This window comes from Hemibagrus wyckioides, linkage group LG23 (genome assembly GCF_019097595.1).
Source record: "Hemibagrus wyckioides isolate EC202008001 linkage group LG23, SWU_Hwy_1.0, whole genome shotgun sequence".
NCBI classification, from domain to species: Eukaryota; Metazoa; Chordata; class Actinopteri; order Siluriformes; family Bagridae; genus Hemibagrus; species Hemibagrus wyckioides.
This window is the reverse complement of record NC_080732.1, coordinates 2,163,685-2,296,526: the sequence shown is the minus strand read 5'-3', so window position 1 is coordinate 2,296,526 and position 132,842 is coordinate 2,163,685. Positions and strand designations below refer to the sequence as shown.

Genomic DNA, 132,842 nt, shown 5'->3' with positions numbered 1-132,842 from the left:
GCATGAAATACACTTGGCTCTCTCGTTCTCCTGCATATTTCATCAGTTTGTGCAGCCTCCCTGTTTTAAACAATTGTGTGTCCTCTCTCAATTCTCTTCATCAGCATGACCGAGGGACCGGACTATCTAGACGACTCTTTACCCGCATCAGTTCACACGTGGGAGTATTGTGCATTTCAGCATGTTGTTGAACAACATCTAGTGAATAATATGTGATAAATAATACCAAATGTCCTACACGTGAAACGTCAACTTGTGAAAATTAATGATTCAGGCGTAAAATACTAATGTGGACAAAATAAATGAATCATGGCTAAATATCACATGGGACAATAAATGAATTGTGTAAAAAAAATAAATCATGTGGAAATAAATAATTCACGTATTTGTGATTTTAAAATAATATATAATGGACACTTAATATGTAGAATTTCATTTTTTGGGAATTATAAATAATTGTGTTTGTTTCACCATCTAAAAATTCTGAACACCGTTTCCTGTTTATTTAATTTTTTTTATTTTTTTTGGATTTTGCTTACAATGGCATGAGGTAAAATATTCCAGCTAAACAACAAGTTTAATATGAAAGAGTTACAATAAGAAATGTGTGCAACATATTTTGATATAAATTTTGCTGTTGGCAGAAATCATTCGTTCAGCTTCAACATTGGAACAGCAGACAATTTGTGGAAATGACAACTGCATTGTGCGCCAAAAGAAAGTGGTTCAATTGTTAGCAGGAACGTTTCCATTTTTCGGTGAAGGTCGTGTCAAAAAAATTAAACTGTTTTGATAATTCCAAACTTCAAAGTGGATTGAAAATGAAAGGAGCAAGGTGCAAAGATGATAGACACTACATTGAAGATGAGATTCATTTGAGTGGGTGTGGTCTAATATTCTAATGAGATTGCTTGATTGACAGCACTGGCACCAACGATCCTAAACATAGTAGCTATGCTCATTAGGTAAAATTTCACTTTCTAGTCTTCTAAGAGGTAAAGAAGCGAGAGAAGGTAGGTTGGAATGGGTGGAGAAAGGTGTGTGGAGTTCTGTGTGATAGAAAAATACCGGCGAGAATCAAGAGGAAGGTGTACAAGACAGTGGTGAGACCGGCCATGCTGTATGGTTTAGAGGCAGTGTCACTGAGGAAGAGACAGGAGTCGGAGCTGGAGGTAGCAGAGCTGAAGATGTTGAGGTTCTCTTTGGGAGTGACACGGTTGGACAGGATTAGGAACGGGTACATCTGAGGGACAGCTTATGTTGGACGTTTGGTGGACAAAGTTAGAGAGGCCAGTTTAAGAGGGTTTGGACATGTTCAGGGGAGGGAGAGTGAGTATATTGGTAGGAGAATGTTGGACATGGAGCTGCCAGGCAGGAGGCAAAGAGGAAGGCCAAAGAGGAGGTATATGGATGGAATAAATGAGGATCTGAAGCTAGTGGGTGTAAGTGCTGAGGATGCAGAAGATAGGGATAGGTGGAGAGAGATGATTCGCTGTGGAGACCCCTGCAGGGAAAAGCCCAAAGAAGAAGAAGAAGAAGAAGAAGAAGAAGAAGAAAAAGAAGTCTTCTCTTGCTAGAATTATTTTACTCGCTAGTTAGTGTTTGCTCGTTAGATCTGGATTAATTGTCATTTGTATAGATAGCTTTTATTTGCTAGTTTGTTTTCTCTCTTTAGGTTGCTGTGTTTTGCCAGTTTGCTTTCTCTTGCCTTTTTTCTCACTAGAGTTCATTTCTCTTGCTAGGTTTTTTTTGTGCTCTGTTGCATTTTTCTCCCTAGGCTGCTTTCTTCTGCTAAGTTGTCTTTTTTCGCTAACTTGTTTTCTCTTGCTAGGCTAAGAAGTTTCTCTTCCACTCGTGGATACCTGGGGCTTTAGGCACAGGCAGCGTTTGTGTATGGGAAGAGGTTTGGAAGATGCGACACCTTGGTAGATCAGCATGCAATAATAAATGATAAAGCTACTGATGTCTTGTTGATGTTTTAAACTAGCTTTTAATGTCTGCTGCAGAGTCAGGAATGAGAATTTCAGAGGGGTCATGTAATGTCAGCAGCCAACGCACAGCCTGGGACTGATAAATATACAATTAACAGAAAGTGGTTTTACTCATCTTCACATTCTGTGGCCAAGCGTGCCAGTGACATGCTGCGAAGTTCATTTCCTTCAAGGTCGGCCTCTTGTTGACTCTTCCTTTAGGAATTTTCAGGAACTTTCCTTTTTAGTGCACTCTTTCCACTTAGGTATAAAAACTCTCAAACTGACTTCCTGACATTTTGAACACACATTTTGATTTGTTGTAAGGATCACAACATTTGTGTATGACTGCTGATCAGTCATGTTAGCATATATAGCGTACAAATAAAAATAATTATGTCTGTCTTGTTGTGTTGTACTGTGTTGTTCCTTATTACTCATTTGTGATGTTCTTTTGGTTTTATTTGATGTTCCTAAACTTTGGCCCTTGTCAGTAGCCCTGTAGGTAAGAGTTGATGTCTCCTGACCTTATAATACCTTGACTTTTATTAATCTGATGATCCTGCTGGCTTTAAAGCTTTCACAGCATTTGGACCCCGGCCCAAAACCTGCTCAGATGCATCCTGCCATATTTAATGCGTGAGCAGCATTTCAATTTTGGTCTGAAAACAAACCAGCTGTAATGTCAGTATCATGGCTGGCATGGTATCACGACAGAATTGTGTTCTGTGTTCTGGCAAGAAGATTTGGATGAGTTTTCTGTCATTATTTCGTGGAAGAGGAGTCATCTGAGAAAGTGAGGAACTCACTGGAGACAGCTTGAGAAAACACCTCAATAAACATTCTTACACTTGAGTAATAATTTTTTTAAAAACTGTTGAATTTCACGAGGAGTCACAGGACAAAGATACCGACGCGAACCCTGCTGTGTATAATTAGCTGATGTGCGAGTTTCAGTCTTGCTGGATGTTTGAAGAACAATGGAAATTATTCTTAGTAGTGTGCCATTAAAGAGTTGTATAATTGGAATGCGAAAGGGTCCCCTTGGTCTCCTCCGTCCACATCATTACGCAGCTCCTTTGACAACTAGTCATACTTCATCAGGTGCTGCTGATTGTGAAGCTAAATAAAGGCCTTCCTGTCTCATCCTCCACTCTAATTGGTGTTCATTAGCTTCAGGACGGATATCTTTGGTTCTTTTTAGGACTTTCGGGCTCAGGTGAATCTTAGCCATGAGTGTCATTAACACAATTAATGGAATAAATGGAATTGGATTATTTAGCACTTGTGTTTTTTAAAATGATTCTTACTGTACTTCCGAGGAAAATTAGTAAATCTCAAATTTTTTTTATTATTTGAAGGACATATGCTTTAGCTGTTATTTGTACAGTATCAACAGGGAAAACGTTCTGTCAGTGGGATTGTAAAATCACCACAGTATACATGTGTGAAACACTCTTAAAAAATGTTCCTTTAAAGGTTCTTTGACTTTTATAAAGTTCTTTGGTTCTATAAAGCACCATTATGGAACATTTCCACTGTTATTTGCAGAGAAAAAAGTTTCTTTAGACCTTAAAAATGTTCCTTATGGCACTAAGAAAAAAAGAGGTTATTTTAAGACCCATTTACTGAAAGGTTCTTTGTGAAAATAAAAATGATTCTTCTACAGTATCACTGCAAAAAAAACAAAACACTTTTGGGTTCTTCCTGGCACCTTCTATGTAATCTGAGCAGATAATATGAATGAATAAGAGTCCTGGAATTAGCACAGAACAGTCTTTAGGATTGCAGCAGCAGCTCTTAGGTACAAATCTACAGCATCCAGGTGAGATTATCCTCTGAATCATGGTTTTTGGAGACTAAAATATGTATGATGTGTGATGGCTAAATACAGCTTTGTGCAAAAAAACAAAACAAATTTCTTTCATACTTTTATATTCTTTTGAGTATCATTTTTACTTCGGAAAAAATAAAGGTATCATGTGACCCAGTCACTGATTAGGTATAGGTATCTGTAGCCAGCTCATATCTCCAGGATCTCTGGTTCAATCCTAACCTTGGGTTACTGTCTGTGCAGAGTTTTGCTTATTCTCCACATGTTCACGCAGGTTCTCCAGTTTCCCCCACTCCTCCCACCTGTGCCAAACTTCTGTTAGGTGTGAATAAGTGTTTGTAGGTGTCTATGGTGTCCTGTGATGCGCTAGCATCCTTCTTCACGTCCATTGTTTCCACAAAACCTGACCAGTTTACAGTGCTTACAGAAGATGTAAGAACAAATGAATGAATAAAAGAGGTATCTTTAGAGAAAAGAAATATAGAGCCAAAATTAGACTAATTTCATCTCACACACAGTGGCAACTAACCAACTGAAGCAAACTGAAATGCTCTCACCCTGCCAGGTGGATGTTGAGACATTTCACGATCTTCTCATCAAATGAAGTGGACTGTTTATTTTTCACTTGCAAGAAGTCATCAGCGTAAGTGACTACCGTAGGCAACGCTGACATCTTGTTCTGGATGTCACGAGACACCCATCAATTAGAGGAACTGTCTAAACCCAGAGCCGAAGCTTCTTCTGGTCAGGTTTTATGTATGATTTAGAGACCTCTTCACTCATAAGATGAGTCAGTCCTTCCCAACAGAGCCGGACGCATACCTTTAACGCTTATGAGGATTTCTCCCCTGAGCTTTCTTTCACTTTTAACACCACAAGACGAAACATTTTTATCTAAAATCTGAGCAGTATATACACTCCTGAGTCAATAAGAAGGACTGCTCACTTACAAGGAACCGCTCCAGCCTGAGAAAATGAAGGAAATAAATACTGAGGATTGAATTTTCTCTCTGTGCCACATATGTTCCCCTGAAATAAAAATGAAAAAGAATGTCTGAATCTTAGCAGTTGATATCCTCTAGTATCTTTTTTGTTGTTGTTGTTGTTGTTACTGCAGTACGCGCACTAAGATTGCCTGTGCCACCTCAGATTGCAAGTATCTGTTAGAGCCATGAAAGCAAGTAGGTCTATTTCTGTTGGTGCGCAATAAGAATTAGAACCGTTAATCAAACATTTTTTATTGAGCGTTCCATAAACATGTCACAACACAGAGTAACAAGCAATTTAGCCTGCTCAGGAGTTTGCACATTATGTGTCAAGCGTTAGTCTGAATTAGAGTCTTCTCTTAAAAGATTGATTTAGTTTTAATGAGTCCTCCACTACCCTGACTGTACTTTCAGTCAGAATTCAGTATCTATAGGATTTATATTTATAAATATACATGACAAATCAAGAAGAAACAGTTTGAGACGGTTATATAATTTTTTTTATCCTGTTCTCTAATTAATTACTGTTTTTTTTACTAACTGCTCATTCAGTAAGACGTTTTTTTGTGAAGTATCCATCTGTCGTCTCACCTCGTTTGAATCTGATGTGTTTGAATCTATCTTCAGCTTAGACTTGAATCCTTCTGCATTATATTCCTAAACAGAACTGGCGTCAATCCATCGGAAATAATAAAAACAACTATTATTAGTAGTGTCGTTACAATTTAACGTACGTCTGATGCAACGTCTCTTTTATGAAGAAGGGAATATATCGGCTAAATGAATCGTTTTTATATCTTCAGACTGAAGGAGTTTTGCATTTTTATCACTTTTTATGAAGCTGTTATGTATGCAGCTGTTTGACAGCCTGCATTGTTTAAGATTATTAGAATATCAGCTAAATAAATGTATAATGAATAACAAAATCAACAACTAAGACATAATGGTAAAAAATCATTTTTTTGCCTGCTTTTGTCTCTTTTTCATATAATGAAAAAAGTTCCATGCTATCGAAATCCTCATCGAAGCTCCAGTGTTAAGAAAACCTAACCGTATTTCCTTTATGTCCTTCATTATAGTCCCTTACTGACACCTCTGAACTTACTCAAGACAAAACCTGTCCAAGTACAAACTAATCTGTCGGTTTTTTCCCCCTTCTCAGCAGCCATATTAAAAGTTTCACATTGAATACTTTCTTATGGTGTGAATGAAGTTTGAGGGTCTCTGGTTAATTAAAGAGCAGATTGTCGATTTCTCCACATTACTGCAGTTCAGTGGACTGTGCTGTGCACTCCTTTCACCACCGTGATGAAGGATGACCGGTCCGAAAGGCCAAGCCATGACTCATGGCTAAGAAAATTTATCACACTCATTTCACCAAACCTTTGTGTATATGTTGGGTTTTGGTCAGTATATGCTGTGTTTGTTCGGTTTTGTCTTTCATCTTCGGTCAGTCGTCTCGGAACATCCTTATTCAGCACGCTGTTGTGAGAAACGGACAGTAATTACTGCACATGAATAAACAGAGTATTTTTAATATAGACAAACAATTTAAACCGTGTCAGTGTTTTATTAATTAAAAATACATTTCTGAAAATTAATCTCATGATTCACACACACACATACACACACACACACACTGTGTATAACAGCAATAAAATAAACAGCAGTTTACTTCTTTCCACATTTTGATTGCAAAGCAAGAAATGGATGAAGGCTATAAACACAAATATAGAACGTTTATGTATTTAGATTTTAAATGGTAGACCTACTTACCAACTGTTAAAATCCTTCCTCTAATCCAGTCTAAATTAGGCATCATTTGTTGCAAGGAATCTTTCATCAAATGACAGAAGAAACAGCAAGTTGGAATTATGCATTGCTTGGGAGTGTGTTGTTTCATGGATGATGGCATTTAGCCCACAAGGCAAACAAGAGACTGAGAAACTGCACAGAAAAAGCATATGTACTGCCGTCTCTGCCAAGAAATTCAGGAGCCTTGAGACAATGGAAGCCAACGTCCAATTCAAAGCTGCTCTTGAGGGTTCGGAATGACAACTGTAAAGTGGAAAGAGTTGGCGTGCAGTGTTTCTTAACACTTTCTCAAAGCAATGAGTCATAGGCTTTTATTTATAGTAGGAATGCAAATGAGGTGCCTCAGCCGTCCGCACCATCTCTGCTGCACCTTTGACGGTGACTGTGGGGAAATTCATCGCCGTGTCGTCAAAACGTCACCGGGGCGGCACTTGTGAAAGAACTTTAACTTCTGAGCAAGGCCATGAGTCAGAACAGGGAGATGTAAGCATTTGACATGGCACTTATACTACCACTTTTGAACGGATTGCATTTTGGAAGTCGTACACTCGTTCTCAAATTCATAAAAGTAACTACTGTTGATTGATTTTCCTATCTAACACATAGTACAGTGTTCTCTATACATTCTACAAGGCAGACTGACAACGGAAATGAGACAAAACTGTCCGGAATATCAACATTTCACTCAAATATATTGGTTGGGACAAAGCAAAGCACAATAACAATGAAAATGAGACAGAACTGTCAGGAATACCTCAAATCTATTGCTTTCTTTCTAAGAAAGGACTCCATAAGACTAAAATTACACTTCATTTAAACCTAAATTTGCACCACAGTGAAAATACCAGCTTTACTTATTTACATTAGCTAGTGAGCTATCTTTACAAATAAAAGCACTGTGCAGCATTAACTGCCTCACTAGCTTACCTGTCATCTACATGAGCACCAAATGACCGGAAGTGTGGTAGTTAATGTTAGCAAACTTAGCTAGTGAACTAGCCTTTTGATATTTCACCTGCTAGCAAACCTGCTCATGGTTAGCACAATATAATACCTAGCATAATCTTAGCATACTTGCATGCGATGCTGGCAAATTGTTTATTAAAAATATAGCTGGCTAGCATAGAATATTTAACAAAGTAAGCTAGCTACTAAAGTCAAATGCTTTAGCTACTGCTGGAAAGGTAACACTGGCCAAGGCAAGTATGTTGTCATTGGCAAAATCCAGTGCCGAACGAAGCTGGCTAGTTTATTTGACATAAAATAACTCAGTTTTCTGATTTTTAATGATGTCGAAAGTAGAAACTGAGTAATTTTATTTTTCAGCTGATGCTTGTTCGTAAAGTAACAGTTTGAGGAAGAGCTAAATCTGTTGTCTATTATGTCCTTTTTGTCCACTTCAGCTCCCATTAACCCTGAAGCAAAAAAAACAAACATCATATAAAACCCACTCTGAATGATTACACACATCTTCCCTCGTTTCTGCAACAGCTCCCTTAAGGTTAGATAACTCGTCCATCTCCCTTTTTCAAAAGGAAGGTTATGAAACCAGGAACTTCCCCTGCAGTAATTGTGGGGGTGTTAGCTACCTTTTGAGGCAGACATCATGGAGCTTAAACCACTGGAGCATCACATTTGTTTTCTGAGATGCTGGTAGAGAAAGAGATCCAGAGAAAGCGAGATAGGAAAATGACTGGGATCAATTTAAATAAAGGAAATAACTAAAGAGTCACTAAAAGACCTAGCTTTGATCACACCATGCCAGAATATGTTAAATAGACAAATAACCTCCATGCCCTTTCTAAAATCAGCTGTTTTTCTAATTCAGTATTTAATTCAGTGTCCACGTTGACCCCAGAGTGCTCCTTATCCCGATCTTTTAATCATGCGTGTACCCTCAGGAAAACAGGCGCAACAAATAAACATGCTTTCTGCAGCAAGAATAGTTCTTTTGCGCATTCATGTAAATCTGAATTTTTTTAAGTCACCCAGAGCGGCGCTGGATTTTACGCAGTTACACATCTGTCATGTTCAACCAAGTGATAGTTTAGTGAGCAGGGTCCACAATTAGCAAATGTGGCAGCTGTCAGATCCAAGGCCAGCGTGCCTCACATCCATCATAGCCAGGCATTGATCAGCGATACTCGGGGTGCCAGAATCAAAGGCCAGGTGACGTAGGACTATAAACTGAACATTCATTCAGTGTAGCTGGTCTGCATCCACAGGGGAGATAATTGCCCTGTTCTGTGATCGCTCTCATTTCTGGACTGTGCTTCAACTCATACTAATTGATGCCCATCTCTGCATTTGGTCTGCATGTGAGACTTTAAATACTCTCAGAGTTTGCCTTGAGCTTTCAGCTGGCTTTGACAGAGTTTAGATGCAGTATAAAGTACATTGTGTGTGTGGTGTCCAGTGTCCCTGTGACTGGCTCTGGACTCTGGTTCCACTGCAATGCTACATATAGATTAAAGAGCTGTACTTTAAGCTTCAATAATACAAATAATTGACTCTTCATAAAGTCTGTGAAGGCTTTTCTCATAAACTAACGCAAATATCATTCAAACCCATGTGATATTCCCAAATCTTAAGGTCCAGTATCTACATGGAAGTGAGTATTGTGCTGTAAGAATAAGAAGTGTATTTAGGATTTCTTGCCGTTTTGGTGGTTAATCTACATGTCAGTAAACCTGTTTTGTTGTTGATTTTTAAGTCAGAACACTTTGTATAATTTGGCAAAATTCTCCTTCAATAAAACAGTAGGAATGGAAGGAAAAAAAAGAAAATAGCGTGCACCACATTCTGAGCACAAATGAGCACACTCTTTTGTTATTGAAGTTTGCCGTCTGGAATTTCTCTCAATTATCACGGAAAGGTAATCCAGACATGTTTTTTAAAAAGTCTTACTCTGATTAACATTATATAGAAAGCATTTTTTGTTCATTTAAGTTGTCTCTGAGCATTTATTTTATGAGCCGTCTTCGTCGATCCGCACGCGGCTGCGCTAAAGGGCTTGGCCCCGGGGCAACTGCCTTTTACAGACGGTCCTGATCTTAGAGCAAACTCCAGTTTGAAGACGTGACGCATTAAGATGTTTTATGATTCATTCATCTACAGTAAGTGCTTTATTCTGCACGGGATCCAGAGCTGTGAATCAAATCAAACCTAGGGGCAATTTAGAGTTGGCAATCCACTATCAGTATGTTTTTACGAGGTGGCAGAAACCATAAGGAACACACACGGACACAGGGGAACATGTGAAACTCCAGACAGACAGTAAACCACGACTCTGGAGACACTTCCTGCTGCATCGAAATAACACCCCATGTTTAACATGTACCACTTAAATTAATTGTGGGATCCCCAGGCAGACTCCTCTCTCTTCACGGATTAAAAAAATGTTATTTCTGGAACGGCAGATCCTTTCTCCGCTGCTCAGGAGGTAACTTATATCTTTATTCTCTTACTAGTAACTTCACACAAATGATCAGACAAAAAGTCTTGGCACTCGAAACCTTTCTGCATGAACTCTAGCTGCTGAGAGTCTGTGACAACACAGGGATGACTTAATGAAGCAAAAATAAGATCGTCTCCAGTGTTTCATTCAACTCTTCCAGCGTTTAAACGTCTGCGCGTCGAGTAAAGGGGGCTTTAAACATCAGCGACGGAGTGGCCCTTCGGGATATTCGAATCTTCATAATAGCCCCAGCATATTTCCCTAAAGGGCTGGTTTGTCACTTGTCAAATGCAGATTTGGTGAAAAGTAAGTTGTTTGAGTTGGGCAGATTCCCTGCGGTCTGCCCCTGTCACTTCAGACTGCATCAGATGAGCGTGTGTCAAGGATTGATTTGATGTTAAAAGCTCCCATCATCCCAATCTGTCACCTTGAAGAAGTCGTCACTCAGCACAAATAAACACTCATTAATTGGACGACGCTGTCAGTGAGAAACTTACATTACAGCCTGTTAACTTACATCTGTGAGCTAGTGTCTGGATTCAGTGAAATCTGCTGAAAAATCAGCATTCAGATAACATTCGGGGGGTTCACAGCATCACTATCTGGGTATTCCTAAATGTCTGGCTTATTGGGCATCAGTACCAATGATTTTGACAATGCAATTTAGGCTGTATGTAAGTAAATGTGCGTCTTAAACCGCATTTCTTATGTACGAGTTTGCACTTTGTCGTTTCACTTCTTGTTCATTTCTTTGACAAGCGGAATTTTTTTCAGGACTGAAGAAAGAAAGAGATGCTTGTGCTGGAACAGCCGCTATAACTTAGTGCTATTTACAGCTGCTTTAACGTAAGCGATAACATTTATTTCTGGACGTTCACCAAAATTAAATGCAACTATACACATTATGCTTGAAAATCTTACGCTTCCCTTCTTTACAGTCTGACTGATTCAATGCAGTTTATTTTTTATATATAACTTTGCGTGTTTTGTTATTAATTAGATATGTATACATTACTGCTGCTCTCCTCCCCATCAAAAAAAAAACACCCAAGACTACAAGAAAGAAAGCCTAAAAAATCCATCCTTGATCCTTGAAAAAAAAAAAACTCGGAAGGAGGATTTTGCAAATTGCAAACAGTTCACAAGCCTAAATAAAGCACCTAATGAGGAGCAGGCAGTGAAACACACTTGTTTATACTGTATAAAGTTCTAAATTGACAAAAGATCTAAATACAGCCCCTAATAAATTTGTCTTCTAATTTGAGGAAGGCACTGGTTCATGTTTTACACGTGAGCAAAACACGTGTACATGTGAACCTGGAGGGTTGCACAGTCGAGGCTACAAAGTTGGCTGTGATTCCACAGACACAAACAGCGCATATTTACATACTTGTTATTTTCCTGTTTTGTTCTGGATTTTGGAGTGGCGCAAAGAGCATGGCTGTGGTGTAATAATAATTACAGGCTGCGTCGTTAGCTTTACTGACACTGTGGATTGTAGTTAGCGTCAGATTTGTGAGGTTTTTAAACAGCGGGGAGTGAAAACGTGGCTGAGGGCTTCCCTTAGCGAGTAGTGCCACTGGATTTGGTGCAATGCCCTGCACGCTACTCGAGTGAGGGATGACCTCCATTAGGGCTTATTGCCATTTCGGTTATATTCTTTCCAGACCACAGCATGAACCACACGGCTGCTGCTGAAGCATGAAAGAAAAAAAGGTGGTGAAAAAACGCACTTTGGAATATCACTTCAAGGACTCTGGCTCACATGCTGGGCCATTTCTAGGAACGTGTCCAGCCAGTGTGCCTGCTCTCCTCCCACTCTCTGCCTAGACGTCCTCTCCTCGGTGTCTGCCACTTCTCAGAACATCCACCACACTTTCGTTGTATTGTACAAACCCAGAGATGCAACGTTCCCTTTTACGCCACTGCTCTGGTTTCACTGGTTTCTAACCATTTCTACAGATCAAGTAAATCAGCTTCACTAGCAGTCCTGCATCGGCCCTGACTTTTTTTTTTTGGGGTGGGGGGGTGAAGAAGATCACAGTTTTAAACTCAGGTCAAGATTGCCTTGTATTGGGTGTGTACAAATGACATTCCTGAGAAAAGTCTAAACACACCTCATCCTTCTTTAGTTTTGTCCAAATATAGCCACCTTTGTCTCACGACGTCAGAATTTCTCCCGGATGAAAGGAATATCAGAGGAAATAAAATTTAACGCTGGAATGTGTTCAGGTGTTTTTTGGTATTATTGCATGACTGTGCTGATGAGCACCAGCCAGATTCAACTCCGTTTTTCTTCCACGGTAAGAACTTAAAGGGAAAACTGGGGCATTTTTCAACCGAATCACAAACCACAGCATCTGTAGCGTATGCGTGATTAGTACAGAAAACAATACTCGTGGAAAAAGAACAGAAATCCTGTTTACCTCACTGTTTAAACTCACTTAGCGTGAGATGTTCTGTTTAAGCACGTCTATATATAAAGTGGATTCAAATCTACAGCTTATTTAACAGCAAAGGTTTTCAGGTGAGACAGACGTGAGCAAACATCCTACTGATTCTTTTCTTATTTATAGAATATGCTACAAATACTTTCCTCAAAAATATTGTGAAAGCACAAATTATACAGATTTTAATTTTAAAAGTTTTTTTTAATACATGAAAACATTTTACAAACTTACGCCTTTAATAATAATACAGTTTTTAATAATCAGTTCTTTGGTTGTTTTCTCATTATAATGAATCTTGAGAAATTGTCATCTGTATTAATTACACTTACTGTACATACGCTACAGATGTCCTGGATGGAGATTAGGGCAAAAAACATGAGACTATTCCTTTAAAACAGGTGGAACTAAAACCAGGATTTGTTTACATTACTGAAAAAGTGTGTATAGTTCATATTATACAAAAAAATCATTTACTCTTATTCTCATAACCTTGCATTTTGAGTCCATAATTAATCACAATCACGGTCCTCTTTTAAGAAATGTGCTTCTCTTTCCTAAGCTCACTTTATCTCCAATGACTGATCTTCTTTTGCTCCTTTTTAAAATTATATTCTTGAAGGTTGATTGGTGGAAAAATCCAAAGATTTCAGCCGTAGTTCATCATCTCTTTGGACCTGCTAACACTCGCTCCCTGGAGGTTTTCCTTATTTGGGAAGAAGACGCTCTCACGTTTACGCAGCACGCGACTATAAATACATGTAGGCAACACATCTGTTATCAAATATGTCACTTCGGGTTTAGTCTGATTAACCAGGGTGAATTGTTTTTTTCTTTAATTTGCTCCTAGGTTTATTCACATAATTAAATAAATAAATGAAGGTCAGGGAATCAGGGCCAGTGTTTCATCGTATCACTTAAAGGAAAAATCCACCGTGAACATTTTGCATGTTAATCTCTCTAATTAACACACACAGTCATGTGAAAAAATTAGGACACCCCATGAAAGCCTGTGTTTTTTAACATGACCAAACATAATGGGCATATGATCTTCATCTTAACAATATTGAAAGATTCAAATAATATAACTAAACAAATAAAACCAAAGAAAAGTCTGTTGTTTTTTATGCAAATTCTTGTGTATCACATCATGTGCAAAGTACTAGAACATTGTTACAGAGCATTCTGAAGGAGGCTTGCCTTATTAAAACCTCAGACCTTTAGCTTGGTTTGTTGAAGTGAGAGGTATCACCATGGTGAGATCCAAAGAGGCCTTCAGAGAGAAGATCGTTGATGCTTAAGTCTGGTAAGGGATATAAAAAGATCTCAAAAGAATCTGTAATCAGTCATTCCATTGTGCAGAGAAACATTTACAAGTGGAGAACATTTAAAACAACTGCCAACATGGCCAGATCAGGCCTTCCAAGCAAATGCACCCCGAGAGCAGACTGCAAGATGCTTAAAGCCCTAAAATATCATCACAGGACCTACAGCAAGCTGTTGCCACAGTTTATGCCCAAGTGCATGAATCTACAATCAGAAAGAGACTACACAAGTTTAATTATTATGGGAGGTGTGCGAGAAGGAAAGCCTTGCTGTCTAAGAAAAACATGAGGGCAAGACTGAAGTTTCCCAAAGAACACAGAGACTTCTGGAATAATGTGCTTCAGACAAATGTGTCCAAAATTGAATTATTTGGACACCAGAACAGAGCACATGTTTGGCGTAAACCAAATACAGCGTTTCAGCAAATGAACCTCATAGCAACTGTGAAACATGGAGGTGGAAGTGTTCTGGCTTGTGGATGCTTTGCTGCAGCAGGACCTGGCCAGCTCACCATCACAGACTCCATTATGAATTCTACATTGGATCAGAAGGTGCTTGAGGAACACGTGAGATCGTCTGTCAAAAAATTGAAGCTGAAGCAGTATTGGACCTTGCAACATGACAATGACCCAAAACATACCAGGAAATCCACCAAGGACTGGCTGAAAAGTAAAAATAAGAAGATTCCTGGAATGGCCGAGTCAAAGTCCAGATCTAAATTATATTGTGATCCTGTGGGGTGATTTGAAACAGACTGTGCGTGCAAGAAACCCCCCAAACATCACACAGCTGTAAGAATTCTGCGTGGAGGAGTGGGGGAAATGTCAGAAACTGGTAGATGGCTACAAGAAAAGTCTCAGTGAGGTTATTTCAGCTGATGGGGGGAGACACTGGCTATTAGGGCAGAGGATGTCCGAACTTTTTCCTCAGGTGAAATATTCATTTTTGTTGATTTCTTTTGTTTAATAAACTAACAAATTAAAGATCAGAAATGGACATGTTGACATTTCTTAATAAAAAACTGAATATTCGATGGGGTGTTCGAATTTCTTCACATGACTGAACCCAAGATTTATTTTGTGTCTGTTTTCACATCAGTTAAATGCTTCCTACGTTCCCAACGTTGTTGATCAGCGACCTGTTGAAAGTGATGAGATGTGGGAGATGAAGTGAGAACTTCAGAATGATGCAGTGCCGCTTTAATGCCTTAACTTCTCCAGATCTCTCACCTCCTTATCTGTCCAGATCTGCTCCCAGAGCTTGAATTTTCATGCTGATACAAACAAAATGACATCACATGTGCCATCTTATAAATCTAAACTAAGCTGTGTCATATGGCTGCATTGCATTCTGGGACTTTGCACTAACTTCCACAGTGGATTTTGTTAGTTAATATGATATTGATCGATAGAGGAAAATGGCGATGGAAATAAAAATAAATATTTTTTCCCTCCTATTAAAGGTAACTGTTCTAGCACTGGAAGGCTTTACGATACACAACATCTCACAGAAATGACAAGAATTCAGCACCTCAAACACATAAGCCGTAGATTCGCTAAAAAATTATTTCAATGTAAATTTATTTGTTGTGTTTCAGGATGGAGATGTCCTTTAAGCAATGTGAGTTTAGTGATTATTGGATCCTGGTAATCCATGCTCATTGAAGATGTTACAGTGGGATCCTCTGGAAGACTGATTATCCCATAATCCACACTCTGGCAATGTGACCTTTTCAGGGATGCATATATTCCCAAGGCTGATTTGTGGCATGGGAAGTCACGACTCACCAGCTGTAAGGTAATGCAAGGAGAGATGTTAAATAATAAACATGCGTGGTAGATCTCATGCCTGGAGTGACAATTATGCAACGTCAGGAAGGAAAGGTTTGTGCACATCAGAATGTAATGCGATCATGAATGTGAGAAGTCATTGTACCATTAGAGCTTAGTGTTGTCATCTTTAGGCCATTATTAGTCTTTTTTGTGCAGGTATGTGCCCTCCTGCCATGTGAAATGTGACTAAGACCATGTAAAGCAATCACTCGGTGACAAAAAAAAGGAGCTTTTGTTTGAGCAATTGCGCTCGTTCACTTCTTATTAAGATTCTCACCATCGTCGTACCTGCAGGCGTGTGGCGCAGCGTTGTTCCTGCTCTCATTTCCATAGCCATCAGCAGCCTTGCTTTCACGGCAAGACTTAATATTGCCTTTAATTAGCAGGGCTGAAAATAAAACAATGTCATTCACAAATACGCAGACGTTTCCTAAATGCAAAATCACAGCTTGGCTTCTTCGCTAGGCCTAGCTGTGTGTCAACGAATGTTTGGCTTTTTTTCAGCAGAGCAAATTAAATCAAGCGGACTCGTATAAGGTAGGCGTGATGTCGAAGTCTTATTTACATTATGCAGCACACGGAAGAGACCAGCGTTTAGACGCAGTTGAATCTGATTTGCATTGCGATGAACTGCGGCGATCCACCGAGCAGTGACGTGTGGAAAGGGTTTCTGATTGCAAAGTTCACAAAAGATATCTTTAAATCTGCTAAAGCGGTATTAATCAAGCTCGATATTCCTGTTATTACAGATAAATAAACATTTTAAATATAATCCTTGCTTAAAACCATATTTACAAATGAAAGCATGCAATTGATTCTGAATACCAACACGTGCCTGCATTTCATGTGTACTGAAGCGCTCCTATCGCTTTTCTGATGCATAAATCTTGTATATCTTGTATAGTCGTATGTAATTATAGCCTCAGTAACGTTCAACACACATGCAAATCATTTCTGAAGAAATCTCTTCAGGTTTATGAATGATTTGATATCATTACAACTCCCTCAACATGCTGCTTTAATTCCAACCCAGCTGCCAAATCGGCAAACCAGGAAGAACTTCTTCTTTCTAAATCCCTCGTTTATTTTGATTATCACACGGCCTGATTACCGTTTGAGGTACAACACGACTCTTTGCTGTCATTTGGACAGGGGAATTTAGGAACGTTGCAACTCTAATCATTTAAAATCAGTGGAAATTTTTATTCAGCAGAACGTCCTGTTGGCCTCCGAGTCTGTACGGAGAAACAAGTCGAAGGTTCGCTATTCTAGTTAAGGAAGAAAATGGACCCCATACTAATGAGGGAGAAGAGAGGAGGGAGCTCACGGAGAAACAAAGAAGAATCAGCTTCCTTCTACCACTAAGTTCACAAAACGTCCCTCTCCCTCTGTGTGTGCTCCCCAGGGACGGGGGCGAGGCTTCAAAGTGCCTCAGTGTCTTGGTTGGGGCTGAAATAATTAGACCTAGACCAGAACTGGAGGAGTAGGCCTGGTTTTTAATGAGGAAGACGGCCAATAGACTAGCGGACTGTCCGTTCAGGAGTTAGAAATGAAGCTTTAATGATTTCAAGGATCTAAAAACACTACACTACTTCACAGTTATGAATGATTACTTCTTCTGTAATTCAATTTCCAATGTAATCCATTTAATATTATTTAGCACTACCTCATGGTGAGGTTCTCAATTAGCATGTCAAGTCCAGATTTGTTTATTTGAGTAAATAAATATCTAAATGTTTTACTCGTTATGGATTTATGCTATAAAGATAATGATTATTTAATATTTTTTAGTTTTCCTTCAAGCAACCGAAATTGTTTGCCTTTCCCTAAGTATAAAATATAAAATTTATCCAACACCCCCACCTAGCGGTTAAAATAAGAAGTGCACCAGAATCATTAAAAGGCCGTGAATATCCGAGATACAGTAGAATTAGGTTACAATTTTTTTTTAATAGAATTAAATTGAACATTACAATTAATAATAATAATAAAAAAGGACAACTCATAGATATGTAATGAGTGTCAGGCAATGGATATGGTAGAGAATGGATTATTGAAATGTAATCGATATTAGGTTAAGATTGAAAAGTTTTAGAGAACTCGACACGTTTTTCATTTTATAAGGGAGTACACTATTATATATTATGATATAACACAACGTGGTTGTGAACATTTCTTTTTTTTTCTTTTTTTTTTATTGACTTTTAATATGACATGCATTTCCAGAACAGAGGTCCAAAGAAAAACAGCTGTACGGTATACTAGTTACAAATAAATATCTCTGATGTACAAAATACAGGGTTTCCGAATAGATCACAGTGATAAAGTAGATACAAAAGAAAAGATTACAGTAAGAAGGTAATATTTGGGTAAATAGTTCTGAGAGTAAGGAAAGAACAATGCAGTGCAACATCCAGCATAAATAAGTTTTCACATTCCTAAGTGGTCTAATACAGGCTTCCATATTGTCCAAAATACAGTTAGCTTATCATTGTCAATAAATCGTAACTTCTCAATATGGATAATACCCGCTGTAGTCCAGTAGGGGGCAGCAGTTAACCTTATAGTTGGCTGTCAACCACCTCGTGTTAAACGAAGAAGACGAGCAACACGTGGGAATCCAAGATGGCGGCGTGCAGCGTAGAAGACGTGCTTGCTAAAGCTGAAAAAGAGGAGGCAGAAAGACTGAAAAGTATCACGGTAAATAAGGAATTAGATCTCGACTTCGATATCGGAAACTTGCTGGCGTTGGACAAGAACTCGATAAACAGTCGGGAGTTTAAACAGCAAAATAAAAACGAGTTTCTTCGCTCACTGGCACGCGACAACACTCAGCTCCTCATTAACGAGATCTGGAAACATCCAAGCGAGAAAGTAGAGGAGGTCATCGTGGTCAAGCTGCCGGACCCTGTCACCCAGTTACCGCGAGAAAAACCCGTTCCCAAGGCGAGACCCCCGACCAAATGGGAGCAGTTCGCTAAACTGAAAGGCATCCAGAAGAAAAAGAAGACTAATCTGGTGTGGGATGAAGTGCACAAGGAGTGGAAAAGGCGCTGGGGTTATAAACGAGCTAAAGATGACACGAAGGAATGGCTCATAGAGGTGCCGGAAAACGCGGACCCTAATGAGGACCAGTTTGCTAAAAGGGTCCATGCCAAGAAGGAGCGAGTGGCCAAGAACGAGTTTAACCGCCTGAAGAACATCGCCAGGTCGCAGAAGCTGAAAGTGCCTGGTGTGGGACTCGCTCCAACTAGTCATCAGTCAAAAGCAGAGCTGGCCAAAGCTGTGAGCGTCGCTAAAAGTGCTACAGCTTCCGTGGGAAAGTTCCAAGAACGACTTCCTAAAGAGAAACCTCAGAGAAACACGGGCAAGAAGAGACAGTTCCAGCCTCTGATCGGTGACTTCGCTGGAGAAAAGCAGAAGCACCTGGACATGCTGAAAGTGATCGAAAGCAAGAGACCTCGACTGGACATCACCAAGGCGGTGAATAAGCAGATGAGGGAGGAAGACGGCGAATCTACCGAAAGGAGGAAGGGGAAGAAAGGACGGCGAGGGAATGCGCCTGGGAAAGGGAGACGGAATGCTCCAGGTGGGAAAGGAAAGGGGAAAGGGAAAGGTGGAGCTTCTAAAGGCAAAGGACGAAAACCTGCAATGAGGCAGGGCAAACGTTAACGTGGACTTCTAAAGCTTTAGAGAAATCTGGGACTTTACGTTTGAACCTCACACACACCTGAACCTGTAAACGAGCATCTGAGAAATAAAGTACTTTTTCTTGTCACGCATACATCTTTTGTACCTTGAGTGTGTAGGTTTTACTTGGAAAAATGCATACTTGGCTTTGGCTCCTTATATCAGTGGTTCTTAAGGATAAGCGATGTGCCTTTAAATTATTTGTAAAGGTGAGAGATCTCCTCATGGTGGGATCACTTTAGTGACACGGAAAGGTGTGTTTATTTCTGAGAAGGAGATATGATGATGATATTGCAGTAACACTTCTGAGTTCTGAATTTTGTGGGTATCTTCTGCACTTCTAAGAGAATAATACACTCTGGGATTTTTTTAAAATATATATTTCCCCCCAAAAAAAGCTGTTCTTTGGTTGATCCTTTGTCAGCAAATGTACATCACATATCATTTAGAGCATTTTCAGACATAATGGTATGAATATTCCTGCTCTGGTTCGAATGAAGCTGGAACAACTAGTTTAATTTTAATGTAACGTCGTGCAGATCTTTAGAAACATCTGGGCATGAAGACCAAATCCTGGAACCTTTCAGTATAGTTGATTTTCAAAAACAAGTACCGTGCATCCTTGCCTAAAATACCGAGTTTAGGGATTGATACACAGGAATATTAGATGTGCATTATTTGTCATGAAAGACTCGAAGTGCTTTCTGTCTTTATTTGATGATGTCATTCGGCAACAAATTGAAGGGTTCCTGTAGGTTTCATTGCAATAATCTGGTACGTATTACAATATTTAGATTTGCAACAAAGCATTGTAGCTATATCAAGTGATTTTGATCTAATGTTTGCATAAAGGGGAAATGTTAATGTTTCATCTCAGTATTAATATATTACAATTATTGATATCGTCATATCATCCAGCTCTATTCAACAGGTGTTTGGAATATTCGTACACTGTTATTGTCCATCTGGAATATCAGCATTTCACTGTATTCACATTTTTCTAAAATTACTTGAGATATGTTTTATATGTCATGCTTGTAATTGTTATCTGTCAACAGAGGGCCTTTGCTTATTGGTGCCTCAGATTTTCCCGCTTTTGTGAACACTGATATTGCTTTTCACAAAAGGTTTTGAATAAATATAGTGACTATCAATGACTCATGGAAATGCTTTATTACAGGTGACACGGTTCCCTCTAATTCCTCCTTTGACACATCACCTTCAGAATGATCTATAATTCATCATCACTTTTATTTCACTTTTACATGTTATTTTCGCCCTTCAGGATGATATTTTTATATGGAAGTTCATTATAAAATCAGCTAAATAATATCCGACTCTTTTGCCCTCTTGTGGTTATTTTGTGGTATTGCACTGGGTAGCGTTGGCGATATATATTCGTACATTTTTATTATTTTTTTCACATTAAATCAAATCAAATAATTTTTTTACTAAGTAAATATTGAACAAAAAAAATTCTAAGCTCCACAGTTTTGTTAGAAAATCTCAAAGAAAGAGTCTCATGTCTCAAGAATTAAAGTTCCAGGTTTTACATTCTTATCTATTTATTTATTTATTTTATTTTTTTTGTCAGAGGCTTTTTTTAATCCAAAGTAACTTACAATTGAGCTGATTAAGTCAGGATTAAAAGTTCATGAGTGGTTATCTCTAGATATGTGTGCTGAAGCCACATATATATTTTATAATTTTACAATAAGAAATAAGTGTCTCAGTATGATCTTGTGCTCAGTAAAGTATGCTGTGAGCAAAATTTTAGACAGATACATCAGTATTATCAAATAATAAAGCATTCAAAGACGATTTTTATTGTTCATTGTGCAGTAAATCACGGTCATGCTAAGTTGCTTTAAGATTTATTTCAACAAACTAGTCAATCTAGTCAGGGTTGTAAAAACATAATTCTGCAATAATAATTGCTTTTTGTAAATATATCAATTTATTGGCTGTTTTTATGAATGAGTGAAAAATATAATGCCTCCTAAATATTTATTCATCCCAAAACTGTCTGAAACAGAGAAAATAAATCTTTATTCACTACGGAATGAATTATTCAGACAGGTTTTAATTTGCTCATGTTAATCCTAATCATTTGCCCTATTATAAGCACATGTCCCCATGAATCCTCTGGAGCTGTGGGTCTTTCTAAATGACAGCATAAATCCAGCCTTCATTTGGTTGATGGATGTCGTTTGACCGCTCGCACGAGTGCTTAGGGGAGGCGGGGGGTCGGAGTGGGGCTAACCATCTGTTGACTGCTGTAAAAACAATCAAAACATCACCATCCCACTTCAGAGGACAGGAACATACAGGGACACTCACAATCCAAATCAATCAGACTCACTGAGTTGACAGCAGCCTCTGAGGATCTCGAATGTGCACTGAGCCAGACGGAGAGAGGGCAAAGGTCAAGAGATATTACAGCTGGGCGGTTTTTTATATATTCCAGTTTTCCCAATGATTAAAAATGAACTAAAAGTAAAATATAATCGGACCAAGGATAACATGATTTCCTTATAAAATCCACTTAAAAAACTAATTTTAAGTCATGTTTTTCGACAGTATGCTTTAATATTTTTTCTCACTCCAGTATCTATGTGGTCAGAATCTCTGTGTATTGCTATATTTCAGAAGAAGATTTTATACTTCTAAATTTATAAGCATATAGGTGTGTTCAGATGTTCTTGAGGTGAGTCAGGTGTGTTAGAGCGAGAAAACACTAACATCTGAAGTTCACTGGGACACCAAGGTCACTGTATCTATATATAACTGAATCTATAAGGATAAAGATATCAAAATTGTTTTTGACAAACAACAGAAGAAAGTAAAATATGGTATAATACATTTTTGTACATAAGGGTCTGTTATTGATATTTTATTACAATGCTAGAGGCACATTTATGTCATTCCCTTGTAACACAATATCTCATCTCTCTGTAACACAATGGTTACATAAATACATAAAATATTTTTTTTCCTAATATGCAAAATATATTTGTGTGCTTTTATTCAACTCAATTTTTAATATTTGGGTCTAATTGATTTGCAGTTGGGCAGCATGGTGGCTTAGTGGTTAGCGCTGTTGCCTCACAGCAAAAAGGTCCTGAGTTTGAATCCTGGGTTCGAACAGGCAGGCCTTTCTGTGTGGAGTTTGCAAAATAACATGTACATTAGGTTGATTGGTAATTTTAAATTGCCCATAGGAGTGAGTGTGTGGCCCTGTGATAGACTGGTGACCTGTCCAGGGTGTACCCCTGCCTTTCACCCACTGTGTGCTGGGATAGGCTCCAGCAGATCCCATAATTAGGAATAAAGTGGGTATAGACAATAGATGGATGATTTGCAGTTTAAATCCTGTTGATTTCCAGTTGGAATTGAAAATAATAATAATATATATATTTTAGGAATATTAATATACTGACAAAGCTGGAAAAAATAGCATCAAGCCTGTTCATGTATTATGATATATGACATATTACAAGTTTACATAATATATTCATACAGATGAACATAAAGTTTAACGTAACAGAGCCAGAGTCATTTCATTTCTATATCTATTTTACTGAAAATGATTGTAATAAATCAGCATGAATCCGATGATGATCTGACTTTTTTATTTAGTGTGAATAGTGTAACAGGTGGCTTGTTAAGGGTGCGAGTGATCTAGGTTAGGGATTTAGCCGAGACTTTTTTTTTTACTCTATTAAACAGCTTATCCTTTCCATTAACTCTCTTGATGACATTTACTTTAAGCCTTCCTGAACTCCAAAAACAATGTGCTCCTCATGGACAGAAATTATCCCTAATCTTTTGATTGTTTTTCATCCCTAAATGTGACGTAAAAGACTTGTGCATATCATAACTTCGACATAGTTACTGTATGTACATGTCTTTGAATTCATTATGTACGACAAGCACTCGAGGAAAATGTAATAAATACTCACGTTATTTATTATTATAAATAGTGTTATATTTTGATAGATTTACTCCATTATATATCAATTAATGACAATAAGACACCAGTGGGGGCATGTCCAAATTGTAAATTCATGTGTACTATAAAAATAAAAGGAAACGATGCAGACATGGTGCTAGGCCAGAATTCTAATTCCACATACATTATGCTTAATGCTTTACAATTGCTTCACTTTTTCACTAGAACGTCTCATTAAATACTGATATGTATGGCTCTGTATCCACTAGGTGGTGGTAGCACACAGGTACATCCCTCAGTGGTCAGATGAAGTGGAACTCAATTGTGGTGATATTGTTCAAGTCCTTTCCAAACAGGACGATTCGAGGTGGTTTGGGCAGCTGCAGAACGGACAGCAGGGCTACTTTCCTGCCTCCTGTGTCATAGATCTGAGTCATAACACACACCATGTACGTGAAGTCAAATTAGGATCAAAGCCCTCTGTTAAGACATTATGTGAAATATTTTTCTTCATTCTAAAGTAAAATATTGATTGTAGCATTCACATTTGTTTTAATAATAGTTTTAAAGAATAATTCTATCTTGTTATACACATAAGTAGAGAAGTCCACATTCCTTCTGGTGTGTGATTCTATTTTAAAATAGAATTTCAATTCCATAAAGCTAGAAATGTCCTGCAAGAAAACAATCTAGCAACAACATTTTTGAGAAATCTAAGAAGAATCAGAAGAAAGATTTCCCAATCTGTCCTGCACATTTTAGTATACTCTGTGTTCTAACACACCTAATTTAACTAATAATGAGATATTAATTAGTTCATTAGAACAGGAGGTACTCCAGGACCAGGGTTGGAGCCCTTTATTCTAAGGGTATGCAAACGAATGCATTCACGACTCAACACAATGTAAAGAATTGTGGTGTAAAAATAGCGCTAATCTCATTGCATCATGCATGTTTTATTCCTAGAGGGACGGAGCAACTAAAAATGAAGGCGAAGGTTTACGGAGACACAGTTCAGTTCAGGTTGAATCTGTGGTGATCCTTCGGGAACATGCTGGGTGAGCGTGTCTTTCCAGCCTGCTGCCTTCCCCCACGTCACTGCTCTCGTCTTCACCGCCCTTCCTGCCAAATCCACCCATCCACCCACCCCAAAACAGCTGCTCCCCCTCCCAAGCCAGCACACCCCAAACAGGTGGCTCATCCCATAGCTCATTAGTTAACAATGCACACAAACAGCACGCCAGATCTGATCAATTGGCGTGTGGCTTATAAGTGGTGTCCCTGTGCACCCACAAAAGGAAAGAAAGTGCACTTTTGATATATGGATTTTATAATATGATGCTTAGTACAATCAAAAAAGTAGTGTCCAAATGTACAAATGAAGGCACTCGTGAACATTTTGCCGTATTTGCTTTGCCATGTTACTGAAAATGAGACCCCATGGAGGTGTCTTAGGTCGGATGAGATTTGGGAAGTGTCCCCATTGCCTTAAGTAGTGGCAGCTACCAATGCAGAGGCCGCATTCTCCCTCCTTCTTTCTCAAAGTACTGGAATCTGGGTCAGCGGGAATAAACAGCGCCTTTGTGCTTGTTGTTTCCTCTTTGTGTGGCCCAGCAGAGGCAGGCAGCAGGCCCCTAGGGGTGGAGGAAGGGAGGAGGGACCTTTCCTGACTTTGAAGCAGGACCCCCAGGCCCCGTCCTCGGCCCACAGCTCGCCCAGCCTGCTGCACAGGATTCTGTCCAAACATCGCAGAATGAGCCAGTGCCAGGGGGCCAGTAACAGGGCAAACGAACATGACTGAATGGCATCGGCCTGCAGGACAGCCCAGAGCTCAGCCCACAGTGTGAATGCTGTAGATGTTTTGGGATGCCTGAATCATCACAATGTGCTGATTGTTAGATAGATACAGGGAACAAGCACTGCTGTTGCTGGAGTACTGCTGTGTCTGTTAAGTGCTTTTCCACCAAGCAGTGTGGCAGTCCACCAATACTGTTTGCACTCTGCTTAAGAACGTGTGAGTGTTTCTGATTGCATAACATAACCTGTGAAAGTAGGAGGACTTCTCAGAAGGATGTGTGATGGAAACATAATAATAAGCAGGATTTGTCACACAATTTTCAAACTTGTAATTTTCTCTGACATCCAATTAAACAAGTTTTTTTATTGTACAACTTTAAATTACACAGTTCTTGGCACTGTTCCTTATGTGCCTCACAGGGTGAATTAATGAGCATGAGACATTGCTGGCTTGCAGTAATGGTGGTAATTGTACCCAAGAGTGTCACTACAGAAATCATACCGAGAATAGAGAGAATGTCAAGAGCAGACTTTGTCAAATGAAAGCTGTTACAGTAAAATATAACACAATTCTACATTATGTACATTATTCTACGTTGTTATACCCCATGTACTGAGCATATTTCCTTATTGATCACTTTAATAGGAATACCTGTACGGCTGCACATTCATGCAATTATCTAATCATGATGAAATTAAAAAATGAAAAAACATGCAGAGACTTTTTATACACAGAATGGTCCAAGCATTAGCAGCAACATCACAGAAAACACAGAATGTAGGATTTAGCTTGAAACTGCTGGATTTTATGCATTGTCCTGTTGCCATGTGATTGGCTGGATGGATAATTGCATCACAAGTGGTTCCAAGGAAGATCCTATTAAAATGGCTGATAAGTGTATAATAAATAATAAATAGGAAGCAATAGTAATTGAGGGTTAAGGCCTTGCCCAAGGGCCCAGCAGTGGCAGCTTGGTGGACCTTTGATTCAAACTCGCAACCTTCCAAGCAGTAGTCCAACACCTTAACCACTAAACTAAACAGGAACCAAAATCACCCTGGTACGGATCAGCTGCCAGTGAAATATCTACAAAATGTAAGAACGTGGATTTATGACCGTGTCACTGTCCAGGGGAAAAAGCTCTGAAGGAGTACAGTGGGAGAAAATGACTACAGTCTAGTGGCCACATGACTAATATGACAAAATGGAATATCAGTGTATTTGTGGTTAAATTGGGACGTGTGGAAATAAACCATAAAAGAACAAATTTATATACCAGACAGGGCTAATCCTGCAAAATGTTATTATGCTAACAGTAGGCCTATTTTTCCAGCATCCTCTAATTTATTTCCAGACTTCACTCTTTTATATGCACTTATTTTCCAAGTAAGTCTCTCTGTTTAATCCTGTGTTTATTTTTTTTTCTATCCAGTCATTAATTCCTAAACTGTATAACTGCTGTCTTATATCAAAGAGATGAAAAGGATTGGAAAGCAGGGGGGGAAAGTGTAATATTCAGTTAAATAAAACTCTATGGATTATTTTTTAAAAGTGACTTACAGAAACAAACAAATGTTATTAAATATTCCTGATTATGAGATAGAGATATTTACTAGCTTAAAAGTTTCTTATTCTATTGCACATAAATTTAGTTATTTCTAGAAGTAAACACTTATAATGAGCAAAAATTAAGCAAAAATTTCTGCCAATAAACTGAAATATCCAGCAGTAGGCTTAATATTTTTAGATTTGCTTAAAAACATTTTTTTTAATTGAACAAAGAGACATAACTGCCTATATTGCAATAAGGTGTTTTACATATTTCAGATTTTACAGTGAAGAAGTTTTTATGTATTCGTATCCTGTGGATGTAATATGTATGCATATGAATCACGTACTGTAAAACTGTCAAATGAACAGCTTTGAGCCGGTCACCTCATAATATAATGAGATTCAACTCCTGCATATATCAAATCACTAATGAGGGGCCTCATTAATGGTTGCAAGCGTTTAAGATCACTTTAATGAAGACAACACATGCACTAAATCTTCCTTTCCATTATACTCTTTTTCTTTCAGTTCTGTAAAGAAAGGCCCTCAGGCAAGCGTAATAATTACCTATAACTTATTTTGTGGCCAGCACACTTTTACATGCAGGCACACTCTGGGTTATCTCTGGGGTATCTCTTTACACACCATCTGTAACTTGTTCTCGATATATAGTGTATAAGACTGCACAGCATCATGTGCCATAAGTTTATATGTCTACCATTTCTATATTGCTCATCTCTATTTTCAAGTAACTGACTTTCTGGAGGTTTTCGGGCTACTAAGGTGCCTCGGCCATCTGCTCGACAGAGATTAAGCAGTCTAAAAGCCGGGAGCTTTCTCTCTTGGCTTCTGATGGAGGGCACTCTGAATGCTTTAATTAGTCTTAATCCTAGAGCAAACTCAGCAACTGCTGATGTCACATTGATGTCCTGGATTGGGGGCCAGAGTAGGGGAACCCACATACTGTACAGCTTTTTTTTTTCACATCTACGGCAGCTGGTACCTGGGGCTAACCTGCAGAGCAGCTGTTAAGCTGGACAGAGAGAGCGTTCACTCACGCCACACCCAGAGAACACCATGCTCACCCGCAGTGTCCCACTCATTCACCAGGTGCCTCTCCTGCAGAACAGCTCTATTCAGAAAGGCTAAATCTGACCCATGCTGCATGAAAGAAAACTGGCCCATCTCTGGTTACACCCTTCAATCAATGACCACTGAATCAGATTGGCTAAAAATCACAATTGGTGAATACCTGCTTCTTAACCCACACCTCTTACACCGGATTACCGACTGTATTTCTTTCCAAAGCCTGTTATGCACCTACCACAACTACAACTTGGCTGGCTGAGTTTATTCATAGCTTCCTCCTCTGTTTTTAAACACTATAGTTATGCGCCCGGTCTGTCTAGTGTCCAAACTCTCAGCAGGAGCCATGTGCAGGCCAGTGGAAATTCTGACCTAAATAAACGCACAGGCAGGGCTGGCTGATGCTCCAGCACCTCGTGTAGATTTCCCGCCCGATTTGAGGGTGCCTGCCAGATGACTGGGGCTGTCACTGCTATAATGGCCGACCATCTGCTGTCTGGCACGCACAAAAGCTGGCAATGTGCGCACAGGCGAGGGGGAGGGGCTACACACTGATGAGTTTGCACCCTGCCACATGCTGTGTAGGGACATCTCTGAACACACATATATTACTAAGCAAGGGAGTGATGCATGGCTGTTTATGCAGTTGTTATTATGTATGAATCATTTGATGAATCTGACACGATATCAACAATCTTTCAATGTGTAAGGGACAACCCTATCTGCCAATCATGAGCGCCTCTAACACTTTAGAATAAACATATTGACTTAGTTTGCATAGCTTTCTATATGCTTGGATTCCTTACTATAAAGGATATTCTCTCATGTAGCTTTTCTCAGCATAGGACCTACAAAAAGGGACAAGAAATTATAAGGGTGCTACATGGAACCAAATATAATGTCATAAATATGATTTAATAATTAAGTGATGCATTTTCTTAGACTGCAAAATGGCTTTGCTTTTTTTTTTAAAAAGGGTTGCTTGATTGGTTAACAGCTAACAGATACAGTGTGTGTATCCATCCATCTATCCATTTGCAGGGTTGTGTGCAGCCTGGAACCTACCCCAGGGGACTCAAGGCACAAGGCGGGGGACACCCTGAACGGGGTGCCAACTCATCACAGGACACAATCACACAGACATTTACACACCCATTCACACACGTTGGACAATTTAGAGATGCCAATCAGCCTAACACTAATGAAATGCTCTAGCATTTAGATATTAATCATTTAGAAACAATCTAGCCTTGTAATTGGATTCTAATTGGGACCTCATGAGCAGATGTTTTTCAATAGAGACTTCAGTGCATTTCTGTAAGTCAGATTTTGATAAGCGCATCGACTGAATGCAGTAAATATAAATGAAATCCTCTGCTGTAGGGTAGAACCTGTAAGACAGTCTGAAGAACCCATTAGGTTGGCAAGTGGGCCTTTTTCTGTTTATTGATCTTTTCAGATTCTTGTATCTTTGTGCACATTTAATAAGTCACTCTGGCTAAAGGCATCTGCCAAGCTACCTCCTATAAACGCACATGGAAAATGCAATAATGTTGCTGTTCATTGGCAGCCAATTGCATTTTGAATGCCACTCTCAAGCTCTAAATAATCAGCTTAGTGCGTAACTCTGAAGTATGCACATCACTGTCAGATCGTACAACAGGTGTTTGTTTTGGGTTCGACCAGCAGGACTCCAGCTGCATTCAAGCACATACTGTATAAAAGCGCCAACCCGAGTTGAAGTCAATGGAGGCTTTGACGTCTCTCAAACCAATGTTGGGCCACTAAAAGGCACAATAGCATGAGTCAGAAGAAGAAATGATTTAGAGTGCGTGTGCCATGGGCTTGTAATGGCTCTAGGCAGCAGAAGGCATGTCAGTGGGGCCTACGCACTCCTCCATTCGGGGGCAATTGAGTGAATGGGTCTGTAAAACTAACAGACTCAGGGAACAATGGAGCCAAAAGACATTATTTCATGGCCGAGTGGGCCCCTTTAGCTGGAGCAGCTGACCTGCAGAGAGGCCTCTTGTTCCGAAGGGGTGTATGTACGTAGACCCCAAAGAAAAAATGTCAGCAATCCCCCACTACCTTTAAACAGGTCCAGAAATTAAGGTTAGGAATCAGTGTCATATGCACCTGGTGCTTAGAGAGAGAGAGAGAGAGAGAGAGAGAGAGAGAGTGATGATGGTGTATCTGGTCATGGCATGGAAAACATGGGTGAGGCAGGAAGTGGTATGGTGTGAGATGATTAGAATATGGGATGAGTTCAGCAATTAAAAATAAGGGAACCAAAAGCTTAATACGTGGAACAAAGCATTTTATTTTTTTCCCCCTCAATACATACAAGGGTCACAAAATGGATACTGGCAGGATTCAGAGAGGCAGGCAATATATGTTCAGCAAAATAGTGTTGGAAGTAAAATGTCTTGCTTGTGAAAATGTGTAGATATGCTGAAAGTACTGTTTGTCATGCACTGTTTTTAAACTGCTACATATATCTATTTTCCTTCAAAATCTACGATTAGGTGGTTGAGTGTTATATTGAAATTTAGACACACAAACTCACACCTACATTAAAAACAAGACGAAAAATGTAAACACGTACCTCACAACTCTGTAACCTGCATTGTTATTTTAAACAATATTCAATCTTATGCTATAAAATGTGGTGAATAACCTAACGGACTCTGGGATTTGCAAATACATTTTTTTTTGTTGAATTAAAATAAAATTTAAAAAACAAAGAAAAAGCTACCCAGAGAACAGGATGTCTTAGTGTTGGACTATCCAACTGATCTTATCAAAAGCTCTCGGCACATCACAGAGACTTGTTTTAATTATAATGCCTTAATGTAGACCCTTTTAAAAACCTACTGAATAATTTCACATTGACCAGTATAACACACTGACACTGACTGGACAAAACGTTCTACTGTAAATTTCTCGATTACCTTCAACACCAAACAAAGTTAGATTTAAGCAGTACAACTGTTCTACATCTCCAAAGGATTGTGCTTGTGTTTCGTTCACTTCTTTTCTGATTCTCAGCTACAGCACAGCCTTCAGTTACACCTGCAGAATTATTTAGTGAGTGAGAGGAACTCTTCTTTTAGTCCATTTAACGGTCAGTCTTTCATTTGTACAAGAAACAAACAAAAAAAGCCACTTCAAATCAATCACCATCACAAAAATGTAAACACTAGGGGATTTTACAAAGAAAAAAACAAAAAAACAGACACTTGAACAACATTTAAAAAGTGCAATTTGCCTACACAAGCGTTTGGGAGCTAAATGCCGCTACCTGTATTGTAATTAAACTCATTTGAGCTCACACAGAACTTTGGAGATGACTAGATTGAGGCTAGATTGAAACCAATTAGTAACGAATGATTAGTGGCAGTGTATGTTATTAAAAATTTTTGTTTTAGAAATGTTTCTGATGGAAGGTAGCCGAATATCGTTTTCTTAACACAACAGAAATAAAATTCTCTTTATAGATTTGAAATAAATAAATTAGTAAAGATTTAATAAATAGAACCTAAATGATGGAGAAATCCATCTCGTCTTGGAACGTGTTACTTGTGTGAGACTGCATATTAAAAATCAGTATCAAATATGACTTCTGTTTAAAAACTAAAGCAGCTAGGATGTAAGTTGTTGGTTTCGTTTTTTAGGCTGCAGTCACTGCCGTGTCTGTCAGCGAAAAGGTGAGTCTGTTTCAAAACTGGACAGTCCAGGTGCTCAATAAACATCTCAACAACTCGAATTACAGCAACGAATAAATAAGAAAACAAAAAACAATGGAAAAAACAAAGAGGTACCCTTCCGTTCGACATTCGCTACTTTAGCAATTAAATGCTGTACAATACATTCAGTGAGTGTCAAACTCAGCAAAAACATGGAGCAGAACCATTATTATGGTTCGAGCCAAAACAGTCACATTGCAAGTGCTATCCAGTTCCTCTTAAACACGTTTGAGCCCCTCCCTATTACAGTTACCCACAATCAGTAGTGCAACACTGCTAGTGCAACACTGCTAGTTCTCTTCGATCCTTAACCACTGTTGTTTTTTTAAAAAAAAAAATCATCTAAAAAGCAATCTGTTAAAAATCTCCAAGGACTAACTGGTATGTGTTTTCTTTTTTCTTTCCAGTGATGAACTCCACCAAAAATCTTTTTCTTTGGAATTTCCTTAGTTGTCTGGAACTGACATAACAAGAGCGAAAGACAGGAAATGGTTCAATGATGTCAAATCCTTTCTCTCGCTCTACAATCTCAGTAACCGACACCTGAGGAAAAAAGATCTTCTTGGGTTCTCCTAATTATGCTACACTGTCTACAACTAAACGTTTCCCGAGACAGCCGATGAATTTAGATTTAAAAAAATTCTAGAACGGTCATAAAAAAGTGTAATCTTAAGAGGAAGACCGGTTGCATTCTTTTAGTTACAAAATTCATTAATGCGCCTGTTTGTGGGTTAAAATACTTACTGTAAGTCTTAAGCACACGCGTACAAAAAAAGGTGAACATTTAGTTTCCTACTCCAGATTGTCTAAAAGTGAAGTGCGAGGAATGAGGGGGCTGCTGTAAGGAGCAAAGAGGAGCTCTGGAGCTCACAGGACCAGCGCTCTGGAGGTGCACGATGGCAACTGGGAGGAGTTCAGGTAGTGCCTCGCTTGCTCCGTCATGATCAGCTGGTCTTGTGTCTTCCCAAACACCACTGCCTCCCACTCGCTGCTCACCTGAGGGGACAGGAGAGTGGTTTTAAGCACGATACATATGACCTGTTTAAGCTCAAGCTAAAGGTGTAAGGTGTCGTACTTGTGTGGAGGCTTGGTAGACCGGGCTTCGGTGTGTAAGAAGCTCCTTTTTTGCCTGAGGGCTGAGAGGGCAGATGGGGAGTTGGGAGTCCATTTTCAGGGGGCCAGGGGAGCAGGTGAGATCCTCCTCTCCTTCTGTCAGTGGGGTCATCAGAATTGCGCTGCTCAACATGCCATCGTTATGAGACTGGTGATCAGAAGGAATTGCTACAATCAGACAAGCTTAAAAAAATTCTTGGTTTGATATTTAGTATTGAAATTTTTTTAACCAAGGTTTCAGGAAACCGTCAGATTTGAAAATTCAAGACTATTAAATCATGGACTTCCTGGTTGTTACGGATTATTTTCTATACTGATTACTATAATTCTGCTCGTACCTGCGCACTACTGTTGATCTGCTGCTGAGGGAACAGCTGCACGTTGAGACAGTCTTTACCCCAATTGTCCAACAGTAAGGACTTCCTCACCTTCCTGGCAGGAGCATCCACCTATACATCAACCGAACAATGGAAAAAAGTATTAGTTGAGGTAAACAGTTCATAAAGAGTGAATCAGAGATCAACATGGAAGTGCCGTGTACCTCATAAACTCTTTGTTCAGGCTGTCCATGAATGAAGATATCCGTCCCGGTCTCCTCTTTCAACACTTCCCTAATGTCCTCCTCTAGGAAGGCCAGGGGCTGAGGCTACACAGAGAAAAATACATTTATATATTGTGGTGGCTCAAACACACACACAAACACACAAGCAGTGTATAAAGATACCTACCACCATTTTTAAGGGTCCGTGCATCTTTTCCTGGGCGGCCATGGCATTTTTGAATGGGGTGGGTGTCCTCGGGGTGTGGGCCATTATAGACTTGCGAACTTTGGGTGTCCTGAAACTGAATAAAAAAATATGGGTTTATACCAAAGCACAAATAAGTCTTGGTTCTGATTGGACAGAAGGTGTGAATTCCTGTCACCAGAAGCCATGTTTTTTGCCTTATTAAAATAAAGGTTTAATACAAAAATAAAATAACGAAAGTGATAATAGGAACCAGCCTGTTTTTCTAGACATGTCACAATAACTAACCTATAAATAGATAAACTGTGCTGATGAACTTTACACAGGGTGACTGAAGGAATCTTCAAGGTAAGTCACAGTTTTCTTTTATTACATAGTGTGCAGTTAATCACTTTCAGTTGAATGCACATTATAGCATGACCAATCTAATATCCCTATTAAGCCTGTTCACTTCGAAATTCAGATAAGGCTACAAAAAATCTGTGGACACCCTGCATTAGATAGCTAAATGCTGTCTAATGAAATAGAAACAAAGTTACCCAGCATTCTCCTTCTGATGTTTGGGTGTGGTGTCTTTCTGCTGAGGTGTGCTGGAGAAGTTTTTCTGTGCACACACCGGAGTGGACGTTAGAGCAGGATTGTCCAGGTTCAAATGTTCAGCCCCAGATATGTTGAAAAACTGCAGTTAAAGTCAGAAATAAAAGTGAGAACCACTCTGGGTGAAACAGAGAAACACAACGTGTAGAATTAAACAACTGTGGTTACACTCGGGTTCACACTTCATACCTGAGAGGGTGAGAACGGAAGTCCTTTAACTGGCGTGCTCTTCAGAGAGCTCCTGGTGTTGTCTGTAAAAGAACCGCAGTTTGTATCATCATTGAGTGACTGGTCTGCTCTCTCTCTCGTCTTCTTCCTTGGGAGGGAGAGCGGAGGAGAGTTGAATTTACCCGCAGTGCGAGTGCTATGAGAAATGGGTTTCCCCTGGCTCAATCCATCGTGAGGCCTGCACAGGGCAGGGGCAGGAGTGTGGTACCCAACATCCTCTGTGCCGTCATTTTGAGCTGGATAAGTGCCATCAAGGACGGGGGGTTTAGGAGGACTGACAGACTCAGATAGATCAAAACTTCCCACCTCGCTCCAGACCATAGGATCCTGCAGAGCAAATCACACTTTCTGTTCTTATGGTCCACCTAGTAATAACCATTTACTTTTATTGTAAACTTCACACAATAACTATGATTTAAGAAACAATGAAATGTAAATCACAGCAAACAAAGGCTCACTTGTCTTGTCCTTTTATGGATAGATGATGTACTATTATAATTTTATGATTTCATATCATTTTTCATGATTCATAAAAGGAATCATGGCATTTTCAGGGACTTGTAAGAGAAGCTGTTTATTCCCACTATAACAGGATCTATACGCTTAAGAAAATGGCACAATAAAGATGAATGCAAATGATTTTTGCATAATCTCACCGAATCGATAAGGTCTATCGTTTCTGCAAACTCAGGAATGGTCTGCAAAGTAGAGAGCACAGCGCTGGCCTCCACTGCCAGGAACTTGCTGGGAGATACATGCAGTGGTACAGAAGGAGCACGGCCCTTCTCCGCTCTACCCAGATCAACACCAGACTCTTCGGAAGTCCCTGTCGTGCTCACGGTATCATCCGCCAGACTGTCTGACCAGTTTGAGTAGCTCTCTGGGTTCTGTACAAGAGCCAACCATGGTTAGTTAGACAGGTGGGTTTAACAGCCAACAGCGAGTGAGATAAGGGGTTTAATGATGAGCAGTGATGGTAGTTACGGTGCTGAAAAATAATGTGCTTTCCAAATTAGTGAATAAAAAAAAGTCAGCAGGCTAATCATGAATACCTCACTAATTATGATGTGTGTTCTAGTAATGAGTTACTCTGCTGTAATAAGTGTAACTGGTAAACATTAGTAAGATGATTAATCACTTGAGTAACAAGTTAAACTATACTTTCTTTCAGTTTCTAAAAAGTTACTCAGATTTCACAAATTCTCAGAAGTCTGGATACAAGAAAAAAAAAAACACTGCAAAGTTGTAGAGCAAAAAAAGTAAAAGGAAAAAAAGCACAAATTTTTTAACTAGAATGAAGGCAATGACAAGCAGTTTTTCTTCGCCAGGCACGCTCATGCTGTGCACTAAAGGATCTAGTTACTGACAGCAGGCCACTATCAGGTGGAGTAGCAATGAGGGTAAGCTAGGGTCACCAAGCGCAGATGTGAGGGGCAAAAAGGGGGATAAGGGAGGTATGGAAGGGGTAGGGAAGCCTAAGCGCACTATTCTACGCTCACACACAGTGGTTCTTACACGAGGACCGGACTGTCTTCTGACTTCATTCTCAGCTGACATAAGGAGCAGCTCTAGCTCCTTAATTCGCTGCTCTTTGTCAGGATCGTCGTGGCACGGCTGTGAGATGGGGAACGGAGGAAAGGAAGGAAAAGACAGAAGAAGAAACGGAGAAAACGAATTTACTTGCAAAACAACAAACACTTCAGTGGTCCCAAATTCCACCAAGATGGAATTGCATATAAAAAAAATTCAAGGCTAGAATTTAAGATTAGCATTGTATAATACCCATGATGTAATTTAGAAAAAGAATTTATAACAGCACAGCTCCAGCATGCGGTTCAGACACACAACACTGACAGTTGAGTCAAATCTTTGATTGAGAGAAAAGTAGGGCAGGAAGGGGAAAACAGAGAGAGAACAAAACACAAAGAGAAAAAAAAGAAGAAGAAGGCCCTTACCGACATGAAGCTTGAGCTCTCTGTGATGCTGTCAATACCCTGTCCACTCGCAGAGCTGTACATGTATCCTGCCACCTACACAGAAAAAAAAATTTCTTGATTGTGTTTTCTTCACATTTTTCCAGACTTTATTATAGTACATCATGTTCAAAGATAATACATATTAGTGATACTAGTAGCAGTTGTCACCTGTGACTGGCTGTTCACGAGCAGATGGCCGTGACCGTGCGAGTGCTCCACAGATTGACAGTCTTTATGGCGTCTCTTCTGAGGCTGGTCAGCGCTCAAGCTCCTGTTGCTGTCCTGCAGATAACCTTCCTGCTCCACCTTCCTGCGCATAGTAGAGTTCCAGTGGTTTTTGATAGAGTTGTCTGTCCTGGAAATAAAATACAGATACTTGAATGCATTCTTAATAACACTGTCAAAGTTGAAAAATTAATAATTCATTTACAAATTCATCATGCAAGTGAAACAACTGACTATGCTAACAAAAAGGCAAGATAACATCTCTTAACAGATAATATATCTCTGTATGTATGAATCTTTCGACTACTGAGACAGGGCTACTGATCTGACACAAACTATTATACCTTCCAGGCAGTAGCTTTGAGATCTCAGCCCAGCGGTTACCGAGCCGTTTGTGCGCTTCGTAGATGATTCGATCCTCTTCCTGGGTCCAGGAGGACTTCTTCACCTCAGGGTTGAGGTGGTTGTGCCAACGCTCTCGACACTGCTTGCCTATGCGGCCCTGCAGGTGCTTAGCGATAACGGACCACCGCTTCGGGCCGTATTTGTGTACCAGTTCAATCACCTGTGATGATATAGTACATACAGTTGAGGAAATATGTCATACTGGTGTTCCTATTAAAGTGAGTAGTGTAGACACACATATATAAGAAATCAATCTTAAATAAAAATGGTCTGCTTTATGTTGCTCGGTATGTCTTGTAATGCAACTATTTCCATTTACAGTAAGACTGGGCTTCATATTTGCATAGTGAGACATCATTCTGTGAATTCCTCTGGTATTGAGGTCACTGATGCTATTATCATTCAGGGAATGCATTACTTCACCACTTAGCTATTTATCCCTAATCAAGCTTTGCTCAGAACCGGCTTCCAAAATTCCTCACAGAGTAACAATTATTAGACTAAGTATAGTCTATGGTCTACATTATATAAATAAAAAAATGCATGTAGATTTTATAAAAAAAAATCCTTGTCTCTGTTTGCAGTTCACTACCAGACAAGCCTAAACAACTGGGAAACTGTTTTAATGTGTACTCTAGGGCAGAATCTTGCATACTCTGACACAAGGGATCTCTGCTACCCTCAAATATCATTATTAGACACTGCCCACCTCCCACTTCATCCCATCGGGCCGGAAAACACCCAGCTCGCCTTACCCTCTGATCCTCCTCTTTTGTCCAGGGCCCTTTCACCAGCTCTGGGTTGAGAACTTTCTGCCAGCGGTGTTGACACTGGCCATCTGTTTTTGTCTGTGAAGAAGCAACAAAATCCCAGTTTAACACCTGCAGGTATCACACACCTTCAATAAGAACCTAGGGCTCCTAAAACTAAGCATATTTTAATCTTGTTCACTATATTTTGCTTTTTAAGCAGTTAAACATAATTCTCTGTCATATTGTTGAGCTCACAGCACACTTTATTATCCTGGTATCTACTCTTTAAATATATAAAAACTACAAACAAAGGTACCCACAATTACTTACAAATACAATGAAATAATAAGAATAATTACGTGCCACTTAATTGATCAAAAATCATACTCAGCTATTACACAAAACAAATAAAATTTAATTATACAGATATTTTTATTACTTTAAATAAGGGCTATTTAATTTCTGCCATGAATTTTATTTACTTACTGGAAAATAATTAGCGATCAATCTCCAGGCATCGGTTCCATTTTGCTCAACAAGCTTCTTGAGCCTTTCATCCTGTAAAAAGTAAAAAAAAAAGAAAAAAGAAAAGAGTCATCAATAGTCTTTTCAATAGATGTGTCTTTTCACAGTCATTTGATGGCTCATGCTAATTCTTTTGAATCTCAGGGAGTTTCCAGTTAGCCTGCATCATCAGTGTGTTCAGTCTTAGACAACCCATAAAAGAAAGTACATTACCTCTTCTCTGGACCATTTCACTTTGCTGAGAATCTTTTTGGAATTCTTGGGTTCTGCGTCAGTGTCTTTAGGCTGACGCTCATCATCCTCATCCTCGCTGAAATAAAGAAAAGAAAGAAAGAAAGTTCAACTATGAAACTCAAATGCCCTCATTTTTTAATGTCACACATTCTGGCACTGTTAATCACAACCTTGTTCAAACTTAATTAAACATTAAACAAACTTCTGACAGAAAACGTATGCATGTGTTTAAACCTTCATTTTAACCCTATAAATATCACTGCTTTAATGATCACTAAAAGGGTAAGCAAGTGCATTTTTTAGCAAATGACCAAGGAAACCCATGTCTATTAGTTCACAGGAATTCCTTGTTGCTTGGTAACATTTCCCCCACACACAGCGATCTGAAGATTTAATCACGACACTGCGTCCTGGGATACTGAAGTATAAACTTCTCACCAGATCAAGCAGCATTTTATCGTTAATCCGAAGCAGTCGGCTATAAAAACGGCACTAAATCATAGCTGGAAAAAAAACAGTGGGTTAGACATACTGTTAGTCATAATATTATACTTATTATGATACAATAACAGTCCTCAGAGCTATGAGGTAGCGTTTAAGAATAAACTGTAGGCCAAAGTCCAGATCTGTCTCTTTATGAAAATCCCAAATCCTCCTACTAGGCATGTTTATGGGCCAAACAAGGCCTTCTGTTGGTTGTAAATGTTATGCTTGTGATGAAAGAGCTATTTCAGCTAAGAAACACGGCAACTGGAGTTCAGCACGAAGCTCCCCCTCTGAGAAAGACTCTAATGGACTCTAAATAAACGGCCTCTTTTACTTTCTGAGGTGAACTGCTCACATCACTTATTCAGGAGGCAGGCCAAGCTCACTTTCAGCCAATGGTAGCACATCATCTGTCAGCCCACTATACTTAAGGTTTCAAATCTATCCACTAAGGTTCCACGAAGATTGTGCACTGTCTTACCCGAACTAAACTATAGTCAGATGTTAAACGTTAGTATTAACACTGAGATGCCTTGTAAACAAACCTGTAAATGAATTGATGCATGATTGAATGTGAGCTGTGTTTCAGATGCTTTTGCAGTTGCTTTGAAAATAAAAACAACATGCACAAGTGAACCACTGTGGCAAGAAACGTGACACACACCCGACATACACCCACACCCTTTTTAAGAGGCACAGAAAAAGGGGGAAACACACACACACACACAGAGACACACACTCACCCACAGATAAAGCTTTACATTATTGCATGTTTAAGCCTCTCCCTATTACTAAACTGCATCACCCTTTTCGAGTACTTGATGTGTTATTTGTACAGCACAATTCATGTCCTTCTTCCTCTGTTTGAAATGAGAGTAAAACCCATCAAGTCTTTGCACATAAGCTCATAATGACTAAGTAGTTACATAATGACTTCATAGTCTGGAAATACCTAAGCCCGCGTTTTTCTCAGGTGTTGAGATCATCTCAAGCTTTTTTGCACATTTATAGGGCATCTTCTAATCATTTAATACGTTTTTGAAACCTGTGAAACACTATTACATCATGACTAAGTTACATAATGATATACATATTCATTCTGTGAGTATTTTTTCAGTACTATGTACACACCAGTTCAGAGGGACAGTACCTTCCTCCTTTGTTTGAATTGACGGTGAATTTTAGGAATAAGTATATTTTTCTCAGATGTTCAGAAAGTCTTTTGCACTTCTTTGAGCATGTTATGAATCATCTGTCAGTATGTAACCCAATGGAAATGAGCTCACTTTTTCCTCAATGTGTGTAAATCATCATGCACATCTTTGGGCAGGAGTCGACATGTGTGCCATGAATGACTTTGTAGTTACATAACAACTCCACGGAATGGAGGACAAAACAAGTGTTTGTAATAAAGCTTATGAAGCTTAATTACATTTATATCGCAGAAACAATATAATTGAATTCCGTTTTCAAATGTGTGAGTAGTTAATACTGATTGGCGGATAAAATGAACCTCAACACTACCTGGCTAATGAAGTGACAGATGAGTGACAGCTAGTTAGTTAGCTAACCATAATTAGCTAGAAGTACTTGCTTATTGTGTCATTTGACTACAGATTAGTTAAAAAATCGTCAGTCTAACTGTATTTGTCTTTAAGACCACATTCTTTACTAGTTTTTAAGCAAAGTTAGGTAGCTAGCTAGGCAACGGTTAGCTTACACTGAATGACAGCCAGCAGGCTAACATAATACAGTTCTCTGTATATAAATATATAAATAAATAAATACATATACACGTACTGAATTATAACATTTAAGCGTAAATGGTGATCACTGACATAAAACATTTTGAATAAACAAATACAATCACTTCATTAAATTATTATGGACTTATTATATACTTATATGGTTACTTGCTAACGCTAACAAGTGTAGTAACTATAGTTAGCATGTTACAGTAGTCCTTAGTAATTATTATTACCGATTCCGATTTCAAACGCTGTTAAGGAGCATAAATATACTTATATATATAGTTTATTATACATTCATAACACTGTTTGCACAAAATGAGTAAAATAAGCAGATGAAAATGGGGGGGAAAGACATTTCTGATCTTTGAAGCAGCTGTCATTAAGTGATCTATGCAAATTGTTTCCTTTGCACTAAACTCGCACTAATAGCCACATCATCGTGCACATGCACATCATCATTCATTATTAAAGTTGTCTGCTATTTTTAATATTATTGATTATTGATCGTGTCTCACCTGCGGGGCTTCATATTGGCCATGAGAAGGGTCAGCTTCACCCAAGTGACAGGTTTTTCTTCTCCAAAGCAAAAGAGTCAGAGAAATCCACAGTTGTACTTGCGCCTGGAAATCCAAACACACACCAGAAATCAAACACACTGCCGTATATCCCGACACATGCCGCTGTCAGGCAGGTGTCCGAGCGACTTCCATTAAAACCGAGGAGGCTCACAAACTCTTACAGGCAACAACAACATCAACAACAACAACAGCAACACTGTCCAAGACGCAGCTCCGCGGCTAGAAAGCAATTCAAAATACTGCAAACAGAAGCAGATCAGAAGTTAAACATGCCGTTTTCTCTTTCTCTCTCTTCCCTCTCTGTGTGTTTGCCCGCCGTGTCCAGAGCTCACGCCCTCCTCCTCTTCCTCTTCTTTCTCTTCCTCCCTCCTTCTTCTGCTGATTTGTCCGTCCCGCCGAATCTCGCGCGCAGCCTCACTCCAGCTGCGTTTGAATCCTCGCTTGTGATTGGCTGAAAAAAGAGGAGCGCGCTGACACAGTGCTCCATTCACAAAACCACCACCAATAACAATAACACACTGCGGTCACTTCTACATACATACATACATACATACATACACACTTATACAGTACATATTGCATACTATATAGCCAAAAGTTTGTGCACACCATAAGCATTACATGTACACCGATCAGGCATGACCTTTATGACCACCCGCCTAATATTGTGTTGGTCCACCTTTTTGCTGCCAAACCAGGCCTGAACTGTCCTGCACTGTGTATTCTGACACCTTTCTATCAAAACCAGTGTTAACGTCTTCAGCAATTTGAGCAACAGTAGCTCGTCTGTTGGATCGGATCACACGGGCCAGTCTTCGCTCCCCACATGCATCAATGAGCCTTTGGCCGCCCATGACCCTGTCGCTGATTCACCACTGTTCCTTACTTGGACCACTTTTACTAGATAGTGACCACTTCAGACCGGGAACACCCCACAAGAGCTGCAGTTTTGGAGAAGCTCTGATCCAGTGGTCTAGCCATCACAATTTGGCCCTTGTCAAACTCGCTCAAATCCTTGCCCACGCCTGTCCATTTTTCCTGCTTCTAACACATCAACTTTCAGGACAAAGTGCTCACTTGCTGCCTAATATATCCCACCCACTACCAGGTGCCAAGATGAGGAGATCATCAGTCTTATTCACTTCACCTGTCACTGCTCAAAATGTCCTCAAAGTTGATGTGTTAGAAGCAGGAAAAATGGGCAAGCGTAAGGATTTGAGCGAATTTGACAAGGGCTGAATTATGAAGGCTAGACCACTGGATCAGAGCATCTCCAAAACTGCAGCTCTTGTGGGGTGTTCCCAGTCTGCAGTGGTCAGTATCTATCAAAAGTGGTCCAAGGAAGGAACAGTGGTGAACCATCGACAGGGTCATGGGCGGCCAAGGCTCAGTGATGCATGTGGGGAGAGAAGGCTGGCCCGTGTGATCTGATCCAACAGACGAGCTACTGTTGCTCAATTTGCTGAAGAAGTTAACACTGGTTTTGAGAGAAAGGTGTCAGAATACACAGTGCAGGACAGATCAGGCCTGAGGAGGACCAACACAATATTAGGCATGTGGTCATAATGTTATGTCTGGTATACTTATATTGGCCCCAAAACTGTTTTAAAGATAAATGTGTAATCTGGAGAAATCCTGCACATAAACATACACACAAAGCATAAACCTGCAAGGATAGTTAAGGCAAATACTTTTTAAAACATAACAATATTCAGAAATCAGACTGACTTCTAGCAGTAATCTTTGCAATGTGCTTAATGGGATATTATTTTTAAATGGTAATATGTCGCCCTCTTGCGGATATTGTTCCAATCAACACTAAAAATAATAATGATTTAAACATTTATATGGAATTTCTCTGGGTTCAGATTTCAGTGATCAACTGGACAGAATAGCTCAAAATACACTAAATAAAATTCTGGGTAACTGGATTAATTAAGTCTATTCTAAAAACAGTTCAGTGATATTTAAATATTTTTACTGAAGTAATTTTGTTGAACTGCACACGGATATACTTAGCAAACACACAAGTTCTACATGGTCTACAGAAACTAACCTGTGTGAGAATACCAGCATATTATCCATTTAATTTTCTAGGATGCTCATTCTCCACTGTGTATGCCCACATGCTCGTGTGCTAAAGCTATACAAATACACATTCTCCATTCTCCACTGTATGACCATAAACATTTAAGAATTTCTTAGAAAAAAGGTTGAAAACAAACAACAACAAAAAAAAACCACACACACACACACACACAAGGTCATATAACAATCTGAACAGGTCACATGTAAGCAGTGTGTCTCAGTCCTGATACTAAGTTAAGCCTTTATTTGTCACATATACATCACTGCACAGTGAAATTCTGTCTTCGCATCCCCCCATCCTTGGGGGTTGGGGTCAGAGCGCAGAGTCAGCCATGATGAAGCAGGGGGAGGTTGGGGGCCTTGCTCAAGGGCCCAACGATGGCAGCTTGGTGGTCAATGACCCAGAGCCTTAACCACTTGAGCTACCACCACCGCCCCCTAATGCCCTTATATCTAAATATTTTCCCACCTTTCCATTTTCCAGTATTCCACACGTATGTGAGCCCAGTGTGGAATAAATGCAATGGAATAAACATGGGATGGGATTTACAGTAAAGCAATACAATTTATGTAAATAAGCATTTGGACAATCTACCTGAAAGTACGGCCACTTTACAAACCAATGGTCTAATGTTGTAAATAAGGATTTTTAAAATATGTAGTTATTTTCTGTGCATATTAACATTTGAAGTCCTTTCATTTAGTTTATTTAGCATTTTAAGGACACCAAGAGTTGGCCAAAAATATTGATTAATTCAAACGAACTAAAATGCAATGAGAAAACAAATCGGATCAATTTGTTTCTGTAACAAAATTTCACCAGAAATATCAAAGAATTGCTTTTAGAACAACAAAATGCTTCACTTCGAAGTAGATCAGGTGACAACAACAGAAGCTACGTGGCCTAGCATTAACATCAACAGTCAGTGAGTTATTTTCAGCAAAGCAAACGTGTGGGAGCCGTGATCATGTGAGCTGTACTTCAGGCTAAAGAGGAGCTTATGGAAAAGTTTACATATAAAGAGAAGTCTCACGTGTGTGTTTGTGAAAGGGTTTAACTGAATAGAATAAAGCTGTATTTTTGTTTAGGTCTTGTTTTTAACTTTGTGGGGTTTAAATAAATTAAAAAAAAAAAGTACAAAGTAAACCAAATTATTATTATTATCATCAACACTAACAAAACAACAACAACAATAAAAATAGTAAGTATTATTATTTAATTTGTTTATAATGATTATTATATTGATTTTTTATAATTATTTAATAATAATAATAATAATTGTTATTATTATATTTATTGTTATTATTATTATTATCATAATCATCATTATTATTGAATTTTCCCTGAGGCTCGGAGGAAGAGAGTTACTCTGTCCTTCCGCAAGATGGCGCTGTTGTGTTCTGTTTATAAAGAATATTATCATGGTCCCGTGACAACTAGCACCGGAGCTTCAGGAAAAACGTCAGTAAACTTTGTGGATAGCTTTAGTCGGCAGTTCCTTCACAAAACAAACATTATGGATACCGGAAAGCGCAGCTTCAGCTCGTTTGTCTGTGGAAAAGTTTGAGAGTCTTCACACACCGAAGTTTTGGATTTTTTCTTTTGGACTTCCTCTGCTGGACTGTTCTGGCTGTTCGTTCTGGGGGAAACTTAGTTACAAGGCAAGTGATAAACAAAGCAGACCTGGAAACTTTCTAACATTCTGCATACACAGTGAAGTGGGAAAGGTATAAGAAATGTAACTGCATAAGGAAACTTAGTTTCCTGGTTTGTTTATTATTATTAAACGTGTCCTTGTTTTCGAGCTGATTTATAGGAAGTTATAGGTCACTAAACATATTTATTTCTAATATGATCAACACAGATGATCAACAGATCCAGTTTAGAGAGTTTAGAAATGATTAAGAGTTTGCTTTGTTGATGGGACTGAAAAAGTTTCATCTCTAAAAGATACTAAAATAATATAATTTTATAAGGCTGTTACAATCCAGGATTATTTCCAAGCATTTTTATGCTTTAAAAATAATACTTTTTAAAAAGTATATCATTTTAATCTATTTAAGAAAAATGTTCATATATTTTTCAATAACTTCTGTAACTAAGGAATATTTTCATTAACTTCTAGCTCTAAAGTCAGCACTTTATATGTAGAGTATTTCCTGCATGGGTGCATGATGGTGTATGAAATGAATGGAGTTATAAAAACAGAATATTATTGTACGTACATGATTGAGTAATGAATTTAAAGACATTTGTTTTGTTGAAAGACATTTGTTTTGATGGTGTGAGTGGAAAAAAAACCCCCAAATCTTCAGGTATGGTGGTGCAAATAAGTCAAATATTTACTCAACTGTGACTTGTCTTGTTATAAGTTAACCTTTCTTCAGAATTAAATCAGGCATTAACACCTGAGATGTTATATAAGGGATATATATTTGTTTTAAAACACACCGAACAGGACATATACTCATGCAAACAGGCTTTAATCGTGCCTACAGCTCCAGTGTGTGAGATCCTGTACAGCATGTTACTACACGTATATGTGTTTTGATTTGGTCAGGTGACAGGAAAGAGCATTTAAAAAACCGAAAGAAAAGCATTTTGGTTATTTTGTACAATAACCTTTTAATGGTTATTTCTGAATTGCTTAACATCTATGACTGACTGGGTGGAACTTTTTTCCTCCTTTGTTTTTTTTTTGTTTTTTGTTTTTTTTTCCAGGGTGTTTGCCCAATAGAAGACTCAAATTCTCAGTTCCTACTTTTACTTTCAGGATTAAATGTCATACTGTGTTTCAGTCGCTTGTCCTCCAATAGTGTGCTCTTCTTCCTGAAAGAGAAGCCCGGGCAAAAAGGACCTGAGAGTCTGTCTACTTTAGATAGTCATTAGATCAGTTGCATGTGTTTTTGGTTCAAGCTGAAATGTGTTTAAATTTACACAGCACCGCTGAGAGGCTGGACGAACGTGACGATCTTGTCTGTTTGAGCCAAATAACCAGAATTGAAGGCAAATCTTCATATGCAGCCATCAAAATATCAATTAATTGTAATATATTTACTATTAAATAGAGGGACTGATGGGGTGTGACATCAGGAATAAAAGTGTCGATATTGCTTGTTTCAGCTGTCATATTTTTGTAAAATAAAAAACAAAAAGCAGCAATTTAATGTGAATTCCCCCCCCCTCAAATACACTATATTGCCGAAAGTTTTGGGACACCAAAACAGGACTCCACACCAAACTCACTCTTCCATGTCTTTATGGACCTTGCTTTGGTCACTGGTGTGCAGTCATGTTGGAACAGGAAGGGGTCATCCCCAAACTGTTCCCACAAAGCATGAAATTGTCCAAAATGTCTTGGTATGAAGCTGAAGCATTTCAGAGTTCCTTTCACTGGAACGAAGGGGCCGAGTCCAACTCCTGAATGATTTGGAGGGGTGTCCCAAAACTTTTGACAATATAGTGTACATCTAGAGCTATAATATACAATAGCCAAGGACCAAAAGAACTAGATCCAGTGAATAAACTCACCTGTTGATACTGTACCTAAGAACTGCTGCTGTAATCATAAACACTGCCTTGTCCCTCATATCAGAAAGCTTCCATAATCTGTTCATACTGAACATCAAATTCTACTCATGTAGTGTCTGTCTTTGCTCTTCTACACACACCTGTATACTGTAAGGATTTATAATCTCATTATCCATTGTCACCCAGCTCCATAATGGGTCTGGTTTCTCTCAATGTTTTCTCTTCATGTCATCTCAGGGAATTTTTCCTCAACACCGTCACCACTGGTTTGCTCATTAGGGATCTAAATCTACATCCGGATTTTTTTTATAAAGCTGCTTTTTAACAATGTCTATTGTTAGACGTGCTATACAAATAGAATTGAATTGAACGACGTACTGTATGGCATGTGGTCATGACCTGAATCGGGTGAAATAAGGTTAAATAAATTGCTTAAAGAAATGAATTCACGAAGAACTAAAAGAGGATTTTAATATATAAGGAACTGGTGTTTTTTTTTCGGTTATGGTGCATGTAACATGTATAATAGAAGTCTAAGGGCAGTTGATGAATTCCACATGTGAATAAAAGACAGATGAGATGAGAGAAAGTTTGACCAAAATCCTTATTTGGGAATTCCGTCCAATATTTTCAACACAGGAGTAATTCTGTAAAAAGTAGTTCCGGTTTCTTTAAGTTTTTATGGTATCCATGTGCCATCCCAACTGTGAGTCATGACAAGGCCCAGGACATAACCACTAATGCTAAGCTTTGAAAAAGCAGTCAGATTTCTGAGCACATGAAGAAATGAGCTTTATGAACACTTTCTACACAAATAAGGCTTTCTCCTAAAGGTTCTCTAACTGCCCTTAAACCTCCATTATAAATGAGTTGTGCTTTTCTCAGCCGTTTCAAAATGATTGTCCACACACGCTATCAATGCAGTAGATAGAGATTAGCATGAAATAATGGCCGAAGTATACCTTTAAGCTGCTTTGAATATTTTTTCCTGCAATGTACCGAGGTCTCTAGCTCTTTCTTCAGTACACTGTCATATCGTTGTGTTGTACATTCCAAATAATGGGTAGGTGAGTGAATTTTTTCCCCCCTCAGGGAAACAGAAATATGTACGGAATGTTAACAAGTGGGTTCCCTTTTGGTTTTTGTACCAGTTGAAAGAGCACCAGGATCACTGTTACATAGAGTTTGTGTTTTGAATGATTTGGAGGGCAGGATAGGATTATCGGCATTTTTCAAGGCTCCAGTTCAAACCACAAGGATTAAGTTAGCGTAGGCCTTCTTTAATCCACAACATCGCCATATAGTCCCATTGCACTCTCACCTGTGGTCCAGATTTGTTCTGTTTATGTACAGGATTGTTTATCACTGGTCAGTTTTCTGTATGTAAATCCAGTCTCTGAGGCCTCAAGGACATTCGAAGCAGATTTTACAGAACCTCTTTCTGACAAACAAGGAAGTGAGTGAAATGTCATTCTAGCACGTGTCCTTGTGTTTACTGTAGGTTGATGGAGTATCTGTTTTGATTTCCATTTTGAGTTGGAAAACAAGGCTAAGATTTAAAGTATGAAAGTGTACAGAAGAAGCTTTAGTGTATGAGTACATGTCTGTGTGTGTGTGTGTGTGTGTGGTTGTCTAATGCTCTTTTTCAATTGTCATCACATTGTCATCTGCCTAGCACTTTAGCACATTTACTGCACATTATGACTGTCCATTTCACTTCGTTATTTGAACAGATTATGGAAATCTCTCCTTTACTGTACATATACTCAGTACTGTATCTCTTTTTCTAGCAAACTTGTGTTTATGTAAACTTTACCTCAAGCGAAGACTACCTAAAGTGAGATTAATCTTTTTTAATCTATGCATATGATAATAAATATCAAGAAAAGTTTCAGAAACCCATCTCAGACTTCACTGTCTTCTGCCAGGTTTTCAGGACCCTTAGAATTTGGAAAATATCTGAGAATAATGGGATTACACTCGGGGCACTGTGGCAGAGGGAGTAACAAAATGAAGCAGAAAAGGAAATAGAGGAGGAGTCACTCTGGCAGCTCAATGCTTCACACTGTGTGTACTGTGTGACTTAATTAGTGACCCTGATGGGGTCCCGCTGCCATCATGCCAAGCTTTTCCATTCACGCAGCTCTCTTAAGCAGTATTAAAAGTGCTATAATGCACCGTGGCTTGGCGAATGGTAGCAGCATTTCTTTTTCTCTCTGATCATGTTTTTTCTGTCCATTCCGCACAGCTCAAGAATGGATTGCCAGTCGTGTCTCTGAGCCGTGCTCCAGAGCGGAGCACTGAGGATCCACTGTTACACAGAGCCGCCTTCACTGAGCCCGGTCAAGAAGAACGATCAGGATGGACACGCACTCGAACTGCCCTAACGTCAGTATCCCCTGCTACAATGAGCAGAGAGACAAGAAAAAACGTTATACTGTGAGTACTTCTTACCTCATTGAGTGCTTCTGGAAAACAAAATTAGTTTTACCCTTGACATAATTTTCTGTTTAAACACTGCATTCCTCTGCATTGTTATAGGTTTACAAAGTGATGGTCAGAGTTGGAAGATATGAGTGGTTTGTCTTCAGGAGATATACAGAATTTGATAAACTGTATAATACAGTAAGTAATGACATTTCCTCAGAATGTGTACATAGCTGTCGTGTCTCACCTCTGCATCTATTACAATGGTTTCTTGTGAATTATTTATTGAGCAAGATTAGTCAGTCCAGCGTTTCTCATTTTTATTTGTTTTTTAATTTGTTGTGTGGATGTATTAACCGAAAATAAACGTTTCAGAATGGTAGTTGCACCGCAGTGAAACTATGCCTATATATAAAATGTTTTAAAACCTTTTTATTTTATTACAGTTGAGAAAACAGTTTCCTGGATTGAATTTGAAGATACCTGCCAAGAGAATATTTGGTGACAACTTCGACCCAGGTATTGTATTTGTATACATAAAGCATGCACTGCAGTTAATAATGTACTCATATGGGGGAAATACTTTGTGACTCCTGCTAGGCCTTTGTTTCTCAGGTGACTTGGCTTTCAGTTAAATCGAGATCATGCACATGGGATGAACAGAGTTATCTTTAATCATCTTAGTGACGTTTTTTAAAATTGTGGAGCGTGCAATTGTGGAATTTGACCTTTTAATGGTTTGATGTATTGCCATCATAAAACCGTGCTTTTGTTTTAAACTCATGTGTAACCAGTTAAATGGCAAACGTGGAAGTAAGTCGCCGCTCAAGTAATTGAACGCATGTGTTTACAATTTCGACATGTGATAAAGGCAGGAATTAAGTGCATGCTAGTGCTGTACCTCTACTGCTACTTCATTCTCAGCATACAGTACATCGTACTGCAGGAAGTATTCTGATCCACGTTGACAGTTTGATCCCATTTTAGTATGTGATGTTATCAGATCTGAACAGTAGCATTGACCGATCACTATAAACGCACATTTCCTACATTTGGACAGTTGATCAAGCAGCTTGCATCTCTTTTATGATCATTTTTGTGATGATTTTGATTCATGTTGTTTTAAATCAGCGCCTGTGTTTTTTCTTCTTATCCCTGTCAGAGTTTATAAAGCAGAGGAGAACGGGGTTACACGAGTTCATTCAGAAAATCGTGACCCATCCACAGCTCAGCAATCAGTGAGTTCAGCAGTCAGTTTTTTATTCAGTGTTTCATGACCATTTTTATTCATGAGCAGTTGTGCTGACACGTCCACCAGACTCATGCAAATGTTTGCTCTTTTCGGAGATCAGAATGTCCTGGCCATGCAAATGTATACCATTTTATTCATTCTATCAGCTGCAGCTGTATGTTTTTAATTTAGTTTTATTTTTTTACATGCTACTTTTATCGTTTGACCCAGCCCTGATGTTCGAGACTTTCTCCAAATGGACAAAACCCAGAATGTCTCAGATGCTTCAGAGGATGAAGATGAGAAGGTTTGTTACCAACCATATTGTTCATTTATGTAAGATTAGTTCATTTTTGACTGGAAAAACTATAGTATTATACAATGAATTTACTCTGAGTGTTCACCTCACATAACAAAAGAGAGGATACGATATTCTGTGTGCAAAAGTTTGTATCCCCGGAGCTGTTGGGGTAAAAATAAAAAAAAAAATCACTGTTTAATGATGTATATACAAAATTCTTGTATGACTTTAAAAGTGTACATGTATCCTGCAACCAGACAACAATCCACAATCGTAATGCAGAAGTGGAAAAAAGGAATAAATAATGTTTTGCAGTTTAATAAAGTGTATGTCAGCTAGCAGAGAGTCAGGATAAATGAAAAGAATATTACATATTAGATATTAGAAATAATCAGAGAATATTTATTTCACATCAGACTTCCCAATCTTTATGAATTTTCCTGAGGGCCACATTTTAACATCAAAGTATGCTGCTATGAGTTATTAACACAATCAAAAATATTCCACATGCAAAGAAAGAAAGCGGGCATGTATTTTTTTCCACTTTCTACATCTTAACTAATGGCAGCTTTTCCCCTCAAGCTCCTTGTGGTTAGCTTAAAACATTGTACACACACACACACACACACACCAGATCCACCTTAACAAGTGATATGTGAAATGATTTTATCTTAAATGTCTTATATTTCCCGTGTTCTGCTTACAGGCTGTAAGTGCATGAAGAATATATTATATTATTATATTTATTACTTTTACAGAACAATTCTACCTCCAGAAATATTAACCTGGGACCATCTGCAAACCCTCAGTAAGTACAGTTCTTCATACTGTACATGATGAAGTGAAACTTAAAAAACAGAAAAAACTGATTTACACTAATCCTGGACTCGTACACTCATACATTTTTCTCCCAGGGCAAAACCCACTGACTTCGACTTCCTGAAAGTCATCGGTAAAGGGAGCTTCGGAAAGGTATTGTTGGTTTGTGTTAAACGTCTTCGGTGCATCCATCTGAAAGATTTGTTGTTGACGTGTATATATAATCATATTTAAAGGTTAAATGTAGTCCACAACATGAAGTGTGTGGTATCAGTTCTGTAGGTACTGAAACCTCTTTTTTCCCCAGTAAAGTGATGTTCGTTTGTGGTTAGCCGGCTAATAAATAACGGGTTTTCCCAATGCGAATCGAGAGCTTCCATGTTCTCTAAGATGTATACAGAGTTTCTGTTCAGACTGGAACGTTTAACCAAACATTTTTCATCTCATGCCAAAAGGTTCTCCTCGCAAAGAGGAAACGAGACGGGAAGTGTTATGCAATCAAAGTCCTTCAGAAAAAAGTCATTTTAAAAAGGAGGGAGGTAAGTGTTCAAACCTCTGAATGATAATTGCTTTCTAAACTAAATGTGTAATAAGACACATTCTTATTATGTGTGTCCTGTATGTGTCCTGTTTTATATTGGTGTAACAGCAAAAACACATCATGGCTGAGCGCAATGTGCTGCTAAAAAACGTGAAGCACCCTTTTCTAGTCGGATTGCACTATTCCTTCCAGACAACAGATAAGTTGTACTTTGTCCTGGATTTCGTCAATGGTGGAGAAGTGAGTACTTGCACTCTTTCGTGCATGTGGCATGCGTGGAATGTCCTCTGATAGATGGAAACTGGGAGTAGTCTAACACAGGAAGTGGGGCCAGTGGAGTGTTCTTAGGAACTGCTACCACTAATCACAAACCTCTATCTAGCCAGTGAAGACACAGTGTTAAGAATAGACAAGGCAGGAAGAAGATTGATTAAATGAAAAAAAATTAGGGAAGTGATGAAATACCGGTAGCGTATGAATGTTTTCCTAATATATATATATATATATATACCAATATTTGTCTATATACAGATATTTAACAGTATTTAGCACCTTTCTCTTTGAAATACTTTATGACCTGTATACCGGTTAAAAATATAAACATTTCAGATGTGAGAATAACATGATCCTGACCTCACTGAATTACTCATCAGTGAGTAGGAACTGAGAAATGTGGAAGTATGAATTCAGAGCAATGGCAAAATAGAGACCAACTTGCCATTGAAGCTGGTGATTTTTTTTTCTTTGTTTGTGTATAAACCATTAATACAGTCCTAAATAATGGTGTGACTTCTGTTTATCTTAGCTTTTCTTTCACCTTCAAAAAGAGCGAACCTTTCCCGAGTCCAGGGCGAGGTTCTATATCGCTGAGATGGCGAGCGCACTGGGATATTTACACTCCCTCAACATTGTTTACAGGTTAGTGTTCATATTATGCACCATACATACAGTGCAGAATTATTTATTACAATCAAATGTGGGTAATAATAAAAGCTAAAGCAAAAAATGAGAGAGAGAGAAAAAAAGCTCGGACATGTTTGCATGCTAAGCGGTCATTTCACACATTAAAAATAAAATGATTGCTTGCCCCAAAGTTAAAATTTGATGGAACCTTCCATGGAAAGAATAACAGCAAATTTGACTTTGTGTTTATTTAAAATGTTTTTTTAATCATATAATATTATTTTTAAAAAATTCTATAAACCTGTTTTAATGAAACATAAAATTATAAATTACATTTTTTAAGAGGACATTTATTATTTAATTATTTAATAATTGTATGTAATGTTTTTGTTATTTTGAATAATAACAATAATTCTGTAATTTTGTTTTGTTACCGTAATTTAAAACACTGATATTTACTATTTATATATGTATGTATATGTTTTCTCATGTAAAGCTGCTTTGAGACAATGCTCTTTGTTAAAAGCGCTATACAAATAAAATTGAATTGAATTGAATATATATTATATATTGTATTATGTATAGATGGATATATAATATTGTCTATTAAGTCTCTAAAGATGAAACGATTCAGTTAGCTTAGCTCTCTTCAGAAACCTGCAGTCATGCATGCATGAATTGATCAAACAGTGTGATGGACTAACGTGTTTTGTTCATTATGGACTCCTCTTTGCTAACCACAAATAGTGGATGAGCAAGTCCAACAGCATGATGGAAACTATTATCTGCACACATATCACGACTTTAAAGGCACAGTAACTTCAGTTATATCCACAAAATTGTCATGTTGTCCTCGTCAATGATGCAGACTCCCTGAAGTATGACATGGTGTAAAGGTCTTTTGCTTTGTTTTTTGTTTTTAGGGATTTGAAACCAGAAAACATCCTGTTGGACTTCCAAGTATGTATATCGGTTTATCTATCAGTCATTGTTTTTTACTGAAAGTGTAATATCATCATACAAATGTTGATATAATAATCTTATATTAGATTACAATTACTGGCGACCTGGCCAGGGTGTACCCCTGCTGTTCGTCCAGTGTGTGATGGGGTAGGCTCCAGCAGATCCCCATGACCCTAATTAGGAATAAAGCGGGTATAGAAAAAGGATGGATGGATGGATGGATTACAATTTGGGTTATAATTTCCTGGCTAATCCTGCTGAGAATGCAGCAAAATAGGCTCATGATCGAGGACCTATCAGTAGCATGACTTTTCAGTGAAATAACCTGTTTGAAACCCTTCTTAAAAACTGTTTCCTGTCTATTAAGGGACATATAGTCTTGACAGATTTTGGACTGTGCAAAGAAGGGATCTCTCAAGCAGACACGACCACCACATTTTGCGGAACACCTGAGGTAATATTTCCATGATAACTAGCCAAAATGTCGTTATTGCAAATTTAGCAACCTGTGAATTAGCCAAGAATATTTGCCAGTGTCTGTGTTGTTGGCACATTTTAGTTTAATTTTTCCATGCATTTTTGCAGTATCTGGCTCCAGAGGTCTTGAGAAAGCAGCCCTACGACAACACTGTTGATTGGTGGTGTCTCGGTTCTGTATTATACGAGATGCTCTATGGCCTGGTATGACAGAAAAAAAATGCAGATTTTCTGTGTTACAAAAAAAATTTAAATTATTATATAATGTCTGAATTTGCGATTGCCTATCTGTTATCAACAGCCTCCGTTCTACAGTAGGGACACGCATGAAATGTATGATAACATCCTGCACAAGGAGCTGCCGATGCGCCCCGGGGCGTCCACGACTGCCTGGTCCATTTTACAGGCTCTTCTGGAGAAAGACAACACCAGGAGGCTGGGATACAAAGATGACTTTGTGAGTCTTTATTGTTGCATTGTTCGTTTTTCCAGGACCGCTGGTTTCCGCTAGGAGCAGACAAGATTAGAATCTCAATAAGCACCAAGTCGGTTCATTTCACCACACAGGTTGACTGGTGCATGAGTGAATCATAATTCAAGGGCAGATGATAGAATTTGTTGGGGGGGGGGGTAGATATGAATATTGCAAGATTTGTATTTATATAAATATATTTTATTAATGCAAGGCTTTGGAGAAAGAACAGAGACACTGAGTTAGCTCTGGAGGAGGTGCTAAAACACACACAGTGCCAGTGTTGTGATTGATGTTGATGTGCAACCCCCCCTGGTGGATGAAGCTGTAATAAGTGAATTTAAAAATACAGATTTTAAGTACATATGCATTCATGTAATGTGTTCTTTCTGATAATACGTGAAATGACGGCATTTACTTAATTCATCCATCTTCATCCATCAGCTTCATTTATGAGTGATAGTGAATGACACAGAGTAGTGATTGCAAATGAAGATCAACATTAGGCGCACTATACATTTTCTGAAAAGTATCAAACTGCAGTTTGTTCTGTATGTTGGTCAAAGAAGGAAGCCATTCCAACCACAGCAACCCTGACCAGAATTAAGAGGTTACTCAGGTTGAATGAGGTTCCTGTTAGAACATTATTTTTCTGTTATGAATGTTCCTAATGAGATGACAGAGAAAATTGTTAGTAATGTTATGCTATAAATGTATATTTGTATTTTTTTGTCAAATGAACCGCCTTTAATGATGCTTAATCTCGAATATCTGCACATTGCCGTTTCAGAATGAAGTTAAAAGTCATGTGTTTTTTGCCTCCATTAACTGGGACGACCTTGTGGAGAAAAGGATCCCACCTCCATTTAATCCCAGTGTGGTAAAAGTCTCCATTGATATATATATTTTTTCTCTAGTTTCAGTCAATTAGCTTTATTTTAGAACTTCCACAAAACAATGACATGGAATACAACCCCTAAGAACTACCTTCAATATTAACGTGCATTAATCTAAATCTGCCTTTCCTTTGATTTTTCTGTACAGGAGTCCCAGTATGACATCTCAAATTTTGACCCCGAGTTCACAGAAGAAACTGTACCCAACTCTGTGTGCATCAGCAAGGATAACTCCATCGTCAACGCTAGCGTCATGGAGGCTGACGATGCTTTTCTGGGCTTTTCCTATGCGCCACCTTCAGACGACTCCTTCCTGTAAAATATCTTCAGAACTGACCTATTTTATGCTACCAGAAATGGTTTAGGTGTGCTCCTTCATTCAGAAAGCAAAGAAAATGCAAAGACCAAACCAAGGCTTTTACAGAAGGACAGACATCTTGTGATGCAGGGTTTTTCAACTTTTTTTTTTTTTTTTTTTTTAACCTCTCAGCAACAGATTTCTATTTTGTATCGTATAAATGTGTATACCTGAGATACCGTCATAGCTCAGGTATTCTACTTTCACTTCCCTAGATTATTTTTTACACTGGCACTTGTTGTGTCAGGGAAGCCAGGTAATGCATTTTGAAACCAGATATATATACATTCCATTTGAAGACCCCTTAATGAACTTTATTGTTCATGGCACTTATGTTTGTTTGGTTTGTTCTCCTTTGAAAAAAATGGCTTAGTAAAATAGTTCTTTACCCCAGAGAATTTGCAAGATTTGTTTCCTTTTTCTTCCCTTTTTTTTTTTTTTTTTTTTACCAAAGATATGTTTTGTAATAACATCAAGATAGAAAAAATGAAGTAAATTGTGTAACTGTGGACTGTAAATGAGTAAACTGTGGATGTATGAATCAACCTGTCTGAGAACCTGTCCTTTTTTCATATTTGCATTACTAATTTAAAATGAATATACATTTAACCCCAAAAACATTACATAAAGCACTAATTAGCCTTGAGCTATCTGACATGTGACGAAGGCTAAAGGACAAATGGTTTCTTATTCCCTAAATATTTTCAGTACACAGTTTTAAATGGCACTACACCATAGACGGTACAATCTGTATCTAGTTAGGGTTTAGCCTTTGGTTAGCAAACAGACGGCATTAGTTATAATCAAATATTGCCAATCAATTATTCTAATAAAACACATTTTATGCGCGCGTGCTATTCTGTCAGAACATGAAGGCGGGAAAATCGCGCTCGAGACCCTCCAAAGAAAAAGGGAGAAAGAGCGCGAGAGAGCGTCACGTGGTTCGTTCTGAGGTAATGTTAATGGTTTTTATTGAAGACCACAACATGGAGGAGCTTCTGTCTTTAAAAGAATCGATAGTTACGTATTTGGACAGAAGTGGAGGCCTGCGTCAACTTGTTGAAGCTTGCCAGTCTCTTAAAGGTCGGTTTTAAAGCAATATTTATTAAATATTTTTGAAATAAACACCTCAGTTAAACTGGTTTTGCAGCTAGCTTGCGTTTATTATGTGAACAGCCTGGGTAATAAGCTTACACACACCTCTAGCTTTGATGACGATCATAAATAAAATTATTTTGATTTATTTACCTCGCATCAATATTAGTTACTCTTTAAGGAATGTAATGGATAATTCTCCATTTATTTTCCGTTTCATTTATTAGACATATTTAATGCATTAACAGTGACCCATATAAACAATTTAGACTTTTTTTTATTGTACCTAAATGTTTAAACAACAAATCTTCACTTGTCTTAATCATATACATTAACAAGAATTAATAAGAAATTACTTTATGTTTTTTCATTTTAAAGCCAACTTGGCATAAATACTTTTCAGCTAAACTCATCAGAGGTCATGAAGGTATACTTCTGCTAAAGTATAACTGGAAAAAATAGAAAGATATTTAATAAGAAATAAATATAACTAATAACAAAAGCCCTTTTAGTAAATATTCGTCTGTTGAGTTGTCGCTATCCAAGAAATTGAAGATACTATAAAAGTACACTATGTTTCCAAAAGTGTTGGAACACCCTTCCAAATCATTGAATTCAGGGGTTGGGCTTGGGCCCTTAGTGCCATGCTTTGTGGGAACAGTTTGGGGATGACCCCTTCCTGTTCCAACATGACTGCACACCAGTGACCAAAGCAAGGTCCATAAAGACATGGATGAGTGAGTTTGGTGTGGAGGAACTTGACTGGCCTGCACAGAGTCCTGACCTCAACCCCATAGAACACCTTTGGGATGAATTAGAGTGGAGACTGTGAGCCAGACCTTCTCATCCAACATCAGTGCCTGACCTCACAAATGCACTGAAACCTGAATTCAATGATTTGGAGGGGTGTCCCAAAACTTTTGGCAATATATTGTATATGCTGAGTAAGATCTCCAGGAGATATCATCAGAATAAATACATTAGAAACATGGGTCTTAGAACCCTGTTGGGTATTTTTTTAATACATTCTTTTAACAGTTCATTCATTCATAACTCTATTTTGTTTGCACTTGTTTTTCAGATTCTCAGCAGGTGTATCGTTTCAGTTTCGATGTGAACCCCACTGACATAGTTGAACTGGATGCCAGACTGGGAGACTGCATACTACACGACCCCCTGAAAGCTACTTCACTTTTTCAGTCTGTATGTTTCATTTTGGAAGATTACTCGATTATAGTGACTTAAGGGCACTGGTGGCTCAGTGGTAGGTTTCTCGCTTACCATGCCTAAGGCCCGGGTTTGATTCCCAGCCACTGGATGCACTGCTGGTCCCAAGCCCGGATAAAAACAGGAGGGTTGTGTCAGGAAGGGCATCCGGCGTAAAACCTGTGCCAGGTTGTTGTGCCAGGTTATGTGTGTGAGCGACCCCTCACACACATAGGGAGCAGCCGAAAGATCAACAACAACTGGATTATAGTGATTATTTTAGAATTCTAGGTGTGATTAAAACTGAATAAATTAATGAATACATTTATTTATGTATTTCACAGGTTTGTTTTCTCTCAATAAAGACGCTGTCACTAATTGAGCACATACACACAGAAAACCAGGTATGTCATTATGATATTGACCCCTTATTTTCCTGTCAAGCCTAAATGTATTATTTAGTGATTCTCTGTTGTCAATCCCCCAAGGTTAACGTTGTTCTACGGCCAACACACATGCCACCGTTTCCCAACTACATTCTGGACTTATGTGAGTTCCCTCGTGGCTACTATCTGATGAGGCCTGTAGCGCTGGAGGGCCTTGTAATTGCCGTGACTTGTGTGACAAAATACACTCAAGGAGCCAGATTTATTTGTGCAGAAGAAAAATGTCCTTGCTCCAGAGGTAACTGAAACAGATCTCCATAGGATAAACGTTTTCAGTGTGTACATTGTTCCACACTATAGCTGTCCACACTATTCCACCAGGTTTCCACCATATTAGAGTACATGCACCAGGAGCTACGGAGGCAGCGACTGTCCGGAGTGACTTCATCTGTTTCCTTTGCTCCTCGCCCCTCAAAGAGGATGTGAAATCTCGTGTTTTGGGGGGTAAGATCTACGGCTGGGATATTGCTCTATTCCTGAATATTGTGAAGATTGTCAGCACTTTCATAACTTTATTGTTACTCACTGTAAAAATGCTAATCATTTCATATTTCCACATCCTATTATGGCTCCACTGTCATTCAACATGACAGTTGATGAAAGATGGTGTTCTAATATCACTGTCACAATATAAAGGTCCTTCATCTACATGTCAAAAGCTTGGGCGACATTTCAGAGAACAAGGAAATGAACATATCAGTTCATAACTTTCCGAGGCATTACGAGATAAATTCCTAAAATATTTAAACAGTTATACAGCTGGAACCCATTAAACAGTAGACATTGATAGTTCCACCCAATAGATAGGAAAAATAAATTGACCTCATACTAGAATGCCCATGTTGTGCGTATGTATAATGTTCCCTTTTTTTTCTTTAAATGTAAATTATGCTCAGATAAGCAACTGGTTGAGCTTGTACACACAAGAGCATTGGATGTGTTGGGGGTCCATGAACCTTCCTCCCTGAGATATCAGTCTGTCACTCTATTTTTGAGAGGTAGGTTATGATGTGATGTAAACTCTACCACAGTTTGTACCAGATAAAGTTCTTCTGATTTTGCGGTCTACCTCTTAAATAAACATCTTATAATCAGTATGAAACACTTTTTTCTGTATACACAACTGTCTAATGCATTCACATTGAAAAGCCCAAATAAATATAGCATATCAAAAGCTGTTGGATGATGGACAATGTATGCCAGACAAATAGTAGTGAGCAGAAGTGTCTGAAGTGTCTCAATTTGTAAATGCTCGACTAGTTGTTTTTTTATAGTATACTTCCTGTATTTTTTATAGTATAATCCTGTAGCTTAGCATATACAACATACTTGTATTAGGTCATACTAAGAGAAACAGCTTTAAATCCAGTTATAAATATATAATAAAATATTAATGTGATCATAATAAATCTAACCAATATTCTTGTGTTGTATCCTAATTTTAGATGAACTGTGTAACACTATGAAAATTGGCCAGCTCTACCAAGTAGTAGGAATACCTGCACATGTACACCAGTGGTCCAGTATTACTTGGACCATAGAGGTTTGCAGCATTCGAAATCTTATTCCTGAATGTGAGTAATCAGTTTCATTTAAATAAAAATGTAACACGGGTACATGTTTTAAGAGTGCCACAACCGCTGATCTTAGACTGCTACTTACAGGTCCCTCCTGTGTAAGTGACAATTTCCAGGCCCTGCATGCTGCCTCAGCCTGTTCCCCATGGAGATTCTCTGCTATTGTTGCTAATTCATTTGGCTCTCCAGTAGTCCCGCCCGGCCTATACAACACGCTGAAATTGGTGTTGCTTCTTAGCCTGGTGCAGACCAAAGAGGAGAATTCAGATGCACACAATCCTCTGGATGTGCTTGCACTCACCAGCGATACTCTTAATGTTGAGAGGTAGGCAGCTGCAGAGCTTGTTTGATAAAACTCAGAAATAAACATTTTGCTGGCTCTGGGTAAGTATCAAGATATGCCTTGCTTTGATAACTAGTCAGGCCAGATATATAGTATTTATTTTGCTCCTTATCGTATACTAACATATTTATTAATAGCTATTTATTGATTATTTGGCTACATAAAAGTAAATAAACCCACATAGACAGCCACTATTTAACAGTGCACATCGATTTCAGGTTAATGACATACAGTCTGGGCCTGGCAGCACGGGGTATTCGTCACCTGGTTACCGGAGAACTGTTCACCTCCTTGTCCAGGGATGAGCACGGAGCAGGAACAGCCAACATCCATGCAGGCTCTGCTCTCCTAGCTGCTGGGGGTGTGTGCTTGCTAGGGGACTTAACGTGCTACAAGAAAGACAGGACAGACACCCTCCAGTCAGGTATTATGGAAAAAAAAGTTAGGGTTTTTTAGTAGTAAACTATGATCAACAAAGAAATACTTTATCTTGTGTTCCTGCAGCATTAGACAGCAGAACAGCCTCTGTTTTTATCCCTGGAAAAAAGTATGGTGAAGATGCTGACCAGCTTCTTTCCTTCCCTATCAACTGCAACTTTTGGGCCCTGGCTGATGCATTAGCTCCTCGTAAAAAGGCTAACAGACCAGACAGTGTACTGTTGGGATCTATGGTAGGTTCACACCTGCTTACATGAATATGAAATGTTTTTACTTGTTCTAATGAGCGTTTCACAAAACTGATGCATCTTAGTATTTTAATTAATATACCTGTGTAGCTTCCCAGAAACAGTCATTTTTTTGGCTTTACCGAGACGTACGGAATGATCAGTTTCATCTGTAAACCGTGTTCAAGCTACACTGCAGGTTTCTTGTTTTGACCCAACCTTTAGACAATGGTGCATCGGTTTTCTGACGACATAACCTCTATCCACATTTAGTAACAGGAAACAGAGACAATATACTCTTATTTGGAGAAGTTCCAAGTCATAAAAAGCCTATATGAGTCAAATATGAGTCACCTAGTGTGTTTACATGTAGAATTAATTTGTCTAAAATGACCTTTAATTACTTAAAAATTACATAGCATTCAAACAAATTAGATTTTAATCTTTAGGCTATTTTTAATATATAATTAGGAACATATTAGGACATTAGTAAAAGCTGTTAAAATTTACATTACATACTTTAGGATACCATTAGATACCCATTTATTTGGATTTAAAAAAAAATCTAATAATATAACAAATGTATGTAGGAGATGGGTCCAGTGCCCCCACAAGTCGTAGATGCATTTGGGCTTGTGATCCAGTGTCGAGACCCGGGAGGTAACCACCCACTCCTTCCTATGACAGTACACACCCTGAAGCAGGCCATTTCACCAGGAAAGCCCATTTACCCTGCCTGCATGCAATTTACCACACAAGACTATAAAGAGGTTAGACCACAAACATTTCTGTGAAATACTTTTTCACTGATTGACCTTTTAACTTCTGTGAATATTGTATATTAGTATTCAGCTATAATCACTCTCTGATCTCCTCCTCAGCTCCTGGCTTATGCTCGGAGTCTAAAAGTAGACATGAGCACCGAGGCTGAGAAGATGATCCACGGCTACTACATGGCCAGTCGGAGAGTGCGCTCTTCAGTATCGGTCACATCCATTAAACTGCTGTAAGCATGGGCTAACAATTTCTATGTGTAAAGAGAAAGTGAACTGTTACAGTCCTAAAACCTAGTATGTACACACTACGCAAAGTGCAAAGTCCAGGGGCACTTCATTGTTTTCCCTCCTCTGCACTCTAGAATCAATACACAAAAGATGTGGTTACCTGATTAGTTGGAACAAGTAAAAGGTTGAAAACCCTAGGACTGGATTTAGAAATAGCTCCAGTGGAGCAAACTACACAATACATGACACTATAGCTGACCACTAGATGGTAGCCTTATAACATTTACACTTTAGGTGTTATTTAGCCTGTTTATGTCCAACATGAGAAACAAGACAATTCTCTAAATAAAAAAAATCCATCCACAAAAAAATCCACTATTGCAGTACCTGTACTAGAATCACAAAGTGCACTTTAATACAAAATGCATTTTGCTTGCTGGCTTTGCTAGGATTGCCCTTGCACAGGCTCATGCCAAGCTTAACCTGAGGACTCTCGTTCTAGAAGAGGATGCAGTTATTGCAGTGCTGCTGTGTGAGAACTCCATTACCCTAAGACATGGTGAGATTTGTACAAGTGAGCCATTTCATAAAGCAAATTGAATAGATTAACGGTGCAAAGTCTGACAATCTATATGCTCTTTTGTTTATAAACTGGTTTTGTAATAATTTAGTAACTTTAAATATTAAAAAGCTTTATGTACAGTGAGAGTACCACTAGCACAAAAACTACATTGCAGCAGTGACAACCTTGAGATGGTTTCAAAATTCAATTTTAATGGGTCAAGATCAAACTCATAATACAACATGTTCTTGAGAGTCTGTTTTGGGAACGTAGGAGTCTCAGTGCTTGTTATTCCACCCGATGCGGCGTTTCCTTGTGATCTGCGTGACCTGGAATCCCTGCACTGTCGAGACCTGACCTTGGAAGAGTTCCATCAGCAGATCCTGCATTTTGTATACGACTATGCACCAGGAGCTGCTACCTACATCATGGAAGAATAGGGCACATTTAATCTCAGGTATCTATATCACTTGACTCAAATGGTAAAAACATTAAATTAAATACAGTAAAGTTCAGCTATTGTTTTGGCAATATTTGTGTTAACATTTTTGCAGTATTAAATTTCACATCTTCAATGTATGTATAATCTTACCATATTTATAAATGCATTTTCAAATTCCAAACACATGCCTTTGTTAACGTGCTCCTCAAAGGTCACAGAATTCCGTTTCTGTAAAACATAGAACAAAATAAATCTTCATCTATCATCAAACTCTCTCACAAACCCTTAATTGTCTATAACCCACAAGATGGCTTTTCAGATGGTCACATTATCAACAACCCAATCTGGTCTGATGGGTAAACGGCGAAAATGTGAAAATCATCATAAATGCATTCTCTCTGGTACAATTTTGAGGGGAAAAAAAGAAAGAAAAAGAAATGGTCTTACTATGTCCTGAGATGTTGACATTCATTTTGTAATATCCACACCCATTTCTGAAGAGAGAAGGAACATCAGTTTCACCAACTGCTCACATAAGATGCCTTGTCATAAATTATGCTATAATGAAACTCAGATAAAATCACAGTATCAACAACCCAAACTGGTCTGACGGGTAAACGGCAAAAATGTGAAAGTCATCATAGTCAGTACATCTTCACATTTCATGACCACGAGGATAATGGTTTCTCACCTTAACGAGAACACAAACTGCAGACAATTCAATTCAGTGCTCACGGTTCTCCATCTAATATTCAAGACAAGAAAAGATGAAAATACAAAATGAGTTTTTTTTCCCCCCTTTTCCCCTATTAAATCTTTTACTGAGTACTGATCTGTAATCTTAAATATGCTACGGTAAATATCACAAAAGACATTTAACATCTCTCAGATTATACTTCACACTAAACAAAGGCATTGTGCATGTATTCATCTGTGTACACGTTCACATTTTTTCATATGGAGGATTAAAAGTTCAGTCCACTAGGGGGCAGGTCAGAGGAAAAACACCTCACAAGCACTCAAACACCTCTGGTTACAGAGTTTAGATTACATTTCAGTGTAGTTAAAAGCAAGCACAACCCCAGCCACAGAATGATCAGTTGTACACAACAAGCAGCTGCCTTTTCAGAGAGTCACATTATCAACAACCCATTCTGGTCTGATGGGTAAACGGCGAAAATGTGAAAATCATCATATGCAGCGTCTCATCCAAGTCTTACTCCAAAGTAATTCAGACATACCTCATTTCAAGACTTCCACATGCTCAGGTTACTTCTTTCCAGTAGCTCATTTCTGTGGAGAAAATACAATCTCAATTCAAGACACATGTAATGTTCTTGGAAGTAAATTATTCTAATTTTTAATGCTCAGGTCATCACATTATCAACAACCCAGATTGGTCAGATGGGTAAACGGCAAAAATGTGAAAATCATCACAGCTCAACAGAATCTATTACTACACAATCTGTGTTTTTTTTTTTTTTGTTCGTCATTGTTCAAGTACGAGTTATATGAAATGCTGCTGTATTACCTTCATATCATACCTGCTGTATCACCAGTCTTCATATCATCCATGGCCTTGGTCATCATCTGGGTATCCTGCTGTACAGAGAAAAATATGAATTGTTTAAAAAAAGTGTGTTCCCAATCCTTCCCCAACCTGTCAAATTTAAACTTATAATTGAGCTGTACTACACAACTGGGGTTTGGGCAAGACCACCACCCACACCTACACCTCATAACCAGTTCCTAATTAGCCCTTTTCTGTCACAACTATTGATTTTACACAGCTTCACATAAGCAGCACTGAGGGAACAATCAATAAGTGAATTCAATTCCAGTCCAAAACTTGACTGATGAACCGAAGGTCAAAGGGCACATGTAACACAGCTTGAGAGCACAACATCTCGCACCAACACAAAGGCCTAACCATGGCTAGTATAACTCAAGGTCAGGACCTTTACCAAGACCGTAGCCCCTGAGAGAGGACTAAAAATTCAGAATTTCCCAACAAATGATCACGTGAAGACCATTCCCAAGCCAATGTGGCCTCACAAGGGACTAGAGCCCTGGTCACCAGCAGCAGACAGTCCTACCAACAGCAATGTGAAGAGCAAAGGGGCAATTTATCAACCCAAGTGGGACATGCAACTGCCAACATGATTTATAACTGCAGTAAGTGAGAAGTTAATCTGCCTGTTGATCACACGGCCACAATCACACAATAACTCACTAAAAATTAGAAACAACAGGTCATAGCCTTGTGCTTCTCAAATATATTCAAGTGTTAAGTGGGATGCTTTTTATTCCAATTCAAAGGAAATCCTCACGAGGGCAACTTGGATGAAGCCTGGAGGAATTTTACAAACTTGCAAAAAAAAAAGAAAAAAAAGAATTGTACTACACATTTAGTGTAATAATTAACATCATTTACTCATTCACCTACAGCATGTAATCTAACAGAAGATTCACATAACTGCCCTACGATTATATAGGAGTTCAGTCTCAAAATCTACTTTTCTAATATCAGCTTTATTCATACCAAAAATTGCATTTTACCCTCCATGTCCTCTCCCTAAGGCGCTTGTTATTTTCTAAGACCTAACCCTGTAAGGCTAAAGGCCTCACTGGGGGAAAAAGTAAGGGGAAGAAAGATCACCACGTGGTCAGATCTGGACACAAGGTAGACTAAAGACCTAATAATTTAGTCTTTGAGTCTAACGTGGGGCCTTATCCTCACGTTAAGCAAACGTGAATCATCCTGAGAATAACATTAATTATTTAGCAATCGAAATAATACAAGTAATGGTATAAAGTCGTCTGGTTACTTTTCCTGTTGGAAAACTAGGCCTGGAGCAATAGCGCATAGAAAAAACAACAGAAAACGCAGGCCCTTATTTTTAACACAACGTGTTTAAATAACGTTACAACAACAACTTTAATCGTATTTTACCTGACAAGTCGTAATTAAACAGGGCAAAACAATCTGCTTTAGCGACTCCGCGGCCCTTGAAAATCTCCGTTACCGGATCCATGCTGCAGAGAAAGAGATCTTGCGCATGCGCTTTTTATTATTTAAGCCAGGCTTCCCTCTGCAAAAAAATGCACATGCGCACTAGACCCTGCTGAGAGCAGCGTAGTAAAGAATGTGTGGCGACAACAATTCTGACTTAGAATAATAGTTTTAATAGTTTTGTTTTTTTAAATAATAGTTTTAATTTCAATATCAAGTTACTCGTGCTCAGAACTTGTTTAAATGTAGATGCGAAGGAAAATACTTAAAATAACTCGTGCACGTTCGGCCTAAATAAATTAAAATATCTGTCCCAAACTGCCCAAAACGGACAAAAGGCTAGACATGCATATTTATTCTACTTTATATGATACAAACATTTTTCCTTCACGTGTAGTTTAGAAGATCACTTCAAGGACTTCAGAAACAGGCCTATGTGTTTTGCTTCATTATTAGCAATAAATAAGGCTCGGGTATGTTGGGGTGAAGTGTTCCAGTATGCCTAAATCCGCCTGACGTTTTTAAGCACATGACACACGTCTACGTATAATCCATATAAATGACTGATAACGCTCAATGTTTATAGATGATTTAGCGTCAATACCTGGCAGGAAAAATGACTAATGTAGTGCCGACTTAATGCACCCAGCTTATGGTGACTTACAAACACTGAGACATAACACATAGTAAAAGTGTTTTTTTTTATTCCTAACCTTTATGAGCATCTAAAGTATTACCAATGCCCAAAACGTGTTTAAACAAGAAAGTCTGTTTATTTTTCCTTATTTAAATGGGTTTAAGTAGATTTTTGCTAGTCGCTTTCAAACCAAAATCGAGATTCACCGACCTGTAACTTATTGTGCAACACTTCTGAACTTAATAAAAAATATATAGAGAGAGAGTTCAATAATATATCGCTATTAAATGATTGTGAGTCAGTCAACAGACAAGTGAATTCATGCTGTATTTTATTTCATTTAATGAACTATATAAATTACTAAGACAAAAAACACAATAATATACTATGTAAATGCGTTTCCTGTTTTTAACGAATTTCCAAAACAGAATTTGTGTAATCATGACATCATCCAGGCCTTGGTTTCAAACTGAAAACATATGAATCATACAATACAATATAATTGAATAGTTGTCGCTAATATCATAATCTGAAAGTGGCAGGTAGTTTTAAATTATGGGTCTTTTTTATTTACAGTCCACAAATACACCGACAAAAGGAAAGAGCAGGGATTTTGCTAGACTTTAGTCCAACCATTGTTGTGATCCTGACAGACCTCTTCACATGACAAATGTTACGTTATTCACACATGCGTTTAGTGCAAATACTTTAACTCAAAGTGCATAGCCAACAAGTCAAGCATGACAGCTCATTATCCCGACATAGCTACACAAAACCCCCAAGTATGGAACTGAAAGACACCCAACTTTGAGCAGAGACCCCTTATCTATTTTAGTACGACATAAAAATCACTGTTGATTATATACAAATTATGTACAAACGACAAATAATTAGGTTACATGTAAGTGTGCCGTATAACAAGCAGCAACACAATCGCCATGCAGTCTTTTGTTCCTATTTGGACTCATTTCAATATGAAATTGGTTGGAAAAAAAAAAAATTATAGTTTTAATTCCTTTGCAGAGTGAAGACGATTTAAGCGTTCAGAGCTGAAAACCACATCATGAGGGCTTACAGTAGAGGTGGTCCACGTGTTTGGCTCTGCGTATCATCTAAACCTTCATTTTACTGAAAAGAAAGTCTTGTGTGCAGAAGGATTATGTCTGAGATGAGGATGATGAGGCTCCTTGATTTTCATTCTGGCCTGAGTTACTCAGGAATTGGCCACTGGCACCGATATACAACCTCGAACGCATGGGCCATTTCTGAAAAATAATAAAAAAAAAAAAGATATACAAAAATTAAAAAGGAATCATTCATAACAATCCAAAGCATAAAGGAGACGAACATTTTAAGTGGTTCATTTCGATTTGGCTTTTATAAATAGCAGATGGTCAGCCAAATTGCTGTATAATAAAATTAAGAAATCAGAAAACAGCTATGAAATTGAGCACAGATTAAATTAAATAAATCTATAAATTTATAGAAGAAGAAGAAGAAGATAAATGAGTAAAACAATAAAAAGCAACCAAAGTTGGGAAGACATGGTACAGCAGAGGGTTTTTTTTTTAATAGTCGTGTTTAGACTGTATAAAGGGATAAAACAGGAATAAACAAAATGCAATTCCACTTTACTCACTTTCACAGGATGCAGGTATCCGCCACCTTTGAGTGAATTTAACGGTTCGCTCCGTTTTGATCCGTCTCCTTCTTCCATGCCCTCTTCCTGCAGGGTTTTGGTCAGATGAGCGATGTATGTAGTGGCTAATATGAGCACATCGAGTTTGGACAGTTTGGTGTCGGGTGGTACCGATGGCAGGGTCCTCTGGAGCTCCAGAAACGCGTGTCTGAGGGTTTGTACGCGACTGCGTTCGCGCGCAGCGTTGGCTGCTGCTGGTCGCCCTCTGGTCCCGAGACCACCGCCTGAAAGCACGCGCCCTCGTCTGCGGTCTGCGTTCAGCGCGTCAGGACTCGGGCTAGAGCTCGGGCTGGATGTGGGACTGTCATCCATAATTGTTACGCATCCAGTTCCATCCACCAGATATTGATTCCGAACCTAAAAAGTACCGAGATAATATTTTTCCCCCTAATAATAACAACAATAAATTAGTTAAGTAAGTTAAGTACTAGGCCTAAATCTGTGATATAGATCTATACATGAAAATTCTTGTGCTCTACGACGCAGGATTTTTTTGTTTATATTTGACCTGATCGGAAGCAGCCTAAATCTTATTTCTTTACAGAAAAACTTTCAAAAACGATACAGAAAAACGATTATTATTATATCCGATATATTATTATAATATAATATAATTATTTAACGAATATCCAACGGTCTGGTGACGCAAATTAAAGTTACACAATGTAAAAATTTTTACCTCACACAACATCCTTGATACAAACACTGCAGAAACTTGTTTAACGACATGTTTTATTACAAAAATAAATTAATTTTAATTTAATTGACGACTATCTATACAAGCATAAAGTCGCGCAGAATAAAACAGTGACATCATTTAACGTGTCAGTCTGCTAGATAACTTCATCATTTTCCACACAAGAATATAAGAATATGCAAGAAGAGCATTGTAAAATGATTAAGTAAAATAATAAAATAATAAACGACATTTCTGATGCATATGCATGTTATGCAGTGTCAAACTTCATCAAATGGTTTAGCCATCACCCGAGAAATTACACTTAAGTTTAATGAAAATGGTTCAAATTAAGAATGTAAAAAACAGGTAAACATGAGAGCGCGCGCACACATACCTTCAGGCAAATTTTCAGCAAAAATGTGTTCTTGAAAAAGTACACATGAAGACAGTTGGAGAAAGTTCTCTATACGCTGCACCAACAGAGATGTATAGTTCCGTTCCAGCTGCAAAAAAACCATGTGTAGTCTGAAAACCGGGCGCGGTTAGTGAAGAAGGTGCGTTTTTATGTCGCCGTGTCTGTGCCAATCCCTCACCTGAGCGCGTCAGGTCTCAGGAGCCTCTAATTTATTGGGAAAACAACGAGCTGACAAGTCCTTCACTTCGGTGCAATTAATCACAAGGCTTTAAACGCACGGGCGGCGCATGAGGCTCCCCTTCTCACTCTCTCTTTCCCCCTTTTTCCTGTGCTTTCGGTATAGGGAAGAGAAGACCAGCCTCCATCGCAAGGCAACATTTTTCGGCCACACACACACATTTATTTCTGGGCAAGCCACGACTGAAAGACTATACTTGAAAGGGAAACGTTACAAATAACCCCAAAATAACAAAATGATGTCATTATACACTCTTTGAAAATAATGATACAGAACTGTACTTTTCTATCACCATTGGTATCTTATTTAACCTGGAAACCTTTAAAACTGTACTTTACGCACGCAAAAGCTTCACTACATGCACGTTAAAGTCCATGTGTACCACTGGTGGTACAAATTGACATCTTTATTTCTGAAACTATTATTATATCTCCATCTAAGACATTTCCCTTTTTATGTAAATATTTAGGTTGTTTGGATGATTATGGGAAGTGGTAAAATATCATGATGTTACCTGGGTTCTGCTGGTTGTCACTATAGCTCACACAGTTGGACAGTGTCGGATTTTCGCCTGCTCTTTTAACCAGCAGTCAGCACTTTGATTCACAGCCAATAAATAAGCTCTAAACACCGCAATCAACAGGCAAGTATATGAGGAAATTCTTGTGAGACTCTCAAATTAATCACCCTGATTTCCAGAGTCCACACACGGAGATGTCGGGGAATTAATGAATGGAATTATTCATAACTTGTATATCTCAGACTGCTCTTAATACACAATGTTTTTGTAAGGATGAAGTAACAGTTTAGCTCCAGGCCACTAATTATGAAGCACTGCAAATGAGGTTAGGTAAAGCTCCTCTGCCTAATTACTCTCCGTCTTACACAGTAAAACCGCGGAGTGGTCAGAAAAAAATATTTCTTCAATAGACAGGCCAATTACAGCATGGGGTTTATTGCAGGGTGCAGTTACCACAAGAGAGGCATCTGATCGCAGTGTATTTTTCAGTGAATCAATAATCATTACTGATAATAAAATGGCTCCACGTAAAAAGGAAAATAAGAAGTATTTTTAAATGTTGTTTCGTTCACACATTTGATATATTTGACCCTTTTCTAAAAAATAAAACACAAAATAGGAATCTGGTATCTAGTTATCAGTTAAGCTTGTGCATGGCAAAAATAATGTAAAACAAATAAAATAAGAATTATTTTTTTAATATTAATGACAGGAATGCAGAAGTGTACAGCATTTCAAGTTCCACTTAAACAAAACACATAGAAAAGAATAAAGAATATATTTTAATGCACACACTGTCTCATACTGTAAATAACAGGAAGTCAATCTGATGTTAAACAAATAAAAAACTCATCAAAATGAAATATAAAAACACACGACAAAGGTCAAGCGAATGTGCTAAAAACAGAAATTCTTACAAGCATCATCTGATCAAACTGCTGTCAATAAACTGATTGAAGACAGAGGCAGTGTGTGAGCGCACAGAAAGAAATATGACTCTGAGAGTGCTTGCTGTCAGCGTGTTACAGCTCTGAAAGTGGCATTGTGACATTATGACAGACAATTACTGTGGACTCGAGCTTTTCGTGAGCGCTCAGATCCATTCCACATGCACTCGTGATGAACTGTCTGTGTGCTGGGTGCAGGCCATGGGAAACGTCTCAGAGGTCCGCAAAGTGTCTTCTGGAGGATGCTCACAGAGCCATGTGACTCTGAACTTTCGTCTCTTGAATATCTGTAATTAGTCCTGCACTCAGGGGGTCTTCATGATTCTCCATACTTAATGTCAACAACAAAAATGACAAGTCATTTATATATATTATACATGTTAAAAATATCACTTTATGTATTATGAACACAGAGCAATAAATAATAGACAATAAAAAATTGAGTAATTTTACACATAATATTAAGTTTAAATTTAACATAACATTCAGGAATATCTGTATCTATTTTTATTAATTCAACACATTAAAGGCAGTTACAGTTATTATCCATAATTATATCCATATTATCTATAATATTATGCAGTCTCAAATACTTTTCCTTGTCACTGGAGTGGCACTAGCATGGGATACCTTATGTTTCTTTTACTTGGGATGGTGTATGTGGTGTACGAGCTTTTAGAATAAATCTTTAAATGGTCATCACTGGTCATTCTGTATAAAATCATTTTAACAGATAAACAAGATAAAGACTAAAGGTGCAAAAAATGTTCTATCACCGCAGAAAGAAGAATAACCTGGTGAACACTAAATTATGGACATAAACAGCTTGGATATTAGGATTATTCAGCATTAGCTGCTCTCCAGAAAAGCAATCCACTGCTTCACTGACTACAGAATACTGCCTAGGTCTAAATGCATTAAAGAAAAATGAAGCATCCTCAGAAAGATTTGTAGAAGGATTTATTATTAAGTTTATTTATTATTATTTCTATTATTTTGACGCTTGAGTGACAGATTTCATTTAAATATATCTATCACACCTGCTAGTCACGCATGGTGAAGTCGATCACATGACTTATCTGATTTCTGTGAAGTTTGTCAGAGCATCTTCTCGATCAAACTATTGAACATGCAGTGGAAGCAAAGGTGTGATACTCATATCCTTCACCCATAACAGAATTGCAGTCGCTAAATCAGTGGAGGACAGCAAGCACAAATATCACGTGGTATCCTAAACCTGAATTTTTGGGCAAGCCAGGCCAAATCAACACTCTGGTACACCTCTGGGAGTAGTGCGTAAGTGAATATTCTCTCAGGGGAGCGTACATACAGCAACAAAGTGAAGCAATCGATATCCTAAGGCTAGCTGTAGAAGAGAAAGTTGTTTATTTGCATGGGGTGTTAAAAATATGAAATGTAACTTGACAAATAGCAGGTCATTTATCAACCAAGAGAGAGGAAGGAAGCAGGCTGCTAAATGGTGCATGTTTACGTTGATATTGTTTATACACATACACCTCGAAATTTTGCCGAGAATATAAACAGATTGTATATGATATATCATATATATATATATATATATATATATATATATATATATATATATATATATATGTCAGAAATGCCGTTTTGCTAGGAATTATGCTAGGGATTGCTGATGCTGTTCATACCTTACGCCTCCGCAGTCCGTCTGCACTGCGCCTGACCTCATTTTCATGGTGGGTCTCCCAAACCAGAGTGGCTTCCTCTTCCCCAGAAAGCCAGCAGAGTTATAGGGAAAGGGATGTTCGGGGCCCAAGCGAAAGTCAGCTGGAATGGAAACAGAGTGAGTCACACATCTTGTCGTGAATCCAATACACACGACACAGAGGGACTTGAGTGTGTTTAGTTACATGCTGATGACATGTAAGAACACCGATCGTACCGCATATGTTTAATACTAATCAGAAACAATGTTATGATAATAGAAGGCACATATACAATTTTGCACCCAAATATTTCACAAATAATAACCACTGTAATTTAATGTATTCTGGCAGCTACTATATGTCTGCATTCTTTTTTTTTTTGTTATTATGAAACCACAGAAATCAGTCATAAAGGATTAAAAAGTACTAATGTCCATACCAGAAAAGGGATATGAGATTTGTCCTGTCATGTTTCTACCATCTGTTATTTTCTTCTTGGCGTCTTTTGAGGCTTTCCAGTTGATCAAGAACTGCCTGGACAACTCAGTGATCTCCTTCCCATCAAGTTCCTCTATATATTAAAAATAAATATGGTTCATGAGAATTCATGAGAAAATATAATATATATTCTTATAGATGACATAAGAATCAGAAACTCTGAAATGCTTTCAGGACAATACAATACTGTTAAAGGTTTGGACAATAAAAAAAATAAATAAATAAAAACAGACAACATACTCCATTAGTGCATTAAACTAATAGTGATTTCGAGGTTCTATACTCTTACCCAGCCTTCTGCAAATGGTTATTAGTCTGTCTCTGTATTTGGGTTTATGACAGACAGGATTTCCACGTAAATCCATTCGATGCAGTTGAGGCCACTGGCTAAACACTGTCTCCAATTCCTGAAAGGAGAAGAATAAGTTTGCGCTTTGTTATCGCCACTAATTTAGCAAAATGTTCAGCTCAGCTGGAGAAAGTAATAAATCTGTTCCACTGGTTCCAAAAATCAGCATTTTCAAAAAGCCTTTAGCTTTAATTACTTATGAAAATAAAGGTGTAAACAAGACACCAGCTTGCTTTAATAAATACTGTCACTCGGACTAACAAGTTCCCTGGGGCAGTAGCCCTCAAGCATGTTGCCCACGGAGTATGTTTATCTAAAGACACATTAATCCAACGTGGAAATATGAATACTCTCTGGACACACTCTGATTGTTCGTTGCCTTCCTGTCTCAAGCAAAGTGCTTCCACTTTTCAGTCCGCATGCAATCAAGTCTAGTGGGACCCCAGCGAGCGGCGCGCTCTTAGGCTTTGATAAATGATCGTGTCAGGGCCGTCACTCAGAGGGCTTGGCTGGGAACTGCCCAGCACCAAATTGCTCTCCCATGCCGTATGAGTGCTGAATGCACCCCTGACTCGGGTCTTCTCCACAGCCACACTGTACTAATGATGGCCAGTTATGAACCTGTATTTGACCAGCACTTCGATTCCCCATCCACACCCGTCTGGCCACGCGCCACTAACAGCCTCTGCAGATTCCCATTTGTCACTCGGCTGACTGCTTGTCATAATCTCTTTTAAAAATCCATAATGTTTCCTCTGAATTCCCACTGAACTGTGCAAAGCAGGAATCGATCCTTTGGGCCCTGTCTATTCTAAATCAATACTGGCCATGGGGTTGTATAAATTAAAGGAGATATCTGCTAAACATGAAAGCTCCTTTTGACACATGTATCACAATTATCTCGAGTGCTGCCTCCAAGGCCTGGCCTGAAGTTACTGCACCGCTATACTACAAGGTTTTTGCATTCATTCCACATTTCTACAGCAAGTCTATCAGTCCATATATACCAAATGGTCTCTAAAAATGGTTTCTCTAAAAAAAATTTCATTAAGTTTCATCTGTACTAGGGCCTCTTACAAGAGGAAACTAAATTTGTAAAGTTAATCTCTCACACAAATCTGCAGTTAGAGTGACAAATGTGCGATGTGGAATAAAATAAGTCTCGCGAGGAAGGAGGAAAACTTGCGCTTGTTTAAGTTGTCAGCAAAGGTGGTCCCTGGAGACCTAGCTCACTGATTTGTTGAATAATTTGAACCCTGTGTAAGTCTGCGTAAGACTGGGAACTGCTGAGAGGATTTGCAGGATTAGTTTTTAGGACACCATTTAGTATTCATGCATGATAGTGAAAAGAACTATTAAATTAACAATATAAGATTGTACTAAATGTTATCTTTGGCATAATGCAAGATTTTGTTTTACTAAATGACTGCATTCTGGTCTGTCTGTTAGAGATAAACATGAAATAAGTTACCTGTATGTCCCATAGCTGGTTGTCTGCAGCGTATAAATGTGTCAGTTTGTTAAGAACGACCAGATCCAGAATCTCGTCAATGTTGTTGTTGTTAATATTTAAAACACATAATGACTCCTGCAAAGAACATGCGGTTAGAATCTTCACACGTCATAGAAACTAGAAAATAGCTTCTTAGATAATAAAGTTCTACTGCATGGGAAGCTTTTTGGAGGAAAATCTGCTGCATCTTTTCTAGCAGTAATTCAGTTCATTATCAAAATAAACAAAATTGGTATATTTGCAGTTTGTTTACTGAAGACCAAGGCTGTAAACAGTTTCTGTTAAAATGAGTGGCAACAAAGAGCTCTTTTACTGTCATTACACAAAAAACACTTTTATACGAATCTGGCCCATGTGTTGGCTTTGGTTTAGCTTTTTATATATATATAGATACACAAAGAAAGGTTCTCATGTTCCTAGGATCCTTAACATGGAAGGAGAGCCCAGCTCTCCAGTGTGTGGGCAGTGTTCAGCCTTGGGCTTCTCACCGACAAGCTATGGACTGTACGAGGGTCAAAGACTAGCTTCTCTCCTGGTGGGAGTCTCTGGCCTTCGATGTGCAGCTCCTTCAGCTCTCTCAATTGCTCCAACCCCTCGACCAGCGTAATGCTGTTGCCCCCCAGGAACCTGGCAAAAATAAACGGCTCATCATTGGTTAACAGGAAATAACGCTGCACAGACCTTCAGTGTATGTAAGTATAAATGCACGGTGTATGTTTTATCAGCATTTCAGCTATATAACACAAAATATATTAAGCAATACACTTACAGTTTGGAGAGCTTCTGCAAACATGACAAGTTCTCTATGTGGGTGATCTTGTTGTTCTGCAGGTACAGGTGTGTGAGATTGGAAGCGAAATTCAGGTTGCAGATGCGTGTAATTTGATTGTCATACAAGTATAGAACCGTCAGGTTTCTGCACATGGAAAGGTCATCCTGAGAGAAGGTATGAGAAAGTAATGAAAATCAGGTGGAAAAAAATCTCATGTGTGGAAACTGAATTATTTAGAGCACACACAGTAACTTACGATATGATCAATGTGTCTGTTGGAAAAGTTGAGGTGTGTTAATTTCTTGAGATAATGTTGGACAGAAAGATTTCTTTTGGATTTCAGACGATTCTTCGATCTGCCAATCAGATCTACAGTCAGGCGAACCATGGCAGCGGGGCGTTTGAGTGTGTTTCTGAAAAATAAGGGGGTTAAGAGATGAACTCAAATGAGGATTGAAAACCTAAAAATATATTTTACTTGTGGTCAGAATAAACATCAGGTTAGGGTTTAACAAAATGAATACAAGCATTGATTTATGTGGTCATCAAACTTATATAATTAACTTCATAGTATGTTGACCCTGGGATCATTGTCAGGCTAAAAAGCAGCTAAAAGGCCAAAGGTGAATTTGCTCTAAATGTGACCTGACCTAACATTATACAGAAAGCAGCTCTGTACTCTATATTTAAAAAAAAAAAAAAAACTAGCTCAATTCCCTTGAGGTTTGCATTATTTATCTCCATGACCCTGGGACATCTGCCTGCTGTGTCTTTTTCACAGTGTGTTAGAAAAGCTGTATTTTTTATTTTTTTTTGCACGAATTCAAGAGTGACTCTTCAGCAAAGGGCTAAGATCTGCTCTGTCTCTAGAATGTGATTTGTCAAGCCCAAAGAAAGAGGTGGATAATTTATCCATCACAGTGTGACAGCGTGTCTCTGCTACACTTGATCTTAGAGTATGAGGTTAGAAAGAGACTCCCTGTGAAATCAATAAAAATAGTTCTTTTTTGGAATCACTCATGAAACGCTTGAGGGCAGAAACTGAGAATTCAGCTATAACTTAGTTAAGATTAACACATGCTTTACGCAAAAAAATAAATAAAAATAAAGTAATTACGACATAAAAATAAAAAGCGATGAAACTACAAAGTTATCTATCTACACGGTGTCAGAAAAGTGGCTTACCAGGATCTTTGATTAAGTTTGTATAATACTTCCCTTAATAACGGCTAAATTCTTTTAGCAATTAGCTTATTTTCACCCGGACCGAATCACATTGTTTACGGAAGTGTGAGCAGCTGTTGCCATGGATACGCAGCGCCTAGCGAGGCCTCGGCAGCGCGTGCATGAGCGCATCTCGCTCACAGAGCATATATTAAAATAGTCACGCATAATTTGATAATGTGATAATTTTTTTCACGTGATTAATTAATTAATGGTTCATTTTTTATGTGATCCATAATGTGTATTTCCACACCATTTTTCACGTGATCACACATTGTTTGCATAATATCATGTTTAATATCATGTTGCATAAATATGTGAGCAATTTCAGGGCAAATCGTGATGATTACACATTGGCCATATGTAAACAACATGTGATCGAGTGTAATATACACTGATCAGCCATAAGATTGTGAGCATTGACCGGTGAAGTGAATAAGACTGATGATCTCCTCATCATGGCACCTGGTAGTGGGTGGGATATATTAGGCAGCAAGTGAACATTTTGTCCTCAAAGTTGATGTGTTAGAAGCAGGAAAAATGGACAAGCGTAAGGAATTGAGTGAGTTTGACAAGGGCCATTTGTGATGGCTAGACCACTGGATCAGAGCATCTCCAAAACTGCAGCTCTTGTGGGGTGTTCCCGGTCTGCAGTGGTCAGTATCTATCAAAAGTGGTCCAAGGAAGGAACAGTGGTGACCCGGCGACAGGGTCATGGGCGGCCAAGGCTCATCGATGCACGTGGGGAGTGAAGGCTGGTGATCCGATCCAACAGACGAGCTACTGTTGCTCAAATTGCTGAAGAAGTTAATGCTGCTTCTGATAGAAAGGTGTCAGAATACACAGTGCAGGACGGGTCAGGGCTGTTTTGGCAGCAAAAAGGGACCAACACAATATTAGGCAGGTAGTCATAATTTTATGCCTGATTGGTGTATGTGATTATTTTTTCCCATACATGAAAAGAACACCATTTTACATCTGTATAATAATGTCAGTTAGATTAAAGGTTTTAAGTTTTTGAGCTTTAGATTAAAACCAGTTTATCACATCATTATGATGTTCATACAAAACAATGCTAAACTTACCTGGCTGTGTGTTTGGGTTACTAATAAAACTTGATATGATACAGATAAAAAATCTGGACCTGATAATTACTGATTCACATGTAGCATGTCTCTTCCAGAACACCAACATATCATCAGAAACCTTAGTGTTGATTTTTTTTTCAGATGTTATGACTAAATATATTAAGGTAACATGTAACATAAATGTTCACAAGAAAAAAGTGGATGGATTGTAGAATTGGACAGAAATGAATTGATGCAGTGCATTAGAGTATTGCTTCAGTCAATATTAGAGGTATGAAAACAAACCATTTCCTCTACATTTAAATCCTCATTATTTTCGCACATGCACTTCCACTGTTGACCATTACAAAGTATTTGGCTGCAATATAAGAGGCAGATTATTCCCCCCAAAAATATGATGGCTGTTTTACATGTTTTCATGTGAAATCAGGCAGTGTTTATTTTTAGAACGACTGAGTTTTCATTTCAGCCCGAGACCTCGGTTTCGCAGCCTGTATACCTGAAGCTAATGATATATAGCAGTGGAGAAGGATTTGAATACAACTGTCATAAGAGTGGGAAAAACAAGTGAGACGTGCGTTATAACAGAAATGTGTGTTTTATAAAGGACAAAACATTGATTACTACATTGACTTAAACAGCTGAAAGTGAAGTGGAGATCCAGACCAACTTCCAAGACCCTCTCTACTTCTTTATTCCCTTTTCTCTCATTCATTCATTCATTCATTCATTCTTCTTTCTAGTTAAATTCCACTTTCTTATGCGTTCTCCTTCCTTATGAATTTCTTTCCATTTTCTTCCTGTTTATTTCTCTTTCTTTCCCATCTCCTCCTCTGTCATGTTCTCCCTGACATTTCGCCCACTCATCCATCATCCACTCTTTTCACTTTCTTCATACACTTCATTCTCATTTTCTGTCTTTTGTTCTTTCTCTTTTTTCATATTTACTCACCCTATATTCTCCACCGTCTCTCTTTTTGTTTTCGTCTACTTTTATTTCTCCTTTCGTCTGTTCCTGAAGATCCTTATTTCTTTTACTGTCCTTCTGTCCTTCAACCAACCCCCTCTCCCTCACTCGTGTCTCCTACTGTTTCTATTTCTTCTCTCTCTCCTTTCTTTCTTTCTTTTTTTTGTTTTAGAGATTTATTCTTCCTACAATTTATTATTCTCTCTAATTGTTTACTTTCCCTCCATCTTTATTTTGAGCACTTCCTCTTTTTCCTACTTCTCTGTGTCAGGTCTTTATCAATTTTTATTTCATTTCATTTCCTTCTCCCCTCCCTATCTTTATCTCTCTCTCTCTCTCTCTCTCTCTCTCTCTCTCTCTCCTTCTTTATCTCATCCCCCACTCTTTTCTCTGTCACATTTTTCCCTTTTTTCCTACATACTCTTTCCTGTCTAATCATTCTTTCATATTTTACCTCTTTGTCTTTCTATCATTTCTCTTCTTCTCAGCTCTCTCTCCTTTGAGCTCTTTTATTTCTACTGTTGGTCTTAATTAATTATTCCACCCCCCCCCCATTTTCACTATTCATTTCTTCATCTCCTTCCCGTTCTCCCTTCCTTCTTTTTCTCTCCCTTGTTCTTCATTCACTTTCATCTCTCATTCTTGTTCCTTCCCTCTCATTGCACTTTTTTCCTGTCCTCTGTCCCCGCTCACTTTTCAGCTCTTACTTCTTCTGTTTTTCTCTTTACTCTTCATTTATTTCTCATGTCTCTCTCCTCTCTCTCTTTTTCTTTACACTCTTTACTTGCCCAGTTTTTCTTATTTCTTCCTCTCTCATTCACCTTCTCCCCATCTTTCCTCCTTTTTTTGACTTCCTCTTTCTTTTTCTCAGTCTTGTCAGTTCTTTATCAATCCTTGTTTCATCTCTTTCCTTATTTTCACCCTTTTTAATTTCTCTCTCTCTCTCTCTCTCTCTCTCTCTCTCTCTCTCTCTCTCTCTCTCTCTCTCCCTCACACACACACACACACTGTGTTGTAGTAGGCTCGGATTGCATTCTGTAATAATGCGTATCATTCCTAATGGTAAGGTGGGGGGAGTGGATGCAGTGACCCGTGTGTTGTTATATAACATTGGGGAATGAGCTTCCTGAGCCTGAGTGACTCACCACCATTTATGCATGCAGAACGCTTGGCTGAAAGGAAATGGAGCTCCTCGACTGGCCATAGTTCTCTCCCCCTCTCAGTTCAGGCGGTCCTCCAGGGCAGCCAGCATGTTTCAGCCCCTTTACATCCAACGCCGGCTGTGAATATTCTGAGCTCTAAAGTAAACATCGGTGCTACCAAATATCTGAGGACCTACACAGGGTCATTTGTCCTAAAGGCGCCCGTCTAACAGGAACCCGGTGATATATAGCCATTCTTAATTAGTTATACTTATCACCCTGATGTCCTTTCTGAGATGCTTTTTTAAATAGGCATTTCCCCCCGCCTATTTATTATTATTACGTTTTCTTTGAATTCCACAAATGAAGTAGAATTCCAGCGTAATTTAAGGAGGCCTTCGTTAATACAAAGCACGCTATAAACGTGGCGAATAAGGGCCACTCGGCGGATGTCCATTTGTTAAACATAAAATGTAATACACTTCGCTCCGAGTTCCTCCTCATTTGAATTCTCCTTATTCCCCCCCCTTCTTTAAATGAAGCATATAAATACTCATGTGGTGATGATCACAAGCCTCATTTGTGATTCTAATGTAAAATTAGTATTATTTTTTTCAGTGACTGATTTGGATTAATTTTTTAAAAGTATAATTTTCAAAGTTTTGTCATAGATTCTTTTCTTTTTAAACCAAAAAAAATGCACATTGCCTAATCACAGTGTGCAGTGGTGTAAAGTTTCAGAGCAATTTGTAAGCTACGAAGCTGTCTGTACTCTCTCTTACCCCTTTGATCAGGTCATAATGAGGTTATTTTCTGATCTATGATGTGATTCCTGGCTCACTTAAAAGAAAAAATGTATTCGGCATAATGTAATAGCTAGGAGTGTGACATCATGCCTTGACAAAAAAAAAAATCGGAAATTAGCTATTACTTAGGAATATAAATAATTATTTACAATTTACTTGAAAATACTTATATACTTTAAATCAAATCATTTAATCCTCGTTATTCAGTGTAACCATATACGAAAGTATAAAGCGTCCATCAGGATAACAGAAGGGTCTAAGGAAAACATAGGGAGCTGTTTGAATAGCATTACATTATTTTTCCATCTATACGCTTCCACAAATAGTTTTTGCTAAATGTTAAAATGTAAGCCCACGATGTTAAGAACAACACCAAAAAAATCATTAGGCGAAACCGGTGCCAGAGCTGTTGTCTGTAAGAAACTACAGGATGTCGGGAGTGTCTGCAGAGACAGAGAGCAGACTCGGAGGCTGAATGGACGCAGTGTGTCGAGCTTCTGTTTCTGTGATGCATCACTGACGCGCCACAGACGTCCAGCTCAACCTCCTGAAGGGTTGTGTACCGTGTGAAGACAACCCGCTCTGATCTGTCCTAGCCGAGACATTTTCTGCAGCCCGGCTCGTGTTTACCTTTGGGCCGTAGCTGCCGTGGAGTTTGTTATTCCATTATGTAATGCTATGACTGGTGAGAACCTCAATGACAGCTCGATTGGTTTTCTTGTGAGCCCAGTGTATTCATGGTCTTTGTTAAAGTGTTAAAATCACACTCCGAGGCTGAGGCTCTGGAGTTTGGAAGGAGTCACTGCTCAGTTTAAGTGAACCGAATGGAAAAATTCAGTATTTCAAATCGAGTCATCGGGGGTCACGTGCAAAAGTACGTATGTTCTGGATACATCAAAGAATTTTAGATAATGACATTGTTTGTGTTTTAACTACAAATAAGACGACTTGAATATAAAATAAAAAGAACTCAGACATTTAATAATATTTATTCATCTATTAACAAGTCAAGACATAAAGATCAGAGTGCCTGTACAGCCATTGCTGAGTTAACACTACATCGCACTTAGTTAAGGCCATGTCGCTTAGTTAGTGGACGTGTTCACTTGATTGAAGAGCTTATCTTTGATGACTTGCGACATCAAGCTGTGAATTGCTTCAATGGTTGTTTTGCAGCTGAGGACGAAATACAAGAGTTTTAGATTTAATCGTGTCAAATCAATCAGTTCGACATCAAAGATGATAATGGTGATATTTTAGAAAACTAATATATGTAACACACACACACACACTTTAATACACTTTAGCCTCCGGGATTTATCACACTACTTTATCAGATTGTATTGGGTTTAATATGTAGTTTAATGTTAATCTTGCTCTGAATCATTAAGTCTATAATCAGGGTAAAAACATCAGAACCTGACAAATTATCTCTGACAACAAGAAGCAACGGAAAAATTACACCTTTAAAGCACAAAGCGTTCGACTAAACCTTTGCGTCTTTAAAGTCTTGTATTTTTTTTATCTCATATCACCTGATATGTAAATGAGTGATGTAATCATGCAACTATATGAATTTACCCTTGATTTAGTTTTTTAAAATTAATTTTAAAAAATGTCACAGGTTTGTGTGTCAGTACAGTGCTGCTATTTTATTTTGCTACAACAAATAAATCTCAGACAATTTCCTTTTTTTCCTTTGAGAGTTATCACCTCACCTATCTCGTGTGGCTTTGGCCAGTTTGTCCTCAGACTTCCTGTCATGGGTATCCAGGCCGAGCATGAAGCTTCCTCGACCCAGCTGAGCCTCGGCCTGCTCCAGCTTTTCGGACAGATCGAACACCTGCCCCGTCGTGTAGTCCGCATTCTGAACACATCACAGTGCCGGTAAGTACTGCATCATCCTTCACTCATCATTTCTCCATAACCCTAAAGCTCTGATTTTTTTCATCACTACTGTGAAAACATTTTCAAGCCGCATATTCATATATTGTTTGCTCATTGTGGTGAAGATTTTCTGAGGATGAAGAGGTATGTTTTGTGTTAAAAAAAAAAAAAAAAAAGAAAAGAAAAAAAAAGCCTCAGACGGTCACACCACTGACAAATATTTTCTCCAGAGGTGCGAGCGTCTCTTGACAACTAGTCAATTTATTTTTGTTCAGCAGCTCAAGCGTCGCCTCTGTATGCCGTTAAGTAAAGCTCAACACAAAACCCCGGAATCGGCTCAGTTTAACCTCCGTTGCTTTCCGATACGGGAAAAAATAAACCATTTAGAACCACAGCGGCATCTAAATACATCACTCAAGAGCGTTTTCTCTTTAAATACATGCTCGAATACGTCTTACAAGTTTCCGTGTCATTTAAAAAGGAATACAAATATATTAAGCTTGTAATTAGTCTTGAAAGAGAAGAATGATACTCACAGTGAGTAGACTTGATGAGCTCAGCGTGTTAACCCAGTATTTATTCCAGAGGAGCTCTAGGAGTTTACGGTCCAGGGAAGACTTAAAATAAGTCACCTCTAGTGCATAGTACCTAATTAAAAAGAATTAACAAATAATAGTTCTTTTATAAAATCAAAATCAAGAAATATGCACTAGCATGGTGGAATAAAAAATTAATAAAAAAATTATTTATCTAATATAAAAATATAATATGCAATTTACTTATACTAATATGTAGAAAACATGCTATAATTATTTTACAATTATTTTAAATGAATAAATAAAAAATTAGAAAGAAACGTACTGTTTGCAGTGCACACCAAAGTCTTCTATTTTATTAAGAGGTATGGTCTGGTACTCTGACGGGCCCTCATCTGGAGGTTTGTAGCCCTTTATAATGAAAGATATATACAATTAGAGATGTTTTATTTATTTATTTTGACCGCTATGAATTTGTTTGTAATTAAGTATCCAGGCAATAATTAGGCAATACATGTAGATATGACACCACTGACCAGTGACGTGAATAAGGACATGACATGTACAGTAAAATAAAATCATCACTGAAAGGTTTATTTTCTGGTAGTAAATATATTTAATAATAATAATAATACCTTTGGATATGTTCTAAAAGCTCCAAGATTGACTTTCCCTGCAGATATGGTACGTGTAGGATCAATCTGTTATGAAAAGCAAAAAGACAAGAATACAATTTGAAGGATTTCAGTAAGTCATCATCTGATTCATAAAGCAAACCGAGCCTGATAAACCGGGATAACTAAGTCATGAGCCGAATTCCTAATTATGATTTGTCCTTAGCACCGGCTCTGCAATCCCCCTGAAGTGTAAATAACATACTGTATACTATTACAAGAGCAACAGCCATTAATCAGACGCCACCAGGAACGTCACTCGGGCTATTTGTATCCCAGGGTTGGTCATGGATCACTGACACTGCTCCGGTGAAGCCGTGTTTCCTTTTGCTCCCCCCCCCAAGACGTCCTCCATGTATATATTGATGCGAATTAGATCAGGAATAAAAAAAAAAACTGCGGAAAAATGCCTAACAACTTTAAAATATTTTTCTATAATATTTACCACCACTGCTACAAAGGGCTCCTGGAACTGTTGATTGAGCATCTGAGTGCTGACGTCGATCCCCGACAGCCAGCAGCCGTAACCGGGGTGACTGTGGTACCATCCGATGGCATTCTCCAATCGTCCCACCTGGGGGGGAAAATAAATAAATACATGAATTAATGAATTAATGCAGTTAATGAAACAAATCCCACAAACCAAAATCTTTCACTCATCTCTAAATAAAGATTTTTTTTGACATATCCCACTTTAGACACACCTAACAGGTCAAGTTCAATAAGAAACAGCCATATTAATCTTCTGTACTGTCTCTGTTGTGTATCCTGTAATAAAACATATCCCTGTCCATCATGATCATCTTCCTACTAACATCTAACTCTGATAAATTATCTATTAAATATTTAAAGGGTGTAACAGTTTAGTACAAATTACATGGAAAACTCTATAAGCCATTCCCAACGTTTGTTTGTTTGTTTTTGGGCTGGTCACGCCCCCAATTTGCATCCTCATAAATAATTATGAGGAAACGTTGCATGTTTATAGAGTCAGAACTTGGCTTTGGAGCAGCTGAATCTTCGAGTGAGCTTGAAGATCATGTCATAATGTTAACTCTAATAAGTATTCTAGCATTAATTGAATCAGTGTAGGTTTTTGGGACAAAGCTTTGTGCTCAATTACTAAAATTGTAAAATGTATTTAAGTCTTATTAAACTCCACAATATATGCATATACACCCATCAGGCATAACATTCTGACCACTGAGAAGGGACGTGAATAAGACTGATGATCTCCTCATCATGGCACCTGTTAGTGGGTGGGATATATTAGGCAGCAAGTGAACATTTTGTCCTCAAAGTTGATGTTAGAAGCAGGAAAAATGGACAAGCGTAAGGAATTGAGCGAGTTTAAAGTTGAGCAAGGCCCAAATTGTGATGGCTAGACCACTGGATCAGAGCATCTCCAAAACTGCAGCTCTTGTGGGGTGTTCCTGGTCTGCAGTGGTCAGTATCTATCAAAAGTGGTCCAAGGAAGGAACAGTGGTGACCCGGCGACAGGGTCATGGAATGTCAAGGCTCATCGATGCACGTGGGGAGAGAAGACTGGCCCGTGTGATCCGATCTAACAGACGAGCTACTGTTGCTCAAATTGCTGAAGAAGTTAATGCTGCTTCTGATAGAAAGGTGTCAGAATACACAGTGCAGGACGGGTCAGGGCTGTTTTGGCAGCAAAAGGGGGACCAACAGAATATTAGGCAGGTGGTCATAACGTTATGCCTGGTCGGTGTATAATTTTAAAAATGTGCAATGGATGAGGCATTAAAGGATCTTCAGTGCTGGTTTTGAGTTCTGAGCTTGCTTTTACTGGTAATTACTTTTTGTTAAATAAACCTGATGTGCATCTGTCAGGCTGCAAACAACAGATATGTTGCATGGAGATGTTTATTTGGATAAGACTTATACATCTCAAAGTCTACCCAAGAGTAATGATGATGTAATGATGATGTAATGATGATGACGATGATGATGATGATGATGTCTAAGGTGATGAGATGAGTACCTGTTTGGCATTCTCGATATAAGCAGCCATGTACTCGTATGCAGCAGCCTGGGCGTTCACTCTGGTCTCGGTTCCTTCCACAGGCAGAGCAAAGCTGTCCATAATCATCATGGTCTCTCCGTCCACCTTCCCCAGCATGAGCCCCATCACCTCCAGGTTCCCACCGGAGCGAGCATGCATCACCATCTTTAGCAGGGCCAGTGCGGAGATCTTGCAGTATTTAAAATAATGATGACTGGAAAAACATAATTATTATGCTTAAAACATGTCACAGATACAGAAATGCAAATCTGTCAAGTGTGTGACATTTAGAGGAAGATGATTATAAACATAGGTCAATTAGTATATACACATTTAATATTCACTATGTGGTCAAAAGGTTCCGGACACCCAAATAGATACATCATGGCTGATGCTGTTTGTTTAGATTTTAAGAAGTGATAGCTGTAAACAAGTCTGATCCGGACACCTAGCACAACCTGATCCACTGTTACTCAACTCTTTTGTCCAAGGTTTGGCTGCGAGGATTTCTTGCTGTTGTTTTTTGTCATATTTGTAGATCTCATCGATGCTCTGAACTTCTTGGATGCTGTTCGAAAGCTCCCACGTCTTCTGAGCTATACTGCTCCCGGCCATGGCTAGCTTAAAGCTAAAGCTAACACTGTCTCCAAATGCAGCTTCTGTGCTGTATATAATTTATAAGACAACACAAAACAACTTAGAGGTAAGGCACAAAACTATTATGAGTCTAGATCACTAGTCGGTTAAATGGCATTAACTTTATAATTATATAATTTATATAATCCAAGACATTAGCTTTAGCTAGTAGCGCCTGCTCCTTCTTCTTCTACGGAAAATGGCAGTTTGACGAAGGTTGCCAGATCCTAATAATTCCTGCAAATTGGACGTTCGGTCACTTGCATAATAATAATAATAATAATAATAATAATAATAATAATAATAATAATAATATCCTCACTTCGGCTCCAATAATATTCATACTTTATATTAATTTTCTTGTTTTCATACTAACTATCGTAACTATATATTAATACCTCATTCCTAATTACTTATGTGGTGGGTAATGGACATAAATAAAAAAAACGTATATGGCCAAGCTTGTGGATGGAGTAGTGACTCCACCATAACAATTTACGCACCCGTCGTTGATGATTTTCCAAAAATAACACCTGAAATGTCTCATAACTTTCAATCCTAGCGTGGGGTTTTACCCTGCATGGCAACCTGTTAAGCACACTTGAAGGTGTACATAGCGCCCTCATGTGGTTATGAGTGAAATCTTTCTGCATTATGAAATAGAGCTTAGAATAAATCTTCCAAAACTTATTTAAAAGGCATTTGATGGTCATTTGCTCTCTTCTATCAAACAGGAAATATCGCGTGTATGTACCTATGCGACATAACACATATAGGAAAGCTGAGGTTGATCAAATATTCATAGAAATTAAACAAAAGATGGAAAAAGTGCAGGGGGTGTATTGGTTGTATTAATGTATTATATTATACGTATTAATTTAATCAGGTAAGCTTTACATGGTTAATCAGAACACTTCAGTCGAGATTGTATATAATTGTTTACTGGTTTTATTTATTTTGGTCAAAGTGCGCCCTTTAGTGGTGGAATCGTGTAAATGGCTCTGTTTGTATATTAAACCAAATACGTAATAAACACAAAATCCTATTTTTGGTTTTATTAAAGCGAGTTTACAATTAGATACACAGTTAACATGAATATATATAAAAATGATACCATCTAATGTATACAAATAAATAATGAAGAGAGAAACTACTCTAGCTGTTAGCAGTCATCCGTCGTACTTCACTACCCAGCATCCTAGGAGAGGCGGTTACGTTCTGACGTCATCCCGGAAGTGGAGGAATAGACGTTCACAGAAGCTGCTCTGGATAGTTAGCGAGAGTGTTATTATTAAAGTTCATTTTCCGAGATCATTATTACTCATTATTACAGTAAAACTGTGTGGATTTGTGGTGGTCATCATTTATAAATCGGACAGTGATGTTATGGTGAAACAAGCATGAAACAAACATTACGAAATATAGCAAAGGTAAGAGCAAAAGGCTTAATCCCAAATGACTTCATGTGTAAAATGTAGGGCACTACAGAGGGTGCAGTAGTGATCATAATCTACTCCGTGTAGTGTGCATATACAGGGAGAACGGAGTCATTTGGGATTCATTTCGTTTCTTAACCACTCACAATGAAATATGGAAATGAAATGATCAACAGATGTAATGTAAATGTATAGAAAAGAAGTGTTCTAGCTCCTAAAAGCTGCCTGTTCTCATATTCCACAGGATCAGAGCGACAGACAGGATGAACATGATCACATTCTTCATCGTTGGGCTTCTGGTCCATGTGGTCTTCTTCATCTCCATATTTGACATCTACTTCACCTCACCCTTGGTTCATGGGATGAGTCCTCAGCATGTCCCCCTACCGTCTCCTGCCCAGCGCCTGGTGCTCTTCGTGGCCGACGGTCTGAGAGTGGACAGCATGTTCAAGCCGGACATCAACGGCACCATCAGGATGCCCTATTTAAGGTGAGGACTGGGTGGAGATGTCATTCATTCATTCATTCATTCATTCATTCATTCATTCATTTATGCATTAATTCATTCTGTTATTTAATCATTCATTCGTTCATTCAGTCATTCACTCGTTCTTTCATTCATCTGTCCATCCATATATTCATGCATTCAGTCATGCGTTTGTTTGTTTGTTCGTTCGTTTATTAATTAATTAATTAATTTGTTTGTTCATTTGTTCATTCATTCATTTTTTTATTCATTCATTCATTCATTCATTCATTCATTCATTCATTCATTCATTCATTTATGCATTTGTTCATTTCTTCATTCATTTGTTCTTTCATTCTTTCCTTCATTCTTTTATTCCTTCCTTCCTTCCTTCCTTCATTCATTCTCTATTAATTTGTTCATTCATTCATTCGTTCATTCTTTTATTCATTCGTTTGTTCATTCGTTCTTCCTTCATTTATTCTCTTATTCATTCATTTATTTATTTATTAATTTTATTCAATCATTTATTCATTCTTTTATTCATTTGTTAGTTTGTTCGTTAGTTCGTTCATCCATGTGTTCTTTTATTCATTAATTAATTTATTCTTTTATTCATTCATTCTTTTATTCATTTGTTTGTTTGTTCATTCATTCATTCATTCATTCAAATTTGAATCCAGTTTCCTTTCTTTCTTTCTTTCTTTCTTTCTTTCTTTCTTTCTTTCTTTCTTTCTTTCTTTCTTTCTTTCTTTCTTTATAAATTTGAATCCTGGTTTCTTTCTTTTTCTTTCTTTCTTTCTTTCTTTCTTTCTTTCTTTCTTTCTTTCTTTCTTTTATTCATTCATTCTTTCCATTACTTTCCTACCTTCACTTTTTCTTACTTTCCTCCTACCTGTATTCCTTCCTTTTTTCTACCTTCAGTTTGCTCTATCCTTGCTATAACTTTGCTTTATCCTTTCTTTCCACCCTTTCATCCTTTCCTACAATTAGTTATTATTGTCTTTATTTACCTCCATTAGGAGTATAATTGAAGAGAGCGGTTCATGGGGCGTGTCCCACACACGTGTCCCGACAGAATCCCGTCCTGGACATGTAGCTCTTATTGCTGGCTTTTATGAGGATGTCAGTGCTGTGGCTAAAGGTAATAACCTGGTAATAACTTATGTATAACGTATCACTTACATAGATCTGTGTATGTGTACGCTATATTGCCAAAAGTTTTGGGACACCCCTCCAAATCCTTAGTTCCAGTGAAAGGAACTCTTAATGCTTCAGCTTCATACCAAGGGCAATTTCATGCCTAACTTTGTGGGAACAGTTTGGGGATGACCCCTTCCTGTTCCAACATGAAGCAAGGTCCATAAAGACATGGATGAGTGAGTTTGGTGTGGAGGAACTTGACTGTCCTGCACAGAGTCCTGACCTCAACCCCATAGAACACCTTTGGGATGAATTAGAGTGGAGACTGTGAGCCACACCTTCTCATCCAACATCAGTGCCTGACCTCACAAATGTGCTTCTAGTGGAATGGTCAAAAATTCCCATAAACACACTCCTAAACCTTGTGGAAAGCCTTCCCAGAAGAGTTGAAGCTGTTATAGCTGCAAAGGGCGGGACAACTCCACATTACATTCATGTGCATGGAAAGGCAGACGTCCCAGTTTTGGTCTGACTCACAGTCTCCGCTCTAATTCATCCCAAAGGTGTTCTATGGGGTTGAGGTCAGGACTCTGTGCAGGACAGTCAAGTTCCTCCACACCAAACTCACTCATCCATGTCTTTATGGACCTTGCTTCATGTTGGAACAGGAAGGGGTCATCCCCAAACTGTTCCCACAAAGTTGGGCATGAAATTGTCCAAAATGTCTTGGTATGAAGCTGAAGCATAAAGAGTTCCTTTCACTGGAACTAAGGGGCCGAGCCCAACCCCGGAAAAACAACACCTGAACTCAATGAATTGGAAGGGTGTCCCAAAACTTATGGCAATATAGTGTATATAAATGTGTGTGTGTGTGTGTGTTCAGGCTGGAAGGAGAATCCAGTGGAGTTTGACTCGGTGTTTAATGAAAGCCGGTACACATGGTGTTGGGGAAGTCCTGACATCCTGCCCATGTTTGCTAAAGGTGAATTCTGAGTAAACCACATGCACTTTTATGTCATTAATAAATGCAGCAGCTCTGTCTAATCTTGTGTTCCCTGCAGGAGCGAGTGGAGATCATGTGTACACTCACACTTATCCTGCTGCAATGGAGGACTTTGCCTCGAAAGATGCCTCCAAGCTAGATACCTGGGTGTTCGATCAAGTGAAGGTGTGAACTCGCATGTGTGCTAGAGAGGAGATAGATATGCGTACATATTCATATTAAGTCCTTTTTTTGCTTGCAGGACTTTCTCACATCGGCCAAAGAGAATCAACCTCTCATGTCTCAGTTACATGAAGATAAGATTGTGTTTTTCCTTCATCTTCTGGGAATCGACACCAACGGACACGCCCACCGACCTATGTCAAAGTAAGCTGTAACGCTTAAGTGAAGCGTATTTATACTGATCAACACGCTCCTGACTTGACTTGTGTACTATTTTCTATGTCACTTTACATCTTCACACCTCTCTACCACTTTTCGAAAGAATGAACCATCTTATGACAGTGTACGTGTAAGTTTAGCTCAGCGGTGAACATCAGGGTGAATCTTCACAGTTGAATTTTTAGTAACAGCTTGTAGGTTATTTGGTTAGATTATAGTACAATGAAAATGGATGAACAATAAACATTGATTTTAACTAAAATGATGCAGGGAATGTTCAGGGAATTGCATGGACTAGACAAAATACAAATGTTTATGCTAAATAAGTTTGTAAGAAGAAGCTGAAAATCTGAGTTCATGTGATGAGAGAGTGTTATTGCATCAGTAAATCTAAGAGCCAATCAAATTTCAGTATGCAAATCCAGGCAGTGTAGCATATTCACAGAGCATGGATTTTTTTTCAGGAGAGTAAAGCTGAAGACTGTATTAATGAGACACTTTAGGAACTTTAGCAACGCCAGGACGACTTACAACATGTGTAATTTAGAAATCTTCCCTGTCTCCTACAAGGGAGTATCTGGATAACATCGGCCTGGTTGACAGCGGCGTGTCCGAGATTGTTTCCGTGTTGGAAGAGTTTTTTGGGAACGATGGGAGAACAGCGTATGTTTTTACAGCGGATCACGGCATGACAAACTGGGGTAAGGTTTTTATCTGCTCCTGATCTAGTCATATTATCATCCTGAAGAGTTTTAGTAATCCTTAGGTTCTTTCTAAGCACCGTTTGAAAAGCTAAAAAAAATTCTCTTTGTTGAGTGGGAACTATACAATTCCTGTATATTTTCCTGGTTTTTGTTTTCCATATTCCAGAGGAACCATGACAGTTATGTAAAACAGCACATGTAATATGGCATCAGCAGCATAGAGATAACAATAAAGTGGAATTTATTTGCTGTGTAAATGAACAGACTGAAAATTCCAGATCCAGTGGGGTCATGTTGAGCAAATGTATCAGTCCAGATACACTATATTGCCAAAAGTTTTGGGACACCCCTCCAATTCATTAAATTCAGGGGTTGGGCTCGGCCCCTTAGTTCCAGTGAAAGGAACTCATACCAAGACATTTTGGACAATTTCATGCTCCCAACTTTGTGGGAACAGTTTGGGGATGACCCCTTCCTGTTCCAACATGACTGCACACCAGTGCACAAAGCAAGGTCCATAAAGACATGGATGAGTGTGGAGGAACTTCACAGTTCTTCACCTTTGGGATGAATTAGAGCAGAGACTGCAAGCCAGGCCAAAACTGGGATATCTGCCTTTACATGCACATGAATGTAATATGGAGTTGTTCCTTTGCAGCTATAACAGCTTCAACTCTTCTGGGAAGGCTTTCCACAAGGTTAAGGAGTGTGTTTATGGGAATTTTTGACCATTCCTCTAGAAGCGCATTTGTGAGGTCAGGCACTGATGTTGGATGAGAAGGTCTGGCTCACAGTCTCCACTCTAATTCATCCCAAAGGTGTTCTATGGGGTTGAGGTCAGGACTCTGTGCAGGCCAGTCAAGTTCCTCCACACCAAACTCACTCATCCATGTCTTTATGGACCTTGCTTTGGTCACTGGTGTGCAGTCATGTTGGAACAGGAAGGGGTCATCCCCAAACTGTCCCTATTAAGTTGGGAGCATGAAATTGTCCAGAATGTCTTGGTATAAAGCTGAAGCATTAAGAGTTCCTTTCACTGGAATTAAGGGGCCAAGCCCAAGTCCTAAAATACACACCTGAATTGAATGATTTGGAGAGGTGTCTCAAAACCTTTGGCAATACAGTGTATGTTGAAAATCCACAAAAACATGATGCAGCTAATGTATGTGTCATATTATTCACACTGGTTCCTGTCTCCTTTAGGGTCTCATGGAGCCGGTCATCCGTCAGAGACCCTCACTCCCTTGGTGGCGTGGGGGGCCGGGGTTCAGAGAGCTCAGAGATCCCCCGCTTTCCAGAATTATGATGATGACTACAGCAGAGGTGTGTTTACATCCATTTTTACTCACAGTCACTATATAGTGGGCATTAGACTGGAGAGGACTGGCTAACTGTGTGTTTTGTGATGATCTCAGACTGGGGGCTGGAGATGTACAGGAGGATCGATGTCAACCAGGTAGGACTTGATTTACTTTTTGTACTTAATTCTATATTTTGTTTTTGGGAAGAATTATTTTTGATCTGTTTTGATGTTTCAAATGAATGCAGGCCGATATAGCACCGCTCATGTCGTCTCTCATCGGAGTTCCTATCCCACTAAACTCTGTGGTAAGTTTGAAATCTGTTATTGCTATAAAAAAAAATAATAACAGTACCCGATATTTAATTGTGAGAATACAGAAATCCTGAAATCAAACTGACAAACAAATCATAATTCATTTTTTATTCTTCAGCTGCAACAGAGCTGTTCTGTTATTGATACAGTTGAAAACTCATTGATGGAGATTTATCTCACGTTTCATAATTTTTTGTCAAATTGCCCATTGTTTTGGTTCTTGTTAGTACCAAATCCATCGATTGGTGCCTGTTGGGTACTGATTTTCAGGACAAATAATAAAGAAACCAATATGCTTAATATTTGAATAGTAAAATAAATTCATATTGTGATTACAGAGGATCTCTTGTATTTATTTATTTATTTTATTTTATATTTTTGCATCAGAGCTGATATCTTTATATTTATTTGCAGGGGGTCCTGCCACTCGAGTACCTCAATAACAGCCAGCATTTCAAAGCCGAAAGCATGTATGCGAATGCCGTTCAGATCCTAGAGCAATTCAAGGCGAGTTCCTCTTTCATTTTTTGGATCCATTTGAACTGTTAAGGTATGATTGTAATTTGATTTTTTAAAAATTTGTTTATTAGGTGAAAATGAGGCAGAAAAAGGAGACCACTTTTTCATTTCTCTTCACACCATACCAGTGAGCAGAGTTTTTGTCTTTTTAGGAGTGAATTACACAACACACCTTATTGTATTCGGTCATTTAATTAATTAATATCTCGTTATTTCCTGTCTAGACCCCTGACTGATTCTAAAATGGACAAGTTTGTGAGCCACGCAAGATCTCTGATCAGGATTGGGCACTTTGATGAAGCTGTAAGTACCAAACATTAACGTTTTAAGTTTCATCCTCTGACACAAGTATAAACATCTAAAGTTTCTTTTTTTTGTGTCTCAGATTCATCAGTGTGAAGCTCTGATAGATCAGGCCATGGAGGGATTATCCTACTATCACACCTATGACCGCTTTTTCCTGGGCTGCAGCGTTGTCTTAGGTTTCACCGGATGGGCGTCTTACGTGGTTTTGGTCATCCTGAAGACTCACGCCAGCCTGCGCAAACCACCTGCAAGCAGAGACGTGGTGAGATGTACACAACTATACTAAATGAATGTTGAACCATTTGCAAATACACTGATCAGGCAGAACATTATGACCACTGAGAAGTGCCATGAATAAGACTGATGATCTCCTCATCATGGCACCTGTTAGTGGGTGGGATATATTAGGCAGCAAGTGAACATTTTGTCCTCAAAGTTGATGTGTTAGAAGCAGGAAAAATGGACAAATGTTATGGCTAGACGACTGGATCAGAGCGTCTCCAAAACTGCTGCTCTTGTGGGGTGTTCCCGGTCTGCAGTGGTCAGTATCTATCAAAAGTGGTCCAAGGAAGGAACAGTGGTGAGCCGGTGACTGGGTCATGGGTAGTCAAGGCTCATTGATGCACGTGGGGAGAGAAGGCTGGCCCGTGTGATCCGATCCAACAGACGAGCTACTGTTGATCAAATTGCTGAAGTTAATGCTGGTTCTGATAGAAAGGGGTCAGAAGACACAGTGCAGGATGGGTCAGGGACCAACACGATATTAGGCAGGTGGTCATAATGTTATGCCTGATGGTAAGACTGAAAACAGCTTCCGATTTTTATGAAGAAATAGAAGTAGATCATCTTAAGATGTTAATTATTTAAATAAGGTTTAATTATACAAGTACAATATGAATAAAAATCTTCATCAAACGTTAGCTTTAATTTATAAACCTTAAAATTCTTTTCTCAGCATATGTGCAGTGTATGGAAAATATTAAACCTTTAACCATTACAGAAATACCAACGTGTTTTTTGTGTTGGTGTTTTTTTTTTCTGGTGCTTTAGTTAAATGAATTGACGTAATTTAGACGGAAAAACCCACCATATTTGTCTGAATCACCTGCCTGCTGTGTTTCCTGTTTCGTTTCAGATGGGAGGGAGACATCTGGGTCATGTGTTTGTGTGTGTGGGCCTGCTGGTGTTTCTCTTCCTGTTTCTTCAGGCCAGTTCCTTCACCTATTACATCTACTGCCTGCTGCCTGTCCCTGTGTGGTACGGGGTCCTGAAAGAGTGAGCTAACCTCGATTATGCCTTGTGTTTGCAGGGTCAGCCATCTCACTGTACATTTTACTATCACTATTCTGCTTATTCTATTCTTATTCTAGTCCATTTTTGTTTACTTTTTTTCTAGTTTTATTTTTATATATTGTATAATGATGTCAATTATATTCTTTTTATACTTGATTTTCTTGCTATTTTAGAGTCTTCTTTTCTTCTAGTGTATTTTTATTATTTTTTATTCTAGTTTTATATTTTTATTTAAATTATATTTTTTATATTTTATATTTTAGATTTACAATGTTACTTATATTATATTTCTTATATTTTATAGAATAGTTTTACATTTTTATTTAAATTATGTTTTTTATATTTTATATTCTGGAGTTACATTTTATGTAAATTAAATTTCTTATCATTTCTATTCTAGTTTTACATTATTATTTAAATTATATTTTTTATATTTTATATTTACATTTTTTTAAAAATTGTATTTCTAATATATTATAATCTAGTTTTACATTTTAAAAAAATTGTATTTCTTATTTTTTATATTCTAGAGTTACATTTTTATCTAAATTGCATTTCTTATATTTTATATTCTACTTCCTTATTTCCATCATAGGACAGTCGCAAAAAACAAAAACATTTCACTACATGTTGTACTGTGTAAAATGCATATATTTGCACTCTCTGTCTTGCATCTTTGCATAGTAATGCTCCACACTATATATTAATTAAGGCTTACATATTTCTCACGTGCAAGACATAGTCCTTTAAGGAGCCTGCTAGTAAATAAGTTTGTGTGGTTTTTGTGGATGTTCTTGTTTTTAGTTTGTTCTTGTTTGTAGTTTAGGGATGTGTTTGGTTACTCAAGCATGGAGACATTAGTCAAACCTTATATTCAAATTTGGAAATCGTTTTATTTGGATATCTCTATTAGAAATCTATAACTCATCAGCTTTTATTTAATATCCAAAAGTTGTCTTGTTCATGTTTTTGTTTTTAGATTCGGGATCTTTGTTGATCTCATCAGATCGGTTCCTTCCCTTCCCCTGAGCAAATGCTTTGGATATTTCCTCCTAGTCACATTTGGGATAGAGCTTCTGGTAAGAACACAGACAATTATATATACGATATTATATTATAGAGATTACATATGATACCAAAATACACGCATATACTCTGGTTTTCTCAAAACATAACCGGAATCAGGCTTTAAACTAATTTCTTTTCCACTGATTTGAAGGTTGTGAGTTTTTTCTATCGTGCCATGTTGACCCTGGGACTGATAGCGTTGGCGCTGTGGCCTGTCATATCAGGGCTTTATAGAAAAACCAAGGTGAGTTATTAAATCCGGTTTTCTAGCGATACTTTCACAATCATATGTGACAAAATAAAAGGTGCGAGCATTCATTTCCTGTGTGAGTTTGCAGCGCAGAACTGCTATTCCGGTGACAGAAGACCAATTGAATTTTTACCTACTTTCATGTGTTACCTAAAGAAAAAAACACCTCGGGTCATGATGTTATAGGATCTGTGACCAAGCAGAGTTATTGTTAGCACCAAGGTCTTAATTATTATTTTGAAGTGTGGTTATTCCTCTCTTATCACTTTGCCATTGATTGATTATTTATCTAAATAATTATTTATCCATTTGTAGTTATCTTACATTGCATGCTTACTTACACTACCAGTCAAAAGTTTGGACACACCTTTTAATTCTATGTTTTTTGTTTAGGGATTTATTTTCTACATTCTAGAACAATACTGGAGATTTCAAAACTATGAAATAACACACATGGACTTCAGTAATCCATATGTAATGAGAACAAAAAACAGTCAGTTGTTATTTTAAGACACGAAGGTCAGGTGTTCTGGAATAGTTCTTGCAAGAACAGTGTTGTCAAGTGCATTTGCAAAACCCATCAAGCACCATGATGAAACTGGTTCACATGAAGACCATCCCAGTAAAGCAAGACCAAAACTGACCTCTGCTGCAGAGGAGAAGTTCATTTAGAGTGACCAGCCTCAGAAATCACCAATTAACAGCACCTCAGATTAGAGGCGTTATGAAGGCTTTACAGAGCATCAGTAGCAGACATATCTCAATATCAACTGTTCAGAGGACATTATTGTGGATTTCGGCCGCCTTCAGCATTGTTTTACAATGTAGAAAGAAATAAACATCAGGAAAGACCATGGGATTAGAAGGTGTGTCCAAACTTTTGACTGGTAGTGTATATGTCCTGTGTTGTGGTGTTGTTGTAGTTCACGTCAGTGAGCTGGGTGTTGAGCTGCTTGTGTCTGGCAGTGTTTCCTTTGTTGCCTGTTGTCGGACGAGAACCCAACAGCAACTACGTGTAAGATCTCACACTCTGGAAATAATATAAACATTTCCACATCGGTAAATATTTCTATTGTATATTTCTTATGCTGGGTGTTTATGATCTTTTAATTCAGGTTATGTGCTGGAGCTGTAATGCTGTTCACGTCATTCTTCTACGTCTTGTCACATAGACACCCAGGCCTGCGTGCGAGAGATCGTTGGCTGTTTATTGGCCAGGTTTTTATTCATATTTTTCTCCTCTTTCTGTGATGCATTCTCACCCAATAAAACACACACACACAATTATCAAAAATACACAGATAAAGATTTTTTGAATGATTATACTCCTTCATCCTAATGAGTCAGAATAAATGTCCTGTTTTGGTCAAACTTAGCAAAAGACAATCTGGTAATTCCTGTCATTGTCATTGTGTAATGTTTGTAGATGCTGCAGGTGGCGCTGTGCACATACGTGCTTTCCAGCACACACTCCAGTCTGCAACTCAAACAAGGCCTGCCGCTCTTCAATCAACTCATCAGCTGGACCACTCTGGGTTGGACAACTTCACATTTATACTTCCTTTTTGTATCAAATAACAGACTGTGGATCGTGCTATTATAATAAAAAAAAGAAAATTAAATAAATAAATAAATTTAAAAAATAATCGGAAAGCATGACCAAGAGGAGTTAAAGTTCTCACCCCAAAGGTAAATGATTTTTCACTAACAGCAGTATTTTATTACTATAATTACGAAACAATTACAATTTTTTATTGAAACAAACTTTATGCATTTTTATAGTATCCTTTTATTTTCATCCAACAAGCTCTTATTCTCATTGAGGTTATAACAGCTACAAACACTTGTTCCCTTATCAGTCTCTCTTTTTTTAAAAAAATCTTTAACAAAAAACAAAGGCAACTTGTCATATTACAGAGAAACTGCAAAGCATGAACTGCTCTATCCTGAAAATTTTACTCGTGGTGAGAAAATGGAGACTCCTTCCATACATGTTAGACAAACATCTCACAGAAAACTCTACCATATCATCAATATCTGTAAATTCTATGTTATTACTGTAGAAAATAATCAGGGAATGAGTATAAGTCAAGTCAAAGAAGCTTTATTGTCACTTCAACCATATATAGCTGATAAACCTGTGCTTTGCATCTGTGCCGCTGTTATGGAGAATGAACCAACGCTTTCTGAGTTGAACAGCGCTTTGAGAGAATATTACATTATCTGTTTTTCAGAATGTCTCTCACTCTCTAATTTTGCCTCTGGCTTTCCAAACTCTGCTCTCTCGTTTAGTCTCATCGTTTTTTGTGCCGCTGCTGAGTTCTACGCGACTCTTCCACAGGCTGCTGAGTATTCTCATGTCCCTCATCTGCGTGTACCTTCTCCTCAGCACCGGGTAAGACACAGAGTCTCTATATATGGACCTGTCTTCTGAATCTCAACACACATGTAGCGTGGCCTTCAAGAGGTTTTTCTTGTAAATTCCGGTTGGTTGACTTGCCTTTCTGTTCTTACCTTGCGAAAAATCCCAACTGAATCATTTACTTTTTACCATTACTGGATTTTAACCTATTTTAACAGTATGAGTCAGTGAGATGACTGTGTTGCTTTGATTATTAAAGGCTATTTTAATCCACTGACCTTAATTCATTTTGAAACATCATGATCTGCACAGGTATATTTTAAACAGTTGTATTAGGCTTAATTAGGTTATTAGGTTGTATTATTTAAAATGTAAAATGAAAATGTAACGGAACTTCTTAACAATGAACTCAGAAGTCCTGGTTAGCTTTAACCAAGACTTTCTGAGTGGCTGTTCTTACTATGGTGAATTTAATGTGGTATGTTTACAGTCACCAAGCTGTTCTTCTCTGCATTTCTTTCTCACCACAAAGATGCTCATTTTGCTACTCTGAGGTTAAGCTGGAAACCTTTGAAGGAAGTAGGATGGTTGCAGGACCAGCAGAGCCTTTTTAATACTTTCAGTTTATTGCATATAATACAGCCGAGAGATCGACCCACGGGTACACGTTAACTTTTTTGACTGATTTAAACAAAATGCATCACGTGATTTTGCTCCTCACTCAAGGACAAAATGCTGAGTTCAGAATCACGTAACACAAAGACGCGTCTATTTGTTTTACTCAAATTTTCACCCCACATGAGTAACTTCTGAAGCTTACCATACACCATATGCACAGTTTCTCTATTTTGTCTGTAGATTTATGAGCAGTTTACAGGAATATTCTACAACTTTAGCTATCATATATTTAGCTCCGAGAAGATCCGAATGGAAGATTTTATTATGTGAAGTTGTAAAATGATCATGATTCTGTTGCAGTATCCTTTTATTTGCATTTGGCAGGTGATAGAAATCTGTTATTTGTCCATATATTGCTTTTAAGTTTAACTTCACGAGATTTTTAGATTTCATTCCTTTAGTCCAGTGAAACTGGATTTATAGCTTCAAACAAAACCTGTATTCAGAACAGAGCTGTGTATTAGTTGCATACAAGAGGCATACCTAGCTGCTGACTCTGACTCATTATGACATGTCCTGTACAGCATACAGCAGATATAGTATCATCTGCAAAGATGATGTGTTTGCTCATTTTGGTTTGTGTTCTGTAAAGGTACGAGGCTCTGTTTCCTCCCGTACTGTCATGGCTGATGTTCGTGTGGATCCATATGGAGCAGGAAGCCGTGGACACGCACAGAATTTCCAACAGGAATGAGGTAAAATTGAGTCTTGCCTCTCTTTCTCTCTCTCTCTCTCTCTCTCTCTTTCTCTCTCTCTCACTCACTCTCTCTCTCTCTCTCTCTTTCTCTCTCTCTACCACAACCACAACTTTTTTTTTAGCTGTCCTATTAAACTCCTCTAGCTTCTGCTAAATGGTGTCTGTTTTTGGAGAAGTGACTCATTTGAATCCAAATAGAATCTGAAAACTGCATCTAAAGAGAAATAAATGGATCAGGCTCCTGGACCTTTTTCATTTTTTTTTTTTTTTTTTTACCTTGAAGTCCAAAGCATCTATTTGCTTTGTTGGTGGCAAAAACTGGAAATCTAAACAACCTTTATTTTTATCACACACCATCTCATGGAAATGAGGTACTCAAAAGTGGTTTGGCACAGGTTGCACCGTTTAGTTCTTCTTCTTTTGTGTCTGATCAGATCAATAAGCATTTTGCCCACAATATTTTCATACAGGAAAGACATCTGCTGATTGAATTTTTTATTATTCAGTATTAGAAATGTGATGTCTAGGTGAAATCAGTCAGTGTCACTAAAGTTGATCACACTAGTGATGTGATAACACAAACACGAAGCAAACTCGAAAAGCCCTGGACCAGACGTGAATACCACCACAACACTTTTGACCAAGTATCAGATAGTGAAAACTACAACATCTAGCACAGCTGGCCAACTAGGAGCTAAACTTAACCACATGTGACCAGATTGTGCTCATTTCTGCTATATAAATAAGATCTGTTGCATGCAAGACGTACGTCTGTTTCATTCATGATATTTAATGACTAAATGACCTGGTAGAAAGATAGAAATGACCTGATAATATTATATTTTTAAGATTATATTTTACATAACTGAATTCTTGATGGATTTGTGTGTGTGTGTTGTCTGGAGAACATGATATCTGTTTTGTAAAGGTATATTGTTAAAGTGAATATTACATTAACTGAAAAAAAAGTAGTGTAAGTGAATTTCATGCTCTTTAACCTGCCTGGTCTGTTTATCGGTAAAGATTTTATCACTTGTGCAGTCTGAAGTTTAATCCTGACTTGTAAAGATTCATTAAACATTCTGGCCTTAAAACATGGATTTCTGGATTTCAGTGGATTCACATAATCACTGCAAAATACTGACCTGAACAACTTCAGCTTTTATCTAACATCAAGTGTCTTTGCAGCTCTCGCGCATCGATTTTGCTGAAAATATCGACTTATCCAGGATCAGGCAGCTGAGTTTGGACGATATCAGAAGATCATACTTCTTTGTATCCTTGCACTACATGAAGAAATCATCTACATCTAAAATTCATTCAAGTTTTTTTTTTAAATGATGCCTTAATAATGTACACCAGGTTTTCTTCATCATCATTGCATTCTTTGGCACAGGAAACATTGCCTCCATCAACAGGTAAACTTTAATATCAGGGTCTTTGGTGGACCTCGGGATTATGAAAGTTACAGTTCTACATGGAGCCTATATTTAAATGAAAATAAAAACCGCTTCCTTTTCCTCTTCTCTCTTTCAGTTTTGACCCAGCTTCTATCTACTGCTTTCTGACTGTATTTAATCCTTTCATCATGGGTGGCCTTTTAATGTGGAAGGTACCACACAGAAATAATGTTAATTACACAATATTTAATGTACACTATATTGCCAAAAGTTTTGGGACACCCCTCCAAATCATTGAGTTCAGGTGTTGTTTTTCAGGGGTTGGGCTCGGCCCCTTAGTTCCAGTGAAAGGAACTCTTAATGCTTCAGCTTCATACCAAGACCTTTTGGACAATTTCATGCTCCCAACTTTGTGGGAACAGTTTGGGGATGACCCCTTCCTGTTCCAAAATGACTGCACACCAGTGACCAAAGCAAGGTCCATAAAGACATGGATGAGTGAGTTTGGTGTGGAGGAACTTGCCTGGCCTGACCTCAACCCCATAGAACACCTTTGGGATGAATTAGAGCGGAGACTGTGAGCCAGGTCAAAACTGGGATGTCTGCCTTTACATGCACATGAATGTAATATGGAGTTTTCCCACCCTTTGCAGCTATAACAGCTTCAATTTTTCTGGGAAGGCTTTCCACAAGGTTTAGGAGTGTGTTTATGGGAATTTTTGACCATTCCACTAGAAGCGCATTTGTGAGGTCAAGCACTGATGCTGGACGAGAAGGTCTGGCTCTCAGTCTCCACTGTAATTCATCCCAAAGGTGTTCTATGGGGTTGAGGTCAGTTCTTCCACACCAAACTCACTCATCCATGTCTTTATGGACCTTGCTTTGGTTACTGGTGTGCAGTCATGTTGGAACAGGAAGGGGTCATCCCCAAACTTCCCACAAAGCATGAAATTGTCCAAAATGTCTTGGTATGAAGCTGAAGCATTAAGAGTTCCTTTCACTGGAACTAAGGGGCCGAGCCCGACCCCTGAAAAACAACACCTGAACTCAATGATTTGGAGGGGTGTCCCAAAACTTTTGGAAATGTAGTGTATATTTGGAATTATAGGGTTATTATTGTAGAAATAATTTTTTTTTCTTTATGTATTGGTTTTGCATTCTTTCCAGGTCCTGATTCCATTTGTAATTGTTATGTGCACATTTGAAAGTGTTCAAGTATCGACACGGCTTTCGTCACGAAGGTACAGGCTTCATCGTTCTCATATCACGGGATGCATGGGACGTCCCTAACCCCCCTAAATCCCCGCCCCTGTAACGCCTTCACAAAATAAAAAAACTTTATGGCTATGTTTATTACATACTTGTAAATGATGTATTTTCCATTTCAGTCTTTTCCTTATCGTGCTGGTCATCTCTGATTTGATGGCACTGGTAGGTTCATTAGGCTACACTTTAACCGTATCGTTTCTGTTTTTAAAGCTAGAACCTACATTTCTATCGTATTCTCCTGTTCCTTAGCACTTCTTCTTCTTGGTGAAAGACTACGGAAGCTGGCTTGATATCGGCACAAGGTAATTCCTAAACATCTCTCATTTTTCCTCTTCAACCCCTTAAACTGCCCAGACACCATCGACTGTTATATGTAATGTTGTAGAACTTCTGCAAAACAACAGTGTAACAATGCTGTGGTATGATGAACATAAAGAACTAAGCTGGGAGTTTAGGGGTTAATGAATAGTCTGCAGTAAATATCTCATCAGCTATATATGAGAGAATTTTATAAGGACATATCTGATGTTTTCTTTTTCTTATAGCATTAGTCACTACGTCATCGTCATGTCCATGACCATCTTCCTGATGCTGCTGAGTGTGATGACACACATCCTGACCTCAAATAAACTCCAGTTTGGACAAAAAGTGAAGGTCCACTTTAAGTGATCTGCTGTTGGAAAAAGATTAGTGTTTAGAGCAGTGTGCTGGTGGCAAGAACACTTGGTTTTACACTGTAAGTACAACTTTCTTGTAAGGAAGCTGAAAAAAAGACATTTCTGGTAAATACGTTATTAGGGTTAAAGGAAGTAAACCCTGTTATGTGCGATTAGGGGCTATGCAAATCCTCTAGCGGGAAATTAAGTGCGCTCTGACAGCGAAACAGGAAAAACCTCAAACAAATGATGTGTTGATGACATTAAAAAGGTCCTGGAAAAAAATTCTGTATTTCTGCTATAAAAACTATTTATGCAAATTAGTGTGGAAAAACCTGAACTTGAATGGATTGTGCTAAATGTGGACGACTTACAAAGTGTGAATTACACAGTAATCACGTACACGGTGAAGGGGTGTATATATATATATATATATATATATATATATATATATATATATATATATATATATATATATATATATATATATATATTAATTTATATTAATATTGCATCTATTTTTTTGTACTGAACGAATGAAACATGATTGAGATTCTTCAAACCTAGCCAAGGATTCTTCTATAGTAAAAACTCCTGTATTTTTTTTAATCCATTCAGTCTACAAAAAAAATGAGTAAATAAAAAACTTTATTTATTAAAAGGTTTATTATGAATGATCAGTGATGAACTTTAAACTTGGGGGAAAAATGTTTAAATGAAGATTAACAAACATTAACTGGACTTTCTTGAAGCTATAGATTCATTAAGTGTTTTCCCAATGAATTGATTTACCTGCTTGAGTGGCTTGTGTGTGTGTGTGAGAGAGAGTGTGATGTGATTGTTGTGTTATATTTATATTAAAACACACTTTAGAAACCATACATGGTCTTTTCTCTTATATGAACTTTACTCAATCCTGTTAGCTGTTCTTTTAACACAATTAGTCTCCTTGTAGAAAACCTTTGTAGATATATATGTAGTAATTGGGGGGGGGGTCATTGCCCTTGAGCAAGGCTCTTAACCCCCCCTGCTCAAGGGGCGCTGACCATGCACTCTGACCTCAAACCCCCCCAAGGGTGGGATATGCGAAAATAAGAATTTCACTGTGCCGTAATGTATATGTGACAAATAAAAGCTACCTAATGCAAGATCTGGATGATTTTCTGGATGATAAATTGATCTCTGGACTAACAGAATAATGGATGTGTTTGCTTTCTGTTCATATTTACTCTTCATATTATATTATAATATGTTCATGTTCTATTTACTCTGGGTAACATAACTCAAGAGTCTCAATAACATCACCTCAAGCTTTTAAGGATCAAACAGGATCAACGTTTAATCTTCTACCAGTTTTAATCACCAGTGTCGGATTTTTATTTGAACTCGTACTGGGGCGACATGGTTTTCTTTGGGGTTTTTTTGTTGGACTTAATTTGAATTTCATTACTATTATTATTATTATCATCTTAGACCACACTACTACTTCCTTCCTCTGCTTGTGGCTATGCAAGAATATTTTCCAACTGCACACAGATTGTTTTGCACATATCCTGCTTTAATCAAAAAGCAGACAAAGGGAGACATTGAAATTTTTTAACACATTTAAACAATTAAAATAGAAAGCTGATTGAAACTAGCATGCTCTGTTTGAGGAAACTGCTTAGAGGTGTTATGTGAGCAACTGGTGTAAATGACAAAGCAGCTAGTGTTGCGAGACACTCCCACCTTTTTTTTTTCTTTTTCTCTCTCTCATGCACCCACACACACACAGACACAGACAGACACACACACATGCACACACACATGCACACACACACACACACACGCACACATGCCCACAGAAGAAGTGCAGTGCATCTATATGAAGGACTGAGACCCCAGCACTTTGCTTTACTTCCTCTAGCACTGTCTGTTTACTGCAGCTTCTGCTTTATTGGTATGTGATGTACACTTTCACTTTATTTTATTTAGATAAAAAAAGTTTTATTGGTTTTAAAAGGTTTAATTAGATGGGGGAAAAAACAACATACTCATAAAATGTGAATCAGAAATATTACTAAGTGCTTTGTTTTTAACTATCATACAGTACAGTTAAAAGTTTTAGATACAGCATACACAGAGCTGCTGTCTTTGTTTTGTCTCTGTTTATATTTCTTATAACACGCACACACATAATTTATATTGTTCATTACTTATTGCACTACCTCTACCTGTCATCCGCTGCTATAGTTATATTTATGTTTATTTCTATTTGCACTACCTCAACTGCTGCTGTTGTACTTTTGCACAATATTTTTTTACATCATTTCATTTTATCTTATTTTATTTCACTTACATTCCATCACACATGTTCTTTTCTTTCTTTTTCGGCGCTAAGTGTCCTGTGTTCTTTTTGTGTTGTCTTTCTTGTATTTATTGTCTTTTGCACTGTCTTGTCTATGCTCGGTTTGCACCTAGCTGCACACTGTGCACTTTTTACGTGGCTAAGACAAACCTCTGTCCTAGCTCTGTGGTGTTGTTTTGTGTTGAACTTTGTTGTATGTTTCTGTAGCACCAGGTCCTGGAGAAACGGTGTTTCATTTCATTTATGTACTGCGTCAGATATATGTGGTTGAAATGACAATAAAGCTTCTGGAATCTTGAATCTTATAACCGTTATCATGTAGATAGATAGATAGATAGATAGATAGATAGATAGATAGATAGATAGATAGATAGATAGATATAGAGATAGATAGATAGATAGATAGATAGATAGATAGATAGATAGATAGATATAGAGATAGATAGATAGATAGATAGATAGATAGATAGATAGATAGATAGATAGATAGATAGATAGATAGATATAGAGATAGATAGATAGATAGATAGATAGATAGATAGATAGATAGAGTACTTTATTGAACCCATTAGGGAAATTCTTGCATGTTCACTAAAATCTGTGAATGATTACATATGGAATCACATAATAAACAAAATTATAAGCTTCATAGTTTCATGGTTTCCAAATTCATATTTTATTTTTTTTAATGCTATTTTTTATTGCTTTTTTATTCAAGCATATGTCTGACCTTTAAACTCTTGGAGACCAAGAGTTCCACTTGACACGTCCTTGACACTCTTCTGAGACTTTTCTACCCACGTGCTTGTTTCTGAACTTTTGACTTTTACCAACAGAGACTTCATAGCACAAATGTTGAATATTTTTCTGCTTTTGAGATATTTTATGTAGTTTATGAAGGGATTGATGATGATGAGCTTAGTGGAGTTGAGAATATCTGATTGAGAAATGTCTACAGACAGAAGATACAAAATCTGTTTAACAGGGAGAGGAAAATCCAAAAAAGTTTGTTTACTCATCTGATTGTCTGTGTTATTGCTAAATAATATTTACGGTAAATTGATGTGGTTTAAGTATAACAATGTTTATTTCCTCTGCTCAGGAATCATGAATTCAACTACAATCGCAAATTTTACCACCCAATCTCTCCCAATGATTGAAACTACTGTGAAACCTCCAGTGATGCCCCACAGAATCGCCCTGATCATCATCTACACCACGGTGCTGACGGTGGGAAGCATCGGTGTGACCCTAATGATCGGTGTGCTGAAATCTAACCTGCGCTCGTGGACCACCATCACCTTTTTCAACTTGATCTTGGTCCACGTCATCTTCATGGTCACCATCCCTTTCCGCATCTACTATTTCGTGACTGATAACTGGAACCTGTCTATGTTTTTCTGTAAAGTGGTCAGCAGCATGATCCACATTCACATGCACGTGGTCTTCGTCATCTACGTCATCATTCTCACCATTCACTTTGTTCATTACTTCAGAAAAATGGAGCAGATCGCGTTCTATAGGAGTCTCCATGCTATGGCGTTTAGCGTCGGCATTTGGTCAGTGGTGCTAATCGTTGGCCCTGTGACCTTACATCATTATGGGACAGATGCCAATGCATCTGATCACAAATGCTTCCAATTTGGCACAGAGATCAGCAAAAAACCTGTATTCGTGTGTAACATTTTTTTGTCTGTTTGTACAATAATTGTATCGTGCATCATGAGCTGTGTGCTGGCAGCCATTTTGTACTCGATGATCAAAAAGCACGGTGCATCTGCATGGGCTCACCATGAGTTCTGGGCTCAGATGAAGAACGTCAGCCTCGTGCTGATCATCCTCTTCTGCCTAGCCCCGTATCACCTGTATCGGCTATACTATCTGAACAACATTTCCAACCATGAGGCTGTTAACGAGGTGTTCCTGGCCCTCACGTCCATTACCTGCTTCGACATGATGTTTGTTTTCGCCGGGAAGGGAATATGCCATAGGTGTGGGGGTTGACTGTAGAAAACACTGCTCTGTGGAACCTACTTATCCTGGCAGAGAACAACAGTCATGCTTCACTGCAGAGAACAAACTGAGCGTTGTCAATCTAAAGTGGTTACATCTGGTACATCCCTGACAGCTTACCTAACGGATGCTGTAGTGAGAGACAAAAACTATTTCTCTAACTCTGTGGATTCTCTTTACTTCTGGTATTTCTGAGAAGTTAAAAGACAGCTAGCTTGCATAATGTAAATTGCCTTCTGCTAGTTTTCTTGGAATGGTGCAATGCAATCTTTGAACTTTCTTACAAGCACAAGTGAACTGTATAAATATGCAGAACACAATAACTACACGCGTGTTATTCAGGCTGAGGAAACACATTTAGGGCAGGATGCTTGTTTGTATTTACGTGCACCTCTTGTCAGTCTTTTTACAGACACACCCCAACTCCTCTTCATGTCAGTCTGTTGGGAAAAGGACTGATTATAACAATAAGTTAACAACGGTTCTTAGGGTTTGGTCAGTGAAGCATAGGTTTATTTTATTTTCATTTTCATTTTGTTAGCATGGTAGAAGTCAACGTGAGTAATTATATTTATTATAGAGTGTTCTGTTCAAGGTTGCCGATAAACATCATTGTACATTTCGTTGTTTGAATAAAGGGTCAAAAAATTGAATTGGTTGGATTAAGATGAATTTATTTTACAGTAAAACTTTGCAAAGGTTTTAGTTTTTGTCAGAGCATCGGCTTTAGAAAGGAAGGAGAGGAGAAGATAAAGGTAGAAGGATGAAGCTAAATCTGTAAAATAAGGATTTGGTGCCTTCTGCTGTCTAAGACGGAGTAATGCAGAGCAAAAAACTAAAAAAAAAACAAAAGAAAACAACAACAAAATGAAATACACTGAGAAATAAATAGCAAATATTTAGATTTTAGCCATAAAATGGTGCTAATCTGATTCATATTGGGCTGGAAGAAAAAAAGAAAATAAGTTGATTATAACAAAAGAGCCTGAAATGTTTTCTAATGAATCAGAAGTGTTTATCCAGCATTCTTTATTTAAAAAATATAAATATTGTTTTGCTTTCTAATATAGGAATTTGTGTTTTCCATCAAACATCAGAATCATATCTATTACAGATCCAGATTGATTTAAAGAAATATTTATGATACCACAAGACCCTTAGTCTCCTGTAGGACTTCTGAATCTCAACCCAAAGCATTCACCATGTCTCAGATCAGCTACAGGTCACCTGGTAAACCAGTAAGAGCTGTAATATATATATATATATATATATATTTGGGTATATTATATAAGGCAGTTGTAGTAACTAGCGGTTTTATGCTAGGTCTGTTTTGTTTTTTTTGTAAGCCATCATGGTGGTCATATTAGACACATTTGGAGAGAAAAAAAGAAATCTTTAATGGATTTTATGTTTTAAAAACGTAACTGTATAAACATTAGTAGTAGTAGTAGTAGTAATACTAGTGTGCATGAAACAACACTACTACTACTACTACTAGTAATAATAATAATAATGAAGATGAATAGCATTTATAATTGTATAAATATTATTATTATTATTAGTAGTAGTAGTAATAGTACCAGAAGCAACAGTAATAATAATAATAATAATAATAATAATAATAATAATAATGAAAATAAATAGCATTTATAATTGCATAAGCATTATTATAATAATAATTATTAGTAGTAGTAGTAGTGAGCATGAAACAACAGTAGTAGTAGTAGTAATAATAATAATAATAATAATAATAATAATAATAATAATAAAGATGAATAGCATTTATAATTATATAAACATTATTATTATTATTAGTAGTAGTAGTAGTAGTTGTGGTAGAAGTATATGTCTAGGTGAACAAGCGGGATTTTTAAATGAATTCATGTGACTGCTGTATAAGGTGTGTGTTAACACACACACACACCACTGATTCATTTCTTTTGGTGCTTTTTTTATTGCTCCTGGTTACTGTTTAACATCTCCACCCAGCTTCAGTTTGTTTAGTAAATCGATGTAATGAGACTGGCCTGACACTGCCGAGTGTGTCCCAGCTTTGCCCTGACTTTTTTTGATCCTGAGGACACTCAACATGACCAGCTGCTTTAAAAAACTCCTCCATTTCCCCTTCACCAGAAACACAACAAAATAGTTCATTTAGACTTGGTGCTATCAATGAACAGCCGTGTGAGGACGGAGAAAAGGTAAGAGCTGTTGTTTGTGTTGATTGTTTCCCTGGTAGGCCGTGTGGAGCGGGTGGAAACCATGTTGTGAAGTTGTACCTCAGTTTTATATCTTCCTCTGGTCAGGGTTAGATTAGTCTGTATGCAAATACGTCGAGTGCACTGCGTTATCCTTTTGTACGTTGGACTTTATGACGTCAGCAGCTGCTACTTTCATTTAAACGTGCTAGCATGCTAGTGAGACTTGTCGGAAGTAGATAAGTAAGATCAGTATCTTGAAATAGTTTGAGATTTTCCTTTGAGATATGAAAGCGTGATTTTTTAAAAAATATACTACACTATTTATTGCAGTAGTATGTGGTTTGAATTTGTTTAAAGTTAAACCATTAACCTCAACAAATAAAAGATTAATATACAATATTCTGTTGGACGATTTTGCTCTTCAGTAAATGAATAAAAGTTAAAGATGTATAGACTCAACTCTTTTATTTTTTTATTTAAACTTCCTAGATATATATTTATATTCATATTAATATCATGTTCCAGTTTCATTTTTCATCCGCTTTTATTTCATTTCTCATATACATCCCATTCTTTTTTTCCAAGTCGTATAAATAGATTCCTGAGATGTGGTTTCCGTTTTGTTTGTTACTGATATAAGGTTTATAATGGTCATTCAGCGTGTTGCTCTTATAGTGTAAAAGGTCAAAATGGTTTCCTGATGAGATTTAACGGTCCTAAAGGAGTCTGATGGTCTGTAATGGTAACCTCATGGTGAAGGAAATGAAATATTATACTATTAGACTATAATACTATTACATCCTTGACTGTTACCTTTAAAATATACCGTGTAATATAATGTATACAATCTACTTAACAATCTATGATACAGCAATGCAGAGAGAATGAACTTGTGCGACCTGGATCTGGACTCACGTTTATATGACTTGAGAATAGACTTGAAAAAGTTTACGGAACTGTATACTGAGTAAGAGTAAGGGAATGTGTCTTTATTATACATATAATATCATGATACACATTATAGATGTAATTCTGGGTAAAACATCCTGCTGGAATTCTTTAAGGTTTTAAGATTTCCGAACTTATTTTGGATGTGGAATGAATTAGACCTTGACTAAATCATCTCTTGATGAAAATTCTATCTATCTATCTATCTATCTATCTATCTATCTATCTATCTATCTATCTATCTATCTATCTATCTATCTATCTATCTATCTATCTGAGAATTGTCTTCTCGATAAAATACAGCTCTTACACACATTCTTCTTTTAATAGTTTTTTTTTGTGTGTAAAATCTAAATAGTGGGTGTGACCTTGAAACAGTCTTACACTTCCCCTTTTTAAACGAAGTGCTTCGCTCGGCATCGGAGTTCGGTTAAAATGTAACTTCCTTTTACTTAGAAGCTGGAGCTGCTTTAAATCCTCTGAATGAATTGAGAATCCTGTTTTGATTGCGTTTGTTTAAGATGGTTTAAGTCATCAGTGCCGTTTCATGAGGGTAGTGGTGGCTCAAGTGGTTAAGGCTGTAAGTTGTTGATCAGAGGATAGTGGTTCAAGCCCCAGCCCACCAAGCTCCACTGTTGGGCAATTGAACAAGGCTCCTTAACCCTCTCTGCTCCAGGGGCACTGTATCATAGCTTACCCTGTGCTCTAACCCCAATTCTACTGTGCTGTAATGTATGTGTGGTGATAATAAAGGCTTCATGCCCTCAGTTCTTTAGATGTGCACTTCATTCCATGCACCACGACATATAATGAATCAGATCTGATATCAATCCAGATTCAGTACATTCATTATTAGCACAGTCTTGGTGATGGTCATTTGGACCATTGCTATGTGGTACATCTGTTATATCATATGCTTAGTTTTGTCAGGTCAACAAACTGATTTATTTCAAATGTGAACTTAATTTTATTTCATTGCTAGACGATTATACGTCCATTTTGGTGTGTACTAGGCTTAGCTTGTACTTAGTTTCTATACAAGCCAAGTATAAGCTTACACAAGCGTACCCTTGGCTTGTTTACGTGCACAACAGACCACTTTTCAGCATCCTCAGAAGGCGTGTTAAAAGCTTTCAGTTTGGATAACTGTCAGAAATATGGCGTGAATATTCGTTCAACTGCTGGAACTCAAATCAGCTGTGTGAATTATCGTATGGAACTAATAATAAAACAGACATAAGCTCCTAATTCATTGTTATTTATATTACATATGCAGCTATGAAAGAAAAAAATGTCTGCTATTGGTGCCTGAGAAATGTCAAAAATAATTTTAATAAATGATTATTTCATATTTAATATATGAGCAGTTGTTATGTTGAACCTCTTCAAAAAATATCCAAAAATTCATCTTTTATTCAAGATTAGTGACATATAAGTTAAGATGAGATTTGTTAAAGGACTATACTATTGAGTCTTTTGGAAACACAATCTTTTACTCCAAAAATACACCAAATGTCTTTATTTAGTAGTGGACTATTCCTGATGTATCTGCTCGCATACTGTAAAAGGTGATGATACACTGGCTTATAAACAAATAGGCTTAAACATTATGAGAGTTTTTTCCTCTTTTATGGAAGAGCTGCTCTCTGATTTGATTTACGGTGCCCAGAATGTGCTCTTCATGTAGGATCACATGCAGCTGTTTGTAAAGTTGAACAATATTTCACAATCAAGACAAGAGTTCAGTGTTGAACAACGGCGTTTAACCCAAATGAATGCCAGAAATCTTTCAGCTACATTCGTTTCACAGGACCGCAGGACGGCCCGATGACACAATCCGCTTTGTGGAAAATATTTTGTAGAAGATGTAGTCAGATAACGGCTGTGATTGCATTTGACTCACTTAATCTCGTCAATCACAAGATCTTTATGCTCCAATCTTCCAGTCTGTTTAATCCCCCACATAGTTAATGGTCATCTTCTGTAGATTAAGAGCTCTCGATAGGCCCAATACAACTGGATTTATCACCTCATCCTTCTGATAAGTTTTCGGATAAGGAGGGGAGATAAGTTTAGTGAATAAGTTCTGAGCAAGGAGTTTCAAAAGCAGCTCCTCCCTCGTCTTACTGGAGGACGAATCAGCATTCTGGAGAAATGAGAGACACTTAAGGAATCAGTGGTAAAGACATTTGAGTTTTTACAGAAATAGTTAAGCAGGGATGAAGTTTTCTCTGACGCCGGTATCCAAATCCCTCCTGGACATGGATGTAGCTAATTACTGTGAAGGACTGGACCCCACCTATAGCACGCTGGGCTTTGAGAACGCTGACATGCTGTACAGCGGAGGTGAGTAGCATGACTGACATGATTGACGTGACAGCTGCTGATACAAAACTTTTGCTTGAAATATTTTCACTTCATTGGATTTGAAGTTAGAGCTTCTTATTCGTTTCTGGAGGTCATATGGTTTTCAAGTGATGATTGATTTTTATTAAATTAATTAATCAAACTTTAAAAACAGAGCTGACAGATTTGCTAGTTCTATGAGGCATCTTGACAGGGTTCATCTGTCATCCATCAGGACTGATGAGACACTGGGAAATGTAATGATTGTGCTCCATCAGCCAAAAAAAAGCAAATTATTAGCCAGCAACAATAGATGTCTAACAACCCAGCTTAAATTTCAACAAAAGTTTCGATTCTGCTGAACCATGTTGAAGACTCCAAAACTTTTGAAAAAGAGCTCTCTTAATTTAATATTACTGGGGCAGATTTTGTATGTAGATTAAACAATACCTTGAACAATTATACCTGTATAACCTGACCTAGATTCAGGAAACGACTTATTGCAGTCTGATGAGTTTTAGGTGGTAGCTTGATGCCGTAAGAAGTGGTTTATCTAAAACTCTTGTTCTTCATTAACCAGATGCTGGCTTAAGATTGAGTGATGACACAGATAGGCCTGTTTATCTTTACTGTTCTGTACAGGGAATCCACTTTGCTGAGATAGAGGCCATAAAATAATCTGAATGGAAAACTTCAAATTCAAAGCTATAAGTACGTTCTATCAAGCACAAACAAGTCGTCTTATCTCCGCACTGATTGCGTTGTCCACGTAAGAAGGCACAGGGGCGATCGTCACAAAATAAAGTAGTTACATCATGAACTCATCTGTCGTGAAGATTTTCCTGTTATTCGGAAAAGTTTCCACTGACACTAGAGACTCCTTCCCTCCATCTCAACAATCAGACATTTTTGTTGTGTGTTAAATAACTACACATTAGCAGATTATATGGAGAGTTCACTCTATATAATACATGACAACGTATTTGAACGATCACATTAATAGAAAAATTAATAGGAGCGACTTTCAGAGCTGCTGTTATAGAATTTAAAGGAACACCTTTTGACCAATCAGAATCCAGCATTAAAACTCCAAACCAACTTCAGTTGGCTGCTGCTAGACTTTAAGAGAGACTTCCTTAAGAAAAAGGGTTCCATAAGGTTCATTAAAGGATCTTTGCTTTCTAAAAGGGTTTGACTTGGGAACCCCGCTGATGTAGGGTTGATGTATAGGTTCTACCAGAGGGACAAGTCAAGGGACACACTCTTTAGGGTGTTTATTACTCAAACAAATAGATCCGTCTAGCATCATTCTTTAGGTGAGAGAAACCTTAGCAAATGGTTCCTTAAAAGAGTTCCAAGTCTAGTTTCTTTTAGAAAGCTTGAGCCGTCCAAAGAACATCTGAGGAACCCTTTCTTAAAAGTGTAGAGTGTTCTTTAATTGAGTTCATTCTTTAGGGAAGTAATTTCCTCATTGTATTTTATCTTTGCTTTATTTTAGATGCAGTGAAAGCGTAACTAGTATTTTTTTTCTCTTGAAAATAAGAGCATAAAACATGTGCTGAAGTTTATTAGCCCGTGTCTCCGAAGCTGACAGTGCAAAATTGCTTCTCTACAACAATGGGTGCACTTCTTTTTCTTCTTCTTCCTCTTCTTCTTCTTCTTCTTCTTCTTCATCTTTTTTTTTCTAAATTCTCAAATGAGGAAGGATCAGGTTGGGAATAGGTAGACGGCCCGATGCGAAAGAGCGGGCTTTCGGCGCATTAAAATTCAATGATGAGATGTCAATCTCCATCGAATACATGTCTGTGAGATAAAACACGGAGGCTAAATCCTAATTAAGTCTGTTCTGCATTAAAGGAAGATTTCAATCAGCTCGGGGCGAATAAAAGACTCCGGTCCCCTTGCTGCAGTTCTTTTGTTGAAATGTTATGATTTTGGATGCACAAAAGAATGATTGATTCTCTTCCTCTGTGAAGGTGAACAGAGGGATGCTGATCTCTATTTCACGAGAGGGTCGAGCACGCTCTCTTTGTTCACTTATGCAGAAACTGCTTTATTGAAATCCTCTGCCTCCTCATTAACAGCGCTGATTGCGAGACAGCAGGCCAGGCCGTGGTGCCATAGATGTATCTCAATAGACATTTGTTTTGTGGGTCACGCTAACCTTATGCTAGCTCTGCAAACTAGTCCGCTTTAGCTACCGGACTCCTGGATTTGCCCGTCGTTCGTCTTTGCTCGGTATGAATATTAGATCGCTAATGAGTGACTGTTATAATCAATGCATAACACACATGCTGTGTTTTAACCCCAAACCCAGAGGTCGATATTGTTGTGTGCCAGTTTGAATGCTAATGATGTGTCGGTTTGCTGTATGATCTGCAGACAGCATGCCAACAGAGCCCAGCATCAGCCACGGGGATAATGGCGTGATCTCCAACTGTGCCATCTGCGGGGACAAGGCCACGGGCAAGCACTACGGTGCCTCCAGCTGTGACGGCTGCAAGGGCTTTTTCCGTAGAAGCATCAGAAAGAGCCACGTCTACTCCTGCAGGTAACTGACGGCCCCTCACCAACCCCAAATGATTTTCAATCCTAATACTACCTACACAGCAGTAAGATGCAGGGCCTCGAATCTCATTCCTGTATCTAAGATGTGCACTTTTTTCATCCGCTTGATCAGGTTCAGTCGTCAGTGTGTCATCGACAAAGACAAGAGGAATCAGTGCCGCTTCTGCAGGCTTCACAAATGCTTTCGAGCTGGAATGAAAAAAGAAGGTAACCACACGTACACTGACCCGTTTATAGCACAGTGCTGTTGTGTTCTTGAATCTGACTGGTCTAAAATGGTTGATTAATTTTCTTTGCAACAAGTCAGCTCTGACAGAAAAACAAAGGTCTGCAAATAAAGGTTTATTTAGAATGAATGCGCTCAATTTAATGTGCCATCATTTATATATAGAAATGTACCAAATAAAGTATGCGATTATTGGAAAATAATTCACTTTAAACTTCGTTCACTGTTGATTTTTTTTTCTATAACAGCACACCCTATTGCATTTAATTCCTAACAAAACATTTGAGGAAAAAGGAAATGCTTAGCATTAAAAATAAGTTCTGCCATAAAAACATGTACTGGATACATGAGGAATGTGCCGTTTATTGGATGTATAACCTTGGCTGTGGTTTTTATGACAGGCGATCATGTGCTCTCTACCTCACTTTCCATGTGTGCGCGTGTTATTCAGGGTGGAGATCGGTTAAACTTTTACCTCACTCTGTTTTTTTCCCTTCTTGCTCCTTACCTTTATAAGTAAAAGCACCAAAATATTAAGGTTAGAAAGTTACACAGTTTTGTTCTGCTTCATTTCATCAAGCAAATCTTCGTGCTGTCTTTATGCAGTTGAGTTCAACCCTCACCTGATTACATACATCATAAATGTTACAGCAGTCTAACCTAAGTCAGCATTTATTTTTATTAACACATTCGCACGCTTGTTGATGTGCCTGAATTTATAGCAGCGGGTGATGCTGCAGCTTTACAGTTTAGAGTCACAGGTTCAGTCTTCAGCTCAGGTTCTTGTCTGTGTAGATATGAGCCACTGTTACCAGCCTAATGCTGATTGTTTTACTATAGCAGCACATTCCAAAAGGTTGTACTCCTCCTTAAGTAACTTACATATTCCCATCTGTGTGTCCATCTATCCTTATTCTCAATCTCATGACCGAGTGCTTGAATGTTTGTAGGATTTATACAGAAGTGTTGTCGTACCCTGCAGATGAACAGATTTTGGAGTCAATCCAAACAAGGTCAAGATCACAGCAAGGTCAAATGTCTAAAATAGTTTTTCTTCCTGTTCCTATAAAGCTTATATACACTGATCAGGCATAACATTATGACCACCTGCCTAATATTGTGTTGGTCCCCCTTTTGCTGCCAAAACAGCCCTGACCCGTCCTGCACTGTGTATTCTGACCCCTTTCTATCAGAACCAGCATTAACAGCAATCTAAGCAACAGTAGCTCGTCTGCTGTTTCGGACCACACGTGCCAGCCTTCACTCCCCACGTGCATCAATGAGCCTTAGCCGACCATGATCCTGTCTCTGGTTCACTACTGTTCCTTCCTTGGTCTCACTTTTGATAGATACTGACCACTGCAGACCGGGAACACCCCTGTCTGAGTTGAGCTGCAGTTTTGGAGATGCTCTGATCCAGTGGTCTAGCTATCACAATTTGTCCCTTGTCAAACTCGCTCAAATCCTTACGCTTGTCCATTTTTCCTGCTTTTAACACATCAACTTTGAGGACACTTGCACTTGGACAAGTGTTCACTTGCTGCCTAAAATATCCCACCCACTAACAGGTGCCATGATGAGGAGATCATCAGTCTTATTCACTTCACCAGGTCATAATGTTATGCCTGATCGGTGTATCACTTTATACAAATTGGTAACAAGAAGGACTAGACTTTAAGATGGTCAATGATGCTGTCGATCTAATTGTTTATTAATTAAAGGTTTTTTTTTTAAATGTTGTGGAACATCTGTGAAATGTAAACGTACATTATAGTAGCTATAAACCGTCTTTCCCTCACAACCCTCACTTTTGCATCACAACAATCTATAAGCATTTTTTTCTTTTGTAATTAAATCCACTGTACAAGTTGATCTGAGAAACCAGCGCATTATACCTGATAAAGCTGATTTGCTACTGTATGGATTTTCACATAAAATTAATCAACACCTTCTCCAAGGTTCAAGGTTCAAGGTTTTCTTTATTGTCAATACCACCATATGTGCAGACATACAGAGGAATCGAAATACCGTTTCTCTTCTCTTGTCAGTATTAACATTGTACTTACAGTTAGTGCAACAAAGAACAGATTTGTGACGGTACCAGTAGTATACTTATAATAAATAGATATAAATAAACCAGTGAAAAATAAATTGAACTTCATGACCAATCAGAATCCAGATCTCAACAGTGCTCCTGTATAACTCACAAATAATTTCATGACTTTTGAACCTTTGCACTCGATTGTATTACCAAATACAAGTGTTCAAATGCTAATTATAAACTACTTGGACTTTAATAATTAGTGCCACTTAAAAAGTTGTTTCATGTCAGTGTCTTCGTGACTACACTTTATGAGTCCTGAAGGTGTGCAAGCCTGAGGAGGAGTCAGACAAACGCTATCATCTTAGCTAATCAGTAATCTTTTCAAGCTGTTATTAGCATTCTAATCAGCTGTGTGTGGTTTATTTTTTGTGTGTGCATTATTCAGCTGTGCAGAATGAACGGGATCGTATCAGCTCCAGGAGAAGCACACCAGATTCGCATGACCTTCCGCCTATCACTGTTCTGGCACAGGCAGAGTCCCTTTCACAACAGGTTGGCTGCTGATTGTACACACGTCCACATTTTGTATTCCATCGGCATTAACATAGCATTTCACACTAGTGAAATTAACCTCATGATAATTGCAGCCTTAATATCGTAAGTTTATTCAGAAGACGCTCAATGTGACATTCTTCATAGACTCCGATCGTCCTTAACAAAGCTGATTAAAGACGGAATATACAGACGAGAGACGGAGATGAATATCTCATTAGAGTAACTCTGAGGAACGTTTCGGATATGCTTGGTTAATGATGATGATGAGAGGCTGCGTCTGTAATTTGCATTAGTCGCTGCTTAAGCATCGGTTAATGTCATCAACATTTCCAATCATCTGCATGACTACTTATGTGAGTTTACTTTGCAAGGCAACAGCTTGTGTAATAATAAATGGTTCTGGAGGACGTGCTAACTTCCCTCCATCTCTGCGCAGATCTGCGTCGCCAGTCCGACGGGCTCCGCTGATATCTCAGAGAAGAAATCAGCCACCGTCGGGGACGTGTGCGAGTCTATGAAGCAACAGCTGCTTGTTCTGGTAGAGTGGGCTAAATACATCCCGGCCTTCGGCGAATTGCCTCTTGACGACCAGGTAATGGCTATTGGAAAGCCAAACTGCCTGCGCTAATTGGGGAGGCACTTGGCTTAAATTGCAGGCCCTTTTGCTCGAGCTCAATATTTGCTATTCACATGACTGACTCAATTTATCCCTCCATTCAGCCTTGCTCTTTGGAGCTCCTGTTTTGTGCAGGATTTCTGATCTTCTCTGCCATCTCTTTTGTTATTGTATTGATTGAGTATGCTTATAGTAGGCTGCTGATGCTTTTTAAATGAGCTAAATGTTCAGGCCGTTCTCCCTCTGTTCCGGTTTTGCAGGTCAGTTTATTACGAGCGCACGCAGGAGAACATCTTCTGCTCGGAGTGGCCAAGCGGTCAATGGTGTACAAAGACGTCCTGCTGCTCGGTAGCTATTGATCAGAATTTACATCAACTCTTTATAAATGCATGTGTACATTTAGGAAGGTCTCAATCGTAAATTAGTGCAAATGCTGGTTTCTCCTTTTTTTTCTAGGTAATGGCTGTATTATTCACAGAAATTGCCCCGAGGCGGAGATCAGCCGAGTGGCTAACCGCATCCTGGATGAATTGGTCTCACCTTTTCAAGACATACAGATTGATGACAATGAATATGCAGCTCTCAAAGCCATTGTTTTCTTTGACCCTGGTACAGTCTCCTATGCTTAAAGTTTTAAAAACAAAACACCTGAAAATCACTTTATGATCGCAGTCTAAGGACGGCTCTTGATCATTGACAAACACAAAACTACATCCATTTCACTCTAACTATAAAGGAGCAAGGATGAGAAAGATGAGAAAAAAGTTCCCTGACATGTCAGGGGTTTTTGAGATGGTGTTTAAGTTACACTGCGCCTTCGGTTCCACGCAGTAATGCTCATAACATCAACATCTGCATCACCAATGATAAAGTAGTCACTTCACTGAAGGAGAAATTATATAGATACAGGACATCATTTATAAAAGAAAAAAAAAACAGCTGTGTCAGGTGTATTGACAAACAACCGCATTTAGACGTCAGTTATAAGTGAGATTGGAGTTAATGGATGTTGTTCTCTTCGCCACATACGCTACAGTGGATAGAGATTTTCAGCTTGAAAAACTTTGAAGTATATCTCTCTAACCCCTCCTGTTTTGGGTACGACCTTCAGATGCCAAAAGCCTCAGAGATCCCTCGAAGATAAAAAGCATGAGGTACCAGGTTCAGATGAGTCTTGAAGACTACATTAATGACCGTCAGTACGACTCTCGTGGGCGCTTTGGCGAGTTGCTGCTGCTTCTCCCTACCCTGCAGAGCATCACCTGGCAGATGATTGAGCAGCTCCAGTTCATCAAACTCTTCGGACTGGCCAAGATCGACAACCTGCTGCAAGAGATGCTGCTAGGAGGTAAGATGAGAGAAAGCACTTAATTTGGGGATTCATTTAGACTTAACAGAAAAAAGTCAGAAATAAAGCTGTAGTTCGCCAATAAGGGAAAGTCTACAGGATGGAGAGAATGCTGAAGGAATGACCAACTCCTCTAAGATAAGTGATAACAGGAAATAAGACAGAATATAATGTAAATATAAATGGATAAAATGTATGACGTGTCATTCTTTAATAAATAAAAAGGGCATATTGGTTTGGCAAATTTTCTTTACCCAATTAGAATCTTAACAACAAGTATAAATCATTTAAATAAAACTATAAGTGCTTATTGCATAAATTAACAAATTTCAGAAATAAAAATCACAAGGCTTTAGGTAAAAAAAAGGAACATGTATAAGCCTAATGCATGTAATGGCTGCAAAATTTTAAATTCTCATCCTATAGAACTACAATTCTATAAAAGCAGATTAGAGATGACATGATCGAGACCCAGAGGAGGATATATTATGCTGAGTTAATGACGTCAGCGCCATCTTTGGCCCCAGAGAAACAGAAATAAGCCCTTTAGGGTTTAGGATGTCATTCTTAATCAATACCTAAATCTATATGTCGATGACCTCACAGGTCTAACCACAGAGCAGCCGTACTTGCACCACCATGGCCACCCCCAACTCGCCCAGGATCCAGTCACGGGCCAGACGTTAGTCATCAGCTCCATTTCAGGCCCTCTGCATGCACAGCAGTTAGGTGAGATAATCAATTATAGACACATCACTAGTTGAATATTATTGATGACCCACATGCATGTATGTATATATAGTATTAATCCTCATGCTGTTTTGCGGCTTGTTTTTTCCAGCTTCTCCAGACACCCCAATCCCATCTCCTCCTCAAGTTCAGAGCCAGGAGATCTATAAGGCTTCCTCTAGTCCTACACTTTTAATGCCATCACAGCCCATCTCCAACAGACCCTCTCCTGAGCCACCACTCTGAGGCATGAAATGGTGTCCTTGCATCATTATTAACTGTATATGAATGAACCTGTATCTCCATGTGTGTTTGTAAATGTGTAAATAGTATGACATGATTAAAAAAATGATCAGTGTATTATTAAAAATCTTTTCAACCATTGATATCACATGGTATGAGGTAAATCTTGGGGGAAAAAAACATTTTTTGGTGGACACATGAAAATGTATGATTTCCTATTAAACATTTTATATAAAAATATACATCATTATAATCTGTATTTGACTCAGGTTTAATAATCACAGAAACAGATACACTATATTGCAAAAAGTTTTAGGACATCTGCCTTTACATGCACATGAATGTAATATGGAGTTGTTCCTTTGCAGCTATAACAGCTTCAACTCTTCGGGGAAGGCTTTCCACACGGTTTAGGAGTGTGTTTATGGGAATTTTTGACCATTCATCTAGAAGCGTATTTGTGAGGTCAGGCACTCCTTGGAAGAGAAGGCCTGGCTCGCAGTCTCCACTCTAATTCATCTCAAAGGTGATCTATCTGGTTGAGGTCAAGTTCCTCCACACCAAGCTCATCCATGTCTTTATGGACCTTGCTTTGGTCACTGGTGTGCAGTCATGTTGGAACAGGAAGGGGTCATCCCCAAACTGTTCCCACAAAGTTGGGAGCATGAAATTGTCCAAAATGTCTTGGTATAAAGCTGAAGCATTAAGAGTTCCTTAATGCTCAACCCCTGAAAAACAACACCTGAATTCACTGATTTAGAGGGGTGTCCCAAAACTTTTGGCAATATAGTGTATGTGTGTGAAATCTTGAAATGACATGTAATTATGGTTATTAAAAAATGAATTAAAGTAGAAGTTTTAACAGCTATTCTGTAACCTGTGGAATTTCAGAGATGTTTGGTGTATTTATGATTGTTTTAATAAACCAAACATTTTACGGCTGCCTAATAATGCTGATTTAATATGCTTCAGAAAGGACATACATAATAGTGTACACAGTGCGCGAGACTTAATGGCGAGGCTACAGCTGATAATGAACACTAGCCCAAAATATTGTGTTGGTGTGTTGGAGAAAATCTATTAAGCTTAAATATGACATAATCATATCTGGATCTTGCAGGATGAATTTGTAGATTTGGTTGAAAATGGATTTAAAAAAACAAAAAACAAACAAACTAACAAAAAACAGACATAATTTCAAAAAGACCAATCTGGCAACCTTGACAAAAGCAGCACGTCCCTGGCACGTGCGTTTTTTAATTGATTAGCTGGAAGCTAAAACTAATTCACGTCATGAGGTAAATCACTCATTGCTAATTTTTGGACGAAGACGGACAGTAACCGCCTTTTAACCTTACTTGCTTGTTTATAGTTATCTATCGATATTGTAGTAAATTTCGTCGAATATATAAACTTTTTTTTTTTCCAAATGTAAAATAATTTAGCCAACTCCATCTGGTGTACGTCAGGTGCTAAATGCTAACCGTCAGCTTGAGTAACGGTCCGGAAATCCTCAGGTGTTTACAGGTAAGTTTGTTTACCGTATTTAAGTATAACACACTACAAAATATTCATATTTAATATATAATACATAAAAAATAAAACCATCTCTGGCAATAAATCGATATACTGGCATTATAATGTTTTATACGACAATTAAATAGATTATATGATGAAGCCAGAGAATGTTTGAGAATGTTCAATACTTCAGTACTACAAATAAATAAATAACATACAAAACATACAAAAACGCAACATATTATTATTATTATTATTATTATTATTAATAATAATAATAATAATAATAATAATAATAATAATATAAATAAAGTAAATGCATTACACAGAATATACTTATTTTCTAAATATTAAAATATTAAAAAATAAATATTTCATTGTGTGTATTACAGTAACAGTGAAATAATATAATATATAATTTTATTGCTATATAAATTATTGAATTTTATATAATTATGTAGAATTTTACACACTACTTACAAATTAATATAGGTTAAATTATTACTCATTATTACTACTGAGTGTTACCTCTGATATGTTTTGCATATCTGACTGAGTGAAACAGCACAAATGCACACAACTGGGTGACGAATTAAAGCGAAAACTAACATATCGTGTTTTAGTAAAGTGTCACAAGCCTCCAGAACAGCTTCAGGGTCAGTTTCAATGGTAAGGAAGCGATGAACAGCCTTTTTCAAAGAAAGTAAGAGCGCTGTCTCACACATCTCTACAAAATCTCTCACAGGTGTTCAAATGGGTGAGATCTGATGACCTGATGACCATTCACATCATTTTCATTCTCATCACTGATCCCTCGTACCCTGTGGATAAGGGGCAGGGTCATCCTGGAAGAGACCACGCCCACCTAGGTGGAAATATTTCATCGCAGGATTTAAGGTGATCAGAACTTTTTGATTCATTTGCACTGACCTTTCCTGCTACAAGGATAATTCGACCCAAAACCTTAACAGCAGAAAAAAATGTCCTTCAAGGTATAACACAGTCAGCCGTTTTTTTTCCTTTAATTTGTCACCTGTCTGTATATACATACATCCAAATAACCTCCTTATTTATGTCTATATCCCTACTGGAAAAAAAACAGCTTAGACGAGCACGAAATTCATGCTGGTCTAAGCTGTTTTTTTCCAGCAGGGATATAAACGTAAATAAGTATGGATATGCAGTATTTTTTGGGGAGGGGTGTGAGGTGAGGTTAGAGCTAGACTGTAGGATTAAGAGAGCAGATGAGGTTTTGGAGAGCTGATCTATAATCGGGATTTGCATGGATATATATATATAAAATATGTATTGTGATTTTCCTTTGCATTAGTTAATTTTAAGCACAGTGAATCACTCTTACATACACACCCGTCCTTTTAGATGCAGCTGAGTTAGTTAGATAGATAGATAGATAGATAGATAGATAGATAGATAGATAGATAGATAGATAGATAGATAGATAGCTATGGTTTAAACAGGTTTCTGGTAAACTCTGTGTAAATATATGTAAACTAGTACCTCATATTAACTGATTCTCCTCTGTTTAAGGAGCTAATTTAATTTCCACACTAATAATACTGTAGTATATTGTAAACTGGCCTATAGTAATAGTAATATATTTTTTTAATCTTCATTAAATTGCAGTTTTGGAAACGACAAATAAATAACCATATAAGTAGACGTGATCAACCCAAAAATAATGTTTCTTTCCCCTCTCACATTGTCTTATTACGTTTATTAAGGCTTGGTTTTGTATGTAATAGATACATGTGACATACAAAGCAATGCAAAATAAGCCATATTATGATATTTCCACATTACTGTATATTTCAGTGTACAGTACATACATACAGCACAATATTAAGGTTTAATATCAGTGCTAGAAACAGTATGTGGCTTTTTTCCCTTTTCTTCAATGATACAGAGTTAGTTAACATGGAAATGGAGTAAAACAATAGTGTGTGATATCTAATATATTTCACAGCAATGTCCAGTATGTGCGCCTTGTGTATATGTGCAGGATTAAATTGATCTTCTTTGTCAACATGTCTTGATCCAATACATCAGATTATATACTGATGTATGACATGGCAGAGGGATTTGTGTCATAATCTTACTTCCAGTTGCTCCAGAGTTCCAGGTGCTACTACTAGTTAAAACAAACTAGTTGAAAGAATTATATCCTGTGTGTTTATTGTGAGACTCTAATCAGAAAGAGACATCATGCCAATAAGAAGGACGGTGTGTTGTTTGATGGAAGCACTGGGTTCCTAAAAAGGCTTATTTGAAGCAGCAGTTTGTTTCGGGTTTGTTTCGTGTTTCCTACTGGAAAACAAATTTCGTATCACCAAATATGAAAGTGATGCAGTCAGCAACAGCGTAGCTATTACAGTGTAGCAGAGCTGCTAGAAAGACAGAGCAGGGGTAAAATAAACACAGCAAACCCCACCAATCACTCCATAATGGAGCAGAAGCTTGCGTGGGGTTAAACTACAAAGCTCAACACGGGAAAGAGCTGAGCATCCAGTGCTCTTTTAATGAAGAGCCGCCCAGTACAGCGTGGCTCTTATTGGTACACAAAACGTAGTCTTAGTATTCGAGGCACACATCTCATTTCAAGCATGCAGCTTCGTGTGACGATGTGGTATTAAGCCTTGATAAGCTGTCTGTGAGCAAACTGGAGTGGGTAGAATAAGCATATCCCTTCTTTTTCCTCCTTTTGTACCGACCTGACACCCTCCGTGTTCTTGACTGTGTCACTGTGACTGTAATCCATATGATCTATAAGGTGAATAGGACGAATTTTATTTTCTCCTACAGCACAGGCATTAGACATCAAGATCGAGGAGATTGTGTTCATTCGATTGACTATTTAAAAAGCTTTTTCATGTCCAAGCAACATTTGGACTTTAAAATGCAGCAATCAGATCTGATTTTGACATCTATGATGTTTTGATCTATGATGATTTCTCTTGGAGCAAAGAATTCGGTTTTGGATTTGATTTTCTTCATATTAAAGCTGGTTTGTTTTCTGTTGTTGAAATATTAAATGCTCTTCTTTTTTGATGTCTATTGTGTTTAGCTCTTGCTGTGCTCCTCTGCTGCCTGTTGGTGTCACTAGAGGCCCATAGTGACTTGATGATTTGGATTATTCTCTTTGTTGGTTGAGAATTTAAACCATCGGTTTTCATAAATCTGATCTTTTGTTATGCAAAAGCCAATCTCTACCAGTAATGTCGTAGCGCTCCTATTGAGTTTTCCAAATTTGTTCCTTTTTCATAACATTCCAGAAAGTTAAAAAATGATCTTGAAAATGTTAATTTTTTATTCAACACAGTTAAATAAGATTGTAGATTTGGAATTAGGGTTAATATTTGATTAGGTTCATTCTCAGGACACTCACACACAAGCTACAAGTATGAAAGCAGAGTTTAAAATTAATAGTGTCTGTCTGGCGAAAGTCCTTCATGCCAATCAGTCTGAGATTTAGAGTAAAGATTATGCCCCGTTATTTTTCTCATACACATTTATGTACTTCACTAGATCAACAGAAATTTCTCGAATTGGGCCAGCATTCATGTGTTCATTTATTCATTCATTCACTTATTTATTTATTTATTTATTTATTTATTTATTTATTTATTATGCCTCCCCTTCTTTTCACCTGGGGCATGTCTTTCGTGATTATACCTCTGTAGCTTTTTGGAAAAAAGTAAAAGAGCCATTTCAATGCAGAGCCTGGAATCCTGTGTTCCTGCTCCAGAGTGCCAAATTTCCTTGGACTTGTTTTATACATGCAAGGCTCTGAAAAAGAAGCAGGGCAGACGAGGGAGAGAATGCAGTCGGCCTTTGTCGACACCTCGCATTCTTGCATTGTCCAGACAGACGTGGGAGAAAGCACTTGTAAAATGTATTCAATTCAAATCAAATTGGTGTAGCCCGGAGTAATCTTTTTCTATTAGATGTGTCACTTTTTGAAATTCTTCCCTAATATCCTTTACGACTCCCAATATAAGATTAGCGCTTTCTGTGCTGCTGCAGTTTCAGTGCCTTACTGAATTATTCACTGAGGCATGACCTTCAGTTATCAGGTTAGAAAGACCTTGATTATAACAGGAAGTCAAGTGTAGAAAATCACTTTCGGCTAAAAGAAGCGTTTCAGAGATTTAAATGATGTACAAAATGTACACATAAATAATAATGTGAATTTAATTACATGGTCACAGCAGCAAAAGAGCTCTTGCACAAAGTTGCCACATAAAGAATTCGATCTGGTGTGTTTGGAATTAAAGGTGAATTATTTACAGTTACTACTCCTGAGTCTTGTCATGTTAATAAGAGTGGCGCTAAAGAGCTAAAGGAACCAGACAGTTTATTCTAATAATTTGCTTACAGTCATATTCCATCCTGTTTAGTGATGGGAGCCATTTGTTGGCAATAGTTTCACGTGCTTAAAAATTGCACTCCTGCATGATTTTTGTCCTGTACAGTTAGAGTAAATGGATTTAAGCCCATTAGCTTCTGCCAGGCTGGAATAATAGATGTCTCATTACGGCCACTAATAAATAACATTTGCAGAGGACATCTCAATTATTAGTAGTCTATGTGGAATAATACTTCTCTCATTATCCTCCTAGTAAACAAGGCCAGAGGAAGGACATGTTCCTGGGACCAGAGTGTGGATCCTGCCCTCTTTGTTGGGACGCTTGATCATAAAGCTACACCCTTTTACAACATTTACTAGATTTATGATGTCTTGATTGGATATGTTTATGGCCTCTATATGAACAGCTTTTATAGTTTGTCCGTTTAATGTGAACCGTTTATTAAGATCCGGCACGGGATATTAGAGGTATGTCATTGATTCTGTGCCGATACAGTCATCATAAAGGCTACATGGGTTTCAGTGTATATACACACACGTTGATGAATACTGTTAATAAGTTGAAGCTAATAGCAATCATGTAGGACTAGCTCAAATATAAAATAAATGTATTATTACATTCAGAATTGAATTGCACTGGAGAAAAGCCTACACTCTTAGAAAAAGAGTTTTTTTAGTTTCCAATCTGGAAGTGTTTTAGGAAGCTAAGAACTCTAAATATATACAAAGAACCTTATGAAGAACCCTTTTCTAATGGTTTAAGATCCACTTTAAGCTTATGTAATAGGAGTGGGTGTTATGGGAAAGATAATAAATAATAAATTTTGTGTGGAAAAAATGATCATGTCACACAACAAAGTATTTAATTTTGGTGGTGTTTTGCTAATAAGGTGCCAAGAAAACTCTCTAGGGATGATTTTACATCCAAGATTTATTATTATTTTTAATAAATATGTATTTTAAAAGGCAATATAGAGAAGTACAACATTTAATAGAAAAATTGATCCAATCTGTTATTTGTTAGAGTAACAGCAACAATGTTATGAAAGCCCTGACATCTGCTGGTACTAATGATATTCAGAAAAAGTGGATTATCATGGATAATATTTCTATATATCTTTACATCACTCAGGAACCTTGAAAGAAGCAAATAAACATAATATATGCTTGTTGTGAGAAGGATGAGAGCGCCGTGAACAAGTGATACTTTCTCCACATTTAAATGAGCAACAATGCTAAATTAACATTCAGATGCACGTTGAATTTTTTTGCTCTCTTAAGAATGTTTGTGCGCGAGAATGCATAGCGACTTTTAACCATGTGTGTTGTGTATTCAGCGTACCATACCGTGGGGCATGTCTCTGGGACAGATAGTCCCTCGTTGCTTGAGTGCTGCAGTGTGTGCTCAGGAGGTAAATAACCCAACTGGCAGTGGGAGATTGGAAGCCCAGCATGGCTCCCTGATAAAGTCAAAGCCTGCAGTAACTTTCCCCCGCTGCATTTATTTGCGGCCCATATTTCAGAGTAGTGGAGATGTAACAGCTTAATTTGCCACCAATCATATTTCTGCTCACCTACAGGATAATGAGGTGATATTGGTTATTTTAGACTTGGCTGCATGGATGCCTGTGGTAATTCGAGGCAGTGGTGTGGCGGGACGAAGAGGCTGCAACGTGACCCGGCCTTGGCTCGCGTCTCAAATCAGCAAATAAATAGGAACCGAACAGTATGTCCTGTGGCGCTACCAGCCTTGTGATTTCGGGAGGGAATCAGTGTCCAACATTTCACAGAGATGTTTTTTCAGGCAGCGTGTGTACTTTTAAAGAAAGCTTTCTGGCCACAAAATTTGACTAATGTATTTGAAAGAGTGAGTCCAAACCGACAATTCATCTTGGCACATTCCTGGTGATATCCCAGCACATTCTTTGTGTGTTTCGGGCCACCTCTGCAGGAAGCTTTGTTGGCTGCATGATTTTTTTTCCTTTTTCCCTCCCTTTCTTTTCCCAGACACGCGTTCCTCTGGCTGAGCTGTAAATTGAAAACACTGGCAGTGTTCCTCTCTCATCGCACACTTCAGAAATGGACTTCATTCGTTCGCATGAACTTCCCCTCACCCCTCACGTGCGAGACACTCATCATCCAGCGTGGGCCTCCGACTGAAGGCCGCTCCATCATGACAATAGCAGAAAGAGCCCCGCCGAATGACACCGGCACCCTTCTACCCTCCCAGATCTGATTAGGTGCCTCCATACAATCTAGCCCAACACAATGCGCTTTCATTACACCACGGATGCTGTCATTTCTCGTTTTCTCAATTTTTATCTTTCTAGTCCTCTTTTTTTTAACAAGTGTTCATCTCCAAACTCTGATCAGCAGCCACACTTTCATCAGTCTAATGCATCTGTCTGTCCCAGGCTCACGCTGATGCGGTCTTCTCCTTAATCTCATTTCCTTAACCTCCTCCAATATTGCTTCCTCTGCATCATGAAGATCGAGAGCAATTCTTTCCCATATAGTAAATCACCGACTCGTACTTATGTGCATGCCACAGAGGGGACCGATGACGTCTGATTGGGCCCCGTCGTGTCTTCTGCGTGGGTGACATCTCCGTACCTGTCTCCCGACAACATGACAAGTTATTTACCTGGCCCAAAAGAAACGCATAAATATGCAAACGTCACCCGGTTTTGATTAAAACAGCCTGTAAGAATACATACATTTTTATTTAATAAGGAGTCCAGGAATACTTTATTCACATAGTTACAATGAGAGTGCTGTTAATATTCAGAAGCCTTCGTAACACTTGTGAATAAATGCACTCGCACTGATTTGACTGCCCTCAGTCCCCTTTTATTACACCTCGTCTTGCGGCTCTCAAGGAACTCACAAAAAACCTTTACACCTTCAGGTTCGAAGGCATCTTAAAAATGTAAAATGTTAAATTTTTATGTGTACAATAGCATCATTCAAATTGCCAGTGAAGTAAAAAATGAATGTTAATGTGCTGAATGACCAGGAGGCATTTGAATTAACCTCAGTCGTAGACCAGAGCTGTAGATTCCTTGAATCAGATTGGTAAGAAGGTTTTTCTGACACTAGAGCAACTGCAAATTACCGGTTTATGTCAATGCCCTCATTTGAATGCTGTATTGTTTCTATAGAAACGGCTTATACACAGGGATTTGTTTGACAAACGCTTCATTTTAAAATAATCATTAATATGTGAACTAATATGGTGTAAGAAAATGTTTATTTATACATTTATGGAAGGAGTCTCCAGTCAGTAGGATTATAAATAGTAGTAAAAATAAGATGAATATAAATAAATGTTCAACTTCACTGTTGAATACAGTCCCCTTTATTTAAACCCGACTCACAGCTTATCATTGTACTACAACTTTCTTGTTTATCACTACATTTTTAAAATACACAGTGATGCTTGTAGCACTCCTCGAAATTATTGTTAGTCCACAAATTGTGCACTGCGTAACGGTTCAGTTCTCGCAAGTCTCTGGATTGTATTTGACATGTTTTCAGAGAGATGTGAACTTATAGATTGATACAAGAGCGTGTCTTTTCATTCCCGGCAAAACTTTTCTAAACTGTACAGCCTACACCATTACAGAAGCCAATGAAGCTTTGCTTCCTTGTAGCGAACCTACTCTGAAATGAAATTTCATTAACTTTCGGAGGAAAAAAATGAACACACTGCAAATAGATCCAAACTGATTTTAGGTCTTGGCATTTCACCTCAGCCAAGTTGACCCACATATCCTGCAAGGCGAGCGTTAACGTTACGGCTCGCCTCTATCGCAGACACCTCAGTGCCACCCGAGGTCCTCGGAGCGCACCTCACTTCTCCCAGGTCATCATGTACAATAACATTTACAAAGTTCGTTTGGCCATGTGACCACATGGCCCACATTCATGACCTTTATAAGAATGTGCTGTGTCTGCCTTGGGCTAACAGCCAACTGCATAGCTCTGCTGTGTACTCAGCGAGTCCCTTGGCTATCGCTGCTTCTTCCCACCACAAGCTGGACTCTAACACTAAAACAAATGAGACGAACTGAGCACCAAGTCATTTGGCTAATTTGTGTGTTTT

General features: G+C 38.2%; 10 protein-coding genes and 1 long non-coding RNA gene across 15 annotated transcripts; 6 read left to right on the top strand and 5 right to left on the bottom strand.

Moving 5' to 3' along the window:
* Window positions 1-18,264: 18,264 nt before the first annotated feature.
* Window positions 18,265-20,511, top strand: rrs1 (ribosome biogenesis regulator 1 homolog). The gene has a single exon (XM_058376969.1). It carries the CDS (start codon window positions 18,293-18,295, stop codon window positions 19,337-19,339), a length of 1,047 nt encoding a protein of 348 aa, XP_058232952.1. The 5' UTR covers window positions 18,265-18,292; the 3' UTR covers window positions 19,340-20,511.
* Window positions 20,512-30,052: 9,541 nt separating this feature from the next.
* mybl1 (v-myb avian myeloblastosis viral oncogene homolog-like 1) lies at window positions 30,053-41,521 on the bottom strand. 3 transcript variants are annotated; one of them, XM_058375751.1, is made up of 17 exons: window positions 41,380-41,521; window positions 41,044-41,148; window positions 38,271-38,367; window positions 38,019-38,090; window positions 37,536-37,628; window positions 36,720-36,940; window positions 36,319-36,505; window positions 36,130-36,204; window positions 35,690-35,788; window positions 34,831-35,061; window positions 34,136-34,501; window positions 33,889-34,028; window positions 33,332-33,446; window positions 33,145-33,249; window positions 32,942-33,052; window positions 32,566-32,751; window positions 30,053-32,486 (listed from the first exon to the last, which is right to left on the bottom strand). In XM_058375751.1, exons 2-17 carry the CDS (start codon window positions 41,064-41,066, stop codon window positions 32,358-32,360), a joined length of 2,250 nt encoding a protein of 749 aa, XP_058231734.1. In that variant the 5' UTR covers window positions 41,067-41,148; window positions 41,380-41,521; the 3' UTR covers window positions 30,053-32,357. The 3 variants fall into 3 exon arrangements, with proteins under 3 accessions (XP_058231734.1, XP_058231735.1, XP_058231736.1); XM_058375752.1 differs by having other exon boundaries at window positions 41,268-41,435; XM_058375753.1 differs by lacking the exon at window positions 35,690-35,788.
* A 3,101-nt stretch (window positions 41,522-44,622) lies between these two features.
* Window positions 44,623-56,238, top strand: sgk3 (serum/glucocorticoid regulated kinase family member 3). Its single transcript, XM_058376864.1, has 17 exons — window positions 44,623-44,856; window positions 48,975-49,165; window positions 49,268-49,351; window positions 49,600-49,672; window positions 50,316-50,391; window positions 50,616-50,691; window positions 51,444-51,493; window positions 51,600-51,657; window positions 51,960-52,043; window positions 52,154-52,285; window positions 52,851-52,963; window positions 53,872-53,908; window positions 54,279-54,365; window positions 54,497-54,592; window positions 54,690-54,845; window positions 55,651-55,740; window positions 55,905-56,238. Exons 2-17 carry the CDS (start codon window positions 49,088-49,090, stop codon window positions 56,073-56,075), a joined length of 1,461 nt encoding a protein of 486 aa, XP_058232847.1. The 5' UTR covers window positions 44,623-44,856; window positions 48,975-49,087; the 3' UTR covers window positions 56,076-56,238.
* An 839-nt stretch (window positions 56,239-57,077) lies between these two features.
* On the top strand, window positions 57,078-63,522 carry mcmdc2 (minichromosome maintenance domain containing 2). Its single transcript, XM_058375896.1, has 14 exons — window positions 57,078-57,197; window positions 58,291-58,412; window positions 58,760-58,819; window positions 58,904-59,099; window positions 59,183-59,305; window positions 59,758-59,859; window positions 60,307-60,435; window positions 60,526-60,763; window positions 61,000-61,205; window positions 61,286-61,452; window positions 62,037-62,216; window positions 62,328-62,452; window positions 62,900-63,009; window positions 63,286-63,522. Exons 1-14 carry the CDS (start codon window positions 57,101-57,103, stop codon window positions 63,450-63,452), a joined length of 2,022 nt encoding a protein of 673 aa, XP_058231879.1. The 5' UTR covers window positions 57,078-57,100; the 3' UTR covers window positions 63,453-63,522.
* On the bottom strand, window positions 63,205-66,544 carry LOC131343990 (uncharacterized). The gene is made up of 7 exons (XR_009203268.1): window positions 66,408-66,544; window positions 64,986-65,056; window positions 64,696-64,747; window positions 64,146-64,199; window positions 63,902-63,948; window positions 63,605-63,682; window positions 63,205-63,433 (listed from the first exon to the last, which is right to left on the bottom strand). It is a non-coding gene; the product is annotated as an uncharacterized LOC131343990 (long non-coding RNA).
* Window positions 66,545-67,433: 889 nt separating this feature from the next.
* Window positions 67,434-70,435, bottom strand: LOC131344476 (transcription factor 24-like). The gene is made up of 3 exons (XM_058376807.1): window positions 69,877-70,435; window positions 68,744-69,160; window positions 67,434-68,369 (listed from the first exon to the last, which is right to left on the bottom strand). The coding sequence occupies exons 2-3, from the start codon at window positions 69,113-69,115 to the stop codon at window positions 68,262-68,264; spliced, it is 480 nt and encodes a 159-aa protein (XP_058232790.1). The 5' UTR covers window positions 69,116-69,160; window positions 69,877-70,435; the 3' UTR covers window positions 67,434-68,261.
* Window positions 70,436-71,260: 825 nt separating this feature from the next.
* Window positions 71,261-77,713, bottom strand: ppp1r42 (protein phosphatase 1, regulatory subunit 42). Its single transcript, XM_058376768.1, has 9 exons — window positions 77,608-77,713; window positions 76,679-76,835; window positions 76,420-76,586; window positions 76,139-76,277; window positions 75,609-75,725; window positions 74,078-74,195; window positions 73,730-73,861; window positions 73,273-73,411; window positions 71,261-71,933 (listed from the first exon to the last, which is right to left on the bottom strand). The coding sequence occupies exons 2-9, from the start codon at window positions 76,808-76,810 to the stop codon at window positions 71,849-71,851; spliced, it is 1,029 nt and encodes a 342-aa protein (XP_058232751.1). The 5' UTR covers window positions 76,811-76,835; window positions 77,608-77,713; the 3' UTR covers window positions 71,261-71,848.
* A 4,909-nt stretch (window positions 77,714-82,622) lies between these two features.
* On the bottom strand, window positions 82,623-87,603 carry cops5 (COP9 signalosome subunit 5). Its single transcript, XM_058375900.1, has 8 exons — window positions 87,248-87,603; window positions 86,749-86,983; window positions 85,192-85,320; window positions 84,708-84,773; window positions 84,398-84,483; window positions 84,073-84,184; window positions 83,368-83,516; window positions 82,623-82,825 (listed from the first exon to the last, which is right to left on the bottom strand). The coding sequence occupies exons 1-8, from the start codon at window positions 87,382-87,384 to the stop codon at window positions 82,735-82,737; spliced, it is 1,005 nt and encodes a 334-aa protein (XP_058231883.1). The 5' UTR covers window positions 87,385-87,603; the 3' UTR covers window positions 82,623-82,734.
* Window positions 87,604-88,636: 1,033 nt separating this feature from the next.
* pign (phosphatidylinositol glycan anchor biosynthesis, class N) lies at window positions 88,637-105,381 on the top strand. The gene is made up of 29 exons (XM_058376891.1): window positions 88,637-88,835; window positions 89,086-89,331; window positions 90,330-90,451; window positions 91,334-91,432; window positions 91,512-91,618; window positions 91,695-91,819; window positions 92,405-92,535; window positions 93,742-93,861; window positions 93,954-93,994; window positions 94,087-94,146; window positions 94,568-94,660; window positions 94,744-94,799; window positions 94,897-94,975; window positions 95,058-95,240; window positions 96,114-96,253; window positions 97,251-97,350; window positions 97,491-97,583; window positions 98,513-98,604; window positions 98,705-98,807; window positions 99,016-99,124; window positions 99,882-99,984; window positions 101,222-101,324; window positions 102,515-102,601; window positions 102,689-102,744; window positions 102,863-102,938; window positions 103,894-103,967; window positions 104,115-104,157; window positions 104,245-104,297; window positions 104,541-105,381. The coding sequence occupies exons 2-29, from the start codon at window positions 89,105-89,107 to the stop codon at window positions 104,662-104,664; spliced, it is 2,799 nt and encodes a 932-aa protein (XP_058232874.1). The 5' UTR covers window positions 88,637-88,835; window positions 89,086-89,104; the 3' UTR covers window positions 104,665-105,381.
* Window positions 104,597-109,664, top strand: LOC131344534 (probable G-protein coupled receptor 141). Of its 2 annotated transcripts, none has more exons than XM_058376894.1 (2): window positions 104,597-104,731; window positions 108,101-109,664. In XM_058376894.1, the coding sequence occupies exon 2, from the start codon at window positions 108,106-108,108 to the stop codon at window positions 109,000-109,002; it is 897 nt and encodes a 298-aa protein (XP_058232877.1). In that variant the 5' UTR covers window positions 104,597-104,731; window positions 108,101-108,105; the 3' UTR covers window positions 109,003-109,664. The 2 variants fall into 2 exon arrangements, with proteins under 2 accessions (XP_058232877.1, XP_058232876.1); XM_058376893.1 differs by lacking the exon at window positions 104,597-104,731 and adding an exon at window positions 106,427-106,590.
* Window positions 109,665-111,021: 1,357 nt separating this feature from the next.
* On the top strand, window positions 111,022-123,772 carry hnf4g (hepatocyte nuclear factor 4, gamma). Of its 2 annotated transcripts, none has more exons than XM_058375829.1 (10): window positions 111,022-111,212; window positions 116,889-117,057; window positions 117,187-117,281; window positions 119,790-119,896; window positions 120,336-120,491; window positions 120,776-120,863; window positions 120,972-121,124; window positions 121,627-121,863; window positions 122,470-122,592; window positions 122,705-123,770. In XM_058375829.1, exons 2-10 carry the CDS (start codon window positions 116,894-116,896, stop codon window positions 122,836-122,838), a joined length of 1,257 nt encoding a protein of 418 aa, XP_058231812.1. In that variant the 5' UTR covers window positions 111,022-111,212; window positions 116,889-116,893; the 3' UTR covers window positions 122,839-123,770. The 2 variants fall into 2 exon arrangements, with proteins under 2 accessions (XP_058231812.1, XP_058231811.1); XM_058375828.1 differs by lacking the exon at window positions 111,022-111,212 and adding an exon at window positions 112,578-114,506 and having other exon boundaries at window positions 122,705-123,772.
* The last annotated feature ends 9,070 nt before the right edge of the window (window positions 123,773-132,842 follow it).

Coding starts and splice junctions, on each gene's coding strand:
- cops5 (XM_058375900.1), bottom strand. CDS start 87,384: ATGGCCGGGAGCAGTATAGCTCAGAAGACGTGGGAGCTTTCGAACAGC. Junction 86,984..87,247: donor GCCAAACCTTGGACAAAAGA/GTTGAGTAACAG, acceptor ATGTTTTTCCAG/TCATCATTATTTTAAATACT. Junction 84,484..84,707: donor CTTTTAGAACATATCCAAAG/GTATTATTATTA, acceptor TTCATTATAAAG/GGCTACAAACCTCCAGATGA.
- LOC131344534 (XM_058376893.1), top strand. CDS start 106,446: ATGCACACACACATGCACACACACACACACACACGCACACATGCCCAC. Junction 106,591..108,100: donor CTGCAGCTTCTGCTTTATTG/GTATGTGATGTA, acceptor TCCTCTGCTCAG/GAATCATGAATTCAACTACA.
- mybl1 (XM_058375751.1), bottom strand. CDS start 41,066: ATGGCCAATATGAAGCCCCGCAG. Junction 37,629..38,018: donor TGATCGCTAATTATTTTCCA/GTAAGTAAATAA, acceptor GCTTCTTCACAG/ACAAAAACAGATGGCCAGTG. Junction 33,250..33,331: donor ACGGACCCTTAAAAATGGTG/GTAGGTATCTTT, acceptor TTCTCTGTGTAG/CCTCAGCCCCTGGCCTTCCT.
- mcmdc2 (XM_058375896.1), top strand. CDS start 57,101: ATGGAGGAGCTTCTGTCTTTAAAAGAATCGATAGTTACGTATTTGGAC. Junction 61,206..61,285: donor GACAGACACCCTCCAGTCAG/GTATTATGGAAA, acceptor GTGTTCCTGCAG/CATTAGACAGCAGAACAGCC. Junction 62,217..62,327: donor CCACACAAGACTATAAAGAG/GTTAGACCACAA, acceptor TCTCCTCCTCAG/CTCCTGGCTTATGCTCGGAG.
- hnf4g (XM_058375828.1), top strand. CDS start 114,380: ATGAAGTTTTCTCTGACGCCGGTATCCAAATCCCTCCTGGACATGGAT. Junction 117,058..117,186: donor AGCCACGTCTACTCCTGCAG/GTAACTGACGGC, acceptor CCGCTTGATCAG/GTTCAGTCGTCAGTGTGTCA. Junction 120,492..120,775: donor AATTGCCTCTTGACGACCAG/GTAATGGCTATT, acceptor CCGGTTTTGCAG/GTCAGTTTATTACGAGCGCA.
- ppp1r42 (XM_058376768.1), bottom strand. CDS start 76,810: ATGGTTCGCCTGACTGTAGATCTGATTGGCAGATCGAAGAATCGTCTG. Junction 76,587..76,678: donor ACAGACACATTGATCATATC/GTAAGTTACTGT, acceptor ACCTTCTCTCAG/GATGACCTTTCCATGTGCAG. Junction 76,278..76,419: donor TTGCAGAAGCTCTCCAAACT/GTAAGTGTATTG, acceptor TATTTTTGCCAG/GTTCCTGGGGGGCAACAGCA.
- pign (XM_058376891.1), top strand. CDS start 89,105: ATGAACATGATCACATTCTTCATCGTTGGGCTTCTGGTCCATGTGGTC. Junction 90,452..91,333: donor TGTCAGTGCTGTGGCTAAAG/GTAATAACCTGG, acceptor GTGTGTGTTCAG/GCTGGAAGGAGAATCCAGTG. Junction 98,808..99,015: donor GTTGGCTGTTTATTGGCCAG/GTTTTTATTCAT, acceptor TAATGTTTGTAG/ATGCTGCAGGTGGCGCTGTG.
- rrs1 (XM_058376969.1), top strand. CDS start 18,293: ATGGCGGCGTGCAGCGTAGAAGACGTGCTTGCTAAAGCTGAAAAAGAG.
- sgk3 (XM_058376864.1), top strand. CDS start 49,088: ATGGACACGCACTCGAACTGCCCTAACGTCAGTATCCCCTGCTACAAT. Junction 54,366..54,496: donor CATTTTGCGGAACACCTGAG/GTAATATTTCCA, acceptor GCATTTTTGCAG/TATCTGGCTCCAGAGGTCTT. Junction 54,846..55,650: donor TGGGATACAAAGATGACTTT/GTGAGTCTTTAT, acceptor TTGCCGTTTCAG/AATGAAGTTAAAAGTCATGT.
- LOC131344476 (XM_058376807.1), bottom strand. CDS start 69,115: ATGGATGACAGTCCCACATCCAGCCCGAGCTCTAGCCCGAGTCCTGAC. Junction 68,370..68,743: donor GATACCTGCATCCTGTGAAA/GTGAGTAAAGTG, acceptor ATTATTTTTCAG/AAATGGCCCATGCGTTCGAG.